A 144,179-nucleotide genomic window follows, 5' to 3' on the forward strand; every position below is an offset into this window, starting at 1 on the left:
ACTCCCTGATAAAGAGTCCCTCCCCATCCTTCCTGTAGGCCCCATTAGTAGTGGAACCACTCCTGCCTAGTAAATACATGGCCTCTGATGGCAAAATGGTGTGATGGTGAGCTTTTCCAGAGCAGTAACCTTGAATTCCAAACATTCTGTTTCTGGCAACTGTGTTGAGCAGATACCCTAAAATACTGTGATAGGAAAAGCAGAAGTCCAGTACTTTGCTTTTTGTTTAAAGGCAAACGTACGGAGTGTGCCGTGATAACCTACTATGTAGCCAACACATTGTTGAAAACAAATGTCTTCTCCCCAAACCAAAAACTGTCCCAAGTGTCCCTACAGTATATTTACCAACTGCAGACTTTACAAGTAGTAGTATCATGTAGATTGAACATGTTTCTTGTATTATATTTGTTGTCGTTGTATCAGAGTATCACTCCATTTCTGTCTGGGGAGAATGGGAAAAAGAAATTTAACTTGTGCACAGAAGATGAAATATGTTATAAAAAGGCAAGGGAATCTGAGGACTGGTTAGGAGTAACTCGTGCCTGCCTTTGTGAATCAGGGCATATGAATTTCATACCTAGCCATATTTCTATATGCAGGCTGTAGCGTGACTTTACCTTAGCGTCCACCCGGCCTCTGGCCTCCCAGCTTGCGTATCTGACTCTCTTCAGAGGCTGCCAAAGTATGTGTCCTCCTCACCCTCCCACACCACCACACCTCACTGGTGTGACTCACCCGTCACCCTGTGACTTGACACTGCATCATCCCCAAATATCCTTCTGTCGTGGTTTAGCCTCAGATGGCAACAAAGAACCACGTGCCGCTCGCACGTCCCTTCCTAATACAGGAAGGATCGTAAGAAAAGGCAAGACCCTTGGGTTGGGACAAAGGCAGTTTAACAGGACAGTAAAGGGAACAGGCAAACAACAACAACACGGACAGGGGAATATACAAACGCGATTACGGAACCGCCGCTCCCCGCCGCTCGCCGACCGGCCGGACCCGGGATGCCCCAACCCGCTTTTAAGCAGCAACTTCCTGCCCCCTCCCCCGGCAGCTCAGGGTGGGCGTGGCTCACATGGCATGGAATACCAGGAAAAGTTAACCCTATCCCCACCGGAACCAGGACACCTTCGCTTATCAAATACTTTAAAATACACTGCGATATTTGAAAGTTCTTGCAAGTTGAACACTTTCGTTGTCCAAGCTGAGTAAAATGTAAACAATGAAGTAGCACAGAGTGAAAACTAAATTGACATGCAGCACTGCCAGTGAACAAGGTACCGAAATACATCTTTTATTCTTGATACTTTTGACTTTACAGTTCCCTATGAAGATTCAAATTTTCATTTAAAGTCCATTGTTGTTTGCTGACTAGTCTGTTCTGTATTTATGTAATTTCTGTATTATAAAATATTTATAAACCTGAATATGTATTCACATTTTCTCTTTTTTTTTTTTTTTCTCTTACTTCCTCTTTCAGGAGCTTGAATTTCAGGATCTGACGGCAGTTTTACACTGTATTCACTCCTTTATAGCAGCAAAAGTGGCATCTGTGGATCCAGTATTCATAGACAGTCAGAGTATTGCAAGAAAATATATGTACAGTAACTGATATCAGATTATATGTTGTGACTATGGAAAATAAATTATTTTCTTAAAGAAAGTAGATATTTCATGCACAATATTGCAACTTTGTGATTTTATAAGAAGTCTATAGTTGTGTTATCTGTAACGTTAAAAGTTTTCACAATCCGTTAAACATTTTGAATCTATGAGTTAAGAAATATTAAGTCAAACTGAATCAGTTTGTCATCTTCAGCATTAATCTAAAATTCTAAGTGAATATTCATTCAATAATACTTGTGGTATCATTTTCATTTCTGCTGTCATGGTCATACATACTCCCCCTTATTAAATAGAAATGTGGAATAACGTTTGAAAAGTGTGTCCAAAATTTGGCTTCTAAGTCTGTTTAGAAAAGTGATGGGCACACAGAAAATTCCTACAGCCTTCACTGTAGAAAAGAGCAAGAATTACTGAAGACAACTGCCATAGGAATCGAACTTTATCTTGCTTCTGCATGTTTGAAAAATTATAGTTCCACAGTCCTGTAGTTCTTTCGAGGCCTGAGAGTTTAGCTCTGGCAAAACACTAATTACTCTATTTTATACCAAGGAAAAGACTTAAGCACACACTTGACTCTAAGCATATTAAGTAGCCCCAGTGTATGCACAAGGTGATATTAAGTATGTACTTAAATATTGTGGTAGATCAACTGAAGAGCTTTAGACTCTGCTAAGAAGCCTCACTATACGCACTCAGTTTTAGAAAACTTGCCATGGGGTTTTCTTATCTATTAATAAAGCTTCCATGAATCATTCATTTATTCATTCCTATATTGCCTTGATGCTATCCTTTGATGTGATGCTCTGTATGGTTGAGAACAGCTTCTCTAATAATTGTTTTGTTTGGAGGAGGATCCTCCCAGTATAGGGTGATCATAACAAAACATAAAGATTTTTCTGGGCCATCTACCTTTTTTTTCCTACAGCTCTAATCCTGACATATACACAAGTAAATTGTTTTTTGTCCTTGCTAAGGAATTACTATGGTTCTACTTTTGATGGACTCCTAACCTTCCTTCTGAAATCATCTTCTTATATGCACAGATAATACATCCTGCTATTGAAAAATTATATAAAAGGAAACCATTTTAGTCTTGGGGCATGTTCCCTGAAAGTAACACCAAATGTTGCGGGTTTCAGTGACAGGAGTCTCAGTTGTTCTCAAGAGCAGTTTTGAGGGAGCATCAGGCTTTTTTTTTTTTTTTTAAGAAAATAAAACAATCAAAAATCAAGCAAGAAGAACATCCTAAATAGATACAATGGATATGGAGCAAATTCATCAAAGTCCTCCCTAAATTTTCAGAGTCTAGTAACGCGTCCTGCTAAAGCAAAAGCCTAAAGCTACTGTATCGTAAGGAAAAGAGGTAGGTGCCTTTAAAAGCTCTCAGGTTGAGGAGGTTTTTTACATAACTTCAGTGCTTAAATTTAGTCAGGTTCCCTCTCTCCGGTCTTAAGGTAGTTAGCTGTCTTGGCAGGCTGCACAGGGCCTCAGGCACTTACTTTAAATGGATGCTTATCTGTCTGTCTAAAGCTTAGGCACTAATGAAGGAGGTGATTTGATCATATGGTAAGGATTACTTTATGGTAGGGATGATCCATAGAGAAATTCATTTCAGCAGTAGGGACTCTGCAATTCCAGTGTTGTTTACGGTTCTAATAGTTGTTTGCAAGAAGGTATAGTAGGAGCGCTAGCTCCTGTTAAAACAATGTTTAGCAGAGCTAAGAAATATTTTTATTAATTGTAAATAAATATTTATAGTCATTACGGTATTTTTAAACAAATAGCATCTCAATTTTATATTACATTTTTGCAAAAAAATCAACCAAAAATTATCTTTCTCAAACGTGCTTTTATTCAAGATGTTTCATTTAATTTTCAGCTTTCCATTTTATTTCCAGCTCTTTGTATTTACTGAGATTTTAACCTTCACAAATTATAGCATTAAAATTAGAATAGCATTCTTACAATCAATTCTCAGTTATTAGCATGAACAATTATAAATGTCAGCGTGTCTGTAGGATGAATAATGATGGAATCCTTCAATTTTGTTTTTCTGGTATTTTCTCATACACGAAGTTCAACACTAACATGGGACAGTAGAAAACTGTACCAGCTAGTACTGAACTCGTGCTACGTTCAAGCTTCTAGACTTGATGTTTTAAGTATCATGTGATTAAAAACACAAAGTATCTCCGTAAATACTGTAAATAAAAATTTAAAAGAACTTAAGCTTAGTTTCTTAAATAATCTTTAATTTCTGCCAAAAAGTTCTGCAATTCAAAATGAGCATTATTAATTTTTTTTATTTTTTTTTTGCAAGAGCAGCTGGATATTGCCCATTTTCATTAGCCACCTTCAGATTTTTTATATGAAGTTTCTTATACTGATTTGAAGTAATTTTGTTATTTGTTTCGTGGAATTTCTAAATTCTTTTAGTCTTTTGGTGAGCTACGTTCTCTACCAATTTTGCAAGGCAGTAGTTTTCTTCTGATACGTCCAAATCCCTCTTAGGGAATATTAGAGAAAAATTTCTTACAAATTCACCCTCTGGACTTTAGGCTTGTAATTTAGAAATAAGTCTCCAAATGTATTTTTAATGAGAGACCTGCAGATCCTTGTTAGCTCATTTGCTTTTTCCTTCCTTTCACATTCTGCCACAATCTCAAGGTGGGGACTAAAGGCCAGACTTCTAAGGAAGTTGCCGGAGCCTGTGAAAAGCTAGCGGACGGCTAGTTACTCACCTGTTACGTAGATTGTGTAGGACTTTCATAGCACCTTACTTTCCTTGTAATTCTCTTAATAGGGTAACATACCTCATGTGTGAAAATGTTGCGCTTCCAATTTGTTTGCTTGCTTATGTTCATTTGTTACATTTTTTTATTGTCAGTAAAGCATATTATTTTATCATTGCCTTCAGAATGTGTGTCATATAGCATGCATATATTTTTTCCCCATCAAAGTTCTTGAGTATTTGCACCACTTTTCAGCACACTGAAGACCTCAAAATAGTCGGACTCACAAACAGTAAATAGATCTGATGGAGGGTAGGTACCTTCCACAGTCACCCCTCAGGAATTGCACACTGAGGCAGAGGACAGTTGCTTTATGGTGAATGGGCAGCTGGAATGTCAAATATTTAATTGCTAATCAAAACAGCAAATAAATTTTAATATGCTTTGTTGCGTACTTGTGCTATATTGAGCTTTAGTCTTACTACCTCATTATTCAGTTGTGTATGGTTTTCCATTTTTTCTAGGGAGACAAAGTGGTACCAGAATTAAATAAGGGGTAGGAGGACAGAGGCATTTGCTTGCTACAGCAGTTCCATAGACATCAGGCTGGGGAAAGAAGCAAACATGAGAGTTAGAAATTTGTGCACGATCACAAAATCAAGACTTATGACAGGAAACAGAGTAAAAACAGGATAATTCCTACATGTCCAGATTATCTTTATGTCTTTAAAAAAAGACTTGGTTAAAAGGCTAAAAATAATCCCGTTTACAAGCATGATTTTGAGCAAATGAGTAGTACTGTTGATTTAAATCAGAGCAAGGCTCACCAGTGACATAAATTAAGGGGTGGTACAGCATGGACTTGGACACTGGACTTGAATCATATTGTTGATTCGTTAAAATAATTTCTGGCCTTTCTTGCTCTACGGTGATTAAAATCTGCAGAAAAAATCCTGTGCATAGTTGAGCTAGAGTCAGCTCAGGTCTGTTCCCAGAGAGTGGCTTGGTTGTGCTACCCTGTTTAAAACACGAGAGCATTTAATAGAGGGGATGTAGGCAGAACTTTCCCCGATGGTCTCAGGGACAGAAAACAGGCCCTGACAATTTTAGTTATAAATGTAGATGTTTCCAGAGAGTCTCACTGACTTTAGTGAGGTGTCCCAGACATGGGGGCAGGGCCTCATCTGCTGTATCTGACCTACATTATTTAATTTTATTTTTTCTTATAATCATAAAGCATAGAATTATAATATTGAGGCTGTGCTGATCCAAAGCTCAAGTTCTGGAAATCTGACTTAATTCTTTTCACATTAGGATCTTAGAAAAAGTATTTCAAAGTAATTTCCACCCTTGAGCCAGTAGGCCTGAAGCTTAAACAAGATTTTGGGGGCGGGGGGGAGGAGGGCTAAGCTCTGACAAACTTTGCAACCATAAATATAAAATCCCATCTTATATCTGAACTACATTAATTCATAAGCAACTTCAGACAAGGCATGCCTTTTTCACAAAACCTTTAATGTGTAGTCTGATCTTTGTAGTGGCATAAGCAGTATTTAAAAATGCCTGAATTTCTTTTTAAGTAGATTTCCATAAATACTTCTAAAATACTGTCAGTATTTTACGACACCTCCCCGCGTACCTGAATGTCTCCTCTGTCACACTGTTCAAAGTGGTGTGTGTGTAATGGCAATGCAATTTTTCTGTGTTTTGTTGACTGCCGTGGTTAATATTTGGTTTAATATCATTTTCTCATGTCCTCCAGTAAGCTTCCAAGGGCAGAGCGGGTGAACACGAGAAAGGAAACCCTTTCGTCCATGCTCTCATGAGAGGCGAGAGAAGTCAGTGGTGATTTCTGTCCCACTTTCCAATGCATGGGCAATGGACCAGAGCACTGCAAAAATGGAAGCAGGGGAGGGATAGACAGGCAGGCAGACTGTGCAACCTTAAAAGCCTCCTTTACTTAGGCGTGCAAGCTAAAAGTACCTATCACTCTTGGAATTTCATAGAGAAATTCTTCTTTCAGTGTAGTTCTCTAAATTGTTATTCATTGAGTTATGGCTGCTGAATAGGAAAATATTTCAAAGAAAATAATATAAAATATATCATGTAATCATGTACTTTATTTATTAACCTGTGGTTCAAAAACGTTTAAGTACTTTTGTGTTGAAGCATGTAGAGAAGCAATTATCTCATGTGAAGTAAAAGACCTTCTAGTAAATTTATTAGAAAGTACAAAAGGGATTTGTGTAGCATGCAAGATGAAATCGAAGATGTAGTTTAATCTGGTTCAACCAGAAAAACTCTACAAGTAAAATCTTTTCATTAAATTTGAAGTTATCAGATTCCATGGACTTGAGCCAAAATCCACTGCTGTTGTAAGTCCCAGTGGCTTAAAAGAGACTTAACCTGAAAAATGACAAGATACACAATTTTAAATAATCCACAGGAGAAGAAAAAAAACTCCTCTAATATTCCCTTGGTGCACAGCTGCCTACGCTGTCAGTAAAAGGCTTCATTCTTAACAGAAAAAAAAGCTGCTGACTTTTCAGTAAGGAATCAAGCTCAAACTATTTAGGCTGAAAGCTGTAATCTTCTATTTGGAAAGGCTGCCATGGTGCCGTGTAAGAGTTGCAGTAATGCAGGTATTCAGACCTCTAGTCTAGATGTATCGCAGGCTCTTGTTTTCAGTGCAAACCCACGATCTGTTGTGCAAGTCTACACTACATCAGGAGCTGTGAGTGGCAGAAGGGTCTCAGCTGTAGATCTGCAGGATTACCAGACAGCCAAGCAGGGGAGAGAAGTTAAACGTAAGGAGAAATTTGTTTTTCTTTCTTGGTTACCAATTATTCTTGGGACATTAGTTCTGTTATATTTCTAGGCTAGGTAGCTGCCAGGTTTTTACATGTCTCTAAATCCTCAAATAGGATGGAAACTTCATACTCAATGCTTATTAATGAATTAATGTGGAAATTAGGTGTACAGTCTGTGTTAGTCAGATGGTCTCAACTCTAATCGGTAGAAAGAGATTAGCTGTTCCAGGGAGTGTTTTACTCCCTCCTGCAATAGATGCCTAAAACCAGTGGATTGAATCACGTTCTGAAAAGGCAGTCATCTTTCTCCATCGACTAGCCTAGATTTTCCTATGCTATAGCATAGGGTTTTTTGACAGCTCAATTTCCTATAGATAGCATTAGTGTCAGATTTATATACTAACACAATAAAAAGTAGCAATCAATCATGTGCAATGTTGGAGGATTATGAGAATAAAATGAAACAATCCTGAAGTGAATTGAGCGTAAATCAGAAATTTGTCGTCCCCTTAAACAGGTAGGGGGAGGAGAAAAAGCCTTAGGCTATTTTTCCAGCTAGCAGCTACTACCTAGTGCTTAGTAGAACATATTTCTAAAATGAGGCAGTAGAAATTCTATTAATTTGTAGATGATTCTATGTCCGAGGGAATACACTGACTCTTGGAACATTAAGCTACTCATAAAAAAAATACTTGAGACATTCTACTGTGTCTTTAAGCACTTTGTTCAATTAACATTCATAAGTGAGCTAAATTACTGCCCTTTAGTATACCCTGTAACATCCATAAGTAGAGTACATAATCAGCTCAGTGTTTTCTTTTTGCACAGAAGCTGGACAAATATTCCCCAGCTGAGTTAATATGAGTATTTAATTGGCTTTAAGGCTAAAACTTTCCCTGTGTTTTAAAGTAGAAATCCTTTACTGAACCAATGTGTTTAGTCAGATTACTTTATTGTTGGATAAAACTGGGAAAAAACCCTATTCCTTAAATGTTTCGCAGCAAGACTTGGAGAAATGCTATGATTTGCATTTGTCTTGTAGTCTAACTATATTCATTACTATGAAGACTTTTCAGAGTAAAGGTAGCAGTTTTCCCCATTTGCCTGCTACTAAAAGCACAGTAGCTTCCACAAAAGCCCCAGCACTTACTAGCACATATTCCATCTTGGTGTTTGAGATATACTAGGGCTTTCATAGAACTCAAATGGGAAACGTATGCAGTCAGGGAGAAATAGGAAACAGTAACATCAAACCACCTGCAGGGTTGAAAGTCAAAGACGTTTGTGGTCTTCAATTCCTTGAGGCAGTCAATGATGTTTTTATCAGCATTTTTAGCATTATTATAGATTTATTTCTCCCCATCACCACAATAATCATAGCAGGATGAAAGGAAAAGGAATTATATTCATAACCAAACTTGTATTTAATTTGGCTTTCACCTTTCTTTGGATCAAGGTGCTGAGGAGTTTCAATTAACTCACTCCATGTGGTAGGTGAGAATGCTGCTGTAACAGCACCAGATTCTGAGTTTGTGGTCATTTTAACTTACACAGAGTTAACTTCTTCCCAGTCCTACTACTAAGCTCCCTGAGTTTATTTGCTTGTTGCTTTGTTTTGCACTTTAATTTTTTAGACTTTTACTAAGATCTCAAAATACTCTTAAATGTTTTTTGTTTTACAGTCTTTGTCATCCTAATTCTATAAAGCCAAGTTCTTCTAATGCTTTTTATTGCCACATTCATCATTTCTGTTCCCTCAGTATGTTTTTCATTTCCTTTTCATCTCTTAATAAGTTTCTCACGCACTGTTTTTATATCCTGTGGAGAAAGACCTGCAATTGCAATCAGGAAATTACCCCAAAAAACATAGGTTTTGAATGCTCATATGAAAAGGATGTAAATAAGGTTTCTGTGTTTTGATCATTAAGATCTTTTACTGATTTTCCTCTTGGAAAAACTTGCACCATACTTCATTCTTCTCTGGTATGTTCTAGTAGGCACAGCAGCGCGGTGTGTCTTTTCCCTTGCTTATTAGTATACCATCCTCAACAATAGATGCCTTTTCATCAGTAGTAAATCCATTAATATGGCATTTGCTCTAATGATTTTATTTAATCTAGTTAAAAGGCATGTAGGTTTCCTGGCTTTTCTTTGCTTTCCCTATCTAAATAGCTTTGCCAACCATCATCAAGTGGTTTTTTGCACTCAGAATTGCTTAGCTCTCTTGCCTTCAAAGAAAATATTCTCCCATTTTGACATGACTGAGATTTTGTTTCCGAAAAATACAGGCAAGTAGGCAAGGTATAGGTTTTTATTTAAAGAAAAATATTTTCGATATTCTTTTTAATAAGCACAATATTTTCTCTACCATCCACAGCTGCACAACTTTTCCGACAGTGCTTGCAAAAGTATTTTGGCTGAAAGTGCATGTATGTTGAACTGTCTCTAATAGTGAGTCCCATTTTTGCCTAATGCTTGTTCATCAGTTTTGTTGGTGCATCTTTATCCGCGATATACATTACCCTTTTATTTGTCATACCACTTCACATTTTTTTCAAGGTCATTTTTCTGAAAGATTGTATGTTGTGTTCATTTGTCATAGCTCTTTCCAAAAAATCAATCAACCTTTGTTCTTTTATAGTTACGTTCTCATCTCTTGGTCTGAAAAAATTCAACTGCCTGAAAAAAATTCTCTGTAGTTCTTCTCCAACAATTTGCTTCATTGATGTTATTTTTGTTTCTCTTTTTTTTTTTTTTTGTCAAAAAAGTGAGAAGAAAGTTAAGATTTGGAATTTTTAGTGGTATGCTTCATCCTACTCTTTTCCCTCATTCTTTTTTTTTAATTTGACATTCAAAGCACACCCAGCATTTTCTAGAATATAAATTGGAAGAATTATGTCTCTGTGGCATAAAAATGTCCCCTCTGAAATCAAATACTAGGAGTTCAAATTGTATGAAGAAGCCCCACAAGTATTTACAAAGGGCATGTTAATGTTCACTGTTCTTTGACACCACAGAGTTTGGAAATTGCCAGAACTACGTACAAATGTACTTTAATTTCTTTTGAACTCCAGATAAAATTGAAACCAAGGAAATATGCATTTCATTAAATATTATTTTATTGGATAAGGAAGAGAAGGTATCTCGGTATCAGACAGGTGATTTTGTTATGTTAAGATGTTTTCCAAACCATATGGATATAAAGAACTACCATTTTATGCCTGGCTAAGATTTGCATAACCTAGAGAAGCCAGGGACCAGTATCAAATACTTAGGAAGGAGTTTATCGGACCAATTCAGCTCTTGAAAAAAATCTCTTGTGTAGACAGACCTCTTGTCCCCATCATTTTAAAGCACCGTATACAAGATTTCTAAAAGCTGAACTCCAGCACCTGGCAGTATAACCCAACACCGTTCACTGTGTGCTATTTGCAGTCTGTTTGCAGACTGCCTGGAGGATTTCCCAACGGACAGCAACCTCCAGCTAACTAAGAACAAGAAAATGATGATATAGAAAAAAATGATATTTAAAACACCCACAAAAAGGATACATAGCTAGGAACCAGGGTAAGATATGGGTAAAATTGTAGTTCCTCTATGAACTGTAGTTAGTGACAACATCAGAGACCAGACTCCAGGCTGTTAAACGTCCTTAAGAGTTCATCCAGAGGCAGCTTGGGAGGCAGAGATCCATAAGCAGCTATGAACAGATCTTGCAATGGGAAAAAGATCTAGCTGTTCTAGTATCACATGTAAGAGGTTACTTACCTTCCCTCAAATGGACCTAATGAAGTTGCTAAATATGCAACTGTCTACTCACTACAGTTACTCACTTTGAATTCCTAGACCTTCGCAGTTGTTTACTGAGCATGTTTCATTTAATATCTGCAGGCGGATGGGAGCGCGCGTACAGATGATTGCTGTGCCTTAGCTGATGAGTGGAAGTCATTAAGCTGTAATAGCTTGGTTGCCTGTGGTTGTTTATCTGTGAATCTATCGTTTGACCTTTCAGGTCAAATAGATTAGCCCCACTAGAAGTGTGCTTCAGTGCTGGGTTTGAAACAAAATTAAGAATATAGAAGATTTTCTGCAAAATATCCTTAGTGTGACAAGAGCAAGCAGAAGTAGTTACATTATGAGTAGAAGAAGAAGAAAATAAGCATACTTGATGGACTTCAAAAGTCTATTAAAAGCTACCTTTATTTTTTTCAAATTCTAATAATTTCTAATCATATCAAACCAAACCATTTATTTTGTACTCATGGCAACATACTTATGCAGAGTAGGAAAGTCACACTTTAAATTGTAAAACTGTAGCATTTTCAAATGTGAGAGGTCATTCAGAGCATCTGCCTGTTCAGTTGTGTCATCGCTTGAGGTTTCTCTCTTCAAATGCATGCCTAACTCCTTTGTGGCCTTATCCAAAGCCATCCCCACTTTTTCTGCTGGAGGCCCTACATCCTGCATATTCCCTATGCTGCGTCAGAAAGCAAAGGTTCACCATTTCTTCTATGCATTTTGTTTCAGATTTTTGTTTGAGGGTGAGGAACAATTTTATGTTTAGATCCAGAAGAAAAATGCTTTCCTTCCTTGAATTAAAAATGAAACAAAATGGGGCAAATGTTCTGAAAAGCTGTCTTTAGGAGGGAGAAAACCCCTTTCTTTTATCACAGAGTTCCTAGATCTTTTCTACGCCCCCCCCAAGCCTCCATTAGCTGAACAGGATTACGAGCAGTTTGTATCAGCAAGGTGCTAGCAAGCGAGCTCGCCTGCCCTCAGCCCCGGTCTTCTACGCGCACTGAGTCGTTTCACCACCCAGCAGTGAAATGTGTTTAGCAGACTGCTGGGTCCCTTGTTCCCTGTCACAAAATGATGTGTCATAAAACGAACATGAAATGATTCACTTCAGTAAATACCATTCTTGCAAAATTCGGTGAGGAACAGGAAACTTGATGTCACTGTAATAGCTTTAAAGGGCACATTCAATTGTCCCTGCACAAATGTAAGTAGTGGAAGGCTGAGTTTGAGCTTATGAGAAAATGATTTGATTAACTGATCATTTGAAGTGGAAAAGGCACAATGACTTATTCAGTGGCTTTGTGTAGCACAAACAAGATTGCCAAGGGGCAGAAATATTATTGACAACAGAAGCAGCTTCTGCAGGAAAGACCCGGTGTTCAGTAAAACTTTGGATTAGTCATAACAAGTAGCAGTATTGCTGGAGAGGTAGTGCAAGATGAGAAAGGAAGAGAGACCAGGAGTTGTATCTAAGTGTCTGAAACAAAGGCATGATTCTCAACTGTTAGAAGGAAAAGGAGGATGAATCTTGATAGGAAAGCATATAATAATTTGATTTTTTTCTTGTGCTTTTTTTGGTTGTCTAAACTTAACTCTTGTTGTTGGCTTTTTTTCCTGGTTGAACTGATCTGCCTCCACAAACAAAACATTTTCTGATACCCTAACATAAATTATAAGCCAAATTTCGAAGTGTGTGCTTACAGGGATGAATTAACAAAGTAGATTTCCATTCATCCCAGCACAACTGATGTGCATCTGCCATTTCCTCCCATCCGGCAATCGATCTGCCTAAGCCCAGACAGCAGACACTTGAGGCTCTGGGATCCAGCAACTGGGGAGTTCTCAGCCTGTTGGTTTTCCTGCTACCATGCTGCATTTCAGAACACAGGCCCTAGATTATGAAGGTGTTTCCAGGTTCTTCCATTTTAATAATAATAGAGCTTTCAGGCTGACCAGCCAGGCATGGAGAAATACTCTCTCCCATTAAAAATTCCCATACTGCAGATCAGGGCAGAAACAAATTCACTGTCAGGAAGTACTAAAATGAGAGGTGTCTGATTCTCGTCTTTCTCTTTGTGTTCCCTAATCATCTTGGCTCCGCGTTATTCCATGATTTTAGCTGTGCATTCTCAACTTGTTCATCACCATGATGATCAAAGCACCCACCACTCTTTTGTCATCTTTGGAAATGATGCCTAACGCAGAAGACTTCCAGAGTGAAATATCTTGGGTTCATTCATTGCCTAAAATTTGTGCAGTTGTCTCTTGTTCACTGTGTACAGCCAAAAATGGGCTAGTTTGAAGTTCATAATGACAGACAAGCGTACTTCATTTGGAATGACTTGCCGTTTAGTTTCAAACATTTAATATTTACGTACTTAATTTTTTGTGAGAAAACAATATCACAGTACAATGTGATTACAGTCACAAAGACAAAACTTAAGTAAAACCATGTTGTAAATGAGCTATAACTGCATTTACAGGGCTCTTGCCCATAGACCCCACAGCGTTGCATAAGTACTTCTAACCTCCTCTTATATGTGGGGTAACTTATTTCTGTTGAATCACTGTCCTGTATGCCATAGGTGAGCGCAATGCTTGTAATAAAGAGCAGGACTGCATACTCTATAAACAATTAGACCACTGATACTTAGAAGTAATTTTAAATATGAGTTCAATGGTGGGAAATAAAATTATATTTAAACTGTAAAAGCACTCTCTCAAATGAAAAACACAGGATGTGAACATAAAAAAATGCAAACTAGTGATGTCCGCCGGAACAGCATGCAGCCAGGTGCTTGGGAATATGCTGAGTGTGTCCTGAGAAGCTGTTATGCGGACTAGAGTAGGCAGTGTACACGATTCCAAACATGCGAAGAGCATGAAGAGAGAATTACGCAACAATTCCTTATATAGCATGAAGAGAAATACTGCTCAATTATTAAGCAACACTGGTCCTATCAGTGAAAGTGAAATATTGGTTGGTTTGAGGCTGGTTTTTTTTCTTTTTGTTTCAGTGAGTGATTTTGCAAATGCAAGCACTTTCTGTATTTCTTCTTGAGGCATGTGAATTGATATCTCACTACCCTGCTCCCCAGATTATAATGTCATCCGTCCCTTTTGGGAGACATTAACATTCTTTCAGAGGATGAAATGCCATTCTCCAAGAGGTCGGTTCACTGCTGGTCACCCCAGGTACCTGTTCACTAGTCATATTTCTGCTATTGACTGTATTTATTCACCTATATCAGCAGCCTTGGGTTGCTGGGATTCATTTATATCTGGTCTAGTGCCTCTGTTCATTCCCCCTGGAAACCAAACATTCTGTTCTGTTAAACAATTTATTCAAAATTTCTTGTTTCCAGCCATATTTTGGAGTACTTAAATCTCTCAAAGACAGAGGGAGATAGGAGTTTAGCCCCTTTTTGACCTTTCTGATAGCTCACTGTATTTACATACAAAATGTCGGTTATTTGAAAATTTTACTTTGACATGATACCATCTGATGTACACAAATTATTATTAATTTATGCTTATTGCATTATCTTTATTCAGTTACATTTAAAAGGTTGCGTATTTGTTAAATAAGCCATTATTCTAAAAACAGGAATAACATTTTGTGATGTTAGATGCTCAAATCTGTATTTCACTTTATATCCACTGGAAAATCCAAGAAAATTAATGAAATATTATGCAATAAGACTGGAGGTTTTAATTTTAATTAGAGTATTTTATCTTCTTTCATAGTACATTAGTCTAATACTAGTCCTGCTTCAACAGAAACATGACTAATGGCTTAGGTTGGTAAAGATAACATTCCATAAATCACTTATGATTTCAAATTAAGGGGATTCAAAGTTCTCAGAATGTGCTCAGGTTTCACTTAGCTGTAAAAAAATGGAGACAAGATGTTATTCTTTGTGAAAGCGGTAAGTGAAAACAAGGGAAAGGTAACTGACTTCTATGTATTTGAAAAAAGTAGTTGTTGTGTTCCTGAGATTTGTATGAATTGCATTCCCACATGTATCAACATGTCGAGGAATTTCTGACTTAAATACCACAGGAAATTTTTCCACTGTGGGTGGCAAACACCGTTAACAACAGAGCCATGCACTACAGCTGTGGGAATTTCCATCAAAAATGACCACTTGGTGAAAACTTGCAGAAGTACATTATGGACATGAAGTGCAGAGGATTTTAGTGAAATTAGTGCTTTTCTCCTGTGTATGAGCGTCACCAACAATGAAGTCTAGGGTTGGGTCACATTCTGATCAGCAACCCACAATACGGCGTAAGGCTGATTGCTGCATACTGGTGTTCATTGGAAAAACTGTATATTTCAGATTTTCCTTTTAAGATCTTCTTTTTCTCACCCAAAGAAGAAAAAGATATGTGAATGTCCAGCGGACACTTTATTAGAAATGTTTCAAACCACTTCCAGACATGTCTTTGAAAGTCAGTGGGCATCTTCCCTAAGAACTCAGGGCTTCTAGGATTAAATCATCAATGGTGACATTAGCACTCAGGTTTTCCCCACTAATTGCCATTTGTTCTTTTTCCCACTCTGTAAATCTTTCTTAGTTGAAAGAGAAAGATCCCCTTTTCTTCAGTAATTGACATAAATTTTGAAGGATCGAGTTATAGTGAAGTCTCTGGCACAGGAAAAAAAAAAATCAAACTGAGCTCCACCAGGTAATTAGTACAAGATTTTCAGTTTTAAAGCTTTACACAACATAAATTCAGAAGTTCTTTTTTAAGAAGAAAAACATTTGAATTAGTATACTCTATTGCAACCAATAACTGTACCTTGTTAAACGTTTCCTACTCTATTACAGCCAATAACTATGTCTTATTAAACGTTTCTTGGCAGTCCACTAGCTCTCTCCTGAATTCATAAATTCATAGTTCAGCAGTTCATAACAGAGCCAAACTTAAATAGATATAAAAATTCTGTACAGGCAGAGAGACTGTTTGAATGTTGTTCATCTTGGCCATGTGGCAATTAAACGTTTGTTGATTTTCTCTGAGTTTTTGTGTATTGCAGGTTTCTTTCCCTTTACGTGGTAGGTTGCATTGAGGGCCAAAATATTGTGCAACAAAATGATGCCGTAAATGTGATCATCCTAGTATAGGGAACTAATTACAGGTAATCCCATAATTAACAAACAAAGAAAAACAAACAATATTTTTTCATGTTCATAATGTTTCACATCTAAACGGTATTCGTTATATATTTAGTTACACGTTTCATGTATTTCAGTTTGCAAATTAAAAAAGGCATCTGAAATGCAGTTTTTGTGTGCGTAGCTTTGCTTTTGTTCTTTTTATTGAAAATGCAGCTTTGCAACATGTGCATGATTGTAGATTGTAGATTTACATAGTGTAAAATTACTGTAATTTTATCTGTTCGGTTCAAGAAGTCAGAATGGGATTTAATAAAGATTAAACTAAGAAGTAATATAAAGGCAGAGTGTATATATTTTGCACTTTTAAATAACATTTTATAACAAGAGAACCTATTACCGTACAGTATACTGTAATTCAACTTTCTAGTGATACTCTTGCTATTGTCACAGTGTTGTCTTTACATCTGTATATGAATAGTTTGTATATGTACACATTTCAAAAGTGATTTCTATAATGGAATATGTGCTCCCTGTCACCGTTATTAACATTAAACTGGAAAAAAATTCACCAATTATTTTTTTTATAAATTATGAATGTACAGTGTAAATTAGTAAATCAAATATTGTAGCAATGAAGAGATGCACTTTAAAAATGTAAAAGTGTTTATCTCCAAGAGTGTTATTTTGTATAGATGTTTTTGAATAAATAATTTATTGGTCATTGCTGTTTTTTTCTCATTTATGAAATAAATATAAGGGATTTGTTAGCAGCTATTTGAGGTTTATATTTTATCATCAGCGATTTGGTGGGTTTCTTAGTTTTTATAATGAAAGCTTTGTAATTGGATCAGTAAAGGACTTAGTCAACATTTCACCTTTCGTTTAATAAATCATTGTTGGCTTGATCTAGTTCCTATGACAAAGCCAGGTGTGATCCATGATGCAGCCCGCAGTCCTTCTCATGGTCAACCAGCGAGGGGACCTGGCCACAGCAGCTTCCTGCAGCCGTGAAGACCAGTTTTTGCCATGGAAATCAAGGTATGGGGAGAGGGATACATAACAAGCGCTTTCAGTCTCAGGCAGGACAAGACAGAGTCAGGGTCTGGCCTTTGTCTGTAATCTGGAATAAGGAATTACAACACTCCCACTTCCTATGGTTTAAATGCAACCAGTTGACATTTATTGAGAAACATAATGGCCATGATATACATTCGTTTCAGTGAGAGATCAGTGCTGAAATCCTCAACTGAAAGGTGCTAAACAGCAAAATGTCCACAGCCTTCAAAGCTGGGCATAATTCAGATTTGAAATTTGAGATTTCTTGTATACTTGCTCCTTGCTTTGCTAACAGAGGAAAAACATTATGCATTAGGCTCAACTCTACTGGGCAGATGTTTGGAAAAAGGGACTTCAGAAAAGTTTTATAAACAATTTTATTTTTTTTAAAGTCTTCTATTATATCTAGCCTCTAAGAAGAAAACATATTTACCACCAAATAGGTGATACTCATATTGTTAATAGTGGAATCATCCCCCTGTAGGGACTGTTAATTGTAGAAAGAAATTCTTCCTAAAGGAAATAACAGTATTTCGAGAAGAGGAGAATATATTCTGAATGAAAAATAAATCCTGAGTTTAAGCCTAAAAGAAAAACAGTATGTGCTAGTAATGGAGCTGAGGTTTCTTTCTTTCTTAGGTAATGCCAATACACTGTAATCCAAGACAACCTGTAAGTATTTAACCCCATCTCTTAGTCTTTGAATCACGAGGCAATCTAGTTTCACAGTAGTGTATCTGATGTGAGACTTAGGCAACTGAACTGAAAGTAGAGATTGAAAAAGCAACCACAGAAAAAGTCTTCTGTCTGTCACCAAATCTGAAGGCTGTAAATCTTTAAGCATCCTTAATACCCCAAATTTCCATGTATGTTGACGTACTTTCCATGTAGGCAGAGGGCAAACAATCAGCAGGAAGGCTGCTTGGTTTCCAGGGAAAGGGTTGATGCTATAGTGCATCTTTAGAGAGCAGTCAAGCCAGTCTCTTCACACAATGACACGGTAGCTGCCATTTCAATTAAATATCTACTTCCATGTGGGGAGAGGCAGAGCGACCCCGTTATTGAACTGCCTGTTGATTACATCACTGGACCCAGAGGGGGGAATGTTCTTTTAAAAAGCGAGCTCCTTGAGCAGCTAGCTTTTTAGACGGTGTAGTTTCCTGCCTGTCCCTCTTCTCTGCTCAGGGCTACCCCCTGAGAAGCAGCAGCAGAGGAGAATGTGTCTGCACCGCGGGTCACAGCGTGGCATTTTAGCTCCAGCAGTCCCTGAAGGGGGCTCGTTTGGTTCGCCAGCCCCTGAGCAGCAGCACTGCAGGAGGGACAGGAGGGCCAGGGCAGACGGCCAGGGGGGCTGCACGCTCTTGAGGCAACTGTTCCTCTGTGCTGGAGCCCTTGAGTGCAGTGTGGAAGCTGCCGCCTTCATCTCAAGAGGCTGCTGTGAATGGGAGCACTATTTGGCCTCCTGCTGAGGCTGTGCTGCTTTTGAGGGGAGGAGGCAGATTTGCCGAGGAGGGAGAGTAAAGCCAGATGAAGGTGCAAGCTTTGGTAACCCGGCAGGCAGGGCAATCATCTGGGGAGGTGTATTCCTGAGTTCTGCTCCCCTTTCCAAAGAGAAAAATGCAGAGATGTGAAGAAGGTCTCATTTATGTGCAGCTTAAATTGCATTTTACTATGACATACTGGACTTTTTCACTTCCCTGTGGTAGTAAATTGTGCTTCTCATGGCAATAGATGTAATTGCTTTGCACTAAATTATATTAACTATTTCAGATGGTTTGTTCTGCTTCATGCTTGAAATGACAGAGCTGAATTATTTTCTGCAGTGCGTAGCTCAAAAGAGAAGAAAATTCCTGCTGATTGGGAAAAAAAATGGTTTTTTTTCAACTGAAGAAAAAATGTTTAGACAGTGGTTAATTTTAAAGTAATAACATCTCTTTTGCTCTTTGGTTTTTAATGCTGGTTGCTATTATTTGTAAACTTCTTGACTTTTTCCAGAAAAGGGAGCTGTTCTTCACAGTTCACTCATATTAAACTAGGTCACACTCAGTCTTCGCTGCAGCCCATGAACTCAGGACTGGTAGTGTTGGACCTGGCAGAGAAATGGGTAGGTTAATTTTTAAGTACTCAAAGAGGAGCAACTGTCTTCTCTTTTTTTCTTCTGAGAGCTGGACTTTGTTGCTCATATGCAGCCTTATTTAATGATTCAGGTGGAGCTTTTGTGCTTCCGAAGGGGGATCTTTACTTGATGGTGTCAAAAGTAGAGCAAGAAGAGCTTAAGATTACTTGTTCAGTATCTGTGCCATCTGTGAAACTCCCATTGCAAGAAATACTTATTGCCTACCCAGCACAGAGGTAGCCGGTCGAAGAGCCCACCGTTTCTTACCTAAGGAGCTGCAACAAGCTCAGATTTGCAGAACGATCTTTTCTTGTTCCCTCAGAGTGGGTAGTGCCCAACCCAGCAGCAGCCCCAGGTCCTTTCTGCAGACCTACACCTGACAATTTGGTAGGGAGCACTACAAAAGCAAAGGATTTTACTTAAAGGGTATTTGTCCAACTAGCATGAAGTAGTACTTGTTCATGTTTTTTAAAGCATGCAAGACCCTCCCTGTTACATACAAAATTATGATGGAAATCAGGAAAATGGTTAAGTGGCAATTAATGGAGACCCAGGACAGAAGTAGTAGGGTAAGGAACAAAGAATATGAAGGAAAAGAAGAAGGACATGGACCTGTTGGAGCAGGTCCATAGCAGGGCCACAAAAATTATCAGAGGACTGGAGCACCTCTCCTGTGAAGACAGTCTGAGAGAGTTGGAGTTGTTCAGCCTGGAGAAGAGAAGGCTCCAGGGAGACCTATTGTGGCCTTCCAGTATCTGAAGGCGGCCTACAGGAAAGCTGGGGAGGGACTTTTTACAAGGGCATGTAGTGACAGGACAAGGGGTAATGGCTTCAAACTAGAAGAGGGTAGATTTGGATTAGATATCAGGAAGAAAGTTTTCACTATGAGGGTGATGAGGCACTGGAACAGGTTGTCCAGAGAAGTTGTGGATGCCCCATCCCTGGAAACATTCCAGGCCAGGCTGGACGGGGTCTGAGTAATCTGATCTAGATGAAGATGTCCCTGCCTATGGCGGGGCGATTGAACAAGATGGTCTTTAAGGTCCCTTCCAACTCTAGCCATTTTATGATTCTATGAAGATATAGAGATGGGGGATGGATAAAGGAGGAGAAAGTGGAGGGTGGGGGCATGGGAAACGTTTGGCAAACTGGAAATAGAAATGTGGGATCAGCAAGAGGGACCTGCATGAAGACAGTGAAAGTAGTGAGGGAAGGAGGGAGGGAGCGTGTCCTGGCCTGGAAAAGTGGTGAATGCCTGTACCTTTGACTGAGAATGAGAGTGGTGTTCCCTTCCAGGTGTTATTGAGCATCCTGAGGTGTGCACTGGGGTGAGAGGGCAGGAAGAAGGATGGAAAAAACACTGAATAGAGCTGGGTCAAAACGGGGCTGTAAGGTAAGACATTTCCTGATGATACATGTGTTGATAGAGTTTGTTACAACCATAAAATTACTGAAAATTACTAGAAAAAGATCAAGACTGTAAGGAAGGATCTCAAAAGGGAACATGTAGTATTTTAATTTCTTGGGCAGAATATTTAAATCCTATCTACTTTCAGAGCACAAATTGTTGTAATTTTGCTCTTATCCAGCTCACTTCAGAGATTAGGGGTACTCACTTCAAGGAAAGGGTGAGACAGTTACACCTCAAAAGCTCTGGCCAATGTGGGGGACATGGAGAAAAAGTGAAACTTCAGGTGATAAATGAGCTCAAGGTAAAACACAGCTGAAAAGAAAAGAGGAGAAAGTAACTGAGGATTTGAACAGAAACTAGTGAGGAAAAACAGAGTCAGAGCAGTCTGCAAAGGCTGCAAGAGGCAGCTGAGCTGCCTGAAGGTAATGGCTTACACACAGAGGTCAGGTTAACGCTGACATACAAAGCAGATCTAAATGAGAGGCCACAACTTTATTTTTACAGAAGTATTGTATCTAAGCACACCAAAAGCCTTTTGACTAACTGTCCTTTGCCAATGTATTCTTACCTGTTTCATTCTCTGAGCAAGCTTTTTATTCTTGACAGCTATTGTAGTTCATCAATACAAGATACTCTGAAATATGAAAAATATATTATTAGACATAGGATGTTACTAATAATACTTTTAATGGAGAATCCTTCACGTTTCTGTAAGAGGGCCTGTGTAAGTAAGGCACGTTGTGCCCATGTCTGCTCAACCTTCCAGCACCTTCTAAAACAGCATCTGGCCTCCAGATCTCAGATCCAAATTCTCCAGTCTAAAATTGCACAAACCTGTCTTCTGCACTTTCCTCCTCCTTGAACTCCCAGATTCCTGGCATTCTCAGGTCTAAAGGAGCATATGTACACCTGGATGATATTGTACGTACTGGAACATCCCTAGCTTCATGAATGTCTCCTTCCTGTCTCTCAGAGAAACTTCCCTGCATCTGCTGTCCTGAAACCAAGATGAAGCATCTGTTAAAACCATTACCCAGACCTGGCACATGCACTGTTTTAAAAAGAAAGTTATGGCACAAGCAGTGGAGTGCAAAAGTCGTCACAAACTATGGTCCCTGTGGGGCTCTCGCCATCTGCTTGCTAATTATGTATACCACAGCCTGGCTGTTGCACAGAAAACAAACATTGCTGCTGGCAGCTTTGTCCTGCCATATAATTACTGCAACCGGCACAGGCAGAATTCCAGGAGAGTTATGCCTTTTCCTGCCCATTCCTGTTGCCACTTTTTGCATGTTGCCACTTTAAAAGATACACCTGCCCTTTCTGCCACCTTCTACCACGTTCTAACCTGCTTGCATCTGCCTTTCCCTGCCTCTGCTAATCTCTCGCTCTGACAGTGAAAGTACATCACATTACCCAAGATGTGCTTCCTACACCGCAAGAAGTTTGCTCATGTTAAGCTAATGTTGACATGGCAGGGGAGTATTTAAAATCTTTTATGAAAGCTTGAGAAAGGGTCACCTTTTTGATAAGGCAGATATATTCACCACCTTGGCAAATGAAGCTGTTTTTCTTTCTCAGATGAGATCTCGAGAAGTGACAGTTAATTCAGAGCAGTCAGGGCATACTCCTCTGGTGGCCAAGTCCCTAAGAAATACAAGATGTGCACTCATCAGCCTCTTCGTTTCTTTCCTCACTGCTTTTCCCTGTGTGTGAGTAGCTCTCCCCTGTGCCCAGCGTTGACAACAGGGGACAGTAGTCCACTGCGTTTGTCTCTTACAGACAGGCTTGAGAAGAAACAACCCGTGAGGATGAGCATTGCCTCCCCCAGGTCTAGGCTGTTTGGCCCCTGTGTTACACTGCCGGCTCGTTGTGCTGTTGCACAGGCAAACAAACGTGCTGAGTTTTCATTAATGCAAATTCAGGTGCTTAGGTGCTATCGCAGTTAGGCAGCAACTGAAAAGAAGTTGAGGATCTAAACTTCTCTGTGCCTCAGGGGGGAGAGAATATCGACATCATTCCTAGATTTATGTGTATTAAGAAAAGCTACCTGGTGTCAGAATAATATTTGGTTTTAAATGATATATGAAGATTATAAACACATCTGTATGAGTTATACACATGACTTTAGACTCTGCTTAATAATTTCTGCAGGTGAAGGAGTGATTTTTTATTCATGGTCCTCCAAAGGTATTATATTATATTTGTCATATCCCAAAGCTTCTACTGGTCCTTTTGTATAGTATGCCCATATTTATGGACGAATAACCACACCAAATTGTTTAATCATGTCCTCCTGTTAGAGCTCTGGGAAGTTCATTTTGTCCTACAGAGTGGCCGTCAGCACAGCCTGGGCATGTTACTCAGTCTATTCCATCGCACAGCGGAGAGTCTGAGATGCTTCTATTTGCCGTGTTGACCACATTCAATCACCTTGAAAAATTGATTAGAGCTCACCCTTTTTTCCCCCCAGCTGTTTCTTTAGTGAAGACCCTTTCATTACTTTGATACTAGTAAATTAAACTATATCAGGAAATGTTCAGGGATCCGAATTATGATTATCCCTAAGGTAAAATTGTGAAAATTGTCTCTGATGTGATTTTACATCAGAGACAATTTTCACAATTTTACCTTAGGGATAATCATTTATCCCCAGTCCAGCCAATGGTCTGCTGAACAGCCCCTAGGCATGGCTGAGGAATTAGCATGAGCTGGGCACCGTTTGTTACGGGCAGTTTAGCTACACCCACCTTGATCGGAACAGGAGATTTCCAATAGTACAGATGAAAGCTATAAAGTCTCAAGTGCATTTAATTTACAGTACTGCAGCAGCTTTCCCTTCCAGAGAATCCAGTGTTCTATACAAGCTTCACCACATGGCATTGGTGTCACGTACCAATGAAAGGCACTTCTGTGAGTATCTTTTGGATGAGAAGAAGCTCTTTGATCCTTGATGACATTACTGAAAACTAGAAAGAAGAGCTGGGTATCAAAATGATGCAAAATTACACAGTACAAAACACAGTATGGACTTACAACATTTAGATTATGGTAACACTTTTAGTGCATTCAGCAGTGTAATGAAACCATAAGGTTGGAGTGTGTTGCCAGTAGCACGTTGCCAGTGTGCTACCAAAAACCATCTGCAAAAGTTCCTTCCCATCGAAGGAGATTTCTCCCAAGTGTTTAGTTCTCATTATCACAAATTTCATCATTTCTCATGGGAACTGTGATCATCTCAGAAGGCAAACAATTCTGCTGTCAAATACTATTGATCTGACTAGGGCACAGATTTGTTTTTCTGTCAGCTAAGAAAGGGCTACCTTGTGCATCAGGGATCAACTGCGTCACTGAAGAAATAAGGAATACATTGTTAGGAAAAATAGATTTAGATATTTTCTAATTGGTACTCATAGCAATACGTGAAAGTGTCCCGGTGGTTTAGAGCAATGCACACATGAGCAGGTATCAGCTCATCTGCCAGGCAAGACCTCGTCCCAGACTGCCCATAATTAACTGCCTATGTACCATTATACGTCCTACACTAAGCTGCTGGTTAAAAAATCTGCCAGCCGGCTGGGCGCTCATGGGGTCCTGCTTCCACAGCAGAGCAGGGCCGGGAAGCCGGGCAGGAGCACAGGCTGGGGAGGATGGGAAGGGCAGTGGGTAGGTGTTAGCTACCAGTCTGTGGGAGGAGTGGTGAGACGATGGGGGGAGGCACAAATTTCGTGTTCGTTCTGTCAGTTCTTGGACTTGTGCTCCTCACACAGAGCTGGTGCTACAGTACATGGCACTGGTACCCAAGGGAATTCTATGTGAGAGCCGTGAATTAAGGCATGCCCAGGGGGCCAGGGCCCTGTGAAGAAAGTTTTCCTTCTTCTCTTTCTTCCTCACTGCACACCCTTGTAATCTCTTTCAATTCCTATTGGGTTTTTTGCCACTTGCAATTTATGTTTTATTTCATGGTCAAGGTTGTTTAACTCCAGTACAGCTCACAGGTATTGTATCTTCTTATACCTTTTCCTGCAGAATTGAAAACTTGCTCCCTATAGGGTTTTTTTCCCCCAAGTGTAAATGCTGAACTGCATCAGATGTCACTCTTCAGCATTTTCTCACCAAACCAAGCACCTTCACTGCTTTAAGCCTCACATTGTTAAAGCTTGCTCAGTCTCCAGACCTCAGAAATGGACAAGATGAACTTGTATAGTGTTATCAATTCCATACATTGACACCAGATCAGTATTTTTTTTTAATTCTCTTTTTATATCTCAGGGGCACACATTATTTTCTGTTGCCAGAGCATTAACCTGAAAGGTCTATTAAGAATCAGTGATGATTTCTTTATGTCTTCTTTTTCTCCTTAGTCACAGCTTTTCACAATTCTCTTATCACGTGTATATCATCTGCACAGTTTATTTCCAAAGCCATTGCCTTATATTTGGCTGCATTAAAATAATTTTATTGGATTTGTAAGTCTGCCACAGTATCTATTATTAATTTTGCCTCAATTTGGATATGAAGACTTCAGTGAAAAATGAGTTTTGTTGTGTCCATGTCATTGCATATATATATATATGTACATGCAAATATACACATGCTCCTACTCATACCCTTCCCCGTTCCTTTAGCTATTTGGTAACCTCTGCTTAATTGTTTGCAAAGTGTTGATTCTCATTAATATTCATTTAAATATGATGGGTTTCATTCTTGTTATTAGTTACTATTTAATGCTGCATGCCTGATAATTCTCATGTGCCTTTTTCATCTGGATGTTAACATAAAATTAAGAAAGCTGTAGCATCTCTTGTTTGTTCAGTCTGAGAGTTTTCTAAAACATACTTTGTCTAGCAGCAGAATGCTTCAAACTCAACAAGGCATTAAAAATAACAGCTCAAGATTTGTGGAACCTTGACATGACGTCAAATAGCCAAGATGTTTTTATTACTTAGTCATAAGGCTCACTTGAACACTAAATGTCCCAGAGAGTAGTGCTGTGTGACCTCTTAATATCAGTGCTCATGAAGAATGTTTCATTTAACTTCTTCAGATCATTTACTTTCCTGATTTGTGACAGACTAATGGAAATTTGGAGATGAATTCAGAAGCATACTCATTTGCTTGAGTGAATATGAACTTGGATGAAAACAGTTCAAGAGTATCTCATTAGATTTAAAATGTGTTTTTCAATTAACAAAATGTGTTTATAATGTAGGATGTGTCTAGTGAACAATCCATCTAATGAGCCAGTGGCCATCTTGAGAGAGTCTTTTATTACTTGATTTACTGAATAGAAGTCTAATTTTTCACTGGCTGTTTGTTTCCCTTTCCTCTTTCTCCAGACTGTTTGACAATTCCGCATTTGAAACCATTTCTTACTGTGTTAATATCTACCATTGCCTTTATCTTTTAATTAATCAAAAAATAATTGAATATGAAATAATAAATTTGGGAGGTCAATGCCACACTTGGGAAAATGCAACCTACCAGGCAATTCACTAAAGCAGACTAGCAGAAAACATTTAAGAGTCTTCTCAGTCACGATTTTCTGCTCCTCTTCTTTTATAAGTGTCCATGTCCTTTTTTTTGAGCACTTTGACTACACCACCTCTTTTCCTTCTTTCAAATGATGGGTGCAAAATGAAAACATGTTGCCACTGCTTGGATTTTCACAGTAACTTGGTGTTGGGAGGCAGGAGGTGAAAGGTATTAGTCCAGATCCTATTGCTACCAAGGAGCTTCTGATGTGAGAGGTCCATGTGTCACGATTCCCACCATGGAAATATTCACACAATATTTCACTCATTGCAAAGCACTACAAAAGGAGGACGGGAACATCTGCCATCTGTGGACACTTTTGAGTATGGCAATGAAACACTGGGTACTGTCACCTCCCAATTTTTATTCTGGAATCTTAAATCCTCTTGTGGATTTGTCACTAACCATGCTGAAAGCCTCATGCACAGCAGGCAGAATACTAAAATTGGTCTGTCCTAATTGTATTATGCGGTCATTTTTTTTATTTTCCTAAATAAATTCCTGTTTTCTGCTAAGTTACAAAAGATCATGCTTGTTATCTTGTTAGTATTTGATGAGCTTTATAGCTATGTGACATATAATATACCTACCTACCATCCTTAAATCCAAGACATAAACTTCATTATATGATACCGCCGTGGTCTCTGCAAGAAGGCCGTGCATCGTAAGAAGGCAGACATCTCACCATGAAGCTTGCCATTAAAATGATCTGTCTGAAAGATATTGAGTTTGATCTGAAATCAGTGCTTTATCAAGATGGAAGATTTATTTTCTGTCTCATTTTAAAAATAAAAGTGTTTGTGATTCAAGCCACTGAATTTCAGACCTTGTATAGACCTTAAATTGTTCATCTGTTCAACATTCTTCCACATAAATCATAATTTGCTCTTTAGTTAAGGCAGAGTTTTCAAACAGTGATATACAGGGTTGGCATGAAGTCAGACACAAGAAATTGAGTGGACTGTCCTCTGCAGATAAATTTACCTTTACAGAGTCTTGTTCTGCATTTATTACAAAGTATAATAAACCACAGCACATTTAAAAAAATTCTTAGGAAAATTTCCTGTAACTTGAGTTTTAAATATTGTCTGCTTGCATGAGATATCAGTTTGGGTTTAAATCAATATTTTAACAAGACAATGTCATGGTCTATAGATTTATTCAGTTAACTTTCATTGAATTTCAGTAATCCCAGTTATTTACATGTTATATTCCACCTGTTTCTGAGAAAAATAATTTATCTGAAAACATAATTTCAGCATCATACACTAAAAGTAGTATGTAATGGCCAAATCCTGTTGATCTCACTCAAAGCAAACAATTAGCCTAAGGAAAGATAAGAATATATGATACATTCCACCAGCCTGGGACAACTTTTCTTCTTCAGGGTGAGACCATAACTAATCTGCAAAGGCAGAAACATTATTTTAGGGAACAAACATGACATTTGGAAAACCAGTCACCTAGTCATCCAGATGGATAAATAGTTTTTTCAGCCACAGACCACCAAACTCTTCCAGATCAGCAAGCTGCTTGTTCTTTCTTCAAGCCTACTTATTGCAGGAGTAAAGGTCCAAAGCTCTCCTCTTCCTTCCTCGCTTACAGTACTTACTGCTAACCTGGCCAGTTATTTACTGCCCTACTTCAGTTCATTTCCTGATCTTTTTAGCTATTTATTAATCATGTGAAAACAATTTAAATACAGAGCCTGAGGAAAATTAAACAACTTCCCCTCCCCCATCTGTTATTCACTGGCTTGTATAAAGACTGAAATAATATCAGAACTCTTTAGTTACTATAGAACTATTTGTCCATATATGTACATATATTTTTTCACTTATTATTTATCCTTTAATTTAAGACAGCTACGTATACCAGTTAAGTTGAGCTTCAAGTCATACACGATAGAAATTAGTCCTAAGAGCCATTTAGCTTTGTATTTTGCATTTGACTAAAAGCAACAATTATTGCTGAGAGAAGCTTGTAAAAGAACAATAAAAATTCCAGCCATAGTCTGTTTGTGATTGAGGGAGTTCCTGATGCAAATCTTGTCTCTCATCGGCCTTGATATATTTTTATTCCACAAAATTGTCAAAATATTTCTACGAACTCATATAAACTTATTTTACCGCAGCTTCTTGACATAGGCTCTTCCGCAGTCTAACTATGTGTTGTCTAAATAATTGCCTTCTTTCGTTTGTTTTCAACATGCCACCCACTTGACCCTTAGTTCTGTACTGGAATAGACAGTGAATGATCGTTACCTATTCACCCTCTTCATCCCATTTCTGGCTTCAGAGACCTCTGTAAGGTCTTCTCTGCCTAAAGAGAATAATAACAAAAAGTGTTTCTAGTAAAATGGAATTAATTTTAGAAAAAAAATGAGTGCTTGAAGCGACTAGATGGTATCAATGCAACCCAGCTAAACTGACCTTGCTTTGTAAACTACTTTTCTTTCACCTTTTCATGCATTTTTTGACTTGGTGACATTTTGCTGAATTAACTAGAATAAGACTAATTGCTGTTTTTTGTATGATGTTAAGCCGGAAGTTCAGCAAAATTGCTTCTGTTGGAGTATTGTACGACTATATGCGCTTTTTACATCTCCCTTCACAAAAAAGTGTTCTTGGAATTTTAATAGCTAGAAGAGATCAGAGACTAATTTCTCTATTATAGGTTAGACTTCCATATTAACAGAGTGTCCTTCACACCACGCTAGAGCTCAGGATTGCACTGAATATTGCAAAACAGTGTAATCTGCTATCAAAAATAGCTCCTGCAGCTGCACAAATCTATCTTGGAGGTCTCTCATTCTAATCCAATGCTTGTAAGAACTGATGATGCCTCAGAGAGCCTGGTAGGGCTGCAGGCTCTTACAGTGCAAATGTAAGAGTTGTTCTGAGGTTACAGAAATGTGTCTGTTCCCTGTATCAAACATTCGTTGCAATTGCATACTATTTTAAGTATGGGTTATTTTTTCTGAATGCCATAGTAGGCCTGCAGAAATTCGTATGTGTGAACAATCCGAAAATCTATTGCTTTGGAGTATTTACTTGAACAGAATTTATCTTTTTTATCAACAGCCCAAAGATTTACTTTATAGGTCTCTAACTTTTAAGAACACAGATACGGTACTGTTCTTCATGTGCAGATTCAAATCTTGGGAATATAACAAATTAAATGAGTCAATTTAAAACTTACTATTGATATGGTTAACTTTTAAGGTTCACGGCTGCTTTTGTTAAGAGTGGTGTTTAGCATCAGGACTGTTTTATACTTGTCTGGTACTCCATGTTTAGGCAGTCATTGATCCGTGCAGTTTCGCCGCTGGGGAGAAAGGTCTGACACCCTTTCTGCAGAAAGAAGAGCTGAAGTCAGGAAGCTAACAGAAAATCCTGAACAAAGAGGATACATTCAGCAAGACATTCATTCAAATTATCTACACTGGCATGTAGGCAATAAATGAATCTGGGATTCAAAAAATTAAGGTTGTTCTCGAGGCACTAAACTTTGCCTTCTTAATTCTCTTTCAGCAGCTTTCAATAACAGGGTTCTGGAAGGGAATCAGTGCTGTGTAATTAAGACTTCCCCCACCTTCTAACTAAAACTGTGTTTGAGGCTCAGTGGGGAGTTAAACATAATCTTAAATTAAAATCAGGAAAACACGAAATAGATGCTACCATTCAAATTTTTCATCACAGATTAATTTACCGCAAGTAACTATTTAAAGTCCACTATTGACAAATACTTCAGCTGCAACCAATGAGCAACAGTTGAGATCCTCGTTTAAACAAATCTTGATGTAAGTTCTTTTTTGAACTAAATAGGGAAGCTTTGATTTTTTCCTGTGAAATTCCAAAGAAAATCAGATCTGTTTTTCACTTTAAGAAAGCCCCTTGACTCTCAGAAATGAAACCCGTGATACTTGCAAAGTATTTGAAAGGATATAAGTGAAAGCTCCTTACTCTGTTAGGTGTTTGGAATGGATTTGCTTTTCTCAATTCTTTGCTGTGCCATGGAAGAAGTCAGTCTTTTTTATGGTTTGTTTTTTTTTTTTTTTTTATGTAAGGAAGCCACCTTAAAAGCTTTGCAATTTGGAATGGGCTTAAAGAGGTACTGCAAGTTTGACTTCTTGTCTGCAATCTCAAAGCCCCCAGCTAAGAAGCATAAACCGACTTTTCTAGTAGAGGTCTGTTTCCCTTTACTCTCTGCTTACTCATCACCAGTGTCCACTCACCTTTGGAGGGAACAGGGTGCGGATGATATTCCTGAACTGAAGTTTGCTATAACAACAACCTTGAGTTTTCCTCCAGTCAGTTCACATGCTCTTAGGGTTTTTTCATTGCCATATACCGCAGCCACCAGCTCCAGGATGCTCCCTCCTACCCAACCCCTACTTTACTTATCACCCATGGCAGCGATCAAAATACTGATCTTTGGCTCCACCTTGTGATCTCCCTGTCCAGACTAGCAAAGATTAAATGAGGGAATCCTCAATCCTGATTCCAGCTCTGATTTTGATCTCTCTGCCTAAATTGGAAATGGAAAAAAACAGCTAGTTAGATTCTTTAGGTCAAAATAGAAAGTCATTGTCTTTAGAAGAAGCAATGGGGTCGAAAAAACATAACTAAATTAAAATAGGTAGGCTCAGAAATGTGAAATAAATTATCCAAGAGAACAAAACAAAATAAAAAATGCTGCAAGGAAGTTGGTGGGCAATTTGGGGGTCATCAACTGAGTTTACGAAGGTCGTTTTGGTAAAGCACCTAGAACACATAAAATAGGACACAAAGTTACCTTCTTTGTCAAATACATGAACAAAGAAAACTAGTGAAAAGTATACCCAGAATTTACTTTACTGCATAACATCATAAATTTTTATTTTTTTTTTAGTCTGAGCATTTGTCCTTTGCATTTCCATGAAAGCAACTCTGATATCAGAGCTGACTACACAGGTAGCTCTTGGTTCCTAGCAGGACAAAAATAAACAAACCGAGCATTAACGTCAGTTTCTGCTTTGTGCGAACATACCGTGCCCAAAAAGATTTTGAAATCATTTGCACTTTTAAAGCTTGAGTGAGTACCGGCGCATAAAGCTGATAGCACAAGCCAGGCCCCTGGAAAGTACTTCACTTCCAGATTTCAGAACAGTAACTGCCATCGATAAAGTACGGAACTGTGGAAAATAATCTCCTCAACAGACAAAAGGTCAGACTATAAAGCTTTTGCTTGCCATGTTCCAGAAGAAATTCATCATATTAACTCACGAAATGTGAAAAAGGGGTGTTTTCACACTGCATTTCTATGGGCAGTATTGCTTCCCTGAATTTTTAGAGTTGATTTATTAGTTATTAATTTTCTTATGTTGGTGGAATATATAGAACTAAAAATATTCGTAATCTTTCAATTTCCGATCAATGTAGCGCATGCAAAAAATGTTACCTCTTGGGTAGTTTATATCTTTGTATCGCTGTAATAACTACCAGAAAACCAGTGCACTGAAATGGAGAATGCAGCTCCCATTTGCCACGGGAGCATATTCATCGTGCGGCTTTGGTGGCACAGTTATGCACGGAGAGAAGTAGAGAGGGGTCTGATCGATGTTATTATTAGTTTGGCCACTTTCACTATCTTTTGTGCAATGATTAATGTTAATGCACAGAGAAGTTTCAAAACAAATGGTAATATATCGCTGAATTTTTAATATGTAGGCTAAGTGTTGCTAATATTGTCAGAACATACTATCTTATAAAATAATGTGATATATTTCCTTGTGCTAGAAGTTTCTCAAAATGGAAAAAAAAGTAAGACGGAAGGAAGGAAAAAAAGAAAGTGAATTACAGTTATTTCTGAAAATTAATATTTTGAACTTCAAAAACATAATCAAACGTGGCTACAAATCTAATTTAAAAGTAAAATTTACCATATGTGGGAAATTATTTATAGTGTGGCTTATAATTAGAAGATGAAGGTATGTATTTTGTCAACAATTATCTCTTCTTTCTTTTAGATGAAAGTGTTCATTATTTTGGGAATTTCAGCAGCTATAGCCTTCACAGCTGTTTTCTTTTCTTTCCTTCAGATAGGCAAAGATATCCTCTTTGGTAAGTAACAGAAAAACTACATGTTATTTTCTTTTTTTGATGATTACTGTTAAGCTGAAAATACACTGGCACCACAGACAGTTTAGCAACGGCACTTTAGCTTAATCTCTTTTTATGTGCAGAATACACTATCTGACTTCTGCGAGAATTATTCCATGGGTGTTTTCTTTTAAAACGCAGCTTCATAAATTCACAAAGGAAAACTTTGTATGTGTAATGTGTCTCAATTATGTATTCTTTGACTAGGAGTGATTTTACTGTCTTAGTGACATTCATATGTCAGATGACATGTTTACAAGCACGGTTGCTAGATTTCTTTCCCAGGCTGCCAATCACTACGTTTAGTCATCCTGGGCTGGAGTCAGTTGCCACAGGATGTCCCACCTGGCACCCTGCTGCTGGCCCACAAGGGTCTCCTGTGGGTCCATTCACTGCCAGCACCCTGCGGATGCCAGGGAAACTTTAGACCCCCTCAGATTGCAGTAGTGTCTACGTTCAAACAATATCATCTTGCCATTTTAAACATCAGAGCTATTTCATTTGCATCTGTTCAATCTGAATCAGTTAGATCTCATAGACTAGAAATGTAGCAGATAGTAGATTGAATTTTAAGAGACTTCTGCAGAGAGTGATTTTTACATTAAAGTAGGGCAGAGGTGATGAAGAAACAGGATTTCAATCTTTGCATTCTCTTAATTATATAGCTGTAGATTTGATTTGGAAGGGAAAGTCCTTAGCAAAATTTTCACTCGAAATTAGTGTAGAATCACAAACAAAATAAAATAATATAAAAAATAAAGTAAACAAAAATCTGAACAACCCCCCAAGCCATTACTTCAGATGGGAAATCTTTTTTGGACCATCACTCAGAATAAGGGGATGAGTTTTATTTTCCTGTGGCGGCGAGAAAGAGACTTCACTGAGAGGTTCAAATTAATGATTTATTTGGACTTCACTCACAGGTCCGATATGTCACTACTGCAAGCTTTTATGGATACAATGGAAGAGTGCACTATTGCAATTAAAGAAAAAAAACCAAAACAGTTCACAGGATACACTATTACCACGTAACAACTGATCCCAAAAAGTAACAACACAAACCACCAGTGGGCTAGATATGAATACGTGCTAGATATGATTAAACAAGTGTACAAATCACGATCTTAGAGCATGCTAGACATCAACGTACATTATTAATTCACTCACCCTCTCTCTCAGGTAAGGCCACTCAATCCTGGGAAGTTACCTTGCACAGCGTCCTGGACAAGGGGGGGCAGAATCTCCTACAGGCCAGGTGTATCTTTGGAAGACTCCCTGTTTTGCTCCCCAAAACTTTGGACTTAAAATATCCTGTTTCAATGACTGGTCAGGATTGTGCCTGAATGGATTGCACTATCGGGGATGGATATCTGTGGTGGTTTGATGGCCCCTTAGGTAGCAATGTTTATTTTGTGATGTCTGGTCTCACACTCACTGAATAGTGGTGGGACTTGACTCAGGGCATTTTGTTTGTTAAAGGCACCATTCGGGTTTCAGTTATGGTTTCAGTTCTTATTGTAATGCAGGGTTGAGACCACTCCGGGCTGAGCCATTTCCACATTTCCCCCCAAGTTATCTCTGCATAGGTAGGGATCGATAAGCATCTGCCGAGGGGAGATGGAGCCGAGTCGAATAACAGCTCCCTGCATCTCACCTTCTGTGCTCTGCAACCGGTTTGGCCAGGTGATCCCATCCATTTCCATAATGGATCCTATACTTGGAGCTTCAATATTAATTGTTTGGAAAAACATGGTCTAAAATGAGGTTATATTATATGCTAGTTAGTGTAAAACAAATTCTATGTGGACTGTAAATAAATGGAACAGATAGACTGTATACAATTCTTTTTTAAGGTAAGTGTCCTTTGGTCTGATGGGAACAATACAAAATAATGTTTATTACTGCAAGGACCACATTTTTTTAAAACACTACATGGGTACTAAAATCATAATTCTCAGTAGAAAAGGAAAAGAGAGAATGGAATTCAGGTATCGGAGGGGGATATTCTCTTCTAGATCAGAGTCTGAATCAATACCACATGATGAGCAATACTTTGAGCATAATATATTTCTCAGAGGCAGACTCCCTAAAAGTAATTAAAAATCATGCAATATTAAATTCTAATAGAATTAGCTCTTGTATGGACTATAAAAATCCTTAAACGCTTTTTAAAATAGACTCCAAAAATTTTTCAGATGAAACAGAAATCCGAATGATAACATTAAATGAATCATAGAGTAGTTTATCATATATAGGTGAAAAAGAGAAATAACTACTGCTGTACTTAAAGGCTGAGAAGATCTTTAATCAAGTAAAGTAGAGTTTTGCCTAGGAAAGATTACTCCTCATTTTAGATGTTATCTTCCCTTTAGCTGAGCACCCTATTCAAAAACAGATCACAGAAATAGTACAACACGGACTACAGTTAAAATATGTCACCTAAAATTGCAGTGTACATAAATGATAAGTAATTGCACATAAATGATTGTTAGCAAACTATTATTATTCATAATTCATTTTCTAAGAAAAAAATGGGTAATCTCACAAAATATAGATTGGGAATTAAACCACTGAATTTTTAATATAACCAATTCATTTAATATAAGGCTAGATCTATACAAAAGAGGAATAATCTGTGTTCTGTGATAGCACTATGCAAAAGAGCAGAGCTGAAGTATTATCAGGTTCACATGTCTTTCCATCAAACATAGGTGGGGAGATGAGAATAGGGGTTTCATGCATTGGTCAGATCCCAGAAGGTCTTAAAGGTTGCTAACGATGCCTGAATACAGACTTGAATTCTTCATGTGGCTCAGGCCGGCTCATACGACCTGTGAGGGAGGCTGGGATTTCTCCTATCAATCCAAGGACAGTTTAATGCAAAATAAACGTGAAGCCTAAGGACCATAATCGCATACCCAGAACACAACATGTTTCCGATGGACCTCTTAGGTTTGGCACTACATAACATGCACACCTGGATTTTTTCTGGAAGAAACACAAGGAAAGTCTAACTCTTCAAGCTTTATAAATCAGGGAAGAATTGATTTACTACCTCTACCTTATCTTTGAGAAAAGCCAGAAGCCACGTTAGTTTCAGGAACACTAAAACATGGAGATCCTTTTAATGAGGAAAAATTACGTATACCTTAATATTACAAACCTGTATATTTTTAAAATGTAAATACTTGAGTAAATGTGCCATTGAATAACACATTCATCTTTCTTCCATATTATTTTTTTCCCGGTCGAGAAGAAACTGAAGATAACTGCATTACGCAGGCTATCCAGAAGGGCTCTAATCTGGTGGATTATGCTGCACATTATACACTGAAAAGGTAAAAGAAAAAAAAATAGTGAAGGATCTATTCATCAAAAACCTTTCAAAGGAGACAACTATGAGATCAACTGGTTTCTTTGAGAAAACATATAATGGTCATATTTATGATTATCTGAACCAAGATAACCTTGTGCATTATGACTGCATGAGTTACTCTCTTAAAATGTGAGAAAAATAAGAACTATGAAAATAAATAGGAATGTTTTTCTGGTCTAAGTAACACACCACATTCCATTAACATGTGGCTCAAAAAATTGTGATTTTATGGACATTACATATTTTTGAACTGTATGTTTTTTCCAGTGCAAAGTAAAATGGGAACAACTCCAATGGCATCAACATTAAACCCTGTTGCCTTAAAAGGGACTGTTGATGTGGGTTTCGCATTTCCCCTTCCTTGTAAAACAGATGTAATGAAAGGACAAGGGAAAGGAAGTAAAAGTTTTATCTTGAACTGTGGGTCATGAACAACCTGGGGAAAGCCCCTTTGTGCTTGAGTTATGCTATGAGAGTGATCCCTTTCTAGAAGTGATGGAACTGCCTCAGGATGACTAGCATGAGTCTAAACATTTCAGACATTTTCTGTGTAACTCTGACTATACAAAATTAATTTCTCTCCAATATTCGGAACACATCGCCTAAGTTTTACAGGGTGCAATCACCACCTTTTTGCTTAAACTTCCCCAAAGGACTTGTCTCTGTGTTTTGAAAACAAGTCACCATTTGCAGAGCTCTGGTAGAGACGACTGTATGGATAGAGCCTGTCAAAAACTGTGTCTGCTCAGTTCATAGAGACTGACATCACTTTCATTTTGTAGTTTTAGGGGTAGTTTTTGTAGTGGTACTAGTTTGGTGACAATCCTAAGGCAAGCAAATTTAAAAATGTAGATCTCAACTTGTCAGTGGCTCAGCTGCCTCATGTACCAGATGAAGATACTGACGTTTAACTCTCTCATAGTATATTGTGGCAATTATTTGGTCAATATTTACCCAATGTCTTAAAGATGACAAATGCTGAAAGGTAAATGTTTAATGATCGTTTGAACTCTGCCAGGAATAAAACTGAGACCACTTGCTCACCCCAGATAAATCACTGGACTGCTAAGCTTTCTTCAGAATATTGTGTATGTTGGCTATAGAGGGTCTAAAGAGCAGTGTTATTCAAAAGTCCTGTTATTAGATTCCCTTTAAAAGCCTTTATAAGAAGAGCAGTCACAGCATGGCTGGGGTTGAAAGGGACCTCTGGAGGTCACCTGGTCATTTCTCTTCTTCGGGTCCCCTCTCATCCCTTCCTCTACCCTTCCTTCTCTTCACTCTCCTTTCTTCCCTTTCCTCTTTTTGTGCATCTTTTAACAGTAGCAGTTGAAAACTGAATCAATGATTTAAAGCTGTGAAGTGTTTTATTTAATAGACAATGTTGTTAACCATTGGATCTTTCTTAGGCAGAACATTGCTAGTAACAGCAGTCAGAATTGGTCACGTCTTCTGCTTAAGTTTGGGGTTAACCCTGTAGGCAGCCAAAGGCTTTCAGCAGAGCATCGAAAGATGTGCATTAGTATCACCACTGAGGCACATGTTTGCCTGTTTTGGGGAATCAGAGCCACAAGTGTCTGACACCTGCATTAGGAGCCTGAGTCTCATAAGACTATCACTTGCTTTTATGTTAACTGGTATAAAAGACTCGGTCTTTCATTTTACAAATGATCATTACCAGAAGTGAAAATTGTATTTCTATTGTGTGCTTTTCTATAATTCAATTCATTGTGGCCCAATTAAGTGGGGCAGTGTGAATCATAAATATCATTAAGAGACTTCCTCCTGTTTTATTATAGGCTTGTAAATGGACTCTACACCTGCCTCTTAGATATTAGCCCTTGCAAGTACAGAGAACCGAGAACTTAACTATTGTCTAATTTGATCATTATATTGAGGAGTGAATGTGTTTGAATCCTTAATTAAATACTTTTGCATTTTCATGTCAGTTTAAAGAGGCTTCTTTCCTTTGTAACTTGCAGAATACTGTATATTTGAATTAAAGCTTTAGTCAGTGCAGAGGTTAAAAACAAGAAAGGAATGCATGTGACTACAGATTTGAGTTTCTGCAAGTTACGGAGGTCACCATGCTGTGAAAACTTATTTTACTTTGTCTTACAAGTGATTGAAGGAAACTACAATCCAATAGTATGAGCTCAGAGCTCTCCTTGAGACTGAAAAGCCAGTTCTGAGATGAAAAGGCAGCTCCTTTTTCAGGTTAGAATGGCAAAACTCTTATTTGTTTGTTTTGATTGTTCCATGTTAATTTTGATTGTTCCATTGTTAATTTGTTTGATTGTTCCATGTACAATCGTCCAACCTGATGTTTGCTGAATTCATGATCTAGGTGTCCAAACTGCAAACTGTGTCAAAATAACTGCATTTCTCCTGAGACTTCAGTTTGGCCTTGAATTGTGATGAAAATGGACAATGACGTTTCTTCACCTCAGCTGTTTAATATCATCACTTAAAATCTTGAATTGTCGTTTGTGTTTTAAGCCAGCAATGTGACCCACAATGCACTAAACATATTGGCTGAAATGGTTTTATTATTCTAGTTTTTAAAACATGTCAGGATTTTCTAGGAAAATGACACTTCTTCAAAATTACTTACCAGTTCTAAGGTCACTTGAGTCCCAGTACGGTCCTCCTAGTTTGCTGTGCTGTTCGTGATCGTCTCCCCTTGCCAAGTGCTTCTCATGACTGTTTGCTAGTACCTGCCTGCTATTCCAATTAGCTTATGGCTTTGTTAGTCTTTAGGAGTAGGTGTTCTTGTTTGCCATTAAAATATAAACATTCATAATAGTATTGACATAGCATAGATGGAGCACAGTGGCATCATCATTAAAATGTACTATTTGTATAACAGTGGCAACGCCAATGGGAATCTAGGCAGCTTGGGTAGGGCTCTCAGAGCCATGTGTCACCTGTGAGGTTATGGCACTTACCCAGTGGTATGTGCAAAAACATTGCTAATTTACTACCAGGTGCGTTATAACATACATTTTGAAAGTGGTAGTTGGCTTGCAAGAGGAAACTCTACTTCCAATAAGTCTCGTTATAATAACAAGCAGTACAAATTATGAAACTTGTACTAGCTTTAACTAGTGAGTCACAGCACTGCTGGGAAGGCTTCTGATTCTGACTGCACATTCCTTTTTTTTATTCTGCTGAGTCTGTGTTTTTTTCTGGGGTTTAAGTTGTAGAAGAAACTAAAGATAACTCCAGAATGGGCAAGCTGTGCAAAGTGATAGTCTCTCAGGCCCGTGTTGCACACAGCTGCTGATCATATATTTCTCCTCTTAGAACTTGGAAACTAACTCAAAAGGACTGCTGAACGAGTTATGTATAAGACAGATGCGAATTGTGGTGGCGTGTCAGGTGGGGCTTCCTCCCTTGTGCTAGACATTTGGTTTGAGTGAGTTTTAGATAAGACACATTTTTAGACTCCTTTTCGGACTTATCCTAATGTAGTGAAGGTAAGTACAATTCTAATGCAAACACAAGAAGTTTTCTCAGCCTAATTAAAGAAAGAAATGATTGAAATAACTTAGTGTATTTTAACATATATTTTAGCTGAATGCACACTGTTCTTAGCGGATTAAAAAGTATAGATGACAACCCTAAAAAAATCAAACCTTAACAGCAGATTAAAGATATTTCTTATCATCTTCATTTTGGTAAAATTATTTTTATTTACTGTGTCTACATTTGAACTAGTTCATGTTTTTAAAGAATCTAAATTGTAAACCTCCCAATTTAAGATTATTCTATTGGCCCCTATCTATGCCAACTCAAAAGGACCATCTACAGAAGGGACCATCTATGGAATCATCCGTTTGCATAGGGAAGTGGAAAATAATTTTCAGTGCTCCATATAAGAGGTTATAGTTGCAGAAATGCACTGAGCATGATGAGTTAGTCAGTGCCACTCTGGTCTTTAAGCAGACTGGCCATGTACGTACACATTAGAGGAAAGAAGAAATTATATTCTTTTATCACTTTGTGTTCTGCACCATGACACTTTTGTGAGATACCTCTTGAACGTGAATTCTGGTTAGCAATCTCTAAACAAGGTATTCTATAAATATATTAATTTAAGGCTGAAAGAAATCTCAGAGACACAAAATATCTGAGGCTGAAAGAGAAACCGTGACTCATACTCTGGAGAATTTATTTTATTTGGGTTTTTAAATATATATATTTTTTTTAGTTGTGATCTGTAATGAGACTCAGTAACTAAGAGTCTGGAAAACATAAAGAACCCTCTGTCCAAACACCATGGTCTGCACTAGGACTTACTTACATTATTAAACAAGTATGAGGACACTTCATATCTGATCTCATCTTCCTAATAATGCTATTATCACAGGTCATTCTAGTAGCTTTACGGGGCTATTTCTGCAAAGTATCAAGATAACTTGTAACTTACACAGTGAGAAAACCAGCATCTTCTTCCACAATCAGCGCTCAGCTTCAGGAGTGGGGGTAAGAGCGAGAAGGGACTAGCATGCGTATGCTGAATAAGGAGAGGGATGGGACAGGATGGGGCACGGCATGACACACAGGAAATGTGGCAAACTAAAAACTGCTGTAAAAATCTTACAACATCTGTGAGATTAGACAAAAAATAGAAGAGAAATATCTCAAAATGGAACTTACCTCGCCATTAAGGGTGATGGGATTTTATTTTGGAGGTTTTTTTTGTTTTGGTTTTTTTTTGGGGACGACACATATTTTTGATTCTTAGCTCCTAGCTAATGTTGTTATTTAACTCATTTGTACAAACATGTTTCCCTCTTCATATAATATTTTTTAAATGATATGTGACTGATACTATCCTCATGTGGATATTAAATATTAAACCTAATATTTGGCATTTAGTTATATCCCCTTTCTTTTCTTTTTAACTGGGACACAGTTCAGGAATTTTACTTCTCCACATTCTCAAATTCCTAATTGCCTATGGAAAACCTAAGAAACATGGTGCTGAGGAGCAAGATAGCTCTTTTTCACAGTTGCAAGTGTTCTCGAGCTATGCTCCTGAAAGGAAAGGAACAGTTTCTGTATAAAGAATAAAAGAGCAGGCTAAGGCTCCTTTGGATCAATTAAGGACATATTTAGCAACTAGAAAAATGGTTGGAGTTGTATTTTCTCACTTAATGCTTTTTGTGTAAATGTGTTTCTAATTTTGTAAACAGAAATTTAACTCTTTGCTTTGCAGAATCAAAACTGCCGTTTCCGTTTTAAACTTCTCTCGTGCTTTAAACAAACCTAAGTGAATATGACAGCACAACGTTTTCATGAAAATTGCATGTCCAATTAAATCTGTGCTGCAGAGAAGCCCTCAGGGATGTCTGCAACCTATGACCATGTCTGGAAATGGAATAGACTGGAGTGTTTTTTCCTAAGCTGTAGGAGTCAGTTTAGGACTTGGGAGTTCCAGCTGAAAAGGAACTTCTCCCTGATGCATTTTTCTCAGGGCTCCTCTGCCAATAAAAGGACAGTGGTAAGCCGGCCCATGCTGAGTAAAAAATAAATCTCGCAATGAATCACAGAACAGTTGAGAGAGATCTGGAGACCATCTAGGCCAGTGCTGTGCTCAGAGCAGGCTGCTCGGCACACTGCCCATTTGGCCTTTGAATACATCCAAAGATGGAGACTCCACAACCTTTCTGGGTAGCCTGTTGCAGTATCTAACTACCCTCGCAGTAAAAAGGATTTCCCTTATGTTTAAGCGTTTATGTTACAGAACTTATCTCATCAAGCTCCTTAAAGTTAGAGGTAAGGCCAGGCTGTAAACTAACATCTATAGCCATATAACTGTCTAATGAAGCCCTACTAAACTAATTGCTCAAAATCCCTACACAACTATTCAGTGCAAGGCAGGTGCTTGGACAGTCTTTGGGAGGAGACGTGTCTCTATCATCAACTGCAGATGGCATCTAGATGGCTGTGGGCCAGTTGCTTGACTCCTAGGTTCTAAGGTATTTGTGAATCCACCTGCAATGATTGAGATGAGCTTTGATATTAAATGTTACATAAAAGCAAAGCCTACTCATTTAGATGTGTCTATAGTGGGAGTCCTATATTGTGACTATCCCGCACAAGGTCTTCCCAGCCACTTCGTGCTGCAGGCTCTGCCCATCCCAACAGTCTCTGTCATCCTGAAGGCTTCTCACAAGCTTAACCCTGTTATGTGTGTCCTATGGGATGGCATTTTCCCTTTCTTTCCAGAATTTTCCTGGCAGAACAAGGTCAGAAAGTAGTCTTCCTTTCTGCTTTCCCAGTATACCCTTCAATCAAAATATATCTCAAACTTGGAACATATCCAACATAGACAAATACAGCTATGAATAAGTTCTAAAAAGTTATATGTTAAAATAAAGAAAACCTTTTGTATTTTATCTCAATTATAGAAATATCCAAGGAAGACGAATAGCAACTCCTACCTTGCTGCTGGCTTTCTCGAAATTTCCTGAACAAGAGAGTCAAGATATTTCCCAAGCAGCTGAACGAATGGAAATGTCAATTCAAGTGCTGAACCAAAACGTTTGCCAGAAGCGCAAACGTTCACTGCATCCAACTGGTAAATATAGTATATTGACATTGGCAAAACCCCCTGTTGATTTCTTGAATGTTGTCTTTTAGATTAAAGTTGGGTTAGCTTCACTTTTATTTTACCTTTGGCAGGAGTATATATCTTGTCTGCACACTGGGGCCAGGATGCCCTCTCTTTTGTTCTTAAAAGCACTTTGCAGAGTCACTGTTTTACATTTTTCTTTGCTGGAGTGTGGGCTGTGCTCCTATAGCTGAGGAGAGCAGCACTATGCTGTTGGCACCCTGCAAACTCATATCTGGATATTTGTATTGCCTATAAATCAGCTTGCATATCCACAGTGTGGCAAGCTTCTTGTTTACAGTGAAATATCTACCTTCCCCAGCACTTTGGGTTTAGTGCTTGTGGGGCCTAGAGTCTGCAGACAAAATAATACAATTTCTATCACTCTGTGGTACTGACATTTTGAAATACACTTCCTCTGGACATTGATGGCCTTATTAATATCCCTTTCTTAAGAAAATACTTTCTTATTTCCAAGACTAATTTTATAATGCATTGCTGTTACATGTTTATTTCCACTTTGTTTCTATTTTAACTGTTTTTTTATGTTAGATGTAGGAAAAAAGAGAGATAGTCCAGAAAGCTCAGTGATGTATAATTGTCTATGTAAAGTAAAATTCTCATTGCTGTTAATTCAAGATGAATTTCAAGAAAGCCGGTCTCTGGAAGACTCAAAAATTCAGAAACATTGACTTCTTTCCCCCTATAATTTAATTCAGACAGCATGAACTGGCGAATTACAAGGTGCATTTGCTGTCTTAGTTTTATGACATGACAATGCTTTTCCAAGATATGGAAGCGTTAGAGTGCCGTAGACAAACATAAAGACTGGGTTACGTAGCCAGTCTAATGTCCCATTTTCCCTCTGTTCTCACCTTTACAGGTTCTAGCTGCTCAGCAGAACATTTTTTGAGCTGATTTAGCTCTTGAATCTTTTTTTGTTTTTTTTTTTTTTCTGACTTACTTTTCTGGCTTAATTTATGGACTAAAGGAGCTTAGTTCATGGTTGGATGGGCAGAATGGATAGGTGGTGGGAGTGGGTGACCTGCAGTAGCCAGTGGGGAGACAGGGGCAAGAGTTAGTTGACCTGCCTCTGCCATTTCCATTCAGCATGTGATCATTACAGTCAGCTTGAATGGCAAGAGTTCTCTGAGTTCAGGAAGGATGTTGCTCCTCTTTCATGTGCATCTCTACCTCCAACCCACCATACGTGTGTTTCCATACATGCATGGGTGAGAGGGGAGCTAACTTGCTGAAGCTTATAGAACAATGTGACTTTGTCCCACAATGTGACGTCAGAATGCTGTCTGGGAGACCCATCTGGGATCATATTATAAAGACATTAATAACATGCTGTCTGCTGGTATACAGCTCCCTGATTTTCCCTAGCTTCCAAATTCCAGCTAATCGGAGCCTCCTCCACTCCACACTTAATTATATAGTCAGCTGTAGTGTCTTTAAATTTCTGCATCTTTCCAGTCCCATATTTTTTCTTCTTGGTATATACTTCTGTTCTTAAATGGCATTTTTTACACCTTTGTTGTAAGCACAGGGACCAGACAAGCAATGTGACTACAATGCAGCGAAAGAAGGAAGCAGAGAGCAGATTAAAGAAGGAGAAAAAGGAGCAGTTCAACCTCAGTTCTCAGCTATGGCTGGACTACTTCCTTCTCATTCTCTACACATAAGATAATAAAACGAGCTTCCTTTCACCCTCTATCTCCTCTAAGACCCTGAGACTACCTCCTGCAACACTTCTCACTAAGTGCTCTTTCCTAGGAAGAAGAGAGGGGATGCTGTAGTTCTTGATGACAATAATGTCTTTCCTCCTGTAAAAGCTGTAGAGCAACAGAGCAAATTGCTTGTTTGGGTTCTTCCTTTCAGATCTTTTATCAGCTGATCTTCTCACTATGATTGCTAACATTTCTGGATGTCTGCCTTATATGTTGCCTCCAAAATGTCCAAACAATTGCTTAGCTAATAAATATCGACTCATCACTGGTGCCTGCAATAACAGGTATGTATGATAAGAATTGTGCCCTGAAAAATTCTTCTTATTATTCTTTAAACTCAAGGAGTTATGTTTACTTTTTCCTAGAAAAAATGGGGTGTGTGTGTATGTGTGTGCTGTGACCTCAATCAGCTCACTTTGTCATCAACGTGTCTCTAAATGAGGGACCTCTGAAAGCTCCCAGGCGAAGGGACCTCTTCATCTAGACTTTGGTACACTAATTTTTGTGGACAGGGTCTCCCTATGAAGGCTTCTAATTTTATGTCAGGATCTTTAAATTTAGGGAGGAGTGATTCAGTATATGCCTTTTTCTACAGAAATTAAACAGACTAATTCTAATCTAGCATTCATTTTTTATTGCATGGGATAAAATGATATTAAGCAGGAAAATATCATTACTTCATGAGTAGCACTGAAAAAATCAAGTCGATTCTCATTTTTGTATTTTCCCACAACCTTATCATTTATCAAACATGCATCTAAAAATGCTGTGTGATATATTTATTTTTATACATCTATTTATATACATATATGCTTATTGGCTACCTGAACAACTGTTATTTACTAGTTATCTACTTGTTCCCTAAAACGTGGCAATCGTTTCCTGCAAAATCCAACATCACAGATGTAACTGTATTTTCGGAATCCTCCATTGCAATGAGGATGCAACAGTGAGAATGAGAGCCCTTTTGAGCACAAGGATAGATGGTATTTATACTCAGTAGCCTTCAGAGACATAGGCCACAAACTGAAAGGAAGACGGCAGTGTTACAAGGGCAGCAGTGCTGTAAATGGAAGGCCATTGGCGTTGCACAGGTTAAGGCACTCTGCAATGTGGTGAATGAACAGCAGTAAAATTCGGCAGTTTTACTATTCAATCAGTCTGATTTTACGAGATGAATCTGTTTTGCTACATCAGACATCATTTGCAAGGAACATGCCTGATAGACTCTTAGTTGAAAGGACACAATCTTATATGCATCGGTGTTATAAATCTAACTATGTGGATATCCACGATTTCCCCCAGGCACTTGCAGAGTTGCTTGGAATCTGAACTAACAGCTAGTATAACATTTGCACTGACAACCCCATCAGGGCTTGAACACATTGGCCAAGATTCACGCAGCTGAACATAGGCACATGGCTGAAGCTCTGAATTTGCAGGCATGGCTGCTGTTGTCTTTCTCTCCAGAGATGGAGAGATAGATATTCTGCTGTAGATAAGGTAAAACACCTTTTTCTCTTCAGTGGCTGTGGTAATACTGGGATGTGTTTCGGCGTTTCAGGCTGGTTTCTAAAGCTGGGTGGGGTAAATATGATCCATTGAGTCTGGTTAACCTTTAATCACTGTTTTCGACTTTGTATAGATTTATGCTTGCACCAAATCATTTTTTAAACCCGTCACTCATATTTGGTGGTATTTTAGACTCTTTGCTCTGAACATCTGTAAAAGATGCAAGGCAGCAAAAAGCCAAAGACAAAGACTTTGAAACCAGCGAGTCAGATCTTAACTTAGTCTGAAACTTTGTGAGCCCCTTGAAATACTTCAAGCTTTATTGAAATACATTAGCTTAAAAAGCCCATTATACTTTAATGGGAACAACATACCGTACAATGTAAGCCAGCTTCAAAGACTTCAAACATTAAATGACGTACCAGTCTGTACTTTTCCTTGCTTTACAGCTGCGACTTTCAGGCAGAAAATATATCAGGACCTATGTTGTATTTGTAGTTTTAATCACCCAGTAGGAATGTGCAGCTGTGCTGTAGTTCAGTAAATGCTGCATTTCATAGGTGAAATTTAAAAACAAAATTCACGGTGGAATTCATTGTTTACCTATAAGAAAATTCTATTTAAATCTATTAAAAAGTGAGCATGGGATTTCTTTACTTTTTACTTAATCAGTTCACATATTTGGGACAAGTCAGATAGATTATAAAGTATTTATTCCACAGCACTGAGAATAGTTTGGTTTAGTGTGAACTTTCTTGAACAGAGCTGTAACAGAACAACATAAACATGGCCTTATATAGAGAATATCAACATGACATCAGACATTCCCAGCAGTATCATTAACCACATTTCCTAGTAACAGATACCAAGAGATTTTACTTTTCTTTCTGCCTGAACGTATATGTGTGGATAATAAGCAAAATAAATTTACGGCATTATTTTTAAATGAAGAATAAGGGAGACACGGCAAGCACAAATAGATTTTTTCCCCCCATTTTTTATCCCCATATAACTATCATTGATCAGTGCAGTCTTTAGCGTTTAGTGCAGTGAGAGGGATTCAAAGGTGACAGAATTACAGGTACTAAAGGAATGGAAACTCACAGTGCAGTTAACCTCACCTAATATTAGCTTTCCAACGTAGTTATACGTCTACTCCGAGGCTAAAGCTTTGGCTTTCCTAACAGGGTGGGATGACATGATGGCACCCAGGAGTTGTCTGTCTCTCTGGCCTGATGGGCAAGTGCTTAGATGACCAGATTATATTTTTATGCCTAATATTTGGGCAGCAAGGAGGAATTTCATCTGCAGCATTTCTATTTCATTGCTGTGTCATTAATCATTTCATCAGGTAAGGACCTGCTTAGGATCATAGAATAGTTTGGGTTGGAAAGGACATTTAAAGATCATCTCTTCCAACCTCCCCTTCAATGAGCAGGGATGTCTTCAAATATATCAGATTGCTCAGAGCCCTGTGTCACGCCCCACTCCCAGGAAAGAGGGGGGGGGGTAAGTGACTTCGGATTCGTAAATTCCCAATGGCGTGGACCAAGGTGAGATAAATCTCAAGGTCCATATACAAACATTTATTAGCTGCCCAAAATGGTTAGTATAGGTCTTAACAAGTCCATGATAATTGGTTAGGTATATAACAAATTGTGGCAAGTGGTGAGGTATGCATTGTGTTACTTAACCACAGGTATAGGACAACTTATGGCAAGCGGTACTTAAGGTCGTACTTAAGGTCATTACTTAACAACTCTAAGAGAAAAGAGAAACTGAGGGATAGAGAAGGAAAAGACAGAGAAAAAAGACAGAGAGAAAGAGATCACTGGTCCTGGTTCCAGCATCTTTTTCAGGCAATCTTCCCAGGCATAATCTCCTTCTTTCTTGGAAAAATCTTCCCAGGTACAGTCTTCTTTCTTGGGAAGAATCTTCCCAGGCACTATCTTCTTCTTTTGTTTCTTTGTTCCCCCTAGGGGCACTTATTTTCCCCTTTTATGTTTGCTGAATTAGCATGGTCCACCCCCCTTGCCAAGGACAGCCTCGTCTCAGGTTTCTCCCTTCTCCCAGGTGACGTGTAGCATAATTTGGGTGGAGAGATGAGTGCCATAGTCATACATGTTTAGCATGATCTCTATAATCTTTATTAGCATATGCAGGGGTGTGCGCTTTCATAAGCATTTCGCGGATAATGAATCAAAGGTCACTCATCGGACACAATGGCCTCGAGACCTGAGAACTAGCAAGCTCACCACATGAGTGGCAGAACTACCCTGTCTTCACAAGACAGTTCTCCCACACTTTCAGGCACCAGAAGTGCCAGCCTTATCAGTTCTTTGAAGGCCAGGCCTGCATTATTTATTTCCTTGCCAGTGTTTGAGGCATTCCACTGAAGGCTTGGAGGGCCTTCTGCACCTCGTCAGGGAATTTACAGTCCATCCCTTACACCCTGACCAACCTGACCTTGAATGTTTACAGGGATGGTGCCCCTACCACCTCTCTGGGCAACTTGTTCCAGTGTTTCATCACTCTCATTATAAAAAATGTCTTCCTTCTATCTAGTCTAAATCTTCTCTCTTTTAGTTTAAAGCCATTACCATTTGTTCTATTGCAACAAGCCCTGCTGAAAAGTTTGTCCCCATCTTTCCTGTAGGCCCCCTTTAAGTACTGGAAGGCCGCTATAAGGTCTCCCCGGAGCCTTCTCTTCTCCTGAACTATCCCAGCTCTCTCAGCCTGTCCTCACAGGAGAGGTGTTCCATCCCTCTGTTCATTTTTGTGGCCCTCCTCTGGACTCTCTCCAACAGGTCCATGTCTTCCCTGTGCCGAGGGCTCCAGAGCAGAATCCCCTCCCTCGACCTGCTGGCCACGCTTCTTTTGATGCAGCCCAGGATACGGTTGGCTTTCTGGGCTGCGAGTGCCCATTGTTAGCTCATGTCCAGCTTTTCATCCACCAGTACCCCCAAGTCCTTCTCAGCAGGGCTGCTCTCAATATTCTGAATAGCTTAGTCTGAAGCTCTAATACTCTCAGTGAGGGGTATGAATATGGCTCACGTACTGGGAAGAAGGAGCAGTCCTGTCTGAATCCAATGACTATAAGAAGGAATAGAGATGTTTCTTTTAAGATAGCTCCTTCACTTCAATACAAGCTAAGTGTTCAGTTTAGTAGCTCAGAGCGATGTAAAACATAACAAAATCCAATTATTAAATTGCCATATGGCATTCATTCACTCTTTCTACTTGAAACTAGGCAGGTCATTAAAAAAAAAACATTCAAAAGACATAAATCTGGATAGTGAACTGCATCTTAAAACTCCAGGTTCCTTCTAAGGGAGCCAAAACAGAATTTAAATTGTGCAATTGCAGTATTTCACAAGTGAATGAAAGTCCCACTTCCCATAAACAGAATGTGTAGTAATCAAGTTTGACTACTCTATAAAGCTATATGGTACCAAAATCTCATTATTTCAGCTGCCCTGCATAAAAACCTTTTTAACTCAAGCAAGATTCCAAAACATTAATATGTTTAATGTAATAATAAAAAGGCGTGTGAGAAGGGTTTTAGTAAAGTAGCATTTCAGTGATCTGCTAAAATATAAAAGCAATCAGGAGAAAAATCACTGGTTAAGCAGTTGAATTAACATTTCATTATTTTTAATTGAGTGAAATAGCACTACACTATGTGCAGTATTTTATGCAATTTCAATAAAGGCAAATCAACTGTAACTAATTTGAATGCTTTATTAAAGCATACTTCAACCTTCAAGTGTGAATTATTGTGGATAATTAAGTGTATTACTGTACCATATAGCTTGGCAAATTAAGCCCCTTCAGTGTGCCGGAGATCAATGAAGTATTAATAAAATAATTGTTCCCTCTTTAGTGTCCCACTAGACATATAAATGTATGCTTTAACACCGTGTCGTTCTACTAACTCTCTGGGAATATTTCTAGTTCCTTGTGGCTTACTTTACAATTTTGGTTAACTGGGTACATTGCAAAAATTGTATTTCTTCGTTTTAATTTCTATATATTTGGCAATTAAGAAATATATTGAACAGGCCATAGAAAAAATCCAACCAGACAAATAAAAAAAAAAACCACACTAAAATATTCTTTTAGGAAAAATGCATTAAAAATGTTCATGATAGAAGGAAAATCAACTGGGTCAAGCCCAGGGCTCACTGACTATACTCATAAAAAAAAATCACCAGGAATCATTTCCTGGCCCTGAAATCAAGGGTGACCTGACTCTTGCCACCCTTTTACTCTTAGACTTCTGTGGTTTTTACTCCCCTTCCCTCCTCCAAGCAGGCTGGCTGCAGGCTGGCAAATTGGCATGTACTAATGCCAAGGTGTGCCCAGCCAAGCGTCATTCAGGGAAGTGCCAGCTGGCGTGAGCCAAAAACACACAGCAGTTAGTGTTAGCAAAGTAAAAGCATAGTTAAATGTAAACCAGTGATTGGGCTTGTGCATAGGCCCTCCCAAAGCTCTACCCAAGTAATTAGTATAGATGCAACCAGAGGGAGCATTGCCACGGAATTCAGCAGCTTCAGCCATCATTCCCCTTTCCTCAGTCCGTTCTCCTTGGCTCTTGCTAAATGATTACTTCTATATAACTAGTATCCATTTTTCTTTTAAGCTTCCTTCTTCTTTATTTTAGGGCTACTTTATATATTCTTAAATCTTGATTTCCTAGCTATTGTTCTAAACAAATATATTTTTAAAAATGCCAGCAAAGGTATATCTGACTTTATGGTGAATGAGTACACTATCAGGAAATCACCACTGGGGCATGTATTTCAAAGAAGTCAAGCTTACATTATAAACATAAGTCAAATTGCAATATTTCATTAGTAATTTAATTTTTCCTTTTGAGTTAAACTGATGCCGGCGTACATGAAGACCAATATTTGACTCCTTTTTGAAGATTGCTACATGAACATCTTATTACAATAAATATTGCCCTGTGGCTTATGATATTTTTGTATTCAGAATTAAACAGAGGTGTGGGCTATTTTAGTTTTGCTGCTATTGTTGTTTTTTGGGTTTTGTTTTTTTCTTTTTCCAGGGAACATCCTAGATGGGGAGCATCCAACACTGCCTTGGCAAGGTGGCTTCCACCAGCCTATGAAGATGGACTAAGCCAGCCTCGAGGATGGGATCCCACTGTCCGATACAATGGAGTCCAGCTACCCTTGGTTAGAAAGTGCACCACAAGATCATTTGAAACATTTTCACTGGGCTATAACCATACCTGCCACCACAGACTTCCATTTGAATCAGTAAATCAAATAGCAAAAGAAGGTGTTGAGCTCAGTTAAGGAGCCACTAGCTTTGCTAAAGCATAACTTCAGTCAGCCAAATAGCGAGAGGTTCCCTGCACCTGGGTTGGGGTAAGCCCAAGGAACGGAGCAGGGCGACACCGAGTGCCGGGGGCGGAGGCAGCTCTGCCAAAAAGGGCCGCGGTGGAGAGCAGGTAGGGCTTGAGCCAGCCACGTGCCTGGCTTGTCTTGCACCAGGCGCAGGGCAGGCAGCAGACCAGGGTGATGATTGCTCAGCCTAGAGGCGAGGTGGTGCAGGGTGGACCTAATCACAGCCCTCCCATGCTGAAGAGGCCATTATGGAGAAGAAGGTGGTCTTCACAAAGGTGCACACAGACACAGCAAGCGGCAATGGTCACAAGTTGTTTCAGGGGAAATTTTGTCTTGACACAAGAAAATAACACACAGAGAACAATTAAATGTCAGAATAGCTGCTGAGACAGCTGCTGGAATATCCCTCATGGGAAATACCCAAGACCTGGCTTGATGGGGCTCTGAATAATCTAATCCCTGCTTTTAATAGAAAACTGCACGATGTGGTCTCCAGAGTTCCCTTCCAGCCTAGACTTTCCAGTGATTTTATGATTCTTTGTTTCAATAATGGTGCCTTTATTCAAGGAAGGAGGAGGGGGAAAAGAAGGTTGGGTGTTAACTAAATAATTATAAAGCACATATATGTGCTACCATGCACATGTGTGTACCCATGTATACCATTTCTCCTAGGTTAGCATACCTTAACTGAACAAGTATTACTGTGAAATCATAACTTCATTTTTTAGATTTATCAAGCTAAGAAGGCATTGGAATATTTACAGATTTTAGCGGCTCATATACTTAAAAAACAGCAGAGCTGCTACAGAGAGAAGTTTGAACAAAAAATATTTGCATAGAGGACTGGGTGAAAAATTCCCCGGTGCAGTGTGCAATGATTTGGGCTGGATTTGCTATTTCTGGTTTGTCATCATTGCTTTGAAACCTGACTTTTAATGGACTCAAAGTCTTGTTATTTTAATCACCATGTGTTTAATAAGGATGAGCAAGAGAATTTAGTGTTAATGTCACCTGCAACTCATGTTATTAATTAAATAACGTTGTCTCTAAGCTGTACAATTTAGCGCTTAAAGATGAAAACCTGACATTTACATAGGTAAATTTCCAGTAAATGGTACAAACTGCCTTTTTCTAGATTCATTAGGGTACATGCTTATGAAGTAAAACACACTAAAATAAAACTACACGACTGCACCAAACCTGATCATATCTGACCATCAGCAAGGTTCTCTGCTTTATTTTGAAGTAAGATAAGATAAAACTGGTGCCATAGACATTTTTCCTCATTTACATAATTCAGTCTGTTTTGTACTATTAGCTATCCAACTATATCCTTCAAAAAGCAATGTGCAGATAATGTGAAGGTGGGGGATAAGTGTGAGGGTTACTATAAAGCAATATTAGAACACAGTGCAGCTGTGCAAGTTAACAGTGATAAGAAAATCTTACTAACTGCAAGAAAAAAAGTTTGTGCTTTGTGGCCACAAAAGCTATTAAAATACTGATATAAGGACTTGTATTCCTGATGAGCGGTAAGTATCTCTGCTCTTGACTATTTCAGCATAAAGCCTGATGTTCCTAACAAGTCCCATGTTGCCTCTTGTCCTCACCAATTCTATTTAACTGCACCTGCCTTATACATTCATTATATGGCCCTTATATTTATTATAGACTCTGGGCATATTTTATGTGCTGCCCTTTCAATTTCTTGACTTCTAAGGCAGCTGCTGTAAGCGAGGGAACATTTTGCAGCATGAGGGAGGAATCTGTGAAGAATAACAATACCCTAATCAGCACAAACTGACTGCTGATTTTGCTCCGATGCTTTTGCTTCGTTGTTAGTATAGGCTGGACATGTAGCGTAGATGTCTCCGTGTGTTCCCCCTCAGAGCATCTGTATCTCTATGCAGCTTTCACCAAAGTGCCTCAGAAATACGTTTGGGCTTTTTCCTGCCTGTGAAAATGAAGCAGAGCTTTCAGCGACTATGTATTTGCAACCTAACTTGTCTCCTGGGCTGCATAAGCTGCTCCATTTATGTACAGAGCAGCCCAGAGTATCCACAGTGATTTGAGGTTGCCCAGAAAAGAGAATCCATTTCTTACAGGAGCAGAAAACAGAATAAATAGAAAGATAACTTTTAGGCAGTCTAAAAGAAATGTGTGGTTTTCAAAATTCTCTGGAAAGGAGCAGATCAAAGATACACTGCTCATTTGGCAAATATATAGCAAAACTTGGCTGAAACATCTTTGAGTCTGCTTGCGTGTACGCAGTATCTCAGCTCCAGTCTGTCAGAGGCTGGGTTTTTTCTTGTTGTGGTTTTGTTTTTGTTTTTAAGCAAACCATTAGAAGTACTCTACAACAGATTCTAAGGAAAAAAAGTTAGCTTTTATCACTGTTCCCCCTGCTTTTTAGTGTTTCATCATTTTATGAGAAGTAAATACTACTTGGCACTCGAAGTAAATTAGTTCTCTTCCCAGGTTCGTGAAGTGACAAGAAAAATTATTCATGCATCTAATGAGGCTGTTACTGAAGACAACCTGTATTCTGATATTATTATGGTGTGGGGACAGTACATAGACCACGACATTGCATTCACCCCCCAGAGCACAAGCAGAACCACCTTCCTAACTGGAATGGAGTGCCAGACGACATGCGAAAAACAAAATCCGTGTTTTCCAATAGAGGTAAGAGTCTAAATTAATTTCTTCAAGAGAAATTCTAGGTTCTAAACAGGTGAGTAAAGTGAAACACATTAGTGATACACATACATTGAAATAATTATAAAGCAAATTCATAGACCATCCAGAGACATTACAGCAGACAGTGACGGAAAAATTGAAACTCATTGCAACTATTAAATGAAGTAGGTGGATATTTAAATTGTTTTGTAGAGATAACAAAGTATAGCTAAGGTACTTAGTACAAATATCAAAAATGTCTACCTCTCATGTTTATGTTGCAGAGAAACCTTATTAGTCATGTGTTGTTGTCCCCCTCAATGTTATTGTTCTCATGCTTCAAGGTTTTGAGTTCCGTTAGGGAAAACAGGGATATAGTCATAAATAATTCTGTTTTTAAATTGCCAGCCAGATAAAGTGAAAGGATCTTAACTTTACTCAGTGAAAGCAAAGATACTTCCAGCAGCTTATGCAAACTTTTGAAGAGAGCTATCTTTTCAATGTATGTATAAAATATCTTCAGGGAGTTGCTGATACTTACATACATCACCTCTTTGCTCTGAGTGGATGGAAAACATGAATTCAAAGCTTGTTAGAGGGTTAGAAGAAACATAAATTGATATAAAAATAGGATCCTGTATTCTTGCCTGATTAATTTAAAAGTAGAGACATTCTTTCACTCAAAAAATTAAGTAGCAAAGTCAAACCACTTTTTTTGTTTCTCAAAGTTCCGCCTGTCCTTCTCCTCATACTGCAAGAGAGCCCCATGCTTATTATGGTCCTTGGACTGATGCCTTCGTCTCTGTCCAGAGCAACCTAAATCACTTTCCTTAGCGTTGGAGCTCGACTACTCACCGGCTTCTCTACGCACTGAAGCAAATGTGGGGAATAAGTTCCATCAGAACAGAAAACTATTTTCCCCTCAAAAAACCATAATTAACAACTATGCCACAGTCTCCTTTTTCCTTAAGTGCCCCATTCCACTACCATTAAACATAAAGGAAAATATTCTGCTAACTGTAATGGGAACTGAATCAGGTCTTCCATTTGGTGGGACAATCTAAAACACAGGGAAGACTAAGTGAAATTAATGGCTGCATGCAGTTTTACCACAGGCAGGTAAATTTATTCTCTCTCACCCAGCAGACAGGGACTTTCGGAAGTTTTGAAGCATAGCTTGAGAGCATTCAGAAAGAGCACAGACTTCCGAAAGAATCACACTCTCAGGACACATTTGAAGTATCCTGTGTTTGAGTGTCTGAGTAACCTGGTTTAGCCACAACAGCCCTAATTACAGTGATTCTTCCACAGTTCTGACAAAAATCTCTAGTTTACTATTTCTCGCAGATTTCTATGTGGGGCAAGAAGTTATTTATTCTGTTTATGCTGTTAAGTAATAGCCTTAGAAACATTCTTATTCCCAAAGTCTTATCAGGAGAGGCTAGGGCATAAGTCCAGTCCCCGCCCAGCAGTGATTCGCATGATGTGATGAAGGAGGTGGAGTGTGTCTCCACCAGATGACACAATGTGGCTGTGTATTGGCTCCCATTTTTGTAAAGTCAGTTTGCTGTAGATTTAAAACTACAAAAGTCTTCGAAAGCTTATGCTTTGTGTTTTTGACATATTCTTTGAAACAGTGCAATTAATATTGATCTTTAAGTGCAAAACACCCATATTTTTTTATTACTAAATAGATTTTTACATTGAGAACAGACTCATACTGTTGCCCATAACTTGAATCAAATGTGGATCACAGAGACCACAGAAGTCTAACCACTGACCCCTGACTAGTTCAAGCCTAGAAATCCCATCTGCTTAAAATGGGAACTTCTAAAAAGGACTTCAAGGACAACATTATTCATGTGTCAGCGGCATTATGGTGCAGAGACAAAGAAGCTGCTGCACAGATTACCATGCCATAGACACATGAGTGCATCCTTCAGTGCTCTAAACGAGGGATGTTTTTCAGATTTCTATCTTGGAGCTGTGAAAACATTCATCACGGAGCATGTTGTAAGGATGTTCTTGAAGGCAAGTTACATGTACAGGTACTAAATTCAGCACTGAATGTAGCCTAGGAGCTGCTCCTGCTCAGCAGGATAGCCTAGCAGGGCAACTGTGTCAAGGCATACCCATGGCTACCTTTGGGAGTTGGTATCTGAGACTCAGAATGGCCACGCAGGAGGATATATAATGGAATTCAGACACAACCCCATAAGTATTAGATAAGTTTCCCAACCCGTGGATTCATTATATGATCACAGTCCTGTGAATTGTGTTATTATTCTGTTATTCACAGCTTAAAGAGGGACAGATACAAAGATGGTTGTTCTTTTGCTTTTATTACGTCTAGTATTTTGTGACTGTTTTTGTCAAAGGCAAATAGACATGTATTAAAAAAACAAGGGTTCTAGTTATTAGCGTGACCAGAGGAATTATTTTTTGAACACTGAAACAAAATGCTATTTTCTGCTAGATCTGATTTTCTTCCTGAAATCTTAAGTAAAGCTAATCTCCACCTATAGTACTTGGAAAACAGCCACAGTTAGGTTTTATATGTTCATTTTGTATATGAAGAAACTGTGGCTGGTTTCCAAAGACAGAGAAATCAATAGCATGTTATTCAACAATGTAAACATAGAAGCTGCAGTTTGCACTCTTGCTGTATTCCTAGAACATCGGCACCCAAGGGACAACCCACCCAAGGAAAAGGACAACCGTGCTTACAGCTACGTGCCCTCCCTGGGGGTTTCACCAGGGAAAGGGAGCTCCTGCCTGTGCAGGTTAGGGAAGCTGGCTGGGAAAGGTTCTGAGTCAGTGCAACTCAATGAAGGATTGAAAACTGCGGTAGTGCATTAATATTAATAACAAGCGTAGGTAAATGAGTCATAGGTGAGCAGGAACAATTATCATTTTCTATTCTGGACATCTTCATAATAAAGGCTATAGAATTTCACCCAGTGATTCTCACATTGAGCCTGTAGCTTCTGTTAGAGCCTGAACATCCTTTTTCTTTATATTTTCAAAATTCCGCAGTGGCAGGGGCAGGGAGGGAGCGGGGGGAGAAAAAAAAGAAAAAGATCACTAGCTTTAGTTTATAATTCTTTTACAGCAGCCTGACACATGGAACAGGGATGCGGAGATAACCTGTCATTCCTTAGATGATTATTTCGGGTTTGGGCTGAGACATAATGAGGCATTAGAAAGCCTTTCATTGGAGAGCTACTGACTTTATTCAGTATTAATTACATTGCCGACAATAAGTTAGACATGGCACATACACATAGTAAAACACAATCCTGAAAACTTTCAGACAGTAAGTTCAGAAACAAAAAGCTGGAAAAGAAGCAGAGTCACAGAAAAGTGAGGTGATTTGCAAAAGGTGACACGTAACATGACAGGTTACTGTCTCAAGCTACAAATGGATCTGTCGATCTGTGCTCAACAACCAGCGAAGTGAGTCCCTGCCTTTTTCTTCTGTGTTGCAGAGGCAGCAGCTCACTGTCAGATGGGGCCATTGACTCTTCTCCGAGTTTCATGTCCACCAGTAAACATTCGTGTTTTCCTTATTGGCAAACTTTCATAGACCAAACTTTCATAGACCATAAACTAGGTTTTCTTTCAAATCATCAGCAACAATCCTTTTACAAGGTCATTTCCCACAGAACAAATTCACAATAAGAAAGGCTTTTCTTTAACTGAAGTAATGCTTTAGGCATTGTAGTACACTGAAACAATTAGTGCCTTTCATTTTCCTACACAGAAAAGAATTTCACCATAAGCAGGTTTGACCATGCATATACAATAACAGTTGAAATCAATGTGCAGCCATACTAGGAAAACTATTGTGTCCAGAGAGGGTTTTGTTGTGAGTTTTTTCCCTCTAGAATTATGAAGGGCAGAGAAGAAATTTATACGGATATTCTTCATTAGCTGTGGAGAAAATCGTGATTCTGTACCCATTTCAGCAGAAAAGTGTCTTTTTTTTTTTTTCCCTCTTAGATTGTTTTTTATGTCATTTGGCTAATAACATAAGGAACCTCTCATTTGCACATTCAGCTGCTGGCTGCACGCTACTTACCCCATGAATAGAGAAAGGACTGCATTATGCAATTCTGCCAGCCCCTTAATGTTCATTAGTGCTGGTTTTCTCCACTGGGGCTCAGAATGGTTTGAATTGAAATTGCAGAGGCAGTTAACTAAAGACTATTCAGTATGAACTTTATTCACGGTTGCTATGTTTTGTTGTGAGCCTTGCTGTTTAACAACTTAAAGGTGGCTCATACATTTTTTTTCCCAGTGATACCTGAATTCTTCCAGGCTTTCCTGATAACTAGAAGCACAAGGAACTCAAACACATACAGTGCTGTGGCTGCCAAGTTCGGGTATTTTAGTACGAGGTGAGCTTCTCACTTACATTAGCAGCTGAAGGGAAAAAAACCCACATACTAATAGCAAGCGACTTAATAATAGAGACAAATACTAAACAGAAAACCCAAGACAGACAAATTACTGATTTCAGTAATCAGTGAAAGAAAGAAAAATAAATTACATACTTTCTTCAAAAATAACCTTCTTTGATTTGCTAAAACCTAACTAATAAAGAAATATTGGTAGAATTTCTTTACCAAACAAAATATGAAAACCACATGAAACCCTTTCTTAAATGCTTTATCAGTATCAACTCCTACTGCCATGAGTTCTCACTAGTAAGAATATTTTACTTTAATAAATGAGGTAACGATGTTGTTATATGAAGCTCTTGAATTCCTTTCCAAAGTTGCCCTGCTACTTTTACCCCTATTTTATCTTCACAGACTGGTCTGTGTATTATTAGAAGTATGAAGAAGAATTTACAACATTTCATATAACACCTGCAGTATTCACTATCTTCTGCTCAATAGTTTTCAAAAATGAAAAGCAAGGAGAGAGAACGCAAATAAAAAGGGTTAGCTCAGGTGTCTGTACAAAACATTCATTTTCTCTTAGTCCATTGTTTGAAGATTTTTTTTTTTTTTTCTGGGATATTTCAGCAGCTTTAGTAAGTGTTATCTGTTCCTATTTCCTGTTGATGAATTGATAAGAAAACCCCTACATTATATTCCCTGAAACTCAGACTCCATGATTTTTATGACATTTTTAATTGAGGTTAATCTTTTTTAAACTTTTGGAACTGACATGCTGCTATGGCTAGTTGTTGGTGCACAATGCAGTACTGTCAGAATTTGGAAATAATGTGCTTTTTGGAAGAACAGAATTCGTAAAGCCAGATGTGCATTAGACAGCAAAGATTTTAGTTATTTTGAAACCTGGCAGTTTTTGGTTTAGTGATGAACTCTATTCTTTGAAACAGAATTGACGTTATGAGCTTTCCTTTTGGATATCCTACAATGTGAATAAAACCTGTTTCCCTCTTCCTTTCTATCCCCCTCCAAGGTCTCTGCTGCCCTCCCCACATCCGTTAAGTTATTCACGTACCATTTTCAGTGCTCTCCTGTGGCAAAACTTCTAGCTGTCTGGTGTGGGCTCTGTTTTCCCCTAAGACCCTTACCTGTATCTCAAGAGCCAAACTGACAATTCCCACATGTTTCCCCCATGCCCTTTACCTGTATTTGGAGAGGCTGACTGTGTGACAGGATGGTTCAGACTGTAGGAACGCTGCCTGTCCACACACGTACTGGATCACCATTTGATCTTGGTCTCTTGGCTGTGTGTGGGTCAAACTGATAAGTGACTGGGAAGCCTTTCATTTATCAAAGGCTATATTCAGCCTTCGCTTGTATAAAGATAGTCAGAATTTAACACTTGTAAGACAGCTGTCGTCATACAATAATGTGGGGGAAGGATTGTGGGGGACTGGCAGAAAGCAGAGTGAATAATTACATATGCCTTTTTTAGTTAGGAAACTGGATTAAAATTAGATGTCGAAACAAAGCTTTTACAGCATGCTGCTGCAGACATTGAAACTCTTCATTATGTTTTTATGTATGCGTGTAAACCTGCTGTTTCAGTAGAACATAATTTGACCAGATGTTCACATCTTCACTGTGATACATTTCATGATGAATTTTGACTGTGAAGCCAGGCTAATTTAGGTGTAGATCTATGCAAAAGGGGTTACACCAGTAGCTCGCTCTTATGACAGAGTAAAGATTTTGGGGTTTATTTGTGTCGTTGCTTAAAAAGGGTTAAATCACCTTTTTGCTTAAATCTAAAGGAAAACAATTTCTACAGGTTTAGAATATGTCACTCCAGTAGATGAGATCTAAACAACTGAAAACTGATGGAAGTATTTACACAAGCCTTAATTCAACATCCACAGCTGTTACCTTCATCTTAGAAAATACATGCGTTTTGGGTTTTTTTATGCAGGTGACCACCAATGATACATTAACTGCGGGGATGGATTGTCTACCCTTCTACCGCTCATCTCCTGCATGCGGCACTGGTGATCATGGTATTCTCTTTGGAAATCTATCAGCGTTAAATCCAAGACAACAGATCAATGGCTTAACTTCTTTCCTTGACGCTTCTACCGTCTATGGCAGCACCCCTGCCATTGAAAACAAACTGAGGAATTTAACAAGCAAAGAAGGCCTTCTTAGAGTAAATGTTAAATATTATGATAACCATCGGGAATACCTGCCTTTTACAGACCGGATCCCATCACCTTGTGCACAGGACTTGAATGCGAGTGACGGTGAGAGGATTGAATGCTTTATGGCTGGGGACAGCCGATCCAGCGAGGTGACGTCTCTGGCAGCTATGCACACACTGTGGCTGAGAGAGCACAACCGCCTGGCCAGAGCCCTCAAAAACATCAACGGCCACTGGACCGCTGAGACAGTCTACCAAGAAGCACGAAAAATTGTCGGTGCTCTGCATCAGGTTGGCTATTTATTTGCTTATCTACACATTGCGGTTAATAACTTAGAATAGAATAGATCACAAAACTTCAAATATGTCTCTGTCAGCGGCATTGGAGATGATGTTACCTTTTCTTTGACACCTAGTTCTGCATTTCAAATTTGGCATGTTCAAAGTTTGTTCTGTTTTCCACTTTCCTGAATGCAATGTCCTTATCCTTAGTTTGTCCAAACCCCTCAGTGCTCTGATTTTCATGGCTTCGTCTTTCTGCAGGCTTCTCTGCTGTCTTTTCTTTCTGTTGAAGAGACCTTTTCAGACGCATTTCTTAGTGTTTGTTGTGGTTTTTTTGGTAAAGGAAACAATTAAAAAGCAGTATCTCTGTATTTACACAGTGTTCAAAATGCTTACTTTCTCATAGGAATTATATAAATTAATAACTTCCCTGTGTAAAAATGCCTGTGAAGTTCTCAATGATGCATTATTGCGTAAACTTCGAGGGCTGCTCTTGGTAGGAGATAGCAGGAGAAATAAATATGGGGAAACACAAAAGAAAAGAGTCCCTAAGAAGATTAGACCTGAGAATGGGAAAATCTATTTCTACTCAGTATTTTACCTTTTTCTTCCCCCCTGCCCCAGCCCCTGAAGTAGCTACACAGGCTTTAACTTATTTTTTTTCCTCACAGTTCTTGTTTTCCATGTGGATGGCTTCTGCTCCTGCAGACCTTCACATGACCCTATCATAAATGAAACAAAATGGAGACATTCAACAGGATTTCCCTTGCACAAAATCTAATCTGCTTGCCCATATTGTTAGAGGCATCCAAATCGGGATGTCATCAGGACCCAGACGGATTCCTCCAGTGCCAGCCTGATAGGTGGGAGGATGTTGTGGCTCCCTGTCCTCAGGTCCAGCCAGGACAAGGCCAAGTACTTGTGTCCAGTAGGCATGCATGTGGGGGCACACACACACAGAGCAGGCCACACCAACCAGCACGCACCAAAAGCATCGCCTTTGCTGGCACTCGCACGAATGTGAACAGCAAGGGTGGCCTGAGCCCTGCTCGCTGCGGCTGCTCAGGATTGAAGCCCGTTAGTGAAGTACGCAGAGAGGCAACACGGGGCTCTCCTGGGCAGCCCGCACAGTGCCTGGCCCCAGAGCTGGTCCAGCTCATGGTGCCTGGACCCACAAGCCCCTGAGGCTCAGGGTCCCACTCACTCTCTATGCGGGTCCTCAAGTTTCTTATGCTGCTCATCACCTCTGGTCTGGCTGGAAACTCACTGGTGATCACACACACGCTCAGAGTAGCGAGTACAGCCACAAAGGGGTAGTGAGAAATAGGATTTCAGTAGAATAAAGCTTAAACTGCAGAGACCAAGCACAGGGCTCAGTCAGATGAGCACGCTGATCAGCTAACTCTTTACACTCCTAGGGCGCCCTTCGTTGCCTTTCTCTCTATTTCCCCATGCTTTTCCCAGTCCACCTTGACCCCTCTGTTATGTCCCGGCCCGACTACATTGGGCCCGGGAGAGGTTCACAACGATTCCAAGTGTGAGATTAAGACACTAATGAGGTCAGATGCTGCTCACTGCAGGTTTATTGTTATTCCCCAGCAATAGTCACTGAGACAAGCAATAGAGTAAAGGTAGAAGTAGAGGAAAGGCAGAAAAGAGAAGCAGTATTACAGAGCATAGCAAGAGTATAGTCACCACCACAGGCACAATGACATCTCGGCGGTCCTCCGGAAGTTCATCAGCATCTGGTCGATCCGTGGCTGATGGTGGTGGGGGTCTCAGTCCCAATTCCCAAATTGTGGTGACTCGCCGCGCCAGTTATAGTCCAGGTAGCCCAGGTCGGTCCGTAGCTTGAGCAATCAGCGTGATGGTGGCCTTTGCCCAGCTAATTGTCATTTTACATGGTTGCTGTATAAGCTTTTCCTGCCTCCTTACTGCTTGGGCAGCTCTTGGCTCATCATAGTTATTGTGCTTTAGCAATTTTGGAGTTAATGGCACAGGCTCAGGTGGGCCCCAGGGTAGGCAGGGTCTGGCCACTCTGATAGCCAAAGGCCTGCACCCTTTCCAGCTGGGGGGGCAACACACCCTCTTCAGCTGATGGCAGTCTTGAGTGGTGACTGGCAAGCAGGAGGATAGTCTGCAGAAGGTGCTAAATAGATACAAGAAAGCTTCTTATCTGCCCACAATCCTGCCATCATTTTGCAGAATCTTAAGCAAACTTTGAGACAATTATTTTAAAGTCCCAGTCTTTCACACCCCCCCACTTCCCCACCTTTAGTCCTTTCCTGAGTACCCCGTAGTGTTTCAGATTCCCACAATCCCCTTAAAACATCTCAAATTAGTTTCTTACATGGTTCCCCCAAGTCCTCTTCTCCCTGCACCCCACAAATGACTCCTACCCCTGAGGCAACCTCCCCTTTAGCTCGCATGGCGTCCGGGGCACGCTTTCTTTCTTTGGCTCATCTTGGTGGGTTGCACACCTGGGCTGGGGGTCTGGCCACTCTCTCTGGCAGCCTTGGGGAACAGACGATCCTGCATATCAATTTTCAATGGTTTGGTCGCTCAGGTTACTCTGTCTGACATTGCTCCTGTGAGCCTCAGCAGGGCCTTTGCGTTTGCGGAGATTCACCTTTATCAGATAACGTAAGACACAATGATTCATCCCGTCTCTTATAATCCATAACACTGGATGAGCAATATCAGGACCAGAATAATCTGAAGGCTAGGGAACTTTCATACACTTTTTGATTCTTATAAACAGATTTTTTTAGTATGGAAAAGAGACTTTTTTGAAGACGATTTGGGTAAGGAGGGAGGAAAATTTCATTATTCTGATAAAACACTTTTCCTTTCTTCTGCTGCAATTTTTAGTTAGCAGAGTACTCAGAACGTTTCCTTTAAGAAACAGCCTGCATGGTTGGCATGTTGTTATTTGCGCTTAAAGTCAGATAACTTCAGAAAAGTAACATACTTTATTTAACCAGTCCTTTTGAAAAATTTGGCTTTTATATATGTATACATTATATATATATGTATTTATATATGGATATATTAACCATGTCAGCTCCTCTGCTTTAAATGTGCTGTTGGCATTAAAATAATGGCACTGACAAGTCAGAATGGTTGTTAATACTTGTTAGAAGAAAAGTGCAAATCCAAAAGTAGGCCTCTGTGCGTTCATACACTTCTGATTTACATCCACTAACAGTATGGCCTGAAAGAAAATACTTTGTGCAAGGCAATACGCTGCATGAATCTGGGCTACTCATTATCTCTACCAGTATCACAGAATAATGAGATTTGCCTACGGCTCATTAGAAATATGTTTGAGTTATATCTAGCTGGTTCAGAGACATTCATTCAAGAGAGATAATTGGAGTATCTCTATTAATGTGGTGTGCTAACCAGCACACTAATGACAGCTCTAGTTAAAGTTACCTTGAGATTTCCACTCTAAAATTTAGTTTCAGTTGCTATACATTTCTGAAATTCTCTCTTTTTGGAATGAATACTTTCAAGTGTAATTTTTGCCTGTGGGTGTGTAATTATAGAGAACTGAACAAAAAGCCTTCCCTTCTTTCTAGAATAAGGAGAATGAAAAAAATATCTTTCTAGACCATACTTTTCCTCCTAGATGCTTTTTCAGCAGCATAAATATCTCTAGTGACAAGCATTTAATAATAGAAACCTGACAAAGTTACCAAACATAACAATTGCCTGTTGATATCCTGGATAAAACAGATTTTTTTGGTTGCATTGTGGACATGTTTCACTGATAAATAGCAGTTTATATAAGACACAACAGGAATGACACATGTCTAACTCTAAAGTATTAACGTGGCAAAAATACATACCCTGATCTAGGTAATGTTTTTTGCAAAAAGACATTTTTTTCATTTTCCCTTACTAACTAACTGAAATGAAACTATCTGCTTGTTTTGCTTATTTCTGTTTTCACCTGAGAAAACAGAATAAGGAGAATTAGGATTCCTCTTTTTAAGCTATTTGTAAGAAAATAGTTTAAATTTGTTTTTCTTTAGACAAAAAGTGTAGACAAAACAGGAAAAAATAATCAATTATGCAACTCTTGCAGTCTTAACATTGCTATTTCCTACATACATGTTTTGCAGGATGCAATTGCATGCACATGTGCTGTTCCTCCCAGAGAACATTTCCCCTGATGTGCCGGATGATGTGGCACTAGTCGGAGTGAAGCAGGAGTTCTGCAGATCAATCTGAATCAAATTCTCTTTGATTTATTACAGCATAAGAGAATGATCTCTGAATTAGTGTTGCTACTGCTAGCTGATCCCAATTGTAGTTGACAACCACCTTTAGTTTTCAGTGTGTATATAGGTGGTTTTTTCGCTTCCTTCTACATCTGCTTGTGTTCTCTGAACATCTTGCATCCTTACTTCTCTTCCATGATCCGAGGCGTGGTTTTAAATCGGGTGTCTTCTGAGGCTGGCATACTTTAACTTAACTACAATTATTGGGTTCAGCACGGCTAACTTGGATGAATCATAGAATCATAGAAACATGTTTGTGAAATTAGATGATTAGATAACTCTTCTTACAGCTTAAACTCTATGACATTATAAAAGATAAATAGATAAATAATAGATATTATAAAAGAATATGTTTCATACAGTCATAACTCATGTTTATAAAGAGTATTGTTCAGACTCTTAATGGAACTATAATAATGTGCTCGTTATTTATTACAAGTTGAACTATCATACAATCATCCTTTACAGAAGTGTTTAGGACTTCAATATCAGCTGTAAACCCTTTAACATCTACAGTGAGAACTTCAAACCAACTGTGCTTAGCACTTTAATGAATTAAACATCATTGTTCTCTATTCTTTCTTCAATCTTTCCCTAGTGCAGGAGCTTAATTTAATTGGCTCTTCACTATCTCAGTGAGATACTATTCCTTTGCAATTACCTCTGGCCAACGGCAAAGGCAAGTTGCACTTTTGGCCTTACTTATTCTTATGATAGTCCACATATTTTTACATTCTTTCTTACAGCCTTTTTTTTATTTTCCTTTTCCATCCGTTGTGCCCCATTCACACCTACTTTGGAAAATACTGGAGGAGTTTTGGGAAGGAAAGTCTGCTGAACCTTGTGAGAAGTAATATGAATTTCTCTGTCTTTTGCACCTAATTTGAAATAACTTAACATGAACAGAAACTTCTCAAAAATAATCTGAAATTATGGAAATTATTTCCAAATATCTAATGTATGGCTGACTTCTGCTGGAGGTGGCCCAACCTGGAGGCAAACCCAGTCAGGACGCTCACTGAGTTCATAAGGACACTTGGGAACCCCGTTATAATTCTGTCTTCTGAATGAGAGGGATGCTGCCTTCCATACTAACAGCCTGTTTAAGTTGGCGTATTACTGTGTTTGCAGGTCAGGATTCAGTTACTTTTCTATAAACAGTGCACGTGTGATTCATGATACAACGTAAAATCTGTACAAAGTCTTTTCTGACAGTCTTGTAATCACTCAGATTCTGTTTCTGACTGAATACTTACCAAATGATTGGTTGCATTGCTAGGAAATCAGAATTTTATTTTCTCTGATATGACTAAATGAGTAACATTTAAATACTATCAATCCCTCTGTCACTATCTGGTCATATAGACTACTAAAATCATTTAAATATTGAGCATATGGTTTCTGTTTAAAAGACAGTGCCCATTTGTCATCATTTTTCACTGAACTATAGCATTGAAACAGTAACTGCCATGAGACAGAGGAAATATTAACATTATCGATTAAAATTAATTTCTTCATGAGACTTCTATGGAACTTGGAGTCAATGCTGTCAGGTGCTGAGTGTCTGCTAAGAGGAGCCCAGATTACAAGTAATCTCAGAAATGTCACAAGGAGTTGAGACCACCCAGTGCCTCACGGAATCACGGAATCACGGAATCTTCAGAGTTGGAAGGGACCTCTAGAGATCATCTAGTCCAACTCCCCTGCTAGAGCAGGATTGCCTAAAGCACATCCCTCAGGGCTGCATCCAGGCGGGTCTTGAAAATCTCCAGAGAAGGGGACTCCACAACCTCCCTGGGCAGCCTGTTCCAGTGCTCTGTCACCCTCACTGTAAAGAAGTTTTTCCGTGTATTTGAACAGAACTTCCTATGTTCTAGCTTGTGCCCATTGCCCCTTGTCCTGTCGCTGGGAACCATTGAAAAGAGCCTGGCTCCGTCCTCCTTAAACCCACCCTTTAGATACTTGTAAACATTAATCAGGTCCCCCCTCAACCTTCTCTTCTCCAGGCTAAAGAGTCCCAGCTCTTTCAGCCTTTCCTCATAAGGGAGGTGCTCCAGTCCCATAATCATCTTGGTTGCCCTACGCTGGACTCGCTCCAGTAGTTCCCTGTCCCTCTTGAACTGGGGAGCCCAAAACTGGACACAGTACTCCAGTTGTGGCCTCACCAGTGCAGAGTAGAGGGGAAGAATGACCTCCCTCGACCTACTGGCCACAGTCTTCCCTATGCAGCCCAGGATGCCATTGGCCTTCTTGGCAACAAGGGCACACTGCTGGCTCATGGATAATTTGCTGTCTACCAGGACCCCCAGGTCCTTCTCCTCAGAGCTGCTTCCCAGCATGTCCGCCCCTAACATATACTGGTGTTTGGCATTCTTCCTTCCCAGGTGCAGGACCCTACACTTGCTTTTGTTGAACCTCATTAGGTTCTTCTCTGCCCAGCTCTCCAGCCTGTCCAGGTCACGCTGGATGGCAGCACAGCCCTCTGGAGTGTCGGCCACCCCTCCCAGCTTGGTATCATCAGCAAACTTGCTGAGGATACACTCTGTCCCCTCATCTAGGTCATTAATGAATATATTGAACAAAATTGGTCCAAGTATTGACCCCTGAGGGACACCACTCGTTACAGGCCTCCAACTGGACTCTGTGCCGCTGATCACAACCCTCTGAGTTCTGTCACTCAGCCAGCTCTCGATCCACCTCACTGTCACCTCGTCTAGCCCATACTTCCTCAGCTTCCTAATGAGGATGTTATGGGAGACAGTGTCAAAAGCCTTGCTAAGGTCAAGGTAGATGACATCTACGGCTCTCCCCTCATCCAGCCAACCCGTTATAACATCATAGATAGCTATCAGATTGGTCAGGCATGATTTGCCCTTGGTAAATCCATGCTGACCACTTCCAATAACTTCCTGTTCCTCTATGTGTTTGGAGACGACATCCAGAATGAGTCGCTCCATTACCTTCCCAGGGACAGAGGTGAGACTAACCGGCCTGTAGTTCCCTGGGTCCTCCTTCTTGCCTTTTTTGAAGATTGGAGTGATGTCAGCCTTCCTCCAGTCCTCAGGCACCTCTCCTGTTCCCCATGACCTTGCAAAGACGATGGAGAGTGGTCTAGCGATAACATCTGCCAGCTCTCTCAGCACTCGCGGGTGCATCCCGTCAGGGCCCATGGATTTACGAATGTCCAGCTTGGCCAAGTGGTCTCTGACCCGGTCCTCCTCAACTAAGGGAAAATCTTCCTCTCTCCAGACCTTCCCCCTTGCCTCCAGGGTATGGGATGCGTGAGGGACGGCTTTATCAGTGAAGACCGAAGAAAAGAAGGCATTCAGTAACTCTGCCTTCTCTGTGTCTTCCACCACTAGGGCACCCGTCTCATTCATCAGTGGACCTATATTTTCCCTAGTTTTCCTTTTTCTGTTGATATACTGGAAAAATCTCTTCTTGTTGTCTTTAACTGCAGTGGCCAAGCTGAGTTCTGATTGAGCTTTGGCCCTTCTAATCTTCCCCCTGCATAGCTTTGTTATATCTTGATAATCCTCATAAGTTGCTAAGCCCCTTTTCCAGAGAATGTAAGCCTGCCTTTTTTTCCTGAGGTCCAGCCAAAGCTCTCTATTTAGCCAGGCTGGCCTTCTTCCCCGTCGGCTCGTCTTTCGGGACATGGGGATGGCCTTCTCCTGTGCTTCTAAGAGCACCTGCTTGAAGTATGACCAGCTTTCCTGGGCACCTTTGCTCTTCAAAACTGCCTCCCAAGGGACACTCTCAACCATGCTCCTAAACAGGCTAAAGTCTGCCCTTCGGAAATCCAAGGTGGCAGTTTTGCTGGCTCCCCGCCTCCCTTCACCAAGAATTGAAAACTCTATCATTTCATGGTCACTCTGCCCAAGACGACCTCCAACCTTTACATCCCCCACAAGACCTTCTCTGTTAACAAACAGTAGGTCCAGTAGGGCACTTCCCCTAGTAGGTTCCTTCACCAGCTGTGTTAGGAAGTTGTCTTCCACACACTCCAGGAACCTCCGGGACTGTTCCCTCTCTGCTGTGTAGTATTCCCAGCGGACATCCGGGAAGTTGAAATCCCCCACAAGAACAAGGGCAGATGATCGCGAGACCTCTGCCAGCCGCTTATAGAATACTTCATTGGTTTCTACATCCTCGCAGGTTCAGACTCATTACATCCACATAAATCCCTTATGCTGCTGCAAAAACCTGAAAGTTATCTTATTAGTCATAAATAAACTCAAAATAAGTAATAAATGTTAGAGCAGTTCATTGAATTTGTTTGCAATTTCTTTTCCATATAACGCCTTTATGTTGCTGATTTTATTGACATATTTTTAGACAAGAATATTCCTTTGTTTCCAGAGGAGAATCTCACTTGTTGAAGGAACATTGTATTGAAAGGAAGTATTATGTTTATTTATAACAAATATGAAAGGAAATAAATCTTTCAAATCATTGTCTCAGAGCAGGGAGTGCATGCAAATTAATTTTAACAAAAATAGTTTTGATGTTTGTCAGCTGTTTACACCTTCTTTATATTTTATATATGTGTCAGTTATGAGAACTTGTAGTGAGCCTCTCCTCAACTTCATGCAGACAAATTCAGGCAAGGTGTGTTCAGAGACTGCACAAAGACTGGGTGCTACATGCTGATGTCGTTTAGATACAGTTCTTTGTCAGACTCCAGATTCTTTCTGGTAGTATCATCTTCTGCTATATTAGTAACATCTTCATAGTCTGTATTGTCTAAAAATTACCTCTGCTTGATCACAGAATCACAGAGTCACAGAAACTTCAGAGTTGGAAGGGACCTCTAGAGATCATCCAGTCCAACTCCCCTGCTAAAGCAGGACTGCCTAGAGCACATTACTCAGGACTGCATCCAGGCGAGTCTTGAAAATCTCCAGAGAAGGGGACTCCACAACCTCCCTGGGCAGCCTGTTCCAGTGCTCTGTCACCCTCACCGTAAAGAAGTTTTTCCATGTATTTGAACAGAACTTCCTATGTTCCAACCTGTGCCCATTGCCCCTTGTCCTGTCGCTGGGAACCAATGAAAAGAGTCTGGCACCATCCTCCTTCAACCCACCCTATGTATGCCATAATAAGGTCCCCCCTCAACCTTCTCTTCTCCAGGCTAAAGAGTCCCAGCTCTGTCAGCCTTTCCTCATAAGATGATGGAGCCTTAATTATCCATTGGAAGTTTCCATCAAACAGATGCCTGTCCTAGCACAAGGCAGGCATAAGACCGCTTTTTACCTTCACCTTTTGATTTTCATGTCTTGAAACGGCAATCCCTCTTCCCCCACCAAGGAAACAAGAAATGAAGATTATACCTCAGGAGCAAATGAAAAATCTGAACTGCCCTTTCCTTCGGGGAATCTGGCCTTTATGAGCAGCTTAGCTTGGGATTTCATTTACAATTAGCCAAAAAATGACAGTCCTATCAGGATGTTTGTTTCCCTGGCTAACCTAGTCCTATTTAAAATCTTTGCCTGTAAAAACTAACTCTAAATCTAAAATTAGAAAGAGCTGTTGACTTGCAAAACCTTTTTGAATGTAGCAAAAGGTTAACTTCCCAAATGGCAGTGTCAGTATTCATTTCTAGCAATTATTTTATTTTCTTCATATATTAATATATGAAGAAATATTTTCTTCATATATTAAAGGAGCTGTAAAAGGAATCTTAACCTATTGTCTTTCAAGTATTTTGTTCACTGTATGACCTAACCTGAAAACGTAAAGGGTTGCTGCTTCTGCCATCTGAGGAAAGCGAATGAATTCTGGAGGGGGTTGCTTGTCTCTGTGCCGTGCCTAAAAGAAAGATACAAGTTTTTCATAAGGTCATTTTATGCCAACTAGCTTTTCAATATGCACTATATCAAGCTCAAAGTACGTTTGTCTGCATATTTTATTGCACAGTATATTGAATCTATAAGGTATTTTATTGAGTTCATTATGCTTCATATTCATCCCATTATGCGTTATTGAGTTCAGCGTAATCTTTAACCTATAACGCACTTTCATTTTTATTTGGTACATTAGATCTTTTTCTCTTTTTTTTTTTGGTCATGATTACTCATATGCTTTTTTCATGCGACTGTAATGAGATTACATTATAAAAGCATTTGGCAGAAGGTGTTTATCAGCATTTTCATTTTTGAAGTGTGTTTTTTAGGAGTCCATAAATTGGCTTGAGTTTAGCATAAAATATCTACCAAGGGGTTTTGGGCACCAGTATTTCAAAGCCTGGTCATTTCAAATATTCAGTAAAAAGGATTTGTATCACAAATATATGTCTGAAAATAGAATCTGTTCATATCAACAACCATTATTGAAAGATTTTATAGTAACTCATGCTTTCATTGACATTTTTCAAGGGCATTATAATTTATACCATCCCAAATGGGGCTTTAAACCTCAGCGCACCTCCTGCGAGCTGGACTCCCCCCATGGACTGGAAGTGAGCAGCAGTGGTAGTCTCTACGCAGAAGGCTTTGGTCTAGCACTTGTGGTAGGAACTAACAGGGGCCTGGCTGTCGTACCGCACTGAGCCGTGGCACTGATCCTCTCCAGTCATTTGTCTCCTTACTGCAAAAATAAGAACAATATTGTTTACCAGCTAATACTGCTCTTAGCCTTGCCAAATGCTTGGGGATAGATGCGTGAAGAAAAAGGCATTTAGCATGTGGGAACCATTACTATTAATCTACAAAAGCATTGAATGATAAATGTTTCTTTTTCTTTTCTTTCAGATTATTACTTTAAGAGATTACATTCCCAAAATCATTGGTCCAGATGCTTTTAATCTGTATATTGGCCTTTATACAGGTTATGATCCCACAATGAATCCTACAGTTTCTAACGTATTTTCAACAGCTGCTTTTCGTTTTGGTCATGCAACAATCCAACCAATAGTAAGGCGATTGAATGCCCAGTATTCAGGTGCTCCAGAACTCCCAAATCTTCATTTGCATGAAGTTTTCTTTAGTCCCTGGAGGCTCATTAAAGAAGGTATGGTTTTATTTAAACTGTTTGGGTTTTTTTCCCTGGTAATTGTAACTTTTTTCAAAGTTACTTATCTTGAATTGGAAATAATAACATTTGTTTAATTGCATCACTGATTTAAGTTGTTAAAAGGGTTTCAGAGCATTGACATGAACTGGAACAATTATTCTGAGTTAAATAGTTCTCTGAATCAGACAAAAGTTATTCTCCAGTTTAAACCAGTCAGGTAGATAGAAGAAAATATTTAATTTTTATTTTTTTTGTGGAGGAATGTATTTCAGGTTGTAAATTTTCTTACACCTGAAGAAGCAGATGGAACTTTTTCATAGCACTATTACTTCTATTTCAACCTGCAGCACATTTTTGCATATGTCTGATGTAAAAGCCTGTGGCCAATGTTTACAAAACATAGACGCATACATGTATTCACATTTGTTAAGAAAGTTATAATGGTTTATATATACAGTGTAATGTTATATTATTTTTGTGTTTAAAGGAGGCTTGGATCCTTTACTAAGGGGTCTTCTAGCACATTCAGCAAAACTGCAGATGCAAGATCAACTGCTGAATGAGGAATTAACAGAAAAACTGTTTGTGCTGTCCAATAACGGTTCACTTGATTTAGCATCGTTAAACTTACAGCGTGGCCGTGATCACGGACTCCCAGGTCTATTGATTTTTCTTGAATTTTCTCCCAACTGGTAACTGAAATGTAACTGCTTATATTTGGGATGTAATTATAAGCTTTCAAATAATAGCTTTAGTAATCAGAAAAGTAACTTAAGTCTCTCTTTAAATGTGACTAATATGTTTAACGGAAACAAAATATTCCCCAGCATTTGAAATTAAAATAACCCAATAAATCTCTAATCTGGAAGAGCAGTATAGTAAGTGGATCTCTGTGTGCTTGATGTAGGTACCTGAGGCTTGTTCTTGCTGGAACCAGCTCCAGAGGGGTGGGGTTTCTGCCTGCAGCAGCTACTTGCCGTCAGCAGGCTGCCCCCAGCCTGTGGGGACAGGTCGATTTAGACATAACCTCGTCGTCTCTACCAACCATAGAAGGTTTTGAGATGTCTCCAGGAGTGGTGTAGATGGCTTATTTAGGTGTACACCTCATTTTGAGAAATATAACACGTTTGTGCCTGGGTTTTGCACTAGATTTCTTACTCTAGTCAGCCCACGGTAAGACTGAACTAACAGTCAAGGAGCGTTAGCCCATCAGGACATGGGTGTACTGGCTTAGAGAAAGACTGCTGGAGCTCAGTTCAATTTGACTGCACCAGCTGTTAAAATATAAAGTAGGTTCCCAGTCCTGTGCAAAAACCTCTTACAAGCATGACACAGCTTCTGAGAGCAGAGGCAGCAACCCTCAGCGTGGTAGATAGGGCCTCTTTCTGTTTCATTTCTAAAACTGTGTCCTGACCCCCTGCCTGATTAGACCATTTTTCTGCATAAATAAGGAACAAACCTGGCTGCCCTTCTGTGCTCTGAGCCCAATGTCCCACCCATGGAGGTAGGACTGATTGATTGTCAAAGAAGGATGTTACCTCTCTGGGTGGCAACCCTCTCCATTTCTCCTGTGCAACTCCACAGCTAAGAATACACAAGGCATCGTCCCTGGACAGTAGAAATTAAGTCTGATCTGGCCTGGAGTTTAAAACTCTCAGCTATATGAGGGTAGAAATGGAGTTTTGAACTCCCAGACCAGAAATTAAAGTTTTTTAAGGAGATAGTGTGTGTGTGTGTGTGTTAATTCCAATGATGTAAAAGAATGTGAAAGAAATATATTTTCCAGAGAGATGGACATGTGCCCTAGGACACTCCCCTTAGTAAAGTGCTTTAGTTACTAACCTCATTCGGGTTACTTCTTGCCTGCTCTTCACCTAACTTCTTTATTCCTAGTCTGGAAACCTCAAGACCCCTTGCATGCTCCCATTATCTGTTATTATGTGTTCATTGCTTAAATATGAGAGAACTGTTTTATACCTTTGTTTTCCTTCATGAAAATGATGTAGCAATTGCATATCCTGTAGTTTCAGATCCTGCCATCATTTCCCTGATCAATTTAACCAATAATAATAGGCCTATTTTTATCCATAACTATCTATGACTATGATTAAGGTTGTCAGAATACAGTGCTTATAAATTTATTAATTTCATATATCATGCTCAACAGTCAAGTCTAATCTTCCTTTTAACATAATATTTACAGGTTATAATGACTGGCGAGAATTCTGTGGCTTACCAAAACTGGAAACTCAGACTGACCTGAATACAGTAATAACCAATCAGAATGTCACTGAAAAAATCATGGAATTATACCATAATCCAAGCAATATTGATGTTTGGCTTGGTGGTCTGGTAGAAGACTTTCTTCCAGGTGCTAGAACTGGTCCCCTGTTTGCGTGTATAATTGGAAAGCAAATGAAAGCACTAAGGGATGGTGATCGGTGAGTTTATTCATGCTATTGAATGATTTGTGTAATATGCAGAATCAACGGAGATTTTACAGATACATGAGAACACTTCCCAGAACACAGGACAACATGATACTTAAACAGGCTTTAAACAAACTATTGCCTGTCACTTGTACGTTTTCAGCTTTGCTTCTTCAGTTTTCTTGGGTGAGCTTTTACTTATTCTTCTTCGATCTGTATATAATTTCAATTCCAGATGATATGGAGATTGTTTCTGTGGTATTGAGATGCCCAACTTTGCACTCCTGGTGGAAATACAAGGTGCCACCAGTAGTTAATTGTGCCAGGGACAGCTAACGTTTGTGTGGATGGATGTAGTTCTGTGCAGGCTTTAGCTAATCCAGTCCCTGAGGGCTACAGCGGGCTCAGGGTCCTTAACTGGAAGAACCTCAAAATTTTCCATGACAACCACAGCAAATCAGAAGGGATAGGCAGAGAGCTGTAATTCAGGCTTCCTAGAGGGGATAATAAAAACACCATGTACCTAGTCTTAGGTGAACTGGGACTGCAGAGTGCTCCCAGAACTGCCTCATTGGACATAGCATGGTATGTCCTTTCACCCAACGCGGCACAACCACCACCAGGGTCTTGTGCCAGTTCAATCCGCTGCACCAGGAAGGCAGAAGAAATGCAGCTTCAGGTCACAAAGGGGTGCAAAATGCAGTTTATGTCTTCCTTCTGCTCCTGAATTAATTATAAAACCAGCCTTTTTTTCATTTCTGTCATGTACTTGTGGCAGTAATTTTGAATCTCATGAGAAGACTAATTTTAAACTGCTCATACCGTGCTAGCAATGGTGGTTTAAGTACATCTGGTCCTTACGCTCACCTTTAAGCTCCTCTCATAAGTCACTGTTGTGGAAAGAAACCATTATGTAAATAAGCATCCGAGGTAGAATTTAAATCTGAACTTTAAAAAATGTTAATTAATTAGCTCACAGGAAAAAGCGATGTTAATCATAAAGGTGGTGTCTTATTAGCACAAACTGTATAGAAAACAAACATTCCACTCAGCGGTGTTAAAAACATGGTTGAAAATCTTCTGAATAGGCATACTTGACCCTATCTGGGGAAGGATAATTTATCAAGGCCCTTCCAGCCTTGTTTCTATGATTCAGTGCTTTAAAATACTTCTTATTATTCAGTGTCTTATGATACTACTAGCCTTAATTAAACTTAAGCATAATTAAACATTAACTTCAAATTGAGAAAAAGAGAGTTCTAATAATAAAAGAATTTCCCAAGTTTCTGCCACAAAGTTTGTGTCAGCTAACTCAAACGTGAAATAGTATTGTCATTAATACTATGATAAGGAAGTACCTATGAGAAGTTAGAAGTACATAAAAACGTTATAGTTGTCACAGAGTAAGTACAAGAATGGAAAAGTCTAACAGTCATTGCAACACCTTGTCAGATAGAGTACTGGGTAGTGTCTATATCTGCACTAGTAAGACTACATGCTTACTAGATACCCTAATTGACACATCAGTAAGTAAGGATTTCAAAACATCTCCTCTAACATATTTGTTTAAGTTCAGAAATCATGTCTAAGTGGAATTTTTTCACTGACTGTTCTCCATCCTGATAGCCTTAAAATTTTTTGTCAGTAATCTGACAGAACACAAAGGGTTTTCTTTTTACAATGTACTAAATTCGGGCACTGTCTTAATCTCAGACAAATCGCCTGGAACAAACTGTTTCTGTTCCACTGGCCTTGACTTTCTTTTTCCATCTCTTCCTACTCTGAATCCTTCTGTGATCTCAGGGTTTGATTTAAGATTTAAATGCAGGTTATTGAGATTTAAACACAGGGTAATGGAAACTATCTGTCAGTCACTGAGGAGAACTGCTCTGGAGCTGACCCGACCCACAGCGGAGCCACAGATCTTGGTGCACTGGGGGTTTTCCTGAGGTGGGGAAATCCTGGGGCAGCGGAGAGACACACGTCAGGATGGCGGGCACTCATCTGAGAGCAAAGGCTGCAGCTCCAGCTGGGGGGTCTGCACCATCTACAGCAGCGGTGGCCGATGCCCCCACCCAGATGGAGCTGCTGAAGGGAGAGGCTGCAGTGCAGATCTCAGACTGCAGAAGGTTCCTGGACCTTTCTCCTGGGCCAGGGATAGGCACAGACCTGCCTGCAAAAGGTGGGCCCAGGTGGAGGACCTCCTGCAGCAGGTGGGTGAGCTGCAGGAGGGGATGAGGAGGCTGCGTAGCATCAGGGAGGCTGAGAAGGAGATAGACAGCTGGTTCCAAGCACAGTCTGCAGTGGACCGACAGCCCACAGCCTAACAACCAAAAACTCCCCAATCAGCACACAGAGAAGGGAGGTGGGCCAGTAAGACAGAAGAATGGAAGCTTGCGATGGTAAGGACCAGCAAGAGGAGAGAATTCCCCTTGAAACCTTGCAGAACCGCATCACTACTCTGCAGAGTGAAGAGGAAAGACCAGTTACATCAGGAGAGACACTGGAGCTGAGTAAGGCAGCCCGAGCTGCTCCCCCTATAACAACCAGTGCAACTAAGAAAAGGTGATGGGTGACAGTAGTAGGTGATTCTCTTCTGAGAGGTACGGAGGCACCCGTTTGCTGACCTGACACACTCTCTAGAGAGGTGTGCTGCTCACCGGGGGCTCATATTGGGGATGTCACCGAGACATTAACAACCCTTGTACCGCCTGCTGAGTATTATCCACTGCTGTTGTTTCACATGAGCACCAGTGATACCGCCAGGAGTATCAAGAAGGATTACAGAGCCTGGGAGTGGTGGTAAGGGACTCTGGAGCACAGGTAGTTTTTTTAGCAATCCTCCTGGTCAAAGGGAAGGGGTTTGAAAGGAGCAGTCGAATCTGTTGAGTTAACAAATGGTTACAGGACTGGTGCCACAGTCGGTGGCATAGCTGGTGCCAGCTATAGATGCCCAGGGCCTGGAAAAGGATCACAGGTCAGCAGGAGAGCACCTGGAGTGCAGCACAAAGAAATTCCAGCCAATCCAGCCAGTAAGTCAGTTTCATCGGGGGCTCGACTTAAATCCCTCTATGCAAACGCACATAGCATGAGGAATAAACAAGAAGAGTTAGAGACATGCGCACACCTGTAGGGCTATGATCTTATTGGCGTCACAGAGACATGGTGGGATGGCCTTTACGACTGGCATGTTGGAATGGAGGAATACAGGCTTTTTGGGAAGGACAGGCAAGGGAGATGAGGAGGGGGTGTCACCCTTTATGTCAATGACCAGCTGGAGTGCATGGAGCTCTGTCTGGGGACAGATGAGCAGCTGACTGAGAGCTTATGGGTCAGGATTAAAGGGAAGGCAGGGACAGGTGACATTACAGTGGGGGTCTGCAACAGACCACCAGACCAGGAAGACCAAGGCCCTCTATAGACAGATAGGAGCAGTCTCAGGTTCACAAGCCCTGGCCCTCATGGAGGACCTCAGCCACCCCTGTATCTGTTGGGAGGGACAACACAGCAGGACATAAGCAATCCAGGAGGTTCCTGGAATGCATTGATGATAACTTCCTTCTCCAAGCGATAGAGGAGCCAAAAAGGAGAAGTTGTTCTCACTTTGTTCTCACCAACAATGATGGTGATGGGAGGGTGGGGCAGAATGTGGAGCTCAAGGGCAGCCTTGGCTGCAGTGACTGTGAAATGGAGTTCAAGATCCTTAGGGCAGCAAGGAGGCTGCACAGCAAGCTCACTATCCTGGACTTCAGCAGAGCAGGCTTTGGCCTCTTCAGGGACCTGCTTGGTGAGTACCATGGGATAAAACCCTGTAGGGAAGAGGAGCCCAAGAAAGCTGGCTAATATTCAAGGATCACCTCCTCCAAGCTCAGGAGCAACGCATCCCAGCAAAGAGGAAGTCATGAGGCCTCTATGGATGAACAAGGAGCACCTGGAGAAACTCAGACTCAGAAAGGAAGTCTACAGAGGGTGGAAGCCTGGGAGTAATTCAGAGAAATTGTCTGAGCAGCCAGGGATCAGCTTAGGAAAGCTAAAGCCCTGATGGAATTACATCTGGCCAAGGATGCCAAGGGCAACAAGAAAAGCTTCTATAGACATGTCAGTGATAAAAGGAAGACTACAGAAAATGTAGGCCCTCTCTGGAAGGAAACAGGAGACCACTTTACCAGGGATATGGGGAAGGCTGAGGTACTCAATGACTTTTTTGCCTGTGTTCATCAGCTACACAGTGGGCTCTAGCCACGCTGCCCAAGTCGCAGAAAGCAAAGACAGGGAATGCGAGAATTAAGAACTTCCCACTGTGGGAGAAGATCATATTCAAGACCATCTGAGGAACCTGAAAGTGCACAAATCCATGGGACCTGATGAGTTGCATTTGTGGGTGCTGAGGGAACTGGTGAATGAAGTTGCTAAACCACTATACATCATATTTGAAAAGCTGTGGCAGTCTGGTGAAGTTCCCACTGACTGGAAAAGGGGAAACATAACACCCATTTTTAAAAAGGGAAAAAAACAAAACTCAGGGAACTACAGGACAGTCAGTCTCCCCTCCATGCCTGGCAAGATCATGTAGCATATCCTTCTGGAAACTCTGCTTGGGCACATGGAACACAAGGAGGTGATCAGTGACAGACAACATGGCTTCACTAAGGGCAAATCATGCCTGCACCGATTTGGTGGTCTTCTATGACAGGGTTACATTGGTGGATTGGTGCATTGGTGGATAAGAGGAGAGAAACTGACATCATCTGCCTGGACTGGTGCAAAGCATTTGACGCTGTCCTGCACAACATCTTGGCCTCTAAATTGAAGAGACCTGGATTTGACGGATGGACCACTTGGTGGATAAGGAATTGGCTGCATGGTTGCACTCAAAGAGTTGTGGTTAACGGCTCGATGTCCAAGTGGCGACCAGTGACAAGTGGCGTTCCTCAGGGGTCAGTACTGGCACTGGTGCTGTTTAACATCCTTCTTGGTGACATCGACAGTGGGACTGAGTCCACCCTCCGTAAGTTTGCTGACAAAAAACAAGTTCTGTGGTATGGTTGACACCCTGGAGGGAAGGGATATCATCCAGAGGGACCTGGACAGGCTGGGCAGAGAACAGATTGAGTGTAGCCCTGAAGAGAAAGTCTTGGGGGTGCTGGTGGATGAGAAGCTCAACATGGGCCAGCAATGTTCACTCACAGCCCAGAAAGCCAACCTCATCCTGGGCTGCATCAAAATAAGCGTGGCCAGCAGGTAGAGGGAGATGATTCTACTCCCCTACTCCGCACTCGTGAGACCCCACCTGGAGTACTGTGTTCAGCTCTGGAGTCCTCAGCACAGGAAAGACATGGACCTGTTGGAGCAAGTCCAGAGCAGGGTCACAAAAATTATCAGAGGGCTGGAGCACCTCTCCTATGAGGACAGGCTGAGAGAGTTGGGGTTGTTCAGCCTGGAGAAGAGAAGGCTCTGGGGACACCTTGTACCAGCCTTCCAGTATCTGAAGGGGGCCTACAGGAAAGATGGAGAGAGACTCTTTATGAGGGAGTGTTGAGGGGTAACTGTTTTAAACTGAAAGTGGATAGATTTTGATTAGATATTAGGAAGAAATTTTTTACTGTGAGGGTGGTGAGACACTGAACAAGCTGCCCAGGGAAGCTGTTGAGGCCCCATCCCTGGAGGTGTTCAAGGCCAGGTTGGGTGGGGCTTTATGTAACCTGCTGTAGTGGGAGGTGTGCCTGCCCATGGCAGGGGGATTGGAACTAGATAATCTTTAAGGTCCCTTCCAAACCAAACCATTCTATGATTCTATGATTTGCAATAGTTGAGCAAAAATTCTGAAGGTGACTTTGTCATTCTTTGTCTATGGGGCTTGTGGCTCTTTTTTTTTTTTCTTTTTTTCCTTTTCTTTCTTTCTTTTTTAAATCTAACTCTCTAAAATTCACCTATAAAATTTTGGTCACCTAATACAGACCTGTTGGAGCAACCTTTGTTAGAGTAAAAACCTATCTGCTGGGTAGATTAAAAAATAATTTTCTTCTCAAGCCTTCTCAGCAGTGTAGATAAAACTGAATTTTGTGATGAAAGTAGAATAGGTTTTAACGTACCTGAAAGGGAAATGACAGGTGTAGGAGAGCTGAGTGGAACAAAGTTTCCGATGGCTTTGGTAATGGGAAGGGTCATGTGAACAGTCAGTGAGATTTCAGGATGCTCTGAGAAGTTTGGGAAGAGTGTGCAGGTGAGGGCTAGGAGGAAGGCATCTTTATTTTTTTCTGTGTCCAGCCCCTCCTTCTTTCCTGCATTTCTTGTCACAGTGCTGCTGGGGTGTGGGATGTTCACTCCATCCCTGGTCCCGTGGATTGCCTCCTCCTCCAATAAAGGCTAAGTGGGACAGGTTTATCCCCAAATTTTCCTGCTGTAGGTAACTATTTGCCTGTAAATAAAGACAGTTTTCCAAAATTTGTTGGAACGGGTCCAGCAGAGGGCCACAAAGATGATCAGAGGGCTGGAGCACCTATACTATGAGGACAGGCTGAGAGAGCTGGGGTTGTTCAGCCTGGAGAAGAGAAGGCTCCAGGGAGACCTTATAGCAGCCTTCCAGTACCTAAAGGGGGCCTACAGGAAAGATGGGGAGGGGCTCTTTATTAGGGAGTGTTATGATAGTAAACGGGGTAACGGCCTCAAATTGAAAGAGGGTAGATTTAGATTGGATATCAGGAAAAAATTCTTTACTGTAAGGACAATGAGGCACTGGAACAGGTTGCCTGGGGAAGCTATGGATGCCCCATCCCTGGAAGTGTTCAAGGCCAGGCTGGATGAGGCTTTAAACAGCCTGGTCTAGTGGGAGGTGTCCCTGCCCATGGCAGGGGGGTTGGAACTAGGTGATCTTCAAGGTCCCTTCCAACCTAAACCATTCTGTGATTCTGTGAAAATTTCACATGCACTTACCTTACTTAACCAGTACACTCCCGCTGTCAGCAGAGTCCAGTTTGCCCTGAGAAGTTCCCCCCAGGGCACATTAGCAGCCCTCATGTTCCCCAGAACACAAACAGGACTATCACACTTCTTGTTTTCATGGTACCATTTCAGGGGGCTCATAAAAAACCTAACACCTGCACACATGCCAAACATGCACTGGGTACACAGTCAACATTACGGTTCCCTTCGATGAGAAAAATGTAAACACAAAACCCACAGACTTTTCGAGAAACCCCAGCCTTGTTCCCCAAGTATGATGAACGCCCAAGTCCTGTGTTAAACCTGAGGTTAATTTGTACCTTGTGATCACATCCATACTCTACTGCTAGCGGTCCTAGCACACGTTACCACAAATCCTGCCTAGCATTTGGGAAAATCTGAATTGTTCCACAGGGAACTATCTTAGAAGTTTAGCAGTGCTTAACGCTGTTTAATGTACTAATGCTATGAATCTCTCCAGAAATTTTTTTTGCCATTCATGACATGTCTTTATGTACAAAATGTTTATACTTTTTTTCTTTCCCTTTCTTTTTATCTTTAAACACATATCTATGTGTGTATGCACACATATATAAAATATATATAATTTAAATAAACACATCTTTGTAGCACCAACTGGTTTTTGTGTTCTGCCACCACACTCCTGATCTGACAAAATGGAAAAAGCAATTCCTCTCTGTTCCAGCTGGTCCTCTTAGCTTACCTTTTTGTATGATCAAAAAGCACAATTACTGTCTTACAATTTTCTGCTATAATTGAACTGCATATCTACAGCTTTCTTAGCAAAGGAAAAACTCCATATTAAACAGAGGAGCATTCAGCTATACCTTGTTTTCATAGCAACCATTCAGTAATGACAAGCAGAATTCAAAAGCTATGGTATAAGAAAATCTATTATGGCTACTCCTGTAATCCTCCTGTAATTTATGCTTAAAACAATTTATGAGTGCACACTGAATGCTGGTGTGCGTAAGATTAAGCATCCAGTTCAAAGAAATTAGCTCCAAGTATTTTCTCAGGATTGTAACTTTTTTTGTGGCCCTGTATCGTCAATGAAATGCAATTCTGCAAATGTGAATAATTAATAAACAGCTGACTTTAACACATCATCCGAGTTGACCAGTATTTCAAACTCACACTAGTCTTTTCTTGACTTTCAAGTTGGGTATGTAAGTCTTCAGATAGTGGTGTTTACTTTTATTATTGTTGTATGCACTGACGTTTTGCTATTATTCTTATTTTTGGTCTTTTACGTAGGGTCCTGTGAAAGTAAGGATAATCAGCTCTTTGAGTTTGACCTTTTCAAAATTTTTCTGTCAATCTTTCCAGATTTTGGTGGGAAAACAATAATGTTTTCACAGAAGCTCAAAAGCAGGAACTCAAAAAACACTCATTGTCCCGCGTGATTTGTGACAACACAGGGATTTCTGAAGTGCCAGCAGATGCCTTCCAACTTGCGAAGTATCCACAGGACTTTAAGCATTGTGACAATATACCTGGGATGAATTTAGAAGCTTGGCAAGAATTCTACCAGGAAGGTAATCTGGTAATTACCAATCTTTTCTGATGAGAGGGGAGAGTAATCAGCAGTTAAGAGCCCTGACCTTGATTGTGGCGGGTCTTGAGTTACTGGTCGGATGCAGATCTTCAGTGTTTCTACCACTTAGAAATGCGATATAGGTCTTTCTCTCCTTCTTTCTCAACTTCTTCTGTAAAAAAGATAGTGTTTGCCAAATTCACTCTGATAACATCAATGGCTTGTGAGATATCCAGACATTATGGCAATTGGGGCAGGAGTTCTCAGACAGATAGAAAATATTGACTAAGAACTCTGCAGCAAATGCTGTTAGAAGATAATGCTAATTTTTCAAGGTTTAAAAGTCAAACCTGAGGTATTCCGTATAAATTCTTGTCCAGAAATGAACAATTTAATTCTTGATCACCTTAAAACTTGTGAGCAATTTCACTGAAGTTAGTTTAGAGCAGTAATGGAGAATAATGTTTCAAGGGTAAGGTGGTAATTTTTTAAGAGCTTGTATTTAAGAGTTTTTTATTTGTAGAGGAAATATGTGGAACACCAAAGAGTGTGGAAAATGGTGATTTTGTATACTGTTCAGAATTTGGAAAATCTACAGTGACTTATTCATGTGAATATGGATTTCAATTACAAGGAGAAGAGCAATTAACCTGCACAAGCAAAGGATGGAACTTTGAGGCTCCTGTTTGTATAGGTATCCATTTTTTTGTTGTTGTTTCTGAATATTCTAAAAGCTAAAGTCCAGCACAAGCTCATCAGAAGTGAACTCCCTCCCATGCTCTCTTGTAGTCAACATTCTGGGTTCGTAGGTACAATAACACGATAACGTGAAACTCTCCTTGATCCAGAATTGCTATCTCAATCTTTACCCATCCCGATTCAGCAATCAGGGTGATGACAGGAAAATGTCACTAAAAATTAGCTAATTAAGCAAAAATAAGTCAATTAACTACCAGTAGGAAAAAGCAGCAAATCAGAATTATACATTGCTTCCTCCTACATTTAACATAACAGCAAGACAGTTGTCATTTTCCTAGCATAGTTTCAATGGGTGCTCCAGATACAAAATGAGCTCAGCACCAGTAGTTCATGTATCACCCTAATAAGTTAAGCAAAAGTGACAAAGAAGAAAATACTGTGGAGTGAATAAGTGAAATTAAGCAAATTAATTATCACTTCAGTTCCAACCTCCTTTCCCCAAATAGTTGTGAAAAGATTTGCCAGAAGTGAATTACTTCTTCGGGTACAAAAGTAGAGCAGGTGAAAAATCAGTAAAAAGATATTGGTTTTGACATTTCACGCACATTTTCAGGGGAATACTTTTCTGTTATTTTAATCATTCTTTTATCTTCTCTCTTATTTTTGCCTTATTTTTACTGTTGAATAGAATAGGATAGGAAGAAAGAGAATGTGGCAAATATTTCATTACAAGACCTTCGCTCTTGAAGGAAGGATGAATTCTCTCTGTTGGGATTTCAAATGTGTATGTTTATAATGGTGTGTGTATATACTTTTTTTTAATATATATATATATATACACACACATACTCAAACTGATCAGCTTTATAATAACATGAGAGAAAATGAAACCTGAAAAGGCCGTATTTAGGAATATATTATGGATGGTGGTAAATTAATTTGAATGCAAGTGCTGCAGCTGATCCGCAATAAAGTCTGCTTATCAGTATTTCTCTGACAGCAGAATAGAAAGCTATTCATTCTAATTGTATACCTGGTATGGAAAAAGTCAAATGAAATTTGCAGCTCTTTCCTTTATTCAAATCCTATTTATCCACTGAATTCCACCCACATAAATACCATATAAAGGAATAAAGCTGTTAAATGAATTATAATAAAATCTTTTCAATAGATTAATGTTCTGGCAGCAAACTGAATAAATAAGTTATATGAATGAATGATTCCTTGTCCTAGTTTCTTTTAATATGTTCGGTAATGTAAACAAAAGATTGTATATCTGCTATAGGAAAACAAGCTGCTGCATATATTAAATAAGCAATGCCTTTATTAAAAGAAAACCATCAAAACCCACTTATGCAGATGCTACTTGAGTTTTACAGTAGAAAGTACTTTGTTCCATGCATGGCTGTGCAATGTGTTCTCATTCTTTTAAATGTTCAGCAAATTAGGAATAAGTCAAGCAATATAATGAGGAGGATAGAGCTTAGCATTTCTGCAGATGGTTTCGAAATTATATGCTGCTCTGGAAAAGACAGAGTGGCCTGCTGGCAAAAGCATAAGAATCTGAGAGCTGTTAATTCCTGCTTACTAACTTTGGCTTTGACAGAAATCATTTCTATTGATTCAGGAAGTCATTTAGTGCTAGACTATGCTACCTTCCTTTATATTAAGTGTTATCTTACTCTTGATAGATAACTCTGTTTACTTTGCTTTAATAAAGTGCTTCTCTCTTTCAGTAGTAGGATAGACTGGCAAGAACTGACTTGTGCTATTTGGTGATGGAAAAAAAGAGTTAGGTAGTTAACAGATTCATGACTATGGATCTACAAAAGCTGAAATAACATATTTTAATTACAGTGCAGGCAAAACCAGTGCAGGTTTTCCTGCCCAGATGATGATGAAGCCAGTGGGAGTTAACCCAAAACATAGTCTTGAGGGAGTAATACTTACTCAGGAATCTTCATCCTGAACAACAGATTAGTTTCCTGCTTATGAGAGTTAGTGTTTCTTAAGGTTTCTGAAGTTTAAGATTATTCCTTGCATGGTTAATCTTTTGACTGTCTCAGTTGATGGCTAGCTTTGGACACAGCTACTGCTTTGTATTAAAATTTAAGAGAGGATCAGGCTTGATCCTATTTCCAATGAGAGAACTCCCTAAATGGTCTGAGCAACAGTGCTAAACTAAGTCATTCCTACAGGGTCAGTTTCTAATACTGATCAAAAAGAGCTATTAAGACTGAAGTAGCAGATCAAACATTGTGGTAGGGTAGGGAAAGAAAGGACAGGAATATAACCAAAAAGGGAAGACACTGAAGGCTCAGCTACTTGCCCATCCATGGGCTAGCAGTGCTTCCCAGGACCATGGGTCAGAGGCATTGAACAATCTGGCAAATACTACACAGAACTAATGGGAAACTATCTAAACCAGTGCTGGACACCTATCTTTAGGCAACTGAATCAAGTCCTGCAAGTAAATATTACACAGAAAGAAGAAAGATGCAGAAATACGGAAAAGACTCCATTCTTTCCCTCATTGAGTACTTTCTTTTCTGCACAGTACACTGACCCCCATTTCACCACCTAATCAGAATGTGAGAGTGAAAGGTCTTGATTGGACTCAGGAACAATATGTTTATGTACCTTTTCCAATGGATAATTTTTCATCTGCTCATTATTCTGCCAGGATATTGTCATTTTACAGAACTAATATGGCATCTAGAAACAACCAGTGATATCACAAATAACTGTTACAAATTTTATATCCAAAGCTCACCTGAATCCTTGGCTCCTCAAAATCATGGCTAGAAGTGTATAGAATTGTGTCAGTGTTATTATTTTCACTACCTCTACAGAGCATAGTATGGAAAAAGTTTATAGGGGAACACAAGTCTTAGAACATAAACGCAAGCGAGAAGAGCTCTCAAGTTTAGAGTCTGTATTTTTGAAAATTCAACCAATTGCCATTTGTAGCTTTTGGTGAATTACCAAAACAATGTTTTCTTTTTTTCCTCATTTCCAGCTTAAAACCAAACAAGCAAAAAAATCAAATCAAAACAAAAAACTCCCAACTTCATGCTTTAAATAGTAACAATGAGGATCTTTGACAGTATCTATGTGTCACTGAAAGTGTACAATACCTTTCATTTATGAATACTTGCAGAAAGTGTGTATGAGAAGTTATTAATCCCTCTCTGTAATTTGTAATGGTTATTGATCAGTGTGTATTCATTTTGCAGACATCAATGAATGTGAAAATCAAATTAATCCACCATGCTCTCCCTCTGCTAAATGCATTAACACTAAAGGCAGCTACAAATGTCTCTGTACTGATCCTTACAAGCTGGCAGAAGATGGAAGAACATGCATTGGTAATGCCTGTGAACCTCCTGTCTATTAAAAATTTCTCTGTTCTGTTTTACAATGCTGTAAATATCATAAAATTGAGATTTATTGAATAGCTGTTAACATACGTAAAAAACCTCTACACAGTCACGAACATAAAGATGCGGTCAGATTCTGTAAAGAAAATGAAGGTATTGAAAAAATAATACAGATACAGAAGTAAGCTTTTCATTTTCCATTCCTACCATATATAAATGGCTAAGTATATCCTGACAGTGCATATGAAGGGGGGAATCAAATCTGTCTCAGTTTTTCCTAGTTGGTATCGAAATTCAGCATCTGAATCTCAAATAAGTTCCACCTATTATGCTCCAAAACTGTTAACCCTTTTAGGGCTTTTATAAATTATGCATTTTCTTGTTTTTCAGCTTTACAGCAGACATGGAAGCTGTATTGGTTCTCAAGGTTTAGGTGGGGCGTATGAGTGTAGTTGCCTACTGATGCTGAGTTCTGGGGAAAGAGTGCCTAGATCTGCCAAAAGCTCCACAAAAACCTGCAATCCAAACTCAAGTGGATAGATATCTACTTTGTAACTGTGCCCAAGGGAAGCACAGAAAGTTTAGAGTGCTCAAACCTTGCATATTCAGTGCTGTATGCTGTGCAATCATGAGTAGACTGAATCTCACTGATGGCACATTTCTTATTTCCCGTTTCAGCAAATACCTTGATTATGACACATGGCATTGTACTGTCCCTTATTATTAATTGCACAAAGAAAACACAGGATGATAATTCCCCAGGAAAAAAAAAAAACTACCTTCTTGCAAACAAACAGATGTCTTCAATGATATGATGTACATCCAGTCAGTTTTCCAGTTGTAGTTCAGGACCACATGAGCATATTCCTTGAGTGAGACCTCATCCCTCAAATGAAACCTTAAGTGAGGTGACCAAAGGTCCAGGATTGAAGGGCAGTGGGAGACTACACTAACATAGCAGCACTTGACATCCCTCTGGGCAGGCACACCAACAGAAGTACCTTCTCAACAGTGAATGTTGCCAGAAGGACATACGTCTCTCTCACTGTAGCAAATGCAAATCCTCAGGGTCAAGTCCTCCTGGGATAAAACTAAAAAGGAATGGTGTTAGTCATTCAGAGTTTCATCCTTTAAAATATCAGAAAAATAGAAAAAAACCACCTACCTTATTTGTAGGTGTTTCTTATCTTTATTTACAGTTTATTCCTTTACCCATTCAACCATGGTCACATTTATTTACCGCTCTAAATCCAGAGACAAAAACCTACCTTCAGATTAGTTTAAAGAGATTAGTTCACTGGTATTGAGTGCAAAAAAGACAGATTATTGGAGGACACTGCACTGGCACAAATGTAAGGCAGCTCCAAATATAAGGTGAATTTTATATTTCAAGGGAGGGAACAGAAAGTGCTTACAACCAGTGCTACTGTGCCAAGTGATCATTACCCCAGACCAAATCAAATGTGCTTTTCAGAGCTTCATTGGCTTTCTGACAACTCAAGAAAATGGGTGCAAGTACAGCCACCCAGGCCACTGGTGAATATCTGGCACATAAGTTTAGCACCTTCCTTCAAACCTCAATGGCTAGAGGAGTTTGTCATCTCCATGGACTCATCCTTGCGTGTTATGCTAAGGTTTGCTTTGTTGGATCTCTGGAGTCAGTCATAATAGTTTCTGCTATGTGACACACATTGCTTCCTCTTCCAGTTTAAAGCTAAGGAAGAAAGTGTCCATTGACGAATTACTGGCAAAATTTGGCAAGTGATTACCTGAGTCTCTCTTGCATTCTCTTATAGAAATAATGAGCCTTGCTTTACAGTATCTCTGCCATAAATGCATTTTAAACTGGTCAATTTGAAATTGTGGCATTAATCAGTCAACAACTCTTTAAGCCACCACAGTGTGTCAGCCATTACATATTAGTTATAATTCATACTGACAAAGTTTTAAAAGACATCATCCCTCTTCTTAGATTCAAAGATGTAATTGCAGCTAATCTTTACCTCAGTATTGGTCCACTGGGAGCCCCTAAGCTAAGGATCACGGGCAAGGGGCAATGTTTGAACATGAAACCTTCTAAAAAAGTGGTGTCCAAGGCATACATACTAAGAAATTAAAGCTAAGCCCAAGTTTCAGTGTTATCATCATGTGAACTGTAACCCAGATGTGCATTCATGGGGAACAGCCAGGAGGAATAAGCCTGTGTGCAGTTACAAGGCTATGACCTCACTGGGATCACAGAAACATGGTGGGATAGCGCACGTAGCTTGAATGCCAGGATGGATGGATACAGGCTCTTTAGGAAGGAAAAGCTAGAAAGTGACAAGGGGGACATGTTGCATTTTTTGTGAGAGAGCAACATGAGTTCATGGGGCTCTGCCTTGGGATGGGTCAGAACTCAGTGGATCATTTATAGGTCAGGATTAGAGGGCAGAGCAATAAGGTTGCTGTTGTAGTGGGTATGTGCTATGGACTTCCTCATCAGGAAGAAGAAGTAGGTGAGGCCTTCTTCAAACAACTGGAAGACATCTCAAGTTCACAGGCCCTGCGAACAGTTCATGAGGAACTTTAATCACACTTTAACCTGGAAAGACAACACAGAAGAGCACAAGCAGTCTAGGAGATTTCTGGAGAGCATTGACAGCTTCCTGTCACAGATGATCAAAAAGACAACAATGAAAGGTGCTATGGGGGACCTGGTACTTACAAATGGAGTCAGAGAATGGTTGAGGTTTTAAGGGAACTCTGGAGGTCGTCTTGCCCAATCTCTCTGTTCAAGCAGGGCCACCTAAAGCCAGTTGCCCAGGACCATGTCCAGATGGCTTTTGAATATCTCCAAGAATGGAGACTTCACAACTTCTCTGGGCAAAGTGCACCAGTGCTCAGTTACCCTCCAAGTAACAAAGTGTTTCCTGACTTTCAGATGACGCTTCCTGTGTTTCAGTTTGTGCCCATTGCTTCTTGTCCTGTCACTGGACACTACTGAAAAAGTGCCTGGGTCTGTCCTTTTTGCACCTGCCCTTCAGATATACATTGATAAGTTTCCCGCTGAACCTTCTCTTCTCAAGGCTAAACAGTCCCAGCTCTCTCAGCCTTTCCTCACAGGAGAGATGCTCTAGACTCTTATCATCTTTGTGGTGCTTCACTGGACTGTCTCCAGTATATCCATGCCTCTCTTACACTGAGAAGCCCAGAACTGGGCACAGCACTCCACATCATGGAAGGCTCCTTTTGAGATCAACTAGTCAAACCTCCCTGTTTAAGCATGATCAGCTACAGCAGGTTGCCCAGGACTGTATCCTGTCTGGTTTTGAACATCTCCAGGAATGGAGACTCCACAGCCTCTCTGGGAAAACTGTTCCAATGTTTGGCCACCTTCACAGTAAAAAAGTATTTTTTGCGTTTCATGTTTTTTAGTTTGTGCCCAATGCCTCTTTTCCTGTCAGTGGGCACTACTGAGAAGAGAGTCTGTCTCTCTCATCTTAATGTAAGCAGTTAATTAGCTACTTGATAGTAGATGCTCCCAAAAATATTTGTGTTAACAAGTGAAAGGAGAATGTTACCAACGGTCAACTGTGTTCTACTTTATTTAGTTTCCATATTAAAAAAATGTATGACAAATTTATATAACACAACTTTTCCGTGTTTTTACTTCAGCTGATAAAATAAGCTTTTATCAAGGTCGGTGGGTGGCTTGGTTTGTTGGTCTGTTGTTTTATGCATTTTTAAGGACATCATTCATAAGGCCCAGCTAATTTCACTGCATATTTAGAATGAGGTTTTGAGCCGTGGTAGAAAAGGCAGTGCAACAGTTTTCTAAACCAACACATTGATTATAATAAATGAGCAGCTGAAATTTAGCAGTAATACGAAATTGGGGATCTGCAGTATAGAGTGATTGGAAATTATGAGACCACTTCATATTATTATGAGCATTTCAATCTTCAAAACTAAAGTGCTCTTAAAATTTTGAAGAGCTCTAGTAATGCTAACTATTCAATACCGCAAATCTATATAACCTTCAATCCTGCTTTTATTGATGGAATTCATCAGTAGGCTCAAGGCTTTCTTTTCTAAGGTTGGATAATGTTTTTGACTCAGATGGAAACTTGTATAGGGTAACTTTATTCAGGAAGTTTCGTTGAGTTGCCTCAAATCAAAGTTGCTCAGCCCTTACCACTTGGGTCATGGTTTGTATAAGTGTTAGAAATTAAAAAAAAAAATTGACATAAGAGTTCCAACTTTCCATCTGTGCATGCAAGAATCATGAGAAAAAACTGTCATGTTGACCCACAGTGAAGGTATTTAAAATGTGTACGTTTTGCTTCCCAGATGAAGTAGGCTAAAACTAATCATTTATGAAGGCTTAGCCAATGGACAGAAACTTTTTATGTTCAAGTATGTCATGTGATTAAATAATTACACGTTCCTACCCTCAGGACAATGGAAATAAACTTGCTTTTAGAAATCTTATTTTCTTTGATGTGATCTCAAATTAAAAAGGAATTTAGACGTACTTAGCCACAATTTGTAAAAAAAAATATCAACAAATATAAAAGACATTAAAATCTTGAAAAAGCTGTATTAAAAATACTTTCAACCAGCAAATTATCATGTGCTTACAGGATTGATGGATGAAAATTATCTAAAGTGCTCATGGGAAACTTCTGTCTAATTCAATGATTAATACAGTTCAGACTTTACTTTTTAAATTGCATGACAATTCCATGAAAAATCTATCCAGTGTGTTACGTTTCTGAAACTTTAATGGGACCTTTGAGTGCCACTACAAGAATACATTATGCATTAAAGGGATAAGACCCTATCGTGTGAGTGCCCTCAGTCTTCCTCCAGTCCATGTTGTGGTCAAAAATGAACAACATTGAGCTCTTATTTGGCAAATGGAATATTTAATTCTATCATTAAAGGTGTCAAAATGTAGTCCAAAGGAATTAACATTAACAAGCTGATATGTTTAAAATTAAAGACCAGTATAAGTAAGTGTGAAGAAGTCTCATATTTATTTCTGCAGTCTTGGCGAGCAGGTTAATATTACCTCGAATACTGCATACTGCAAACTGGGAAGAAATTCATTCATGTTACCACGCTGTTTCCCACAGTGCTAACACCTGTTTCAACATAAATATTTATATATATTCAGTCCCTCTCTTACTTTTTAAAGATATGAAATCCAACTCGCTAGGAAGCGAAATTATTTCATTTGCAAGTTCTCCCTTTTAGTCTCCATTAGTCTCAATATTCTGGAACTTGCTCTGGAAAAACTTGGTTTTCCTCTCCTACTCAGTTTAATTCAACTGTTGCTAATAATTGGTCAACTGGTGATATTGCATTTACTGTTGTTACTTCAGTAGCTTTCCTCTTGTGCTTTTGTGACAACTTCTAGCTTTAAGATTATACCATATCCATTTTTCTCATTAGATTATTGATGAATTTTAATATTACAACTTGAGAACTGACCATAAATCTTTAGCAATAGCCAGTTTAACCAGTTTGTATGGTATATATGAAAAAAAAAAAAAAAAAAATCCAAGCAATTTTGCTCCCATTGGCTTGATCAGATTGGTTAATCCCAAAGACCAAATAACTTGAGAGAAGATGCAGAGCCAGCCACATTTCAGGTTTCTCTACAATACTCCAATAACAGGTCTCTGAAAGACCGAATGAACTGAATATTAAGAGGCAGTTTCCTCTCTACTACTGAAATAAGATGTAGCTGACAAGAAATAAGGACATTATCAGTGTAAATCTGAATGAAAATGAGGCACTTTGATTCATGTGGCTAAAAAAAAAAAAAAAAATAGAGTGATGGTGAGAGCCTGTAGTCTGTTGTTCTAGGTATGGACTTTATGGTTTCTTGTGAATATGTGATTCAAATGCTCTGTTTTGGGAACAGGTGCTCACAAATAGTTTCAATCAACTGATGTTTATTTACCTAGCCTATTTGAAATCTCTGAAAAAATTGTCAACAACAGTGGCGGTATGTTGGTGTGCATGCTCTCACCTTTCATTTCTCTCACTCTAAATATCTGTCTTAGAAAAGTAGTATATAAGTAACCCAGATGTTAAACAGTTTTAGAATTGCATTTCATTACTATATAGCCTCATTGTAAGGAATGAAGTCCTGAAACCATAAGAAGTTTGCATTCTGCACTGAATAAAACCTGAATAAGGACTCAAGTATTTGAGACACCTCTCTCCCTCCTTTTCCATAGTGGTCATCCAGGTTCCATTGTGATTTTTGTTTCCGCAGGTGCACCAGACACAGTGGAAGGTTTCTCCTAAGCTGACAGGCTACGGCTGCACTGTAACCCACCTGAAGTTACACTCCCAAAGCTTGCTACCAGGAAAGTGTGCCTTATTTCTACATATTCCATGCAAAGTTGAGTTTGGGCTTCCTATAAACTTCAACCACCTTGCTGTAAGCTTTGCCTTGAGGCTAGAATGTCTCTTTTCCTTCCTTGTTGTTTGACATTACCACAAACATGGATGAAATGGGCAAAGTCAGCAGACACTTGGCCACACCTCATGTTCCCTCAGCAAGAATGCTCTCTGACATGGAGCATGCAAGCCCAGTAGCCGCTCTTGCCAAAAAGTAATCTAGAGAGGCAGCAAATTTTGTCACTAGCCCAATCTGAGGGCGCTACTGAGCATCAGTGTCTACTGGGGCTTTGAGTTTTTTCTCGTTCCTCTACCTGTGCGAGTCCAAGGCAGAACCTGTTATCTCAACTTTTATATAAATAAAATTCATTCAGAGCCCGTGATTTCTGTATCTAATACTGATTTGTACTGGGATAGTGGCAAGAGGTCCCTGTCCAATTAGGACAAGATCTTCACCAATCCCTCATTTGATTAATTCTTTAGAGACCTTAGAGTTTAGACAGAAGATAAAAGATGTGCATATGAAAAATATGATGGGTAAAATTACAAAATAATAGTAAGAAAATTGTGATCTACTTCTGTACTACTCAGGCTCTTTGATCTTTCTAAGGAAACACGGTGCACCTTTATTTTCAAATTTTAATTATTGTATAGGCAGTATAGTTATTTATTGTGCATTTTCCCAATGGGAACTTGGAAACTGTGAGCTCTAATTTTCAAAGCCAATCTCCATAGTTAGGAAAAATAAAAGTGTGCCAGAATTTAATTTTAGTGAAAATGTTAGAATTTAATACAGTTCAACTGAGTATACATCTTAGCCTACATGAATTCCTTTTTTCAGTGTGTAGTTCTCTCTAAGCATTATTAGAAAGACCTATGTTTTAAAGTGCTTTTTACTCCAGCACAGAAGAATTTAGTCTCAGGATTCCTTACAGTCATTCAACCCAAAACATTGTCATTGGCCTCCTAATTTTAATTGGCTTTAATTTTAGTTCAGAATTTTATGACAGTGACAGACTGTAACCTTTGGGTAAATGTTCTTACCTTTTTGCATGCTTTTAGTGCTATGTCAAAGCAACGTAAATCCTGAAAATGATACTTCTTTCAACTTTGCTGGAATTATAGTATTGGACAAACTTTCTTTGCTGGCCTGCAAAATGCAGAATGCTGTAAGTAGTGACTCATCACAGCAGGTGCCTTAGTCTGCAGTCACCCGACACTCTCAGCACCGCACCCTGCAGGGGTGAGAAAACCAGCTGGTTTGAGGTGACAATAACCATGACTTTTGACACTTGTCAAAACTATAAGAAAAATGCTGCCTTTATTTGAGAAAATTTTGCTATGGGAGCCCTAGACTCCGTGCTATTCAAGTATTTAAAAAAATAATTTTTTGACAATCCGAATTTTTTATTTTCCAGTGGATGGATTCATGTCCTTGTAAATATTTAACTGAGCTGTATTCAGGTGAAGGTAGAGAGAGTAGATTGAAGCAAAAGATTACAGCTCTTCAAATTAACTGTGTGCTAAACTCAGACCACAATTTTATTCCACTAAAGACTGAGATGTGTAAAAGCAAAATGAAGTGCTTAAATTAAAGCAGAATAGGAGCTGTTTTTTACACTGTTTAGCAGCTATTATATTCTTTTCTGACATTAGATTGTTTCAATGAAAAACACTGAAACTGTATTATGATTTCTATGAGTGTTCATGGCAATTGCTTTTGGCATTTCATCATACATAAGAAAAGTTCTGTACATTTATAGTAAGTTAAGAGCTTTGACAATGACAAAGCTATGTTACCAGTATCATCCACTTTTTAAATCTTTTGTAGGGCTTTTGGGGGAAAGCTAATGAGGAATTAACATTCTCACTATTATTCTTCCCATCCTGGCTCACAAGCTGCAAGTGACCTTGGTGTACCTCTCTTCAGAAGTCTGTCAGTCACATGATTGCATCCTATGAATAGTGAAATTCAAGATGAACCGATGATCAGACTTCCCAGGTTGGAAGGTCACCTTTATTTTAAGTGGTGCTACGTGGCACTGGAAGCATACACATCTGCCGAGCTGATGGATACCTTCCCACTCCCGAGACAGCAAACCAGTTTTGTTAGGATACAGATGGCAGCTGAAGACGCATTGCATACCCACCGCTGCAGGGGCACAAATTCCACCCTGCAGGAAAGCTTTGTCACTTTATCACCATGTGCCCGTTTGTACTTGATCATGCTTCTGTTTGCATCAGAAAGACAGCACGGTAGAGCGAAAAAGGCAAAAGATACTCTGGCACTTGACACAGCAGAATAGATTTGTTGTGATGGGCTTTCGGAATATCTGTCAGCCCAGGTGCTGGCACCTATGTAAATGTGAATCCCAAGTCTCTGCACATGGCATAGACAACCTCCAAGCTGACCTTGTCAACCTAGGGTTAACTCAGAGGCAAGAACTTCCAGGGAAAAAAGTCCAAACCACGGGTCTGAACTCGTGCTGAAAGGCCAGTGAGAAGCCAAAGGTGTGTGTGCTGACCATTTCCCCAGCGTGACGACTGCACTCTATCACACGGTCAGAGTTAGAGCTGTGATTTCAGACACCGTGTCTTTGCAGAGCAACATTGTCAAGCTGCCCGTGCAGCGCTTGCAAAGTGCTAGGCAGCCGGTGCTCCGTCAGGACTATCATGCTCTTCCCATTCTCCTTTTGGGTGTTTCATGCACCTGCTTTCTTATCATTTACACGGCTGCATCCTTTATTTCCACTCATGGTTTCTTAGGCTAACTATATTAATTGTAATTAATTATCACTTCGCTGCTTTGATTGTTGAATGAGATTTGGCCACAAGGGAAAGGATGAACATTGTGTTTTGAAGAACACAAGGAGTGTGTCCTGGCTTGAGGTAAAACAGAACGTGTTATAAGAGTCTTCTATTTCCTTTTCTTTTTGAGCTCCTAAAATGAAGAATAATTGACACTACCTCTCTTTATACAGCCAAATAACAATAAAGGTAAACAAGCATGGGGTGAGGTTAGCGTCCTACTCGGTGAGCTATAGATCAAAGGTACTGACCCATTTGTGTCATTAAAATCCCATGATCCTTTGTGTGAATGGAGAGATTTAGAGCTGTGGTTCAAAGTTTATGTATCCCGTAATGCTTCAGGGAATTTCTGATATTTTTCACGAAGATGACAAGTAACCAAGATGTCATCTGGAAAGGATTTAAAGAACACTAACTTCTTTGACAAAAACAAAATATCAGCATTTGTAACTTTTTTTCTTTTACGTTTTTTTTTTTTTTTTTACCATTTTCCATTCTGTAAGCAAATTTTTGGAAAAAAACAAAGCTCTCAGCTGCTTTAGGTCATTTTCCAGCTAGAATAGTTCTTGCGATATCCTTAGGTTTTTAACTCCGCCATGTAGAAACTTACATTGGCGATTCTGATCTGCTGCAAATGGTCTCTGAATACCACGTGGGTAGGGTAGATTGTTGACCACTGCAAAAATTTGCGAGCTTTGGAGGCAGAGGTGGTGGTAAGATAGCCAAGCTGTTGCTGGCTACAAAGAGCTTGCTGACTATATCTCTGAATAGTTACTGGTGCTTACTTCTCTCCTATAAATTCAATCTTCACTTCAGCGAAAATGCAAGAAATATGACAAAGTGACAATGACAGTTACATAAGATTTTACCAGGAGAAGTTTAAATAATTGTTATATTTTAGAATGATGCTATTCATAATCATCTCTGACCTATTTTTGACGGTTTCCGAATGAATTTTCCCATTATATCTGCCTGACATATTATTCAAATAAACTCATTAAATAAAGTTATTTCTCATGGAATAAGAACAAGGCCTCACACTGTAAAATTCTGCCGTTTTCTTCCATGGAACAGAAATTCTGCCTTTGGGCCGTTGCCGTGCAAAGCAGTGCTGTTCTGTATGACCTCTTTCTGAGATGGTGATATCTGGCTTCTATCTGGTACGTATTGCACTTCGACAATAAAGGGAACCTGTCTGTTTAGTTGTGATAAGTACTGTGGGGGTGTTCAAGTGAGCATATTATACAGAGTGATCTTGTGTTTTCCTCTTCTGGTATTTTACACTTGGATTATTGCAAACTCCGGTGTCAATTCTCTTTATGTTAAACATAAAGCCAAATGATTATATATACCTTCAGTGAAAGAAGCCTGGCAACAATAGGAAGAAGAAATTTAACTAACTCATATAAGGTATGTCCTTCTCCCCACAGAAACTTTAGAAATCTTCCTGCAGCAGACATGGCCCTTGATTACTTGCAGTTGAAGTCACACTGCATAAAAACAAAATCATAAGCAATTAGGCTTAAGATAAATGTGAAAAATTATGATACAGGAAGTTGAGGTTTTCATCACTAATGCTTTTAAGAGATGCTGTGAAGTTTTTTACAAATGGTATAATATCTACTCTTCTTCCAAATTTGTATTGCAATAATAGAACCAAAACTTCCATATATATATGTATGTGTGTGTAACCTTTGAGATTTCCATGATTTAAGTTGGACAGTTCTCTTTCTATGCATCTGGTCTGCCAGTTTGCTTAGTTCACAGGTGTTGCATTCTGGCAACACAATATTGCAAGCTATGATATACTTTTACACATGTTGCTACTCCCCGTACCAGATAAACATGGGGAATGGGATTTACACCACTTGATTTTAGATTTCTGCCTGTAGCTGAAGTTAGGGTCCCTTTATGGGCTTCTGGGGAAAATGGGCTCTTTTGGGATAAGGCTCTTCTGATACACTTCTTCTAACTTACTTTAGCTGTATATGTGAGGATGAAGTTAATAATCCATAAGGTCTCAGCATCACAAATGTAGACATACAAAACATAGATATCCATATTCAGCTTAATGAATTATGCCAGGGCACGGTGGGGGCTGGAGGCTCCTTGAGGTTGGCTGCAGAGGGTGGTGGAGGCTCCCCATGGCAGCAGGGCAGGGCCTGGCAACCAGGGCATTTTCCACCATCCCAGCCGGGAACAGGACAGCTGGGGAGGCACCAGGACAGCCCCAACCTCAGGCATGGAGTATCCCCCTGGGGACTGGGGACTGGGGATGGGACAAGGCTGGGCTGGGAAGTGGGCCTGCAGGCGGGGTTCATGTTCCACATCAACAGAGGATGTGGACTGTCATGGGCATTGCTGCACACCACCTGCAGCAGAGCTCAGGATGGGGACAAGCAGGGGACCTCCAGCTTAAAAGGAGATCCCAAGCAAAAGCAGTTTCAAAATGCGTGCAAATGCTAGAGCCATATTGATATTTTATTTTTCTGTAACAAATGTGGGTTTTGTCGTTACTTTACGGAGTCTTCTTTACCTTTTCAACTTGAGGTTCCTCCCTGTTAAAATAAAGACTGCATGACATTTAACAGCTGAGACACCTCTTGTGAAATCTGTTTGTAGCTGAAGTTAATTTCTGACACATCTTAAATAGGTAGAAATTATTGTTTAAGAGAATTTGTTATTTAATTAACCTGTCACTACAAAAACCTAATAGGCAAGACTGAAATTTATTTAACAAATGATTAATTATATGTCTACAAAGTCTTTCTTCTCCTGCAGGCTCTGGAGACTGCTAGCCTGGTATGAACTAGCGGTAGGACTCTTTTACGTCACTATGTTTATAAGTAATTACAGCAGTCTTTCTTCACTAGAAAAGCTATGAATTAGTGTTTTTTTGGTTTTTAGAAAAGCAAAAAAATACGACTTCTTCAGCTTTAGCAGGGAGGAATTAGATTCTTGGAAAACTGGATATTTAGGAGCAGCAATGGGCTTAGTACTTTGAAAAGTACTACGGAGACATACATTGTTAATAAGAATTTGTGATGAGGAAGCTGAAAGATTATTAAATATGTGAAATATAATCCTTTGGTGCCACCCAGTTTAACGACGTACATGGGACTGTTGAACATGTGGAAATCCGGTTCTGTTTCCCTGCTTTTGACACCCAAACTGCTTTCTTGCCTCCAGCAATATCAGATCTACTCTTTATTCCTCATATCCATCACTGACTGAACTGTATTCTTACATTCTTGTGCACATCCCAATTCTTGTTTGCAAAATCACCTAATATTCATAAAGATGCTATTCTGTTATCCATGAGGAAAAGAACAAAACAGATTTTATATATATATATTTTTTTTTTTTTTGTATATATATATATATATATATTTTAAACAGACTTCTGGTCTCTGCAGCAGCTCCAGTATCTTAAATGATACCTAAAACTTTAGTAATGTTAATAAAGCACAATAGGAAGAGTACTGGAACAGTAAGTTAATGCTAGCTACACCCTGGATTTACCTTTCCTCTCCTGTCCTGAATCAAGGGTCTTTTTTTCCCAGCTCTGCCCTCATTCTCCTGACTATGTTGTCTGCAGCATTCCTTCAAGTACTGCCCAAAAAAGCAAAAAAGACCTTGTTTTAAAATTGATTTCTTGAAAAGCTCTAGGCCATTCATGGGTAAGTTGTTTGTTGAATAAAGTTTGATCTCCTAATTTGTCTTTCATACAAAACAGAAATTTATGCAACCTTTTGGAATTTCCTGTGCTTATTCCCACAGTGAAGCTATACTTACTGTTGATCATTTCTACGGAAACACTTGCTTTATTTTCTTCAGACAGTGTTTATAGAAGTACATAGGAGCCCAAGGGCTAGATCAAGTAGAGCGAACAAGCAGCCAGGCTTCCTCCACAGTGAATGGGTTGTGTCAGAATGGCATTCAGCTCCCCTCACAGAATACACACACGCACACTCGCACACAGACAACTGTCTAAAATTAGACAGTTTGGAAATACCGAGCATGAAGCATGCCTAGGCAACCCTGAAACCTCAGTTCCTGTCTGAAGGCAAATGTATTTTTACACCCAAGATCCAAACCCTAGATTCTGTCAATTCTGTCCCTGACGTGAGTTTCCTTGAATGAATGCTGGGATCTGCCTTTCCTTTGCAAATAGACCCTTACCCCATAATAGTTTACAGGCTGGAGAAAACAAGACTTTAAAAGGACTCACAGCTACATCCAGCATGTTCCAGGAGATTGCACTAATCACGAGACCAGGCTTGATGCAGTTACAGTTGTGGCATGGTTGCACATAGTGCATATCCAGCGAAGCTGAGTTAGCAGTATGAGCTGGCCTTGACCGTGTATATGATTTTAATTCTGTTCTGATTAATGTATGAAATTAATTGCTTATGTGACACCTATTTTTAAAGTACATTTTTATCATTTTCCCATAAGCATGCTACACCTGAGAGGGTTTGTTGCATTATCCTCCCTTTCAAAAAAAAAAAAAGTGGTGATAATAAATGGACTTTTCATGGGATTAAATCTTTAGACAGCCCTGTACGGAGTAGAAAGTATATCTCCAATAAGGGAGTCGGAGGAAAGGGAAAAATGTAACACCTCTACTGAGCTAATTTGCATGTTTGACCCATTTCTATGAGCAGCGTGCTTAATAGCCAACCTGCTGCAGGAGAATTGTACAGATGATGAATTAACAATGCCCTGTCAGCATTCTCTAATAATATTGTGTTAAATCCCTGCCCTAAATTCACACTGCGTGGAGATAAATAGCACTGCCACCATCTTTTTTATATTTAATAATTATTCTGCTGCTGTAGGTACAGACACGTGCACAGGATTTAAACTCTCCTTTTTTCTTTTTTCTTTTTCTTCTTTTTCTTTCTTTTTTTTCTTTTTTATTTTTTCTCCCTCCCCCCTCCCCCAAATAGCTACTGAGAAGGAGACATTTTTATTTAAGGATGTTGTCTGAACTACTTAAATGTCAGTAATAAGGAAAGCTATGTTTACCAGTTCTAAATTTTTTTGTTTGTTTGTTTGTTTTACAGTAAATTACTTTGAAAAGAAGAATGACTGCAAAGTGTTAAAGCTGATCTGTGTGTGTGTGTGTGTGTGCACGCGTCTGTGTGTACCCATGTTCTTTGGCAAAAAAATTGTCAATTTGCGGGAGGGAGATGAAAAACAGAAAAATTCTCAGAATTATAACTTTAAAAAGAGCATTTTAAAAGCATCTCCTCTGCCCTACTTAACTGATAAAAAATAGCCAGAAGTGGTTGTAAAGAGCTAAGGCTGAAAGTTGAACTATACAGCCATCTACCAGCAGTGACATTCAGCTCTCCAAAGTTTCACCAAAGTCCAGAGAATCCTTTGTGCACATTCAACTTTTTGGCTTGGAAAAACATAAATAAATACTTTTAAAATGAAGGCAAATTAAGCCTGCAAATTGCATTGCAAAGTCTGCAGCTTCCAATGCAATTCCTATTGTATTTTCTGTGATTAAATTACAGTAGATTGCAGCCGGAGAAAAATCTACAGAGACCTAGTGTAGGTGTCCATGAATACCTGTGTATATGTGTGTGTGTATATATCTATATATTTATGTCCAGTTTTTGACACAATTCTACTTTTTTCTTTTTTAAAAGCAATTTAAAAATTAAGAATCCTTTCTGTCTGGTAACATTTTATTTCAAATTAGACATTTCCTAGCAACTTTAAATTTACTGAAAATTAAAAAGTAGTAGTATAACTACTACTTTAGCTGTTCTATTTTACCCTGCAACCTTGGAAGTTTATGACTGTCCCAAAAAGTTACACTGGTAACTGTGGGCTAACTGGGGATAACCCTTTTGGGTTGTCTTTTATTATCCACCTGTGGGTTGTAATCCATAGTTGAGAAATATAAAATGTCAATGCTTGCTACAGAGTGAAGAGGGCAGAAGCTGGATCTCTAGGCAGTGATTCAGAGAAGCACACTACTAGATGGCATAGGCATTCAGCATGCATTTATATTTTGGGGTCCTAACACAGAAATATTGCAGCTACTCTGTGTAATTCTTCCTTTTCTTTTAGTGTTTGAAAGCTGATCCAAACAACATATTTATTTTCTTTCCAAATTTTGCTCAATAATTTCTTTAGGTTTTACTTTAGTTATATGACCCAGAAGATGTGCTTTCATTCATGCTGAATTGCTCGCCTTATTGGCCGTCTGAGAGGTACAGCATGTTTCCTTGTTTGTTTTAAACAGGGCAAATTCAGTCAGCAGATCAGGTCAGTCGAACATATTAAAAGATGGAGTTAGTCTATCCAGAAAAAGGAAGCTGCAAAAAGAAATGCCATGAGATGAAGACATTTCAATCCACCGTACTGGCTGATCCAGCCAGTAGGGTGCAATGTCCCCTAAACCCAAAAAGTCATAGAAAATATTGCTGAACTGAAATCTTATGCCTGATCCAAGTTTTCCTTATGGGGAAGATTTTTAGTGGACCTCCAGCAATATTTTAACAAATAAGTGTAGGCAGTTTTACAGACTGGTGTATATACACATAGAATGATCCAGTTTCCAATTCCAGGGTAAGGGTGTAGAAAATGGATGCAGTAGAAAATTTGGAAGTGGTTATAAAAAGCCCTGAAGATGCACTGGGACTTTCTTACATGTTTTACTAATATTTTTTTCTGTAGTTTTAGGCAAATTATTGTTTTCTGGTTTTAATATACCTTTGAAAATAAGTAAAATATTTGAATCTGTATCAGAGACAACCTGGCCCGTGCCTATAAAATGAGACTTAACCTTGCCCAGGAACTTGACATCAGGTGATTTCTTCTTTCCCTCCACATGAGGTACCACAGAAAGGAAGATTATAGATAAACCTTGGAGACTAGGGATGTCAGCAGAGCTACATGCTGACTGGGGTACAAGTCTTCTTGCGGACTGCTCTCTGAGTTGAATCCCAAAATAAGCAGGGAGCTAGTGAAACTGTATTAGATAGGATGTCTGTGATAACATTGTGGGTTTTAGCACACATATGAAAGGGCAGATGGCAACCAAACTCTGCATAAATTAAGGAACGTGGACTTTGGGATGCAGAAAATTATTTTTTAAAAGTCAAGGCAAGAACAGACGAGTGGGTGCAGAAATATATTAGAAAGTTGCAGAAAGAGTCGTCATTGCACAGTGGATGCTGAGACAGGTGCACAAAAACTTACGAGCGAAGCTCATAGCTCATGGTGTATATCAACACTAACAGTGAAAGTTACTTTGGAAAAAAATAAAATCAAAAGGAGAGAGACAGAGAGAAAAGGAAACAGGAAACTTTCCTCGGTGGCCAGTGGGAAGAGAAGTGACGGGGGTCCCCAGGTAAGCAGCCACCCCAGGGCTCCCCTCCAGTTCAGCAGGGCTCCCCCAGAACACTCTCCTGCAGAAAGGACACAGGATTCACCAGGACCCACTCAATCTTCTCTTTGTGGTTCCTGCTTATGATGCTCTTATCTCTGACTGGCACATACTGGCCAGGGCTGGTGCTGGATCCTCACTGACTGCTACACTCAGTGAAAGTGTGTTATTGGATCTCTAATGTCCCCCAAAGCCCCAGCTAAGGGGAAAAGGGGCAAAGATGGAGTGTTTCTCCTGCCTGACACAGTTGCTTCCTTTGAGAACCCACCACAGCCACAGGTTTGAGAGGTGGATCCATACAAACCTCAAGAAGTTCAACCAAGCCAAGAGCAAGGTCCTGCACCCGGGTCATGGCAATCCCGAGCACAAATACAGATTAGGTGGAGAATGGATTGAGAGCAGCCCTGAGGAGAAGGAATTGGAGGTGCTGGTGGATGAGAAGTTCAACATGAGCTGGCAATGTGCGCTCGCAGCCCAGAAAGCCAACTACATCCTGGGCTGCATCAAAAGAAGCGTGGCCAGCAGGTCAAGCGAGGGCATTCTACCTCTCTACTCCGGTCTCATGAGACCCCACCTGGAGTATTGTGTCCAGCTTTGGAGTCCTCAGCACAGGAAGAACATGTAAGTGTTGGAACGGGTCCAGAGGATGGCCACAAAGATGATGAGTGGGCTGGAGCTCTTCTCCTATGAGGACAGGCTGAGAAAGTTGGGGCTGCTCAGCCTGCAGAAGAGAAGACTCTGGGGAGACCTTGTAGCAGCCTTCCATTACCTAAAGGGGGCCTACAGGAGAGATGGGGAGGGACTCTTTATCAGTGAGTGTAGTGACAGAACGAGGGGTAACGGTTTTAAACCAAAAGTGGATAGATTTAGATCAGATATTAGGGAGAAATTCTTTACTGTGAGGGTGGTGAGACACTGAACAAGCTGCCCAGGGAAGCTGTGGATGCCCCGTCCCTGGAAGTGTTCAAGGCCAGGCTGGATGGTGTTTTGAGCAGCCTGGTCTAGTGGGAGGTGTCCCTGCCCATGGCAGGGGGGTTGGAACTAGGTGATCTTCAAGGTCCCTTCCAACTCGAACCATTCTATGATTCTATGATTACCAGCTTTGCCAAGGCAAGGCCACAAGAACAGCCTGAGAGCAAGACACTGAGATCATGGAGGGGAAAATCTTGCCCCAGGGCCCTGGGAGACCCTGCCCAAGTGGCTGGGGGGATGTGCACCCCCCCCACTGCCGGGGGAAGGCAGCCTGCACACCTGTGAACTGGAGGCTCTCAGCAGCACAAAGGGTAAAGCATCCAAAGCTTTCTGCAACAGCCCACATACAGCAAATTAGGTCTGAGCATCACCATTGTCTGATGAGGCTGTAGTATGAAAATCCTTTTCTGAGCTGTGAGTCATGAAACAATTTTGTTGGTGCAGCCATTCATCAGCCTCAGCTCTCTAAAATTAGATACTTGGGATCCAAATCAGCAGAACATTTTTCACATGTGCACAGAATTCAGGCAAAGCTTTAAATGCAAAATTTATTTAATCTTTTCCTTGTCTTTAGTACCATCATATTTTACTCAGCTTTTAAAAGTCTTAGAACATCTTGGAAAACAATGGAAAAGTTCAGAAAAAAGAATCATTATTTTGAGAGCATTCAGTATCCAGACACTTTCAAACTTCTTTTAACAAAGAGCTTCCATAGTTGATATCATCTTACTTTAAACTTGTTTGACTTTTAGTATCCTGTTCACCATTAATATCATCATTCAATGTTACATTTTAATCTATGTGCTCTTCTGGTGTTTTGAAGTAATTAAACAGCAGTATAATATTTACTCTGGAAAGTCCAAGATGTCCTCTTAACATCTTTGTAAACAAAGGTAAACAGCTCTATTTTTTATCTGGCTCCAGAGTAATCCTCAATAAAAAGAAAATAAAAAAAATCCCAAAACCAAGCAAAAAACCCCACAAACTGAAGTACTCTCTCAATTTCATTTATTTGCATTTCATGCACATAAATGCTTCATTCTCAGCAACTAGCACGTCCACTTGAAATATAGCTTCCTTGCTCTCCGTTCATCCAAATTACCACTTTTACATGTGAGCTGTTCAGAATCTTTAGAGATTCTTGGTTTTGGCAGTCTTTGGACAAAAAACAAATTAAGAATATACAAGCAAGATAGATGCATATGCTAAGAAATGCAGATTAAAACAAGACAATTGCATTTACACCAGTGTATAGCAATATTTCAGATTGTCATTTTTGATGATATTTATATCTACAGTGATCTCGGCACATGACTCATAGTTAACACACTGTGTCTTGATGCCAGCTAGCTTTTTATGCAGGTTTGAAGGTGACTTTTTAGCTTTCCCAAGTGCACAGCTACCTATAAAAATGTCTATGAATTTTTTTTTATATTTATGATAAATTTGACTGCATTTTCAGAAAAGAGAGCTCATTTTTATTGCTGTTGGGTGAGCTAATTTTAAACATGGTCCTACTGCCTTCTAATAAAACTTTGCCTTCTTTTGCTACTTCTCCTTTCTGAGATTCTTTTTGGATTTTCAGGCACTTTTTCCACATTAATTTTGCAATTGAAAGAGGACGCATAAAAAGAAAAAGGTATTTTAAATGTTTTTGTATTTACTATCTGTAGAAAACAGTCAACAAATTTGTAAATACATATATAAAAATCTATAGCTTTTTCTTCTGAATGCAGCAATTAGAAAAAAAAAACAGTATGAGTGAAAAACTATTTTTCCTAAGGCTTATGAATGGTTACAAACATGAAAGCACGCACAAAGCAGGAAAAAGAAATGCCTGTAACGCTACCTAGACCACAGATTCAGTAAGGATTTAGTCACAAAGATTGACAAACTATTTGAGTTGTCACTGCCAATGGATATCAAAAATCTGTTTAAAGTAGCAGGACTGAGATTTTTTCCAACTGTGCCTTCAGAGCTTTCCCTTGCTTTCTGCCTTCAAATTCACACTGCATTTTCAAAGGGATGGTTGAACAAAGCCCTGTTTCTGCATTGTAAGGCAGAACAGCAATGTCCTGTGGTACAGTACAGGTTTACTGTAAGGCATTATAAGATAACAGGGAACTCCTAATGAGCTTCATTTATCACTTTGAAGTGACAAATTCACCTACACTACAGGGAGAGAAAATATTACACTCTTGCTATAATATTAAAAAAAAAAAAGAAAACTCAATGGGTCTTGAACTCTTGCCTCTAGCAGTAAGAAGAATCAATTACATGTTCTATAGCGCCTACAGTTTAAATGCAGAACCACAAGAAATACTCAGTTTAACTCCAGATGAGTTGGTATTTCTACACAGCACAACGTAGAGCCAGTGGCTAGCACTCCTGGATATATCACGTAGGAACCAGCTTTGGGGTTTTTTTCTGCCAAAAACTGCATAGTACTTTAGAGATATATCCTTAAACTTCTTCACATTTGGTGAGTTTGCTACAAGACTGACAAATCGATAGCTACTTCACATTACCCCCAAAAGGCCAGAGTCCATACCAGGGCTGACATTGTTCATTATCAGCAACATGGATCACACAAAGTACACCTTCAGAAAACGTGTAGATGATGTCAAATTAGGGATGACATAAGAAAAGGCAGAGCTTAGTCCAAAAGGACCTCTATAAATTTGAGGATTAAACCAGTAGAAAGTTCTGACATTTGACAAGGTGTGTGAAATCCTATGCCCAAGGGTGCAATAAGCCCCAGAGTGGGCACAGGCTGTGGGGAATACGGTGGGTGCCTAGTGAGAGATGAACAAACACTGCACCCTCTCCACAATTTTTGCAAGCGGGTTACCTTGGATAAAACTGAGAAAAATTACTATCCCTCTTTTCTTGGTACTGCTGAAGCTGCACCTGGAGTACTGTGTCTTGGTTTGGGTCCCAACATGCAGAGGGGTGTGGAGAAGCTAGAGAAGATCCAGCCAAAGCCTCCCAGGAGGACACAGGCCCTTGACCTACAAGGAGAGGTTGGGGGAACTGAACTTGTTTAGTTTGACCAAGACAGGGTAAAGAGGTGATCTCCTAACAGAGCCACAACTCTGAACAGGAGTTATAAAGAGAATAGAGCCAAACTCTCTTGCCAGACAACAAGGAGTGACAGGTACAAGCTGCTGCTTGGAAGGTTTTACTGGATTTAGGGACACTTTTTTCCTAGGGGAATAGTTCACCATTTGAACAGGTAACACAGATAGGTCATGTATGCCCATCCTTGGAGGTCTTCAAGACTCATCTAAGAAAGCCCTGACAGTCCTGTTCTTATGCCAGCAAAAGTTTTGCTTTGAGCAGAAAGCTTGCCCAGGTGGCCACAAGACCTCTTTTCCAATTAACTTATCTATGATTCTATGGTCCTGTATTAACATGATTATGGAGCCACCTCGTTTGAATTCCAAGTAGGTCCGGTAGCACCACCCATTACTTAGATTCCCCCATGTTACCATGGTTCATGCTTCCCAATTATTTTGCCCATTAAGAACTAAGCATTGCCACTGTAGATTTCATCTTGGATCTGAACTTTTTGTTTCAAAATTTTCACCTAAAAGAGTTGTCTTTTTCAAAATGGAAAAGTCATTCCTTTTCCCAAGTAAATTAAGAAATGCTGACAATAATTTTTTGAAACTATCCGTGTTTCAGAGCACAGATACGAAAATGATAGCAGGATGCATAATTTAAGAGGATTTTTTTTTTTAATATACCCAAATTGAGCCAGATTGTTAACTTCTCCCCAACACAGATGCCAGTCACAAAAGAGACTGAGTAAGCTAAAACTTCAGATGATATTATCTGCAACAGAACAAGTACCATCTCAAACCTGTAGAAACCTAACAAGCACATGCATCTCTGTGACTGCTGTGGACAAGGCCGTTCAGGATAAAGAGCCATTTTAGCTCTGTATACAGGCTGTGTCTATATTAGCAAATAAGGCCCAGTCTTGGGGCTGATCCTTCTCTCACAATCATGGATGTGTTTTTTGACCCCTATCAGTTAACACTCCCCTATATAATGCTGGGAGTCTGAGCACCATTTCCAATACCCAGTGTGAGATAGATTACTCCAAACCTGACTCCTGAGTTGAAGATCTTAGCATGAAATCCACAAAGAAATTAATCGTTTTGATTGAGACCTGAATTTAAATGGTGTGCAGTAAGTATGGCATGGGTCCATACACTGAACAAGACAAGAAAATGTTGAAGAGCATAGGATGCTGTTCACAAATCAGCTGTGCTGGTTCCTGTGGAAAAGAAGATAATATATGAGCATATAGCTAAGGAAGCAAAGCATAAACACAAGAGACCAAAGTGTCACGATCTTCAAACTGGCATCCCTATTTGAATTTGCAGTCTTAATTAAGGTTTTTAATGTAGCAAACCTATTCATTTTTCTTATTCTCGCCTGGTTTCCTTCTGCCTCTCTGCTGCAGAACTTTGGGATGAAAGGACATAAAATTCACAAAAGAAAAGCCCTAGAAGCAGGAAATTAGCTTCCAAGGGTTAGACTCTATCCAGCACTATGAAGTTTTCATAATGGCTGAAACAAGGAGAAGAGTCGGAGTGCGCTTTCACATTGCAGTCCTGTCCCGGACTGAGTTGGTTCCACTTAATTTTTCTATTTCCTGATTGAGCTGTGCCTTCCCTTACTCCCACATTTGTATATGAATCAGGGTGTCATGCTTTGCGGATGCTGAAATCCACCTCAAGTTCACAGCTCCCTTCTGTCCCTACCTCCTTACCAGCCTCTCTAGCTTTGACAAAATCAACACTGCACTACATAGTTCCCTGTTAAATTGAAAAGCAAAGGTATAAATTTAATGTTTAAAAATCTTTGCAGCCACTGGAAATTCTGCTCTTGGTCTCAGTGAGACTGAAATATCCTACTAAATAAGTAAGACAGGTTGGCCTGTTGATTCTAATAATCCATTTCATAATTAATCCATCATAGTTTTCTAAAATACAGTTCAAGTTGTCACAGAATCTCCAGTTCGCTGCATCACATGGGCACTGCAAACAGAGCGTCTTACATTGACTGTGTAAAGGTGTTTCTAACATTTGTTTATTAAGCCAACATAGTTATCATTGATATCTACCAAGCATTTCCTTGGCAGAAATTAAGTCTAGATTGCCATGAGACACATAAAACAGGTTTATGTCATGAACCATCCCTGGCCCTCTCTGCACACATTTAATCAGCAGAGAGACACAGATTTAGGCTGGCCTGGCTTACAGCCACGTAACACTGAAGTAGGGCCCGGTATTGGAAACCAAACTTTCTAACCGAAGTCAGCTTGAGTGAGAAATCATTAGTTTGTGACTCCTGGCAGACTAATTGGTGTGTATGGAGCTCCATAATAATTTGTCTATATTGATCCTCTCTATGCTGTGTGAATTTCTAATCTAATATCTTGGGAATCTCCGTATTGTGCTGTATTTATCTGTGTAGATGTGCTTGCTGTTTGCTGCAGAGCTTTTGCAGTGGTGATTGTTCTGCATAGTTGCAGGCAACAATATTGGGGGGCAAGAATAAAGAGGGGCTCTAGGGATGATGCTTCTATCATCAGCCAGCTCTATCAACATTTCCAGGCAGCAGTACATATGAGTACTTCAACTGCTTGTCTCAGTTATATGAGTTGTTTTCATTGAGTAGTAAATCTACAGTATCAGTGTGAAGTTTTGTAATACGTATAAGAAACCTCTTCACATGATTACCTTATTAATACTTTATTGCATGCAATTGTCATTGATTTGAACAACATCCTGGGGTGGATGCATGGAAGACATTTTTAAATATTTACGTAAATGATTATATCTGCTTAATGAACAGTAGTCAGGAAAAGTAATCACCACCATCATTTTATACCATTCTCCTTAGCACAGCATAGAGACAACTGTTCCTTCATCAAAGGAGAAATACTGAGTTTAAGAAGCTTAAGATACAGGCACTTAAGACAGAAACAAAGCTGATAGTTAGGAGTGCTGTTGTGAAAGGGTCTGTAAGGAACTGTGAAAGCTTTAGAGACGTGCTAAAAAATAGAAAGAATGAGGAGGCTTTCAACTACTCCCAGTGATTTCTAACACATGCCACGTACAGACTGCACTGAACAATGAGACAGACAGTGATTTAGAGGCCAGATGTTTTTATGAATGAGCTTGATCATGTCACAGCAGTTGAAAATGCTGAAGATAAAAAAGAGAGGAGAAGAAGGAGGAGTACCTGGGAGAGACAGAGGGGAGGGAGGATGTTATAATAGAGATTTATATTGTCACAAGTTGCAGCAATTTTGTAATAAAAAGCAGAAACAGAGTCTGACCCTAAATGAAAGGTACATCAAGTGGGAAAGGAAGCAAAGTGATTCATGCAAGAAAAATTGCTAGCATTGTTGGAAGTAAGTTGAGGAAGTCATGTTAATCTATAGAGCATTTTTACTTAATTTTCAAAGGAAAATCTACCTACCACTGTAATAATTTATCCAGCTTTGTAGCATCCCAGAGTCATACAATCATTCAAGCTGGAAGGGAACTCACAATGCCTCTACTGCACCCTCCTGCTCAAAACAGGGTCTACACCAAGTGCAGACCAGGTTTCTGGGGGCTTTGCCTGGGCAGGTCTGTAAAACCTGCAAGGACAGGAGTTATGAAATCTCTCTGGGCAACCTATTCCGATTTTTCATACTGACTTTTTTTTCCTCCCACCAGGCACCTTGGTAGAGAGCCTGGCTCCACCTTCCCAGTAACTTCCATGCAGGTGTTACAAGGCCGCTGTCAAGTTCCCCCAAGGCCATCTCTGCTCCAGGCTGCACAAGCCCAGCTGTCTCAGCCTCTCCTCTCAGGGCAAGTCCCCCAGCCCCCTGAGCACGTTGGTTACCTCCACTGAACTCACTCCAGTTTATCCTGGAGTTTCTCCTGATGAGAGTATACCAGAAGCTGTGTAAAAAAGCACTGGGTAAAGGAGAACAATCCCTTCCCTGTTTGGACAGCCCAGGATGCTGTTGGCTGTCGCTGGTGCCAGGGCTCACTGCTGGCTCAGGCTCAGCTCACTGTCCACAAACTCCATGAGGGTTTATTCTGCCTCCTCCTCCTGTTCACTAATAAAGGTATCATACAGAGTACGTCCCAGGACAGTGTCCTGAGGTGCTTCAGGCAGAGCACATTACATTGACCACTCCTGCATGGGCTCGACAACTCAGCCAGTTTCTCACCCAGCTGGTAGTCTCCCAATCTAGACCGTGATATGTGTTTTAGGGCTTGAGTTGCAGACATGAGAATCGATGTTTAATGCATCTGGCAGAGAGCATCTGACGAGCAAGAAGCAGTGCTCCTCTTGCTGAGAACAGTTTGTGGTAAGCATAAAGACACAACTGGGAGCTGTAAGGTTTGAGGTAAATGTGAGTAAACTAAGCTTCTTCACTGGTCCTAATGATTTCATGGAAGTTTTGATTGCCTGCAGAAGGCCATAAATTGGCCCAAACCAAAGCACCTTAATCTTTTTAAGTAACTATCAGAAGCTGTCAATCACTGCAGTCCCTACGTGGGGCTTCTTAGTCATAAAATGGTAAATGGACAAATATACATGTTTTTTTGTAACTGGTTTCAGTATTTTTCATGTTAACATTGAAATGCAAATGAATGCAAATGTTATTGCAAGTTCTGTTATATTTGAAAACTAAGTGAATATACCATGGATGGCATTGCACGTCATGGGTGCCACTCTAACTGAACAGGCTGTTAGGGGAGATGTTACAGTATGCAATCGAGATGCTCTGTTGCTGAGCTCTGACTGAAAATATGACTGCATCTGTCAAGCGGAGCTGAGAGAAAGCCCCTGAAGCCAATGCAGACATTTTCTTCCTTCAAAGCTTTCCCAGTATAGCTGAAATTTCACTACATCACTCTAAATGAAAGAACAGGGGAAAAAAAAGTCTCTGGTCTCATAGACTCAAAGTCTTAGACCCCTACTTCATAATTGGCTTCACTTGATATTAGAAGAACCTTTAAGATGTCTGAATCAAAGCCTATATTACACTGCTTATCTGTAGAGTTTATGGGAGCAGAAACATCCTAAAGACAGAAATAGTTTAATGTATCTCAGATATACCTCTACTGATATTACTATAGGGACACCAGCCATTGTAGGCTGGCTAGGAGTTTGGTACCTGTAATATTTTGCATTCCTCCTTTTTTATCATTTAGATGTGCTTGTCTAAGTGTAAAAGCGTGAAATATAGCAAAATTTTTCCATTTTCCCATTTCTCTCAACTTCAATCTTTGAAAATACAAAATGAGGAAAACGTGCTTGCTTTTCCCCTTTCTCTTGTATATAAAGTTAACATTCACCAAAACTGAGTCACCCAGTATACAAGTCACTAAGACAGTCCAAGGACATAAAGTGCTTCAGAAAGTAAGCAGAGCATCTCAGACCCTTGTCAAGTTGTAAGAATTTATAGTATAATTTTGAGTTAGTGTATCTAGTGGTTTCCCAAATAATTTTCAGGATCACAGCTTAGATATGTGGTGTTTTATATAAACTGTAAACATGTATTTGAAAGAAACTTATTCCAATACGGCTCCATCCTAAGGACTTTGGCATGCAGGAAGTGCAACGGTGCATTTTGGTGAAAAGATTGTGAAAATGTAAAATCTGTCTGTAGAAAAAATATGTTTTAAAAATCAAACTTTAAATTGTGTTAGTGAATTAAGGGACATAAATATGAATTGCTTTAGACAATTTTTATTCTAAATATATAAGCCTCTGAATACTCTGTCTTCGCTCTTAATTTGAAAACCTCTGCAGCGCTGGCTGATTCATTCAGTCTTTCTCAGCTCTTCAAAGTTACAGGAATAATTGTTGAGGACTTGTACCTACTCCTTCTAATCCATTAAAAATAAAAATAATGTATGAGTCCATGAATCTTTGTCCTTGAGAAGATAGGATTTTCATATTTAGTGTTGAATCCTGCTTGTATCCAACCTCATTAGTCACACTTTTGGAAACACTTGTATTTTGTTTCATATTCTGAGTCTAGGAGCCCTATTAGACCAAGTACTACTGATTTAAATATAATTCAGATAAAAATACACATCATATAAATACACATTAAGAAGAAAAACCCACAATAAGATATAAATAACAGTGAAATTAATGAATGGAAACTCAAATTGGGAAAATTCAACATAATTTAACTTTTGCATCAAAATTCTAATGTAGCGCTATTCTGGACAGATATATTTAGGCTAACTGCATATCATCCAGTTTAATTACAACACTCATACTTCTATTATGGCTAAAAATATAGAGAAAAGATCCATGTTATACTATGAAGTTGATAAGGTATCTTATCAGAGGTAGGAACTATTTGAATTAACTAGCCTTTATCTGTGCTATTAATTCTTGTCTTAATTAATGATCTGCTAAAAATACTACATAGTTCTTTTATGGTAATGATGCTAATTTGCATTCAAGTGTTCTTCTGTAGTAGAAGTTATTCATTGCTTTTTCCAGCATTTGTAGGAAAGCATACAAATTGAAACATTGTGACTTTGTCTGAACATATGGGAGAAATGACATAGCTGCATTCCTCAGGACTACATTTGGTGTGCTGGAAATTACATTATACTTGATTTATTAGTTGCATTAAATAGGTGGCCATTAAAAGGTCAGATCCCCAAATGCAGTACTTTGGCACTGAGGAAAGTGCAGCTAGGTTGACCTACCTGAACTGTGGATCCGGCCCATGGTTCAGAAGACAGAATACTCCAGGGACCTCCATTGATTCAAGGTCACAAGTGGAACGCAAATTCACTTTCAAAAGACAAAATCATTTAGAAGAGGAATGGCTGAGTATAAGGGGGGAGTAAGAAATTTAAACAATGAGGCAGATGTGAACAAGCATTTGCAACTTAATAATGCAGACGTGTACTGAATGTGATTTTAAAAGCATCAAGAACCCAAAATACAGTGTTCAAAACTATCATCTAAGTGTCTATCCATTGAGCTATTTCCTTATTTAAATTTTGTCATTGAGATAAACTATATATAATTGAACCAGTTGCTTACATTAACATATAGAATCTTTAGAAGGGTGTTGGCGTGGTCAAGCTACTATAAACATGTGCTAGGGAAAAAAATTAAAGTAAAGCTAAAGCAGACGACACCAAGTTGGGTGAGAGTGTTGATCTGCTTGAGGATAGGATGGGTCTAGAGAGGGATCTGGACAGGCTGGCTCGATGGGCGGAGGCCAGTGGTACGAGGTTGAACAAGGCCAAGTGCCGGGTCCTGCACTTGGGTCACAACAACCCCATGCAGCGCTACAGGCTTGGGGCAGAGTGGCTGGAGAGCTGCCCAGTGGAAAAGGACCTGGGGGTGTTGGTTGACAGCCGGCTGAATATGAGCCAACAGTGTGCCCAGGTGGCCAAGAAGGCCAACAGCATCCTGGCTTGTATCAGAAATAGGATGGCTACCAGGACTAGAGAAGTGATTGTCCCCCTCAGTTTTGGGCCCCTCACTACAGGAAAAACAGAAAGAAATTGAGGTGCTGGAGCAGGTCCAGAGAAGGGCGAGAAAGCTGGTGAGGGGTCTAGAGCACAAGTCTCACGAGGAGTGGCTGAGGAAACTGGGGTTGTTTAGCCTGGAGAAAAGGAGGCTGAGGGGAGACCTTATCTGAAAGGAGGTTGGTCTCTTCTCCCAAGTAACAAGCAATAGGACAAGAGGAAATGGCCTCAAGTTGTGCCAGGGGAGGTTTAGATTGGATATTAGGAAAAATTTCTTTACAAGAGGGTTGTCAAGCATTGGAAGAGGCTGCCCAGGGAAGTGGTTGAGGCACCATCCCTGGAGGTATTTAAAAGACATGTAGACGTGGTGCTTAGGGACATGGTTTAGTGGTAACTTGGCAGCACTAGGTTATGGTTGGACTCAATGATCTTAAAGGTCTTTTCCAACCTAAAGAATTCTATGTTTTTATGACTATAAAGCAGACATATTCACTGGTAAAATAATGCTACCACATCAGTGACACAACTGGGAAAAAGAATTTCTTTGAAACTGATGGGAGTTTTCTTTCCTTTTCAGTGGGTGCTCAAAGAAATGCCTTTTTGTTGTGGGTTTTTTTTTAAAATATGTTATTATTCTTGACATGTATTAGTTATTGTACATAGATCTAAGACAATTAACAGAAATCTGATTGTAAATTCAGAAAAGACAAATCAATTATTTCTTAGAAATAGCTTCTGACTAGCTTATGTTTACCATGACGTTTTTTTAATTGACAAAAGCACTTCATCAATGATAAACGGTTTTGTCAAATAACTTCAAGGAGATATCAGAACTGACAATTTCTGCAACCAGATTTGCATCTTAATGAACTTTCTGAAGATGCAGCCCACTGCCATTCCAGTGTTTTACTGGAAGTGGCATATTTTATATTTGCTGATTAGCTCCGCCCTGTAAAACACTGCAGGGAAGAAGGGGACTGGGGGAGACAGCAGCTAGGCTCAGAAACCAAAAAGCTGAGGGCAGAAAACACAGCTGACTTCTCAAGCTTTTAAATTAGAAGCTTGCTAAAAGTGCCTGGCAGATGCCTCCAGAGTTTGTTCCTCTTCTTGGTACCCAGCTCACCTGTCCCTTGGCAGACAGGGTGCTCCAGGGACAGCTGGCTGTCCAGGCACCTAAGACAAGACCTAATCCTGCCCTCTTCAGTGAAAGTGCTCACAGGTTGACCAAAGCTCAGCACTCCAATCTCTCCTTTCAATCCTGCATCTTTTGCGGACCAGACTCCACTGTGTTGCCCAGCCATCGGACTGATCTTGGCAGTAATCTCACTGCTTATTAGTCATATTGCGGAACTCCTACTTAGACCATTTGGTTTTAGGCCATCCTGTCACTGGTTTTAACCTCTTTTGTCCACATGTGAAAGACTAGAGCCAGAGGAATCACAGAATCATAGGGTTGGAAGGGACCTCTGGAGATCATCTATTCCAACCCCCCTGCCACAGCAGGGTCACCTAGAGCAGGTTGCACAGGAGTGCATCCAGGTGGGTTTTGAACGTCTCCAGAGACAGAGACTCCACCACCTCTCTGGGCAGCCTGTGCCAGTGCTCTGCCACCCTCAAAGGAAAGAGGTTCCTCCTCATGTTTAGGTGGAACTTCCTATGCTCAAGTTTGTGCCCATTACCTCTTGTCCTGTCCCCGGGCACCACTGAAAAGAGCCTGGCCCCATCCTCCTGACACCCACCCTTTAAGTATTTATAAGTGTTGATAAGGTCCCCCCTCAGTCGTCTTTTTTTCAGACTGAAGAGACCCAAATCCCTCAGCCTTTCCTCATAAGAGAGGTGTTCCAGTCCCCTAATCACCTTGGTAGCCCTTTGCTGCACCTGCACCCTCTCCAGCAGTTCCCTGTCCTTCTTGAACCAGGGAGCCCAGAACTGGACACAGTACTCCAGGTGCGGCCTCACCAAGGCAGAGTAGAGGGGGAGGATGACCTCCCTTGACCTGCTGGCCACACTCTTCTTGGTGCACCCCAGGATGCCATTGGCCTTCTTGGCCACAAGGGCACATTGCTGGCTCATGGTCATCCTGTTGTCCACCAGGACTCCCAGGTCTCTCTCAGCTGAGCTGCTCTGCAACAGGTCAGCCCCCAACCTGTACTGGTGCATGGGGTTATTCCTCCCCAGGTGCAGCACCCTACACTTGCCCTTATTGAATTTCATAAGATTCCTCTCTGCCCAAATCTCCAACCTGTCCAGGTCTCTCTGTACGGCAGCACAGCCTTCCAGTGTGTCAGCCACCCTCCCAGCTTTGTGTCATCAGCGAACTTGCTGAGGGTGCACTCTATCCCCTCGTCCAGGTCATTGATGAATATATTGAAGAGGACTGGACCCAGTACTGACCCCTGGGGAACACCACTCGTCACTGACCTCCAACTAGACTCCGTGCCCCTAGTCATGACCCTCTGAGCTCTGTCTTTGAACCAGTTATCTATCCACCTTACTGGCCATACATCTAACCCACACTTCCTAATCTTCCCTATGAGAATGCTGTGGGAGACTGTGTCGAATGCCTTGCTGAAGTCAAGGCATATGCATGAGCGTCTTTCTCAAAGCAGTGCACAGAAGTACAGTTAGACTTTGCTTCTGGTTCCCTGTGTCCATGAAGACTAAATGCATCAGGATCAGAGATGCAGATACTCTCCTGAACTGCCCCTGCTCTACTTCTCCCAGCATCACCCAGAATATTAAGGGTACGATTTTTCCCTGAGCAAGTAATTTAAGAACTGTCACTGATAATTCATAGAAATATAGGGAAAAAAATACCTGGGCAACAGGTATAAGATGATGATAGATGACTCATGGTATTTTACCAGAGTATTCATTCTAATGTGAAGCTGTTTATACAGTGTTTTCTCTTTCTCTGCATCTCTTCCCTCATCTCCCTTTTTTGCATATTGCTTCCTTGGTTTAGGAAACAGGCTGCGTTGCACAGCAGGACTAGTGATGCCTCTGTGGCTAGACGGGATGGAGTAGAATATACAATAATGTGGAAGGGCTTGTAAAATGAGCTGCAGGCTAGTCTAGGAGGCCCAAGAGATAGCTGCTGCTTCCAACCAAATGATTAGCAGATATTGCACTACAAGCACTACAGTACCGCAAAGGCTTCTTTTTTTTCGTAGAAGCCTGAGGAGGAGGAGAAGGTAAGTAAGAGTGGGCTTCCCAACTAAAACCAAAAGGATTAGTCAAAGGTGTACAAGAAAATTACTCAAAGGAGTTCTTGGCCTGATAACTTCAGAAATCTTGCAACACTGGAGATTATTTGCATTTTAAAACTTAGCATGAAATGAAAAGTCAGAATGGGTTTTGTGGTGTGGTTGAAGACGCACCCTCTGTGCACTTCTTGCTGGTCAGACCAGCAAGGTCCTCGCCCCATGCACTCTGCAAAGACCTTCTTAAGCACTGGTCTTTCATCAGGCAGACACTGCCAAGCACAGGTCCGGAAAGTGGAGCTGCAGGCTCCATTTGACAGCAGGCCACCCAAAGCTTCAGTGTGCAACAGGGAGCTGGAGTTCCCTTCACTGCTATAATATCAGTTACCTTGTAAGAAAGAAAAGCTATTTTCTTACACAGTGACATGGGGAAAAGATATCTGGATTCAGGCACATATATCTGGATGAGAGCAGACCTTTCTGAATTTTTCTCAGTCCTAGTATTCCACTGAAGTAAACACATTACATTTTGCAACAAAGGACCATACAAGATTCACATAAAACTCATGTTATCATTTGCTTGTATCGGTGTGTCCTGACACCGAATAAAATCCAGAATAAGAACCCAAAGAGTACTCTGGCTATTCCATGTTCAGTTACGCTGTGGTTTGGGCTGGGTTGGACAATGACAAGACAACAGATGCTCTCCCCCACCTCTCACTCCAGGGAGAGGAAGAGAGATAGAGTTATGAGTTTAGAAAAAACTAAACTATTTTAATGAAAAATTAATAATAAAATAGAAAAGAAATAATGAAATAGATAGAATATAAATAAATATACACAAAACTGGATCAAGTTCCTAGGAAGATGTCACTGTCAGGCACTGGGAAAGTTCCAGACTGGACTCGGTGACAAATGGGAACTGGAACACACTGACCAGGATCAAAAGGCAGATGAGCTGACAGGGTCCTCCTCAGACATCAGCCATTGAAGAAAGAGAGCCACTGAAGAAGCAGTCCATTGAAGAAGAGATGAAGACAAAGAGCCAACAGAGAAGAGCTGAAGAGCCCTTGGAAAAGAACCCCCTAGCAAAGAGCCAACCTGACCCCTTTGTTCCCTCAGCTCTTATACTGAGCATGGCGGATGGGATGGCACACCCGATTGGTCAGTTTGGGTCACCTGACCTTACACAGGGTGAACACTGAACACAGGTGTTCAGCTGACCCTGGTTGCCACGGCAACATGTGTGGGCCAGGGCCTCTCACAGGACAGGAAGGTGGCTCTGCTCCACCCCAAACCAGGGCAAGTTACTTTGATTTCATTTCTGCAGCATTGAGCATTGTCACCGTCTTTTGCCCAGGCAAATTAATTTATTTATTGCTTAATTTCCATTGCTACCTTTACCCTATAATTGTTGCGTTTGGTGGACTTGATCCTACAGTGGTGTATGTTGATGCAGCTCCACCAATTTTCAAGAAAAGTAGTTTTTCATATCCATGTGATAAATATTTGTGTACAAGGCAGAAGTGTGGGGCTTAGCACTTTCAGCAGAAATGCTAAGCAGTGGATTGGCATAGAAATCTCACTCTGCTCATTCGGCATTAGTGCAAGGTGATGCATCACCTCTGGGAAATGGAGGAATTTGCTGCTGAGGGCGAGCAGCTTCCGTGGGGAGACGGAGTGACCTTGCAGCAGCTGGAGAACTAGAGTTGGGGTTCGTGAAAGGGCTCATGGCCCAGGCCATTTGCAGGAGTCATTCAGACTGCTGTTACTGGTGGTGCAGGTATCCTCTCTCATGTTTTACAGATAAATATGGTGGCTTCTGCTGCCATCGGGAGAGGGAGCAGCAGTTAGCTAACAAGTAGCTTTCCAGGATGGTGCTTACCTGACCATCTGAGTTACTACTGATACAAAGGAGAGGGGGAGGAATGTGGACGTTGAGGGTTTTTTCCTACAGTGCACGATAAGCATCACCATTTGCCAGCTGAAAAGAGACGAGCAAAGTGTTTTAACTCCAAAACAGGTAGCACAGACAATATGCAATGAAAACATGAACTCCCCAAGCGCCTGTGAGATGAGGGTGCTATTGCTGCAGGGGAATGGTCAGGGACAGGACACAGGGACAGGACAGAGTTCTGCCCTCCTCCACACCGACCACTGTCCTGGGGTCCCTCCCATGCCCGAGGTCCGCTCTAGCTTCCAGTGTGCAGCTATCTTGGCAAGACACTTGTCTCTCCTCTGCAAATGCCATTTATCTTACAGCTTGAAGCAGGGCATCATAACTGGGTGTCCTTTGAGACTTCTCTGGAATAAGAATTGCATATGCTGTGTGCATTGAACTTGATTTTTACCAGTGCTCTGTATTTGCCCTGTGTAGAGAAAATTAATTCCCATTGATTCCCAATGAAGGAAGAAGTCAGTATAAAACAAAAAAGTCCAGAAATATCTGGGATTTTCTCTCAGAAAAAATACAAGGCTCAAATCTTCTCACCTTGCTGTGTCCCAGGCAGAGCAACCAAAAAAAAAAAAAACCACAAAGAGATTTATCCTTCTCAGCAAATATTTTCCAGAGACCTTTCTAAACCTTGCTATCGCCTAGCATATGCTACAATACACCAACATATTAGTATTGCAGAAAATAATTAATTTTTATTTTTTTTTAACAATCCTGTGCTCCATATAAACCACACATAAATTGCAACATGTTTATGTGAGCCCTCACAACAATTTCTGGATTAATCCTGTGCACAGAGTAACTTGTATGTCAGTCATAGCAAGACAGTTTCAAATCACAGTCAGGGTGCGATGCATACAGCGATGCTACAGCACCATCTACAGTAGTGTGGTGAAGTTTGTATTTTATCCGATGTTAAATCTCACAGTAGGCTTGAATTTACATTTGTTTGTGGATTTGTTATGTTATTCCCAATTTGCAATATTGAAACTAATTATTTTCTGATTAATGGATGATAACCTTTGCTTTACGATCTGTTCTTGTTCTAAGTTTGCTTCACTTGTTGGTATTTTATAGGCTTTCATACTTTTTAACTTTATGATACTATAGTCTGTGTCAACACTTTGTAATTATATGAAATGTAGGAAGTATTTAGATTATATCAGATGTTATGAATAAAACAGAGATCTGCAGCTTAAATCCTGAGTTACGTCACATGTTATGTTTCAAGCCCAGGTCTCCCCCCTTCCTCCCTTTGTCACAACACGCAGGTATTTGCTTCCAGACAAATTAGCTCCCCCACTGTGCCTGGATCCTGGTCCATTGGTCATACACATATGTGTTACTTCACGCCCAAGTTCTCACTCAGGAAACTGATGGGCTTACGAGCTTCATATGAGCACGATCCCCAGGTGCTTCTGCTTGTTCTTTGTCCTGAGGAGAAGGAGAACAGAAAAAAAACAAAATGTTTTTCTTCCACACCATCCAAGTTTCTGGAAATATCTTATCTCTAGAGGGCAGTATCGTACATAGCATCTTTCAGTCTGGTTGACCATCGTTATCCCCCTTCCCCTCAAATCCTTGTAATTACACAATGTCACTGTATACCTCATTGTATACATTTAAATTTAGAATTTCTGTTAAATGTGCAAACTCTGCTGGAAGTGTCTGTAGTTTAATAGGACGTTTTTAATTCCCATTTGCTTATAATTTTTTCCTCTATTTTTCTTTTTCTATAAATCTTACCTAAAGTATAACAAATAATTTCCCTAACTGTTGGAATATTTTTTTGTTATTGACTTATACCAATTTGCACTGTGGGATCCAGTGAATCTACTTTTCCCTCCAAAAAGCTCCAAATTTTAAAATTGTGTTGGGTGACCAAAAGAAACTTATTCTAAACCTGCAATTCTTTATTGCTTATTATCTAAGTGGTAGAAAAGCTAACACTTGCACAAATCAGACAAGACACTGGACTGCATGAGTTAAAGTCCTTTTTTTTTTTTTGTACTATTATTATCCCTTTAATTCTACTCTGCAAAGAAAAAATTGTTGCAGGTGAAAAAAAGTATAGGACAAGAAGGGGCAGGAAGTATGGGAAATCTCCAGGCAGGAGTTTATAAACTCTCTAGTGTCCCACGGTAAAGCACGTGCACCAAATTATTCTGAACAGCTTCAGCAAATTATTTTTTCTTCTGACAATTTAGCATAGTCTTAGGTGATTCACCTCATACTTTCTCCTGTGACAGCACAGGAGTTTAACCTAAGAAACAGGTGGAATTAGAATTATAATCTTATTTAATTTAAGAGAGGAGGTCTATGTATGGAAATTCTCTGTTGTAAGTTGGAATAATGGCTCCTCACAAGCAGACTTCACAGTTAATAACTTTACCTCCTGAGTGTCAGAAAAGTATTGGCAGAGCTAACGAGAAGCTGTAAGAGCTGTACTGGTGGCCTAATGCAGATCCATAAGTGGAATAATTCCTGAAGGTATGTGTAATGTAACATGCATCTGAAACGATAAAGCAGTTGCTTCACAGTTTGCTCCTTTTTTGCAATAACCTTAACAGAAAGCTCGAGGGTTCATGAATTGAGAAGCCAGGTAACGCTTCCTGTAAATTGGGCAGGGCAACAGACACAGCTAAAAATTCGCAAATTGTCTATAATTTATAATTTCAAGTGACTGGCTGTGGCATTTATTTCACTTTTTCTGTTTTTTAAAGCAATTGCTGAGTCAGTTTCAATCCTTTTCTCGATCATAAAGTCTTCTCAAGAGTGTTATTTCATCTTTATATCTCTTCCAGATCTAAAGAAATGGTGGCCTTTTGTACATTAAGAGCAAGAGGAGTTTATTATACACAGCCGATTCACTTAAAAACATAAGGTTTGAGACAATTAAAAAGAAATCCCATAATTTATGCTTAAACAAATTTTAGCAAGGTTTTCCGATCTTTTCATAGCTGAACATCAAATAAGAAAACAGCGAGGACCCCATGCGTGACTGGATTAAGCCACTTGTCCGTCTATCTTGGGATGATGCTGCCCTTTCTATTCTACACTCTAGGGTTGCTGCCATATTCTTACATATGGTGCCTCTGGTTCTTCCTCTCTCTCTAAACAGGGGTGACATGTCACTTTAGCTTTAATTCCATTTAATACCTCGTTTGTAACATGATTGTGTCTACCTGGCTGGGAATTACTAATGATTCGGAGACAGTGGTAGAGGAAGTATCCATCATTTTGTGGGTAGTCAGCTCCAGCTGTTAATGGTACTGTGTCTTGTTTTGAAGTCAAGTTCTCTGGCTTCAGGTTTCAGTTGCTACTTCTTGTCTCTCTCTGCTGCATGTTTTCTCCTCATGGGGATACTAAGATTCTGTAAAAAATTCACATTTCAGACTTTTTTTTTTAATTAAATAAACTGGAGGTTTTAATACTCACAAAATATTTTCTTTAGTCCTCAACTTATTTTTGTGACTCTTGCTGCACCTCTCCAACTTTTTCAACGTTTTTTAAATCCTGGTTGTGCTGACTGTAGATAGAAAGTAAATTCACTTCTGCTACTCACTGTTCTCCTATTAAATTTTAACCCAAGATAACATCAGCTTTTCTTCAAACAGTAGTATCTTGAAAGCTTCTGTTGAATTACTTCTCCTCAAGACTTTTCTGAAATGCTGTTTTCCAGAACAGAGTCCTTTTGTCCTTTCTTCCTTAGGGACAGAGTGCATATTGGGTTTTTTACCATTAAAATCATGTCATAATTTTTAATGAAAAAATCGTAATACAGAATTTAATTGTAATAGACCTTTCTCTCTGTTTCACCAGCTATAAGAAATCTGGGCTCATAATATCTCCAGAGACGCATGAGTCTTGTGGCTCTTATTGAATGTGGAGCTCAGAGGAAACTGGTTACTGAAAGTCGTAACTGTAGGATCTCTCTCAATACCCTCTGGATCCTGGCCCTGGCCCAGATGCTTTCGTGCCATTGAAAATCTCCCTGCTGCCAATTTTTGTATTGGCTCTATAGGCTTGTGGTCCTCATACTACACATACTACCTACTCATACTAAAAAATCAGTTCCTTTTGATGAGTGATGAGCTGGAGTCTGTGTATTCTGAGGGTTTTGAATCATGACTTGTAATATGCAGCAAAATAAATTGAATTTCCCATATCATGCAAGTGCTTGCGACTCCTTTTCATCACTATTCATCGTTGTAATGACTAAACATTACTAGCCATAAATATGAGCAACCCTTTAACATGTTCTTGAAATTCCAAAAGGCAATCGTTTCCAGACTTCGAACACAACCTCCCAACACATGGCAAAGCTGTATTCTTATTTTGGTTTAGCAAATGCACAGAATCCACACACGCATTTTGCTGTTTCGATATTCCTCTGCCTTATCTGTTGTAGCTTCATTCATAATGCTTCTCACAGTTGTGAAGTATTGTATTTAGTTGAGGACGTTATTGATTTCATCACCCCTGCCCAGCCTTTCCCAGCAGAATGTGTTCACTAGCAACCATATAGATTAGACCAGTGTGACAGTTTTGGACACAGATAGCCAGTTAATGATTCAACAGACTTTTGGAAATGACATAAACATTAAGACCTACACAAAAATAAAAATTTCTAAGATGTAAGGCAAAATCATCAACAAGGAAAACCAACAGCCATTGCTGAGAAGGAGACTATCAGCTTTTCTGAATGGTGCCAGTGGCCTTGGTGATGAAAAATATACAAGTAGCATAGTTCACATCTCAAAACAAGAAGATGATGTGGGGTAACAAACCCTGGCAACATCCAATCTGATTTTCTTTTGCCTTATTTTTTTATCCTAATGGTTTCATACTTTAGTTCAAAAATGAATGGTCATTTTTATCACCAAAATTTCATTTTATTGAACAAGATGCAAAAATAAATATGTGAAGATGTCCTTCCACGAAAAGGATTCAGACTTCCCTAACCAGGTAAGTTTTAGAATTGGAGCAGGGGGCTAAGTGTATGGGGGTGTGTTCAGGGGTTGTACAAAGGAATTGTTTAAGTTATAGTCATAGCCATGACTTTAGAGATAAAAATAGTGCAAAACACTCATTTTGAGTTTTTCAGCAGTCTTATTTCAGATGCTAAATAATCAATTGTGAGAAACTGAAATCAGTGGTGAATAAATACATTGATTCTTATTTCATCCATATTCAGTTCTTTTTCTCTCAGATATTTATGTGATCACGTTGATTCTCTGTGCATCTGTGCTAAAGTTTTCCTTTTCCTCAGTGGCTTCCCCACTATTGGCAAAACAGACAGATAGATATGATGGAGACAAGAGGTTTCCAGCTAAAATAAGCTGGGCTATTGCTGATAAGAGACTGAGGCAGTGGGTCTGTGGAAATGGAAGGGGTCTGTGAGCACTGTGGAAAGAGCATTGACACAACCACTGCAGAGACCAGCTTCAGTTGTCCTACCGCTTGGGGTACAGACTAAATTTTGCTAAATGTTGTGACAAACCAGGAAACTAAGCTTGACTGATGGCACTATACTTTTGCTAGACAGGCTGGAGAATGACTAAAAATCACAGCAACGTGGTGTCCGCAGCTCAGTTTTTCAAGGCCTGCTGCAAATATTATACTCACACATGGCTTGTGCAGATGCCTCCAGCCTTACAGTGCCCTGAAGTGAGGGGTGTGTCACCTCATTTTCAGGGTGGTGCCATGGGCTTCTCCTGTTCCTTGATGACATGCAACAGGTTTATCTGTATTAGGAGCCCATGACCTGCCCACGCTCTTCTATGTGGCCCACCGGTTGCTGCTGCTCCATCCCATGACCAGTGCCTTGGGTTCCACACCATGTGGAAGGAGGAATTTGGAGGGGTGTGAAGTGTTTTGTTCTCACAGGTGATGAATGTTGTGATGCTACTGCTGTTACTGTATGATCTGATGCAACGTGTATATTTCCCTATAAATGAGTTTTTGTGCTAAAACCGGAGCATTCTCACCTGTTGTCACAGGAGGACCAGGCAACACCAGGTTAACACCAGGCTTATCTCAATTTATTAAGTGGCCCAAGCAAGGGATGATCTGTGTCAGAAAAAGCTTTGCCCAGACACAAACACACACAGAGACACACATGGAGTCATCATGACAGTGAGCCATCACAGCCCATGCCGGGGTAAGATGGCACTCACCCCAGATGTCTCAGCATTTGGTTCTGGACAACAGCGCGGCTCCAACACAGCAGTCCCATCTTGCGTCCTCTGCTTCCACAATGACTTCAAAGTCCACTATGATGCTTCCCCCAATCTCTGTTACTGGGTGAGCATTTACAGCCAGATGATGGTACAAGCTGTTAGTCAGATAGGTCTATAAGGAAATTAAGGTATGCCCTTCCAGCAGTTTCAGGTATAGCTATATATTCCTGTGTAACTGAATTGAACAAAGAGTAAATCGTCATTGTCTTTCAAGACAGTTATGGTTAATAACTGTGTCATCCAAGTCATAATAACTCATCTTTATAATGAAGTATTACTTTGGTTTATTTGAAGATATATCACAGTATTTCTGCCGTAATATTTTCTCTCATTAATCTGAATTTTCACAAAAACATCTCGGTGTTTCCTGCATAGGCCCTAACTTTTGCTGAGCAACAGAGTTGGATAGACTGCTAAGCTTGGGGTGACTTCCAAACTTGAGGTCAGATAGAGCAGGGCTCACTTTACCTTGCAAGATGTGTAAATACATTCCATTCCCAGTAGAGTGTTTATACCTTATTTTATTCTGCAACTGTTTAGTTTCAGCTGATAGTCATTGGACATTTTTATGCCTTTGTTTGCAAGATTAATGATGCATATACTCTCAGAAGTCACTTTCCTGTGTAGGTACTTACAGACTTTAATTCAGTTATTTCCTAGACTTAGAGATTGATATCAGCTGTCTTAGCATTGCAGGACATTGTAAGTTCATGTCCAGCTTGTTATCCACCATGATCAGGCTCATTCCCTTTCTGAGGCAGTGATGTTCAGAACATATTCCCCAATGTGTAAGTAACATCCCTAGTCTTCAGAATACAGCCTCAAATTTGCTGCACTGAAATACATATTATTCAAATGAGCTCAGCTGGCTGCACAACCAAGTTTTTTTCTGGAAAACATATTTCCTTTGCTATCAATTTTAACTCTGGCAATTTTTTTGTATTATATGCAACTATGCCAGCAAGGTTTTATATTGCTAATAATTTTCTTCAGGATAGTAAGAGACCAATAGCATATTCTTGAAGAGTCTCACTTGAAGTGTACCTATTGGATAACAATTAACCATTAACACTTATCTTTTAAGGATCTGTAAGATAATTATTGTCGTAGTGTTAAACTTTTTGTCCAAATTCTAAGCAATGCTACACCAACAGAGTTCTAGTAGTCTAAACATATTTCATCAAACCCTTCGTAAGTCAAATCTGTAATCATACAATGAAACTTCGGTTTGGCTGGTATGATCTAATAGCTATACAAAAATATTGAGTGGTATTAATTAAGTTACAATCCTTTAATCCTTTCTGAAGTGTCATGCATCAACAATTTCATGAGAACTGCATAAATATAGATAGAAAATACAGGAAGTGGAGGTTGTGTCAAGATATGTCAACTTGTTTATGAATTTTTTTCTACTTGTTTAATTTCATTATAAGGTAATGTAAACAGGAAGGTAGAATTTGGAGGAATGTGGTTTAGAGGAACTGGATGATGGAAGTGTGGAGTGGGGGTTATGCAGTCTGACCAAGTCAATGTGAACATGAGTTAGGCAAGGAGAGTCCCTTTTTGTTCCTGGAAATCTTGGCAGGGCAAAATATTTGCTCAGTGTTTGTCCAGGATTTCTAGAAATCTCTCAGCACAGCAGGAGCTCTGGCCATAACGTCTGTAGATCAGATATGCCCTCTGCGAAACCCCAGACCATCATCACAGGATCAAAATGTCCAGTCTTACAGATCTGATCCTGATCTACTGAACTTGTGTCACATCAAAATGTCTGGACATGTTGGAGTTACTGCAGATTAAAAAAAACAGATACAGTAGGTGTAGACTATGTCTCATGCTTCCTGGACATGTTTGGCTCGCTGATGTGCTATACATAGCACACTCACACATACTTCTGGGCAGGAAATTTAATCAGAACTTTGGACTTCTTGCTGTCAGCCATGTGGTCTTAATATCCCTTTGTGGACAGGAATTGTATGAGAACATTACCAGAAGATTTTGCTTACAAATTCCCAGGACGCAGTTGCAATACGACGTACTCCAGTGATCCTGGACAAAAGAACAGATCTTGGAAGCTGTGACCTGTCAGTTCAAGAAAGCAGCCCTGAAGCTTTAATTTGCATCAGCATCTGCCCATCCTCTGTGGGCAGAAAGGTCACATTTTCATTTTCATATAAGAGAGGTGCTAATGAAATATACTCATGATACGAAGGTAGAAAGCATACCACAGAGCCAGTGTGACAAACTAAGCCACTTAACTTTTGTGCAAATGGATCTGAATGTTTACATGTTTAACAACATGCTTAAATGTTTACAACATGCTTAAATTCTTTCTGCAGTCATCAGAGAAAGCGCTATAGTTTTGAAGGCTTCTGGAGAGCTATAAAGTAAAATTACACTAAGGTGCTTACCTCTCTTATTGACTTAATTGAAAATGCCTATATCTACTGGCAACCCAAACTGATCCTCTCCTTTAAAGGATATAGCAAAGTGGTCAGAACAGGACAGCTGGGCGTGTAACTCTTCCCTTTCAGGGTCTGACCCCACTCTTCCAGGAAAATGTCCTAACTACCAGTTTTTGGGATTGTTTTCACTCCTTTTATAGTTGTGGAGCCAAAAGTGCAGGAGTAAAAATTGGTGAGACAAGGAGAGCAAAGAGGGAGCCCAACTCTCATTTCCAGGGAAAGACCTGGACTTTTGTCCCTGCTCTGTCACATTAACAGAGGTCTGTCAGGCCAAGAGGGGAAAAAAAAGATGTTCATGTGTGAGAAAAGAAAGGTTTTCAATTAATGATACTGAATAATAAACAGATCAATGCTGACTTTGTCCCACGCTGTACAAGATATTTCTCTCCTCGGCAGATAGAATCATTTGGGTCCATATAGTAGAGCAAGGCACTGCTGCAGTGTTTGAAAGACACCTGTCAGACAAACCATCAAAGTTATTCCATTAATTTTATTCAATGTCTATTAGAAAAATCTGGATTACTTTATTGAGAAAGTGAGATATCTTTCAATTAATTTATACTGCTGTTAGCAAAATCCTCTAGGGATTAATCCTGAAATTTAATTATATGAAGAAGTTCTATAAAGAATGCATATGAAAACTCAAGCAAATGTAGCATTTAATTACTGCTCATAACATGACGCTTCAAGGAAGTGGCATTTTATTGCTTACTGTCATAGTGCAAGCCTTTGTCTTGCTCTCAACACAAGTGTAAATTCAGCGTAAGTCCTGATAGGTACAAAGAGTTGATAAAACCCTCAGGTCACAGCCACTGTTTTCTGTTCTGCATCTCGTAGATCACTTATTTTCCATATTTTGCAGTTCTGATTCCATTTCTGTAACGAAGAGTGAGGAAAATGAGCTTGTGCAATAAGCATGAGGTCTGCAATGAGAACGAATCCCTAGGGAGCGTTCAGTAATGCCACGCAGAGCATACATAAAAGCACAATCTTGAAAAAAACACTTCAATACAACCAGTTTATTACCAGTGCTATGCAGATCTAAGTTATTGCCTGGTTTATTCCACTTACATACAAAAGGCCTGCAGCCTAAAATATTTCAAATAATACTGGTTTGCTAAAAAACATATCCAGTTACATTTTAAAAGCAGTGACATTACAGTTGACATCTGACTGAACTAAACAAAACATCAAGCAGATTATGAGCCCTTTGGCTGAACTTTTTCATTAGAAAATGGTAATTCACTCAAATTGAAACTCGGTGAAGGAATGGCGAGCTCTAGTGAGATGTTCTCCTGGTGGGGAATCTGATGTCCAGAGTATCACGCGTGCGCTAGGAAGCTTGAACCTGAAACAGTAGCTGGGACACTCGCTGGGTGTCTGGCCAAAGGAGGTAAAAGACATGCACTAATAGGGTAGTGCAAGGAAAGTGGCTCAGTTCACATGGTTTGAATCAAATCAGGATCAAAGCAATGTATTGATTTGTTAATGACACAGAAATCACTGGCAATCAGTAATTCAGGATCATTATCAGCAATACAACAGATAAAGCACAATACTGGACACATACAAAGTGTCAATACACACCTAGGAATTTCTGAATGCTCTGTTACGCAAAAATTCAAAAAAGTTCTAATCCTACCCCAACACACACAGCTCTGCTTGTCGAAAATTTTTAGGAAGCCATGAATGTCAGATCCATAAAAGCAGACAGAGATCAAATACAAGGTGTTACACTGTCACCTAGTGATCTCAGTGTTTAGTTTGATGAGTACGAACAGACCCGTGCATGCTCTGCCCAGATCAAGTGTGTGTTCTTCATTGTATTCATTTTGAGGTGAAAATAAAACCCAGAAATAATCTGGAGAATAAACACCCTACCTGAGCACCTCCAGTCTCCTCTCCCAAGGGAGTGCCCTACCTTGTTAGTCTGCTCTGCAAAAGTGGTGCTCTGCTCCCATTTCTCAGATGATACCATCTGTGGTTGCTTTGCTGTCTGCTGAACTCTGTGATTACTGTGTGGCAAGCAGAGCACAAAGATCACACCTAACAGACCCGGCTTTCCCCAGGGTTTTAGTCAGCTCTTTGTCTCAGCTCTGAATCACAACATAGATGAGGCAGGAACTAAAAAGACTTCTTTGTACGTTTGCATGCTGGGGGAACTTTGCAGTGCCAAATGCAAACGCTAATTATAAGTACGTCCTGGAGTTAAGATTTTTTAGATTGCTCTTCTTGATGCTGGATCTGAAGCTGGTAGGATTTTCTGAAAGAATTCCATGTCTGAAACTTAGATAAGAAGAAACAAATAAGACGGGAAAAAAAAAAAAAAATCTGGTGACCATGTTCGCGCTCTCAGAAGGTCTACATGGTCAGATTAAATAAACAAAAAAAAAAATAATGAAGGGAACTGTTGCCTAAGCAGAAAAGTGTCTTGAGAAAACATAGCTGTAGAAACCAGAACCAAAGTTTTTAAGAGTCATTGGGAACAACCAACATCAAGAGCAGGAAAACTAGAAACATCTCTCAGTAAAAAACCCTTCTCACAGGAGTTAGGCTTGCTTTAGCTTATTTCCTTGCTTTATTTGCAGTTTGTGCTGTAAAAGGTCCAGGTTCAACAGAGAAAGTTCAAAAGAGAATTAGCCCTGACTTTTCTGCCAGCTTTTTGGCTACAAAGTAGTAGAAATTGTAATGCAAACATCCCCAAGCTAGTGTAAATCCAGAGCCTTTTCCTGACTTCTTGGCAACTGCTCTACTACTGTGTGAAATAAGCGCTCCTGCTCATATCTCCTTCTGCAGTAAGTGCCTGCTCCCAAGGGTAACCAGTGTCTGGATATTAAGCTGCCAGAAGTGCCTGTTATGAATCCTACACTGGTTACCAAATCAGTCACCCACAGTCACCCACAAGTAATAGGGAGGTGGGTTCCTAACCAAGGCTCTCTAAAATCACAGTCTGGAGACCTGTGGCCAGGTGGGAAGCCCAGGACCAGGCAGGGCTGCCTGAATCACTTTATGAAAGCCTGGAGTCTGCTTTTTAAGCAGTGAAGCATCCAAGTTAAATGTGTCAAGTGGGCAAAGTGGACAGCTTTCCCTTATCTTTGAGGAGTATAGGACTTCTGCAATGTTTTGTTCCAATGCAGGATGAAGAAAGAATTTATTTCACCTGTGTAAAGCCATAATGTCTTCTTTAAAAGCTCAAATGTAGTTCTGCTAGAGTATGTTTTGAATGTATTTCATCCTGACAGTATTCTGCTATACACGGACTCCTTTTTTGCCATGCAAACCAGAACAGGAAAAAAAAAAACCCACCAACAAAAAACTTCTAGTAGTAAAACAGAATATCCTTCTTCAACGTTACAAAATCCCTTCACGGGTATATATTTTAGAAGGTGTTTCATACTTTCCAATAAAGAAAATTTCCTTTTACTTTTTTAAGACCTACAGAACTTCATTGGTGTTATAATAACAGATAAGAGAATACTTTTTCACCGTTCTCTGTAAAATAGTATCTGTGGGAGTAAACATGAAAACCTTTGTATTGGCTGTTACTAACACTGAAAACTATCCAGAAGTATTAGGAAATTCTAGAGTTAAGTAAGTCTCCAATTCTTGTGCTAAATCTTAAGTATCATTTTTATATTACAGCTTTTAATAACATAACATAAGCGTATACTAGCTTTTCCACAGGATACTACGTCATTCAGTGCACAGGATAGACTGTTAGGCCTGTTGTGAATGAAACCGTTGTCTGTACAAACGCTGCCTTATGTTTGGTAGAGTTTGGAAGTTATATAGAAAACAGAAAAAATGGGGGCTTAAGGAGGAGAAAGGACGGTCCTGTTCGTCAGCTGGTTGAGTACAGGCTGGGTATATTTCTCCCTCTGCCAGATGTCCAGCTTTCCAGAAGAGTCTAATTTCAGTGTTTTTTATGAAAATGAAAGTTGGAGAAAGTAGAAGTGCTGGAAACACAGTGCAAAGTGGTGTAGAAATATATTTATCCATTATTTTTAGATATGTACATACCTTATTATAGAACACATTTATAAATACAATAAGCATTTATAAAATTTATGTATCTTTATAAATCTAGGGCTCAAATCATAATGTTCATCACTAGCTCCACAAGTCGTGTGAAGTTTACACAGTTGATGCGTTAAGCACAAATAAGATAAATCCGTCTACTTCAATACCTTGTTATTTTTAGTACAAATTACCTTCTATTAGAATAATTGTTTTGTTTCTAATTTCAGCAACATTGACTATGTATTGGTTTTGGCTCTCCCTGTTGAGTACATAGGAGCTCCAGGAATATTCACAGACATGGCAATGCTTGTACATGCTGGGACACACTTCTTCCCCACAAGGTGGTGATATTACTATGTCATACAGTATTTGTGCTTCAGAACGAACTGAGGCAGTTTTATTTTCCAAAAGGAAGAAAATGTCATGCCATTTCATGCAACGAGCAATATAATTTAAGCTAGCATTTATCTAGTTAAAAGGTTAAATGACTCTACCCTCTTCAGCTTCTGGGATTAAAATGTCTTTTTGTAGCTATCTTTACCTAGAATTGCATAGACAGTAATTTTAGCTTATGAACCAAGTAACTGAGATGCAGAGGAATCAGCTTCTCTCTGTAGTTAGAGGTTTAGAATCTTTTCAGTTAGATAGAGGACTAACATGTTTCTGCTTGTACTCAGCAGTTCATATCAGGGCTTTGGGGAGCTGATGACCAGTGTGCCTCGACGTGTGACAGAGAGGGTTGGTTAAACCAGTCTGTGGAAGGCCAAATCTCTTTATTTTACGTAATTGATTAAAAACCCATGTTCATCACTAAAGATTCAAAATTGCTAAGTTCTTGGATAAATTAACAACTAAAATTACAGAGTGGTGTCTCCTAGCTACATGTGCTTACTGAAAAAACACCAACTCTTGTAGTACTCTTGAAGTGCAAGGACAGAAGCCGGCAAACTGAAACTGCTCCTGCCAGCCGCACCAAGAAATGGAACAGAGAATTCCGTATATCACTGTGGTCATAATTCCATATATCACTGTGGTTAAAACAGCAAGTCTGCCCCACCTTAAATTTATCTGCATCGAAGTAGCTGAAACACTGTTAATCGGAAACGTCTTTACACTTGAGATGTAAAGGGTCATCTTGGGCTGTAGTTGCTCAGTGCGTATCGGACAATGTTGCAATTGGTTTTTGTAAGTAGGATCAGTATACCAGTGTTAATGGAGTACAACACATTGAGTCAGAAGTGGTGTCTGAAGACACAAATCTCATAGAATCATAGAACAGCCCAGTTTGGAAGGGACCTTGAAAGATCATTTGGTCCAACCTCTCATGGGAAAGGGAGCATAGAGGAGATTATGTGGCACCCTGTCTAGTCGCCTCTTGAAAACATCCAGTCATGGGGACTACACCGCATCCCTGGGGAGGTTGTACCAGCATTCAAAGTATTGTTACTAATTTTGAGCAAGTAGTTACTGAAGGAAAAGTGTTTTATAGATGCAAAAATTGACAGCTTTAGATCACTCTTTTTCTCACTATGGAAGAACTTTAAACCTGCTCAAAATTCATTGAAATCTTTGATTGTTCTGAAGCATAAAATTTCTCCTTTAATCAGAGCAATATCTAAAGCGAAGGAATACATCAGATTTTAAGATTTTCACTTCAGTGAAAATATGGGAATGAACAGTATCAGCCTATGTATAGTAAAATCCCTTTCGAAATCTTCAACATAGACCAAACCAGTCCTAGTACACAATAAATGAGTGCAACTTCATGGGAAACAAACTTTTGAAAGCCAATGGTAAAACAGCCAAGATCTGCCTTCAAAAACACACACATAATTCACACTGGGGAAATGATGTTCTTAATTACTGTTTTACAACCTGATCCTTTGGCCACTGGCACATAAAATAGCAGAATTTAGCATTCATGTAAATGGAAGCAGATTTTGGCACTAAGTGCTTTCTTCAGGAAGCTTGGTGGTCTGGAAACATTACTGATGTGTCTGCAATCATCTGAGAGAAAGACATTTAAACTCAACTCAGAGGAAGTATTTTTACTCTAAGCTATGAAATGGACTGTTCATATCAGTCATTTCTAGGATAAAATTATCTGGTGTGAGGAATGACCTGTTCTGAATAGCATTGCTTCAGATAACAACTTACAAACTTGGAAAACAACAAAAAATGCAGCAATAATTTGACTGCAGGCAGCTAAGAGGAGACCCCCGTCAAAACTGAGAATTCTGCCTTAACCTAAGAAGAGGTAAATGGATAAATTCTTTGCAAATAGGATGCTTTATATTTAAATCCTTAGCAACCAATTTGTTTTTCCTTTTCCCTTGAATCACATTACGGAGAAGTTAGATGAGAAAATAATTAACATGCTCATAGTACGTCCATCTGAAGCTCTTTGCAATCACTATATAATTACTTTTTAAAGCATTTTCTCTGCAGATTTTTTTTCATTTTCTGAATAAACAGTCTGGTTAAGACATTTTATTTTGGAAATTGAGAGGAAAAAAGTGCTTTAGTGAAGGAACAAGACATGTCTTACTGAAAAAAAGAAGAAACTGAATTAAATATAAGCCATTGAACATTGCTCCATTCTACTACAATCAACATGTGACCATGTTTATGGGGGCAGAAGCAAAAGAGGAAAGTAATTTGTTTAAATAATAGTTAAACCAGCTTTTTTTTATGGCCTTTTCTTCTCTGTTGAGACGATCATAGATTGCTGGGCTGTACTGCTTACTTTGGCCTTTGAATCTGTGAATCTTATGATTTGTCTTTCTTTTTTTTTGTAATATGTGAAAGAGGGTTACTCACATTACCTGCCATGTACTCATACCAAGTGCACTTTCATGTTAAGATGATGGCAACATGCAAACCTCAGCTTCACAGTTTCTGTTAGCTGCCTGAGGATTTTCTTTGACACCTTTTTGGCTGTAAGTAGTGTGAAGAGTTGCACACCAAGAACTACTTGGTATTACTTATCTTTTATTTTATACATGCAATGTTGAATTTCATGGGGCAGGAGTTCATCTGCAGGAACTCAGGACTTTTCCCTTCCACTAGGATTTCTAATGACTAAGCTACTGAACCAAGCTGCCCTGATTTGGCTACTTCTTGCATTGTTTCCTTCATCAGGTAAACCTCGACTGAAGCAGTGGCAATACTTCCTATCCACAGTCTCACATCTGAGCTGTTCTTTGAAAGGAAACAATTTGAGGCTTATATTCTTCCTTTAATTGAGGTAGTAAATAAACCTGAGTGACCCTAAGTGACCCCCTTCCCTGGGTAAGTGTTTTAATGAACAAGATAGTTATACAAAAGATGGGCATTTTACTCTACGTATGTAATCCATTTCCATAATCTTCCTTTAAAAGCATCATACTTTTGTTGCCAATTGAGCATAGGCACAGAACATGTAATCACTGAGGTCTGGCACAAATTTCTAAACATACTAATGCCTGGAGCTTGCACAGAACCAGCTACAATTTTTGACATCAGTGCTTAAGCATCATGGGAATCCAGTTCGTAACATGACCTAGAAAGAGGTCTTAATTATTCTTAGATAATTAAGGTAACTCTAAACCATATTTTAATTAGTCAATATGCCTGCCTGGAATCTTGACTCTGTGCTTAAACTCAAGGGAGCGGAAAAATTTCTGCTCTAATCCATCTTTGGCAATTTCTGTTGGCTAGCCTTCTCCTCTCAGTGCACAGGGGTTTGGGACTAGCATTTTGAATTATGCAACCCTTCCCATGCCCTAAGGACTGTAACTCTTGATTCTGGATTGCACTCCAGGGAAAAGTGCTTAAAATATAGTTGCTACACTGCCTAACTTCAAGATCCCTAAATCCTCTTTGGGTTCTAGCCTAACTTCCCATTGAAGATCTATTTTTTAACGTCTAGGAAGTCTATGAAACTGAGAATTTCAGATTGCTTGCTAAAAATGCAAATGAGGTTGAAATAAGGTTGAACAAATACTTAAGTCTGAATACACTGTACACATTTTTATGCCTTTTCTTCCAGCTGGAGATTAATTAAATTAAAGCAAAATTGGTGTAGTAAAACCTGACAATGGGAACCACATGAGATAATTGCATGTACAGAGCTGAAATCAAGCCCATTTAAAGATTCCCTAAACTTCATGAGCTTTTTCATATTCACTCAGACCACTTTGAGGTTTTATGCTGAAATTATATCTAACTTGGTATTTTGACATGACACCAAGTGAAATTCTGTTTCAATTTTTAGTTCCATTCAAAGCCTCCCCGCGCCCCCCCTCCCCCCGGAAAAAAGGGACTGTATCCTTATGTGCTGTAAACCACCATCTCCACATTACTTTCAATAAGGCTGCATAAGTTTACAACAACTGAAGAGCTAATCCTAGTGAAGTAAAGCCATGTGGTGAATTGAACCAAAGAAAATGTTCAAATGAGTAAGGCCAGCTGTATAGCACAGGCAGACTCTGCAGATGGGCACTGTGCCAAGCTTCCCCATTAATTGCCTCCCTATGCTTCATTGAAGGAAGTTTGAAGCCAGTCCAAATCTCCTAAACTCCCCAGCACCACCCCTCTGTTTCTACTCCAGCTGCGGCGTCCAGACACTGCTCGCACTGGCAACAAAAATGGGAATGCACACAAGGAAGTTTTCTAAACAGTACTTTGTGTGAGCTGCAGAAACAGGGCTTAGTCATGAGTAACTCTAGTTCCTGGAGCAGCAGTGTTGTAGGGGCTAAAGATGAGGAGCCAAGTAGAGGAAATGAGGTAGGAGGGGAAGCTGGTGCTGGAGAAACAAGGGAAAAAAAGCATATGGGAAAGTTAGAGGTCATCTGAGCTGGTTTCAAAGGACGGGAGAAGAGGCAGTTCAGGAAGCATAAAGACTTTTGGAAAAGACTGAGGGGAAGAACAGGATGGGAAAAGCCAAAAGGAAGCGTATGCAATAAGGTTTGTGAGTGAGGAGATATTTGCAAGGCAGTTGTGTGTCTGGAAAGGAAACTGAGTGGGGCAGTGTGGTAGAAGATTGAAGAGCTCTTTCAGGACAAATAGTCAACGAAGGTTGACTGGGCCAGAAGAGTGTGGTGAGAGTCAGCAATAGACACCAGGGCTGGAAGTTGATTGGATAAAAGGCTCAGACAGAAAATCATGGATTGACTGAACAAAAATCTGGAAGCAGGATGTGTGAGGGGAACACCTAACCAAGGATCTGGGAGAGCAGAGAGGTTTAACATAAGCGTGGTGATGGGGACATTAGCAAAGAGGCTTCCCCTGGGGAAAAGAGATGGCCTGACATGCCAGTATCCAGTAAAGCGCAGTCTCACTTAAAACTGAAACACAGATCCTCATTTCTGATCATCAGCATTTCCAGTGGCAGCACATGACTGTGAAAGACAGAGTTCATTTTATGCTGGAATGATCAAAAATAACGTGAGTTGGAATGGTTCTGCCCATTGGCTATCTGTGCTGTTCAGTATTACCATTCTGGCACTTGACTTCACTCATTCCAAAATAGCATTGCTGAAGCCTATTGGCAAGCAGTCTCAATTCCCCCTCATGGCTATTGCGGAGATGATAGCAATTTATTACTGCTATCAATTAATCACTGAGTTCAAGTGGGGCTTGAAAAGGAAATGAGAACAGAGTGAAAGCCACATTGTAGAATAGATGAATGAATGTGCGCAGGCCAGAAGGGCTGTTTGGAAAGATTTTTTCCCTTTTTTCCTTTATTCCAAAGTATAAAAAAAAAACCCAAACCCAAAAACAACCCCAAACAAAGGAAACAAACCAAAACCACTTCAAGACTTAAATAAAATTCATGAAGAAAATTTCATAGTTTTTTTATCAGTAGGACTTCTGCCTTAGGCCTTTCAGAACAGAGAAGACACACAATGAATGAGACAGGGAGGAAGGGAAAGGACGATTCCTGGAAAAATGCAGTTCTATCCTGCGGGATCTCAGCAGGTCCCTTTGCCGTGCTGAGCAATCAAGCCTGTCAGCCAGGGCACAAAGTCTGTATTTCCCATTCCCTGGTGCCTGGTCTGGAGGACTGAAACAAAGACTATTTGCTGCTTGCCTTCTCACTTTTGTTTTGTTTTCTGGTGAAAAGTGTTCAGCATCAGTACTTGAGCCTTCTATCAAAATTCTCAGATGGGAAGGGCTGATGCCTTTAGCTAGTGCTCTCTCTGCTCCTTATGGTTACGACATTAGTTCTGTTACAGAATTGTGTGTGCAATACATATGCTAAATACTCAGAAGATAGTTTACTAGATGCTTTACCGAGTGTTATACATAATCAACAGCTAGTAGGCCAGAGTTTCTTTTTCCTTTTTCAGTCTCCAGAGCACATATGCTCCCTCAGTCCCCTCGGCCTAGCCTGTGTGGGCTGGCAGGAGGTCCCCAGGGAAGTGCCAGCAGATGGCTGAGAGAGCCTAGCACAGACCGGCCCCGCTCCCTCCCTCTCCTCCCTGCCAAGCACAAGTCATCCTCCAAGTGTGCATGTTATAACTCTCTTTAAACGGGGAAGCCCTCAGCTGGTGAGGCAGAGTCAATTTTAGTTCTCTCTACAATGCCAAAGGAGAGTCCTGAAGCATGAATGGAGTTTTACATTTTCTCCCAGATATTCACTAGCACGACGCTGACTACAAACCTCGTTCCTTTGCCCTCTGCTCTGATTAGGCCAGACTTTGGGCCAGACGTTGCTGTCAGTTGCAATGACGTAGACTTCATGCAATTCTATTTTCCTCAGTGATACAATAGTGTAAGTACTATGACTCTGTATTTGTAACGGATTAAATTCCTAATTCTCTGTACCATACCATGTAACTACACTCTGCCTTGGTTCCTTTTAGTCGGACCTTTCCTTCGCTTATTGTTATGTCTGGCAATAGCAAAGATAGCTTTGTGTCATCTATAGTCTCCAGCTTTTATGGAGTTTAAGTAGCTTTGGTGAGCTACCCTCCCACCCCCTAATCCCCTGTTATAAAGTAGCATCCGGGGGCAGGGGGGAGGAGAGGGGCCACAGTACACGACATCGGGATTTTCCTTCTTTTAAGTAGTTGCATTTATCAGAGTCCACGCTCTTCAACCCAGAACAAAAACCAGAGGTTATATGAAGAGGTTTGAAAAGCACGTGGATGGCATGTACTGGATTTATTGCCACTCTATAAATTCCCACAAAGGTTTGACTTGCTTTGTTTTTAATCACCAGCAGTGAAACAGTTCACAGTACACTACAAACACAGAGCCAGCTTTTTGTTTGAGACAGTTGGAGAGGAGGGGGAAAGAGAGGGGAAAAGCTCATGAGAAACATGAATGAGTAGGTTTTGCTGACTCTTCTAACTACAGGGCCTGACAAAGTGCCTATAAACACATTTCCCATGCTGTTAATAGCAGAGCAGGAGCTTTGTTGTATGATAAGTGGGTATTTTGAAGCTTGTCAAACCTAGACAAGTGGGAGGAAATTGTAATTAACAGCTCTAAAGAGCATAACTTATTAAAAAGTTGATCTGTAGTGTAAAACATATCTTTGACATCTATCTTGTAAAAATTGCATTTGCTTTACTGATTGTGTTTTCAAGTTACACCTTTAATTTTTACCAACTTTTTACTATATACAATCTCCTAGTCTATCTAATCCCAATCACAAACATCAATCAGAAGTACTATTTTGGTTATTAAGTACAACTAGTCATTGCACAAATGCAATTACTGATCATTTAAGGTTATATGATTGCAAATAATGTGAAAAAGAGAAAATGTATGAGAATGTATGCCACAGCGTGTACCCAAAAGGAGTGAATTTTTCCTTGATTATCTTTCACTTGCCTTGAAGAATATTTATTTCCTGCAAACCTGTTTCAGTCAAAAACTGAAATGAACTGTTGTAGTAAAATCTCAGAAAAAGTTTTAGCAGACGTAAGCATGAATCAGTTTCCTTTCCAATAAAAAAAATATTTGTTTTTTTTAAATACCAAACAGAGAGACTAAAAACATGTTTAAAAAGCATCTTAACATGTCCAGAGTTCAGGAGACATATAATTTCTATCTCCGTGACTGCAAAAACAGGAATTTTCTTTAGTCACTGAATTTTTAAAACGGCATGAGATCCAACACTCAAACTCTGGATCTTGGGGTGTCCCTAGTTATACTGTTTTCAATTTCCTTCAGAATAGGCCATAAAATTCCACTCAATTCAGGTGCTCATTGTGACTTACTGCGCCATTTCTATTAGCACTATTTTACAGGTTTGTTCTTTTTGGTTGTATGTAGGTAAATCCATTCCAATACTTTTATTTCAATAAACTCATTTCCTATTTTATTAGAAAGAGAAGGTGCTGCCAGTAGTTCATCCCAATCATACCAATATCTTCTGAAAATTATTCAATTAATCCATGGTGCATTTACTACTGGAACTGTTGATAATTTCTAGACTGTATTTTTGCTCTCCACTTGCATGAGGTCTGAGAGATGTTTCTTTGCTGTTTTGAATGGAACAAAATTACAGAAGCATACTAATGCAATCTGGTGTCTATAGTTGGAAACCAGATGATCTTCAAAACAGGCTGAGATTTCAATGCAAACTCAGGTCTATAATATACCCCCTGTAGTTGTACTCTGGAGCTCACATAGCATTTTCCCTACAAAAGAGCCACAAAAAAGCATTATACGTTTGCTCAGTGACATTTTCCATGTGTTTCAGTGAGTATTTCTCTATTCACTCCCCCCGTCCCCTTCCATGATACCTGCATGATATGTGTAATTGGACGCCTATGCACAAATGCAATTGAATATTGCCCACAGAGACACACATGTTTTAGAAATAGTTTCCTTCATACTTCAAAACTATAGATCCCAGTCCAGCACCACTTCCTCCAAAATTTCAAAGCTCACTCCTAATGAATCTACTGAGTGAGGTTTCTGCCTATCCATCTTCATTCATTCCCTCACCTTAGGTGCCTCTGCAAACAATCTCTTTCCATGTTTAAATATACATTTATACACGCATACTCTTTCACCTAAAGGTCTCGTCCCTTCATCTTTTTCCATGGGTTCGCTTTTTTGGAGGGGACACCAAATTGCAAAGTGCAAGCCACACACGAGGCACTCACCATCTAGGCTACTACTGCTCATGGCTCTGTATATCTCTGCCTTTGGGGTAATACCTTAATCCAAGCTACAGCAATTTCTTCCAGTTGCTCATGGCTTCCACCATGCCTTCTCCTGTTGGTCATAAAACATAGTTCTCCATATGACATTTTTCACCATTAAGGAAACAATTGCCTATTATTTTACTCTGGGCAGAGAAAACAACATACAGGGAGTCACAAATCTATCACTTAGAGCCTTTAAAAGCAATAACAAGAGTGGTGGGTAACCAGATGTGGAGATGCAAGTTAAACAGTGAGGGTAATGAGGTTACTGGAAGCAGTCAAGTGGAAAATGGAAGGTAGAAGACTGCACGTAGGAATGGATAAGATCTTAAGGGGCCAGGTATTGTCAGTGCATTAACTAAAGCTTCACTGCTGTTCATCTCACCATCCTCACCCTGGGAGAGCTTCCAGTGCTGCTCCCTCCTTCTGCTTGCTCTGGCAGCCAGCACACTGCCAGCAGGGAGGGAAAATCATGTGGTAGGGAGTGAGTGAGAGGGAAATCATGAGGTACAGCTGCAAGAAACAAAACTCAAATCCCACATGGAAGGTGGAGCTTTGAAGTAAAAGGAGTTGGGCTGTTGGAAGAGAAGGCTCTGGGGCTTTGTTGCCATGTCAGACTTGTGCAGTAGCTAAACAAGAAGAATTTCAATGGAGCCTTACAAGATTTCAAAATGTTGTTCTTCCTGGGGTGCAGTTAAATATATTCAGGTTATATTCAAATAGTGATTCTGGAGGCCTCAATTGCATGCATGAATGCAGCATGAATTGATAGTCTGAAAACACACGTGAAAGAAGGTTTTGGGCAATGTTAAAATGAGAAAAAACATGGATGAAAACCTTTTGTACTGGTTTTGGTTGGGATAGAGTTGATTTTCTTCTTAGTAGCTATGTTTTGCATTTCTGCTGAAAACAGTGTTGAGGGATGTTTTAGCCGTTGCTGAGCAGTGCTTGCACAGTGTCAAGGCCTTATCTGCTCCTCACACTGCCCCACCAGTGAGTGGGCTGGGGTTTCACAAGAAGCTGGGAGGGGACACAGCTGGGACGGCTGACCCCAACTGATCCAAGGGATATCCCATACAATGTGGCATCATGCTCAGCAATAAAATCTGTGGGAGAAGAAGGAGGAAGGCGGGATGTTCAGAATTATGTCATTTGTCTTCCCAAGTAACCATTATGCATGATGAATCCCTGCTTTCCTGGAGATGGCTGAACACATGCCTGCAATGGAAAGTACTGAATTAATTACTTATTTTGCTTTGCTTACGCACAGTTTTTGCTTTACTGATTAAACTGTCCTTATCTCAACACACAAGTTTTTTCACTTTTAGCCTTCTGATTCTTTCTCCCATCCTGCTGGTGGGGAGTGAACAAGGGGCTGTGTGGGGCTGAGCTGCCTACTGGAATTAAACCACCTTTTAGACAAGACTTTTGTTGTTCTTGACTCCAGGAGATACAGTAAAATGAGCAGTCTGAGGAAAACGGCCTCACTAACAATACTCAGTGGCATGGCCTGAAGTGCATTTAATTATTTCACGTCTGGATTTTTATGAATTGGTATCTCAGCATGAATATTAGACACTAGGAATGCGTGAACTCAGTAAAAGAGCACAAAAGGTAAGAAGTAGTACTGAAGAAGATGCTGAAAACATGCTAACTAAAGGAGCATTGTAAATTTAGGATCTCAAGAGATTTCCTGATTAAAAGTTAATGACAGCATGCTTAGACAGAAACATGTTTGTTTAAATTTTGGGGTTTGTTCCTGAGCCAAGAAAGGGTTTATACGCTGTGCTGCCCAGGGCTGCAACACCTGGAGTTTGGTTGCTGGTTGGAAGCATTGAGTTCACAGTGCAGGCTCAGGTACTCCCATCCTCATACCATGAATACAGGGAGCGTGGGAGACCTACACGTGAAATCGCCAGCAGCCAGCACTGGACCTGGGCTACTGGGGCAAGATCTCATGGGAGTGGTTTTGCAGAAAGGCAGTTACATGGAACCTGTCTTGGTATTACATTTAAGCTCCTTGATGCACGTCAGATTCACAGGTAAGTATTATAGACAAGAATCGCATTAGCGTTTCACTTCAAGTCAGAACCGTGTTTTTGAAAAGGGTCTCCCAAGGCATCCCCATTTATCATGCTTTGGTCTTAGACCACCCAAACTGGACTGGATTTGAATGAAATC

General features: G+C 39.8%; 2 protein-coding genes across 2 annotated transcripts in view; both read left to right on the plus strand.

Annotated features, from left to right (window-relative positions):
- The window catches only part of SNTG2 (syntrophin gamma 2), a 277,315-nt gene extending 275,565 nt beyond the window's left edge, over positions 1-1,750 (plus strand). The window contains exon 17 of the mRNA XM_074581725.1: positions 1,484-1,750. Coding sequence (XP_074437826.1) covers positions 1,484-1,615 — 132 coding nt within the window. The 3' untranslated portion in view covers positions 1,616-1,750. The remainder of the gene's footprint in view (positions 1-1,483) is intronic.
- A 30,473-nt stretch (positions 1,751-32,223) lies between these two features.
- Positions 32,224-87,650, plus strand: TPO (thyroid peroxidase). Its single transcript, XM_074578355.1, is given in 15 exon segments — positions 32,224-32,317; positions 35,613-35,694; positions 42,149-42,318; positions 44,236-44,368; positions 50,668-50,797; positions 53,450-53,656; positions 60,023-60,538; positions 71,571-71,829; positions 72,320-72,490; positions 74,036-74,273; positions 82,554-82,762; positions 83,285-83,455; positions 86,697-86,828; positions 87,519-87,604; positions 87,606-87,650. Coding segments are annotated over 15 exon segments (2,643 nt in total).
- The last annotated feature ends 56,529 nt before the right edge of the window (positions 87,651-144,179 follow it).

This window comes from Larus michahellis, chromosome 3 (assembly GCF_964199755.1).
Source record: "Larus michahellis chromosome 3, bLarMic1.1, whole genome shotgun sequence".
In the NCBI taxonomy this organism is placed as follows: domain Eukaryota; kingdom Metazoa; phylum Chordata; class Aves; order Charadriiformes; family Laridae; genus Larus; species Larus michahellis.